General features: G+C 43.5%; 3 protein-coding genes and 1 pseudogene across 6 annotated transcripts; 2 read left to right on the forward strand and 2 right to left on the reverse strand.

Annotated features, from left to right (window-relative positions):
• Positions 1–10,984: 10,984 nt before the first annotated feature.
• LOC142150419 (cold-inducible RNA-binding protein B-like) lies at positions 10,985–11,483 on the forward strand (annotated as a pseudogene).
• A 9,245-nt stretch (positions 11,484–20,728) lies between these two features.
• On the forward strand, positions 20,729–28,127 carry LOC142150420 (uncharacterized). The gene is made up of 4 exons (XM_075205613.1): positions 20,729–20,891; positions 23,617–23,762; positions 24,300–24,408; positions 26,762–28,127. The coding sequence occupies exons 1-4, from the start codon at positions 20,729–20,731 to the stop codon at positions 28,084–28,086; spliced, it is 1,743 nt and encodes a 580-aa protein (XP_075061714.1). The 3' UTR covers positions 28,087–28,127.
• A 22,220-nt stretch (positions 28,128–50,347) lies between these two features.
• Positions 50,348–110,474, reverse strand: LOC142151050 (uncharacterized). Of its 2 annotated transcripts, none has more exons than XM_075206332.1 (5): positions 110,431–110,474; positions 55,556–55,944; positions 53,233–53,330; positions 52,960–53,068; positions 50,348–52,012 (listed from the first exon to the last, which is right to left on the reverse strand). In XM_075206332.1, the coding sequence occupies exons 2-5, from the start codon at positions 55,638–55,640 to the stop codon at positions 50,442–50,444; spliced, it is 1,863 nt and encodes a 620-aa protein (XP_075062433.1). In that variant the 5' UTR covers positions 55,641–55,944; positions 110,431–110,474; the 3' UTR covers positions 50,348–50,441. The 2 variants fall into 2 exon arrangements, with proteins under 2 accessions (XP_075062433.1, XP_075062432.1); XM_075206331.1 differs by having other exon boundaries at positions 50,348–52,015.
• On the reverse strand, positions 78,037–110,520 carry LOC142151060 (uncharacterized). 3 transcript variants are annotated; one of them, XM_075206352.1, is made up of 5 exons: positions 110,431–110,520; positions 105,619–105,685; positions 105,417–105,505; positions 105,164–105,275; positions 78,037–81,798 (listed from the first exon to the last, which is right to left on the reverse strand). In XM_075206352.1, exons 1-5 carry the CDS (start codon positions 110,467–110,469, stop codon positions 80,570–80,572), a joined length of 1,536 nt encoding a protein of 511 aa, XP_075062453.1. In that variant the 5' UTR covers positions 110,470–110,520; the 3' UTR covers positions 78,037–80,569. The 3 variants fall into 3 exon arrangements, with proteins under 3 accessions (XP_075062453.1, XP_075062456.1, XP_075062455.1); XM_075206355.1 differs by lacking the exons at positions 105,164–105,275; positions 105,417–105,505; positions 105,619–105,685; positions 110,431–110,520 and adding exons at positions 83,786–83,885; positions 84,267–84,345; positions 84,454–84,641; positions 89,755–89,819 and having other exon boundaries at positions 78,037–81,795; XM_075206354.1 differs by lacking the exons at positions 105,164–105,275; positions 105,417–105,505; positions 105,619–105,685; positions 110,431–110,520 and adding exons at positions 83,786–83,885; positions 84,267–84,345; positions 84,454–84,641; positions 89,755–89,819.
• Between the last annotated feature and the right edge of the window lie 33,659 nt (positions 110,521–144,179).

The raw sequence follows: 144,179 nt of genomic DNA on the forward strand, positions 1-144,179 counted from the left end.
GCAGGCAGTGGGAGAGAAAGAGTGAAGGAGGTGAGAGGGGATGGGATCAAGATGACAGATAGATGGGGGAAAGGAAAGAATAAGGCAGTGAACTTCTTCACTCGAAGTAGGGCGGAAAGAGCACCAGAGTTGGTTGTTGAAAGAAGGTGGAGCGATGAGGGTGGCAGGAGAAAGATGGGAGGAGGAGATGTTGAGTCTGATGGCATCGATTTTTGAGGAGAAAAAGGTGGTAAAGTAGGTAGCAGAGAAGGAGCATGGGACAGGAGAGGGGAGAGGAGAGAGTTGAACATGACAAAGAGGCGGTGGGGATTAGAGGATTGAGAAGAAATGAGGGACTTAAAGTTTGTTTAGTGAGGGAGAGGGCAGAGCAGAATGAAGAGAGGATAAATTTAAAATGAAGGAAGTCAGCCAGGAAACGAGATTTCCTCCAGAGGCGATTAGCAGCGCGAGTGCACTTCTGAAGAAAGCCGGTGAATTTGGAGTGCCAGGGTTGGGGAATTAAGCGGCGCCAGTGGACAGAAGAAGCAGTGATGACAGCATCCAGGGCAGTAGAGAGAAAATGGTTTTAGAGAGAGGACGCCTGGTCAGGGCAGACCAGAGTGGGAAGAGGCGATAGGAGAGTTTTGAGAGAGGAGGAGTGTGGCTGGATCACTTATAAATAAGTTATTGTAATAATATATTTAAATTACTAGCACAATGTGCCAATTTATATCGATGCAAATGTACTGATTCTTGATACTGTGTATTGGAAATGTACTTATTTTACTATATTGTGTGGTACTGTGTATATGAAATGCATTAATTTCTAAGGTTTGAGTTCTGATGCAATAAACATTTGCTGAGGAAGTCTGGTTTGGTAACTTTGCTAGAGGAAATCTTCAATTAGGCATATGTGGGGAGGGAGTCTGATACCAGAAAATGCTAACTAAGTCTTTTGGTGTGAAGTGTCAAATGCCTGCTCTGGCTGAAGGCCCGCAGGGGATCATTACCTGTGTGCATGTCTGGTTAGACAGACAAGAAACCTAACATTGTAAACAGCACATGATGTAGAATATCACATATAAGTGTAAATTTTCTTAAGTATGAATTTCATTTAAATGTATGTTTGGGGAAACATATATTGCATCCTGATACTTACAATAACTCAGACTCGGGGGTCTTGCTTACCCTGTGAAGCTGTGTCCAAAACTGTATAAAAAGAGAGCCCTTGTACACTGAAATGTACCATTCCCTTACCATCTATACTTCTGGAAAGATCGCTAGTATCACAGACTGGTGTGTGAACTGTCCTTGTTAGGACTACTTGAGCTAATAAACCATCTTTTGCTTCAAGAACCTGCTTTAATGACTACTTACCCTGCTGTAAATTCCTGTGACCTACAGATTAGACCCAAATCTAATCCGTTCTCCGGTTGATCTGAGCTGGACCCAGTATTCCAGTGCCAACGTTTTGCCCGCTACCTGCAGCTCTGGCCAGTGTGATAGTCCAGGGAGAACCATCCACAGCAACCCTGATCTGAAGACAAGAGGTTAGGTTTACCAACCCAGGTGTACCAGCAAGGGGGTACCCTAGCAGCGAGAGTTACCCAGATGGAAGCGGTTCTAGGTGCCGGTGTAGGAGCCTAGTGGTGGCAGAAGGCTCCTCCTATTGCGACAGGAGGGGCATATTTGGGATAAAGAAAGGGGATGGTGGCATCGGTGGTCCATCCTGTCACAAGGAGAAGGAAGTAGGGTCAATAGCATCAAGATTGCGCCTAGTGAGGGTAGCTCTAGGCAGGAGGAGAGGAGGGGAGGAGGTCAGAGTGAAGGAGAGGAGATGGTGGTCAAAGAGTGGGAAGGGAGAGTTAGAGAAGTAAGAGAGATCACAGAGATGAGAGAAGACGAGGTCAAGGGAGTGACCAAGTGGGTGGGGAGTGAGGTCCATTGAGTGAGGCCAAGGGAGTTGGAAAGAGTGAGAAGTTTGATGGAGGCAGGGTCAGAGGGGTTATCAATAAGGATGTTAAAATCACCTAGTATGATAATAGGAACCAGCTCAAAATCCTTAACATGTTTCAGTCCTATATGCACTTTCATCAGAAGGGTTTAAAAGTTGTGGGATAATATTTCCTGAACATATGGCTTTTCCCCTCAACCTGCCCTAGTAATTTCAACTCTATGTAATTCCCCCCTGGCCTGGTTACACATGTGTTCTGTCCATGGCAGATGAATGGTATCTGATACCTGAACGATCTGATCCATAATCCATGTCCGCTTATTCTCCGACATGCAATCTAAGTTTCATATTACCACAAATTTTTTTTTTACCAGCATTTACAATTGCGAAACTTCCATAGCAAAGTTAGACGATGCCTTGCCTGGCGTGCCCTAACTACTGTTGAGCGCACAACAACTTCTGATCAGTGCAGTTATGGCAGTTGGTATTCACAGGACTCCTGTCACCTCCATGCCCCAGTCTGGACGCCAATTCAGAAAACATTTGTGATTTATATTTCTTGGACAGTCTTTTGTGCAAGCTAAATAATATAAGCAGCTTTATGCTGCAGGGCAGAAATAGGAGCCACCGGTGCCATGGGTTGTGACTAGAGATGAGCGGGCTCGGATTCCGCTAATCCGAGCCCACCCGAACAGCGCGGATCCGAACGGGATCCGAGCACTGTTCGGATATTTCCGGCGGGCAAAAAAATGAAAACGAGGCTCTGTCGTCCAAGTCTCGCGTTGAATCTCGCGAGGGGTGGGAGGGAGGGCCCAGAACAATTCCATCTTGTACCTCTTTTTTGGCATTATGTGCTCAAGCTACCTCGGTGCAACCTTTTGGCCTAAAAACAATATTGTGAGGTGTTTAGAATAGACTGGAAATTAGTGGAAATGATTGTTATTAAATGTTATTGAGGTTAATAATAGCGTAGGAGTGGGAAAAAAAACCCCACAAAACTGTTTTTTAGCACTTTTTATGTTTTTTTCAAAATAAATCCGAATCCAAAACCTTTCGTCAGGTGTTTTGCGAAACAAATCCGAACCCAAAACCTCAAGCAAATCCGAATCCAAAACACAAAACACGAGACACCAAAAGTGGCCGGTGCACATCCCTAGTTGTGACACTAGCAATCCAAATACAATAAAAAAAATATATAAACTTACTCTAGTAAGTAGGAAAAAACATTTCTAAAATATCTATAAAAAAAAAAAATTAACACAATTTGGTTAAAGCTTTTTTCAGTTTAGTTAATTCATTGTATACATCTGGAAATTGACCTAGTCAGGAAGGCATAGAACCTCATGTTAGAAAGGGTTACATCTAAGCTATTCCAGTAATTGAGCTGTGCATTTGTACTATACATTATTAAGTTACGACTCCCAAGACAATGAGATGCCTCCAAGGACTCGTTGTTTGTGAACAAATGAGTATAAAATGAGTGAGAAAGAAGACAGGCAACACTATGAATATATAAGCAGACTCATTCCTCATTGCATTTCCCAAGAAAGCGAGTTTTCTTTCCATCTTTAATCTGTATTCAATTTATTTAACATATAAAAAGCAGCATGGAACAGAATGGCATTGAAAACATAGTAAGTAGAGATTAATATGCACGATTTATGTGACAAAAATCTGGATAAATTAGAATAAGCATGCAGAATTATTTTTCTTTTAGAATTAAGAAAAAAAACATTTTGTTTTGCTTTTTGTCATGTGAAAATGGTTCTGAAATCTTGGACTATTTAACTGAAATATTTATTTCAAATATGTGATTATTTTATTTTTTTGAAGCTTTATGAAATGCTATTGTATTCATTGATTGTTTATTACAACTTTATTAGTTGATGTCCAGTATTTCTTATTAATTTACTGTAGGCATAAGAGTGGTGCTATTTATCTTTATTTTTACTTTCCACTTGAGGTTCTTATAAATGTTTTATAGAACTGTATTTTATAAAAAAAAAATTATGTGCTGAATAAGTTAGATTGTTTTTCAATAGATAGATAGATAGATAGACAGACAGATCTTCCTTTATCACAGCTGCACATCTGCTGCTCCACTACCACTTTGTAAATCTGTACACTGGCTCCCTGTGTTCTCCAGAATCCAATTAAATTTACTCACCCTTACCTACAAAGCCCTCAAAACAGTACCCCTTCATACATCTCAAACATCATATCAAAATACTTTCCCTCCTGCCCTCTTAGATCTACCTCTGATCTGCTCCTTGTCTCGTCTCTGGTAACCACCATTCACTGCTGCCTACAAGACTTCTCCCGTGCTGCTTATGGAATTCCCTACCACACCAAATCAGACTGTCCCACGGCCTTCAAATTTGTAGACATTCTCTGAAAACCCATCTCTTTGTTAGAGCTTACCTTACCCCCTAATACTCGCTGTAATGCACACTCACAACTGTCCCAGTCACACTCGCTCCTCTTGTTTCAGCCGTGCCCTCTTCCACTTAGAATGTAAGCTCTCTAATGAGCTTTCCCTTGTTTTGTCTGTATATATATTGTCTACCTTGTATGTTCCTGTTTTACGTTTGTCCTGTTTCAACTACTGTACGGCACTGTGGAGCACTGTGGCCATCTTACAAATCTACGTTAATAATAATAATAATGATAATGATAGATGGATGGATGGATGGATAGATCTAAACAATGTAATGAGTATGGAAAGATCAGGGGCATGTAGGGAAATACATTGATCATTTAAATATTATGGAATATATATTAGTGTATATTACAAATTACAGGAAAAAAAACCTTATCTGGGAAGTCCCAATCATTTTGGATAAAATTTCTCATGCTTGTAATTGTTTAGAGAATATGAAGTATTACACCAGTAGTAAGCAATTTTTATTTATTTTTATTTCATTTGCAGGTTGACCTGAAGGGGAACCAGACAATGGTGGTGGATTTCATACTACTGGGGTTCCAAAATCTTCACAATTTCCGTATCCCATTCTTTATCTTAGTCGCTTCTGTTTACACAGCAACAGTAGCTGCAAATCTCTTGATCATTTTGCTGATATCATCCAGTCGCAACTTTAATTCCCCCATGTATGTATTCCTTAGTCATCTTTCTATCTCGGACATCTTAATCAGCACCAACGTGGCTCCTAATACGTTACGTGTTATATTATTAGGCAGAACTCCAATGCCGGCTCTTGGTTGTATCACTCAGTTATATTTCTTCGGTGCCACAACTATCTTGGAGTGTTGCCTCCTGACAGTAATGTCTTACGATCGATACTTAGCCATTTGTAACCCGTTGCGTTACGCATCAATTATGAACTTCAAGCTTCCCAATTACCTTGTTATATATTCGTGGATGGTGGGTTTCTTGCAACCACTGATTACTCATACACTTATATTACAATTGGATTTTTGTGGGCCGAATGTCATCGACCATTTCTTTTGTGATGTTGCACCTCTCCTTCAATTGTCCTGTTCTGATAGAACATTGGTGCAAATTGAAGTATCTATTGTTGCTTTGTTTGTTGGTCTCCTCCAGTTCCTCTTTATCTTTATCACGTATGTCCTCATTTTTTACTCTATCCTACATATGTCCTCTACGGCTGGGAGAGAGAAGGCTTTCTCTACTTGTAGTTCCCATCTAGCTGTTGTTTGCACATATTATGGAACTCTGATCATACTCTACCTGTCGCCCACAAGAGCATATTCATTCAATTTGAATAAGATGCTATCGCTAGTAAACACTATTGTGACTCCATTGTTCAATCCTATTATTTACAGTCTGAGGAACAAAGAGATCCGAACAGCCATGAAAAAAATGTGTCCTGATCTAAGAAATCTATTTAGGCATGTTAAACATTCTTAAATATTTAATGTATGAGTAGATTTCAGTGATGTGTTCAAACAATCACCGAACACTTGGGGGAATATTTACTAAACGGAGGGTTTGAAAAAGTAGAGATGTTGCCAATAGCAACCAATCAGACTCTAGGTAGCATTTATTTAGAACATTCTATAAAATTACAGCTACAATCTGATTGGTTGCTATAGGCAACATCTCCACTTTTTCAAACCGGCAGGTTACTAAATATACCCCTTACATTTTTATTTTCCTTATCATTATAGTTTGGGGCATTATTCTGTGTATTATTACAGTATTGGAACATTGTAGAATATGTTTAATTGTTATAACTGCTATAAGGCATAGCCTCAATGAACCAATCTGTTCTATATAGAAAGATCGTGGAAGTGTTATGCTGAGTATATAATAAAAAAATGTATAAATGTTTTAAAGCCTCGGGTAGAAGACATAAGAGATATACCTGCAGTTCAACTACCTAGGACTAAATTTACACGGCCTTTCCCCAAATTCCAAATTCAGACATCTATATGCATTTATTAAATATAACAGATTGATCAGTGTGGTAAAACCAGTGCTTTTTTGCAATAAAAAAGATGGCAGAACTCACATCTTGTTAATATTTTCTGGAAAAAAAATTGATATATTCAGTTCTTAACATACCTTTAATTTATTGTATTTAAGGCAATTTACAGTGTGAGTGACGTCACTGCCGGAAGCAGGACGCACACAGATGCGGTGCTGCTACAGACAGGGTCGGTGCTATCATGTCTGGAGCCCCCCTGACAAAAAAATTCAATAATGCTTTGCTTCTTTTAATACAAATCATATAATAAACCTTGTAGGTCTCCCCACATTCATACTGCGCACATCATGCTGTTTTTATGTCTTTTATGAGCCCCTTTGTCATTATTTTTCTCCCCCTTGTCTTTTCATGCTGTGCTCCTTTACTTATTATTTTTCTGCCCCTTGTCTTTTCATGCTGTGCCCCTTTACTTATTATTTTTCTGCCCCTTGCCTTTTCATGCTGTGCCCCTTTACTTATTATTTTTCTGCCCCTTGTCTTTTCAAGCTGTGCTCATTTACTTATTAATTTTCTGCCCCTCGCCTTTTCATGCTGTGCCCCTTTACTTATTATTTTTCTACCCCTTGTCTTTTCAAGCTGTGCTCATTTACTTATTAATTTTCTGCCCCTTGCCTTTTCATGCTGTGCCCCTTTACTTATTATTTTTCTGCCCCTTGCCTTTTCATGCTGTGCCCCTTTACTAATTTTTTTCTCCCTCTCATGCTGCCATTTTTCATTTTTTCCTCACCATTTCTTTTCTTTTTTGCCACTTTCTTTAAACCGGCGCCCCTTTCTTATTCTGTCTCTGACTTACCTTTCTCTTGTCTCCTTTGTTCTCTTCTGTCTTCATTTCCAGTCTTCTGTCGCTGTCGGCAGCGCTCCTCTTCATCTGCTGACCACTCCTCACTGCTCCATCTGGAATGTCGGGCACGACGTGCGTGATGACGTCACACCCAACATTCATGGCAAATGGAGAAGGGAGGAGGGCACAGCTGCGTCGGACATAAGGTGTTAGTTTTTATTTTATTTTTTTTATTTTTTTAAAGGCCGGCGGAGAAGCCGCAAACCCTTGTAAAAAGGAAAACCATTCGAAGCGTTCTATGACAAAAAAAAGCCCAGAGTAAAACCAAACAAAGAAATAAAATTGTTCCTCCAAATACCAGCTTACAATGATGTTATTAGCAACCCAGTAATGTATATAAGTAAATTATTATTATTCAGATCATGCTAAACAGTATAGTAACACAATGCGTCAAGGTGGATAAAATAAATGCAAACAGCCACACAACGGCTAAAGGTGACATTAAATTTCAACACAGCCACAGATGTGAGTTCAATGTTTGCGAGGGAGACATTCAGGTACTGACAAAGATAAGCAGTGAGTATTTCCCAGACTGTGTAAAATAAGCAGACTCCTCTAGGAATGTCCAATCATGCGGCTGCAGACCCGGAACAAGCACATGGGAACAGAGCTCATGAATAAATGTTTTGTCATGTAGAATGGGCACAGCATCTGGGACTGGACAGTTACCTGAGCAGCAGATACTGAATAAGTCTTTAGGAATAACAAAAGGCACAAAACATAGGTGTAGGCAGCGAGCACCTCAACATGTCTCGTTGAGCTGGTCTCTGTGGCTTAGACTTGTGATATGCATTTATTTATTTTATTTATGCTTTGGTGGCTGTATCTTACCTTCTTGTATAGTTATACATATATTTATACTTGCCACTAATTGCCAGGACTTTTTTCTTGTAGTAGATGTTAAAGGATAATCTATCATTCACATGTATGAAACATTTAATTAACGTGAAACATTCAAAATTAACTATCCTCAGTATCATTCATTCAGTGGGCCTGGAAAATATTAAATAATTTGATATATATATATATATATTTGCTTAAACCTGTAAACACATTACTTTTTTTTTTTACACCAAGGGGTATATTTACTAAACTGTTTGAAAAGTGGAGATGTTGCTTATAGCAACCAATCAGATTCTAGCTATCATTTGTTTAGTACATTCTCCAACATGACAGCCAATCAGATTCTAGCTATCATTTGTTTAGTACATTCTCCAACATGACAGCTAGAATCTGATTGGTTGCTATCGGCAACATCTCCCCTTTTTTAAACCGCAGTTTAGTAAATATGCCCCCAAGAGTTTTCCCAGAGTATCCAACCTACTTTACGGTTTAGGTGGTGTATCCCTTTAAATATAACCCCAAATGTCTATACAGATGAAGTTTGACTTATGTAAAGAACCAATATGGTTCTAATTGCTTTTAGCTGTGTCACAGATACATAAAAGATTATATGAGAGGACAGTGATAATGTGGCACACTCTGGCACATGTATATTATGCATTGTCTAAAACTAGCAAATTCCATTTCTACGTATATTTTCTAAGTTTAGCTCACTATTATTATGTCACATAAAGTGATTTCCTCATGGTGTAAAGTTCTGAAACCATAAATAAAAATGGGGAAATGTGTATTTTTAGTTCAATATATTGTGAAAAGCACGCCAAACAAACTGCTCCTCACACAGGTTTTGCTGAATCACTTTGCTGTTTATTTTCTTGTTAGGATGGATACTACAGCCTCTGCAGTGTCTTCAACAATCACACCAACAATCATAGTCCTGAAGCTGGCTATTACAGTTAGTTCCCTAATACCGCTTTCATACTGCCGCCCCGGCAATATCCCGGGTCTTTCAAGCCGGGTTTTTGCCGGGGCTCGGAGCGTCCCAGCTCAGAAACACCATTCATACTGCACCTCGAACCTGGGAATTTCCCGGGTTGATCCCATTCATACTGCACAAGTCTGTGCCCTGGCAATTTGTGGGAGTCATCACCAGAGCAGTTTTCATTGGCTGAAAAATGGTGATGTCATTGAAAGGTGACTGGTTTTTTGACGCATAAAGATAATGCATCATCCTCCAGAGACAGGCAGACAGCCAATCAGCTTGTTTTCTGTGCAACCCGGGTTCAAAAACCCGGGTTGCACCATTCATAGTGCAGGCAACCCAGGTCCGACCCGGGAATTACCCCTCGATAAATCCCGGGTTGAAGACCCAGGTTTTTAGACCCGGGATTTTTGACTTGTACCATTCATACTGCACCAAGACCCGGGTCGTTTGAGCTCGCCCCGGCAAAAACCCGGGATTTTGGTGCAGTATGAATGGGGTATTAGTATGTCCCCATTGCCACAATATTAAACAAATTAAATGTCTAACTTAATTAAATTTTTTACATTTTGGCTCCTACAGCATATATGATCTGCACCGTCCCCAAACACAAAACCATTTATGTGTAGAATTAAATGATATATTACTAAAACATGGGGACAGATCAGTACTTTTCACAACAATCTATAATAAATAGTACAGATGTTATTGGTGCAGATACCCTATATCTATCTAGATTTACATATACTGTACTTGTCAGCGGCATTCACATGGGAAAGGACACCAGTCACAAGAGATGGCAGTGGGATTTTGGTATTGATTGCTTGCATTGACAGATGAAGTCTTCTTGATTTTGAATGCTACTTAAAGTATTATAGGTGGGAGAATGGGATTAATTAATTGGGTGGAAATTAAGACAATCATTTTAAAAACATAATTTTGGATCATATAAAGTGCACTTTTAATCCTGTTGCAGATTGCATGTAACATTTGTTTTCCGATCTGTGTTAAAATCACTACGTTTAGATTTTGTTTTTGTTTGAGGTTCACTGATAAATAGTTATTCACCGGTCTGGTAGGAGCATCTTGTCCTGTGGAATAATTAAGGTTTGGGTTTATATCTCCAGTTTGTGATAAGCAATTGTGCAGTACAGAGCTATCAGAGGTTGGAGTTATGGGTTTCATATGTGTACATGCTTTCCCCATGTTTACATGGGTTTCCTCCAAGTACTATGGTTTCCTCCCACAGTCCAAATACATACTAGTAAGTTAATTGGCCGCTGACACAAATTTAGGTTGGATTATATTTATTTAAATGAATAAAACATGTGGAATGGCTGACTTATGTTTAACAACTAAATACCACATGTACTAATGAACAACTTATCAACTATAGTATTTTTCATTCTATAGTGTATTACCATCTCCTTTAATAGATAAACTTATTGTTAGTTGTATAGTCAAAAAAATATAGATTGTGTATATTGCCAAACATCAATATATAGGTAGTATAAGTATATATATCTACATATCTAAATTATAGGACCACAAAAATATGTTATATTTACATAATAATGTTATTATGATATATACTTAGCTAAATAAATAATCAATCCTCAAATTATGATATATATGTCATTAATCATCATTTATTTACCGTATATACTCGTGTATAAGCCGAGTTTTTCAGCACATTTTTGTATGCTGAAAAAGGCCACTCGGCTTATACACGGGTGAAGGGTGAACTTACCTGGTGTCCGGTCCCTCGGCTGTTAACTTCTGCATATGGGTTCCAACAACAGGAAGTTCGGCATTTGGAACGCATACTTGCGTTCCAAATGCCGAACTTCCTGTTGTTGGAACGCATGCGGGGTAAGTAAAAAATCTCTCTCTCTCTGCGTCCTCGCCTTTCGTTTGTTCTGTCCAGACAATCCAAATTTTTTATCGGCGGTCTGAGCTTTGACCCCAACGAGGGGAATCTGGAAGAGGTGTTCTGCAAATATGGTCTGATCACAGAGGTGGTTGTGGTAAAGGAAGCGGGAAACTAAGAGATCCAGGGGATTTGGCTTTGTTACGTATAAGAACTCAGAGGATGCCAAAGATGCCTTGCAGGCAATGAATGGAAAGTCTGTGGATGGACGTCAGATTCGTGTGGATCAGGCTGGCAAGTCCTCCGGTGACAGGAGAGGAGGCTCATCTCGAGGAAGAGGATTCTTCCGTGGTGGCAGAGGACGTGGTGGCGGTGACAGGGGCTATGGAAGCAGCAGGTTTGAGAGCAGGAGTGGAGGATATGGTGGCAGTGGTGGCTCAAGGGATTATTATGGAAGTGGCAGGAGTCAAGGAGGTTATAGTGATCGCTCAGGAGGGTCCTACAGAGACAGCTATGATAGCTATGCTACACACAATGAGTAAAATACTTTTTTATATCTGTTTAAGTATCTCTACAGCCTCACTGGTAGTAACGGAACAGCTGTCCTAAAGGGTGTAAAGCTAATAACTTTTATATTGTTACTTTTAATGTTATGGTTTCATATTGTTAGATTTCTCACCCTACTATGTTTTGCTGTTCCATTGAGGCTTTTAAATTTGCGCTCTTTTCCACCCTAGGCTTATACTCGAGTCAATAAGTTTTCCCAGTTTTATGTGGTAAAATTAGGTGCCTCGGCTTATATTCGGGTCGACTTATACTCGAGTATATACGGTATATAGCGCTACTAATTTCACAGTGCTGTACAGAAAACTCATTCACATCAGTCCCTGCCCCATTGGGGCTTACAGTCTAAATTCCCTAACACACACACACACAGACTAGGGTCAATTTGTTAGCAGCCAATTAACCTACCAGTATGTTTGGAGTGTGGGAGGAAACCGGAGCACCCGGAGGAAACCCACACAAACACGTAGAGAACATACAAACTCCACACAGATAAGGCCATGGTCGGGAATTGAACTCATGACCTCAGTGCTATGAGACAGAAGTGCTAACCACTTAGCCACCGTGCTGCCCAATATCATTAGCCTTTCAATATACAAGTTAACAAAGCTTAGCAAATGTGATATATAATTTAAGCCAGTTAAAAATTACTAAAAATCCAGCTCTATCGTCTCATTTTGACCATCTGGATGCAGAAGCTTGAAGTATTCAGAGTGCCTCCATCGTGCACAGTCTGTAGAACCTATTACCAACTCTGGCTGTGAGTGGAAAATGCTCAAAACTCTGATTTTTAATATCATATGGATTACACCCTATACAATGTCTAGGAATTCTGCAAATTTTGCTTTTATTAAGAATATTGTATCTGCTCTAGAAATCCTGTTCTAAGTGACTGTGTAGAGTATCCTATATAATAAAATGTACATGTGGACTGTAACTTCTAAATAGCATAAAGCGGCGGTTCCCAAACTGTGCGCCGCGGCTCCCAGGGGTGCCGCGGCGCTGTCACTGGGGTGCCGCGGGCCAGCCAAAAAAAACCAAAAAAACACAGAAACTTACCAATCCGTCGGGCGCCGGTACCCAGCAGCCTCCTCTCTCCCGCAGCTGTCACTGAATATCGACGTCAGTAACAAGCTGCGGGAGAGAGGAGGCCGCCCGACGGATTGGTAAGTTTCAGTGTTCTTTTTTTTTTTTTTATGGCTGGCGCCTGGCGCAGGGCAGAGTGAGAGGGATCGTAGCAGAGGAGGAGGACAGAGAGCAGAGGATGGGGACAGAGAGCAGAGGATGGGGACAGAGAGCAGAGGATGTTGACAGCGGGGCAGAGGATGTTGACAGCGGGGCAGAGGATGTTGACAGTGGGGCAGAGGATGTTGACAGCGGGGCAGAGGAGGGGGACAGAGGGCAGAGGAGGGGGCAGAGGAGGGGGACAGAGGGCAGAGGAGGGGGACAGAGGGCAGAGGAGGGGGACAGAGGGCAGAGGAAGGGGACAGAGAGCAGAGGATGTGGACAGAGAGCAGAGGATGGGGACAGAGAGCAGAGGATGGGGACAGAGAGCAGAGGATGTTGACAGCGGGGCAGAAGAGGGGGACAGAGGGCAGCTGAGGGGGCAGAGGAGGGGGACAGAGGGCAGAGGAGGGGGACAGAGAGCAGAGGATGTTGACAGCGGGGCAGAGGATGGGGACAGAGAGCAGAGGATGTTGACAGCGGGGCAGAGGAGGGGGACAGAGGGCAGAGGAGGGGGACAGAGGGCAGAGGATGGTGACAGTGGGTCAGAAGATGGTGACAGCAGAGCAGAGCAGAGGAGGGGGCCAGAGAGCAGAGGAGGGTGACAGCGGGGCAGAGGAGGGGGACAGAGGGCAGAGGAGGGGGACAGAGGGCAGAGGAGGGGGACAGAGGGCAGAGGATGGTGACAGCGGGGCAGAAGATGGTGACAGCAGAGCAGAGGAGGGGGACAGCAGAGCAGAGGAGGGTGACAGCGGGGCAGAGGAGGGTGACAGCGGGGCAGAGGAGGGGGACAGAGGAGCAGAGGAGGGGGACAGAGAGCAGAGGATGGGGACAGAGAGCAGAGGAGGGGGACAGAGAGCAGAGGATGGTAACAGCGGGGCAGAGGATGGTGACAGCGGGGCAGAGGATGGTGACAGCGGGGCAGAGGATGGTGACAGCGGGGCAGAGGATGGTGACAGTGGGGCAGAGGAGGGGGACAGCGGGGCAGAGGAGGGGGACAGCGGGGCAGAGGAGGGTGACAGCGGGGCAGAGGAAGGGGACAGAGAGCAGAGGAAGGGGACAGAGAGCAGAGGATGGGGACAGAGAGCAGAGGATGGGGACAGAAAGCAGAGGATGGTGGCAGTGGGGCAGAGGAGGGGACATCGTGTGAGAGGGCAGAGTAGGGGACATTGTGTGAGAGGGCAGAGGAGGGGGACATTGTGTGAGAGGGCAGAGGAGGGGGACATTGTGAGAGAGGGCAGAGGAGGGGGACATTGTGAGAGAGGGCAGAGGAGGGGGACATTGTGAGAGAGGGCAGAGGAGGGGGACAGTGTGACAGAGGGCAGAGGAGGCAGTGTGAGAGAGGGCAGTGTGTCTGGATGCAGAGGGGGCAGTGTGTCTGGATGCAGAGGGGGCAGAGTGTCTGGATGCAGAGGGGGCATTTTTGCATACAACTAAATAAGTATTTCTGTCCTGACCTAAATACTTATTAAAAAATTTTGACCCAACTACTTCTAAAACAGGACTGCTCAATACTTATTTTGGAGGGGTGCCTTGAAAAAATTTGAAGACTCTAAGGGTGCTGCGAACTGCAAAAGTTTGGGAACCACTGGCATAAAGAACATATTTATTGGGGCAGAGACTAATGTGAATGATTAAATATTCTCTGTACAATGCTGCAAAATGTGTTAGCTCTATATAAATAAACATTATTATACAAATAACAATGTGTGATGTCAATTGAATAGAAGGAGATAGTAGTTTACAAACATCAGGTGGTTTATGTATTAAGTAGCGACTCTTGCAAATCACTGATATTCAATGACTTTGCTGGCATAATTTAAATTGATAATGGGTTTAAAGGCAAATTTTAAATTATGCCGGTAAAATCACTGAGTATCGGCGATTTGCAAGAATCGTTACTTAATACATTTACCCCCCAGAAGTTTAATTGATAGAAGGAGTTTTTTCTTTATTGGTCTGTAATATCATCATCATCATTATCTTTTTTAATTATTTATATGGCCACCTTTATTTCTATTTATAAGGCGCCACAGAATCCGGCGCGCCTCACAATCAACAAAAGATGAACAGGAAAAATACAAATAAATAAGGGACAAGAGAAACAATGGACTCAGTAAAAATCAATACAAGAGACTATAGATAAAGCAACTACATAGAAAGCAACTACATAAGAACATACAACTAGAATAAAAGAAACATTACAAAGAGGATGAGAAGATAGGAGGTAAAGAGGGCCAAACTTGGGAGAGTTAACATTAAGAGGATTAAGTTAGTAAACAGCATACTTGCCAATCTTTTAAAACTTCATTCCGGGAGATCCCAGGCAGGGGGGCGTGGTTGGAGGGGCGGTATGCGGTGAATTACAGCATTTTGGCTCCGCCCTTTTGTCACGGGGCAGGGCCAAACAGGAAGTTTCCATTTGCGTGATACTTGCCTGGTCTCCCGGGAGTCCGGGAGACCTACCTGAATTTCGGGAGTCTCCCAGACATTCCACTGAGAGTTGGCAAATATGGTAAACAGAGAGTAAAAGAGGCAGGTGGAGCGGGAGGAGGGACTTGTCTTATGATAGGGGCAGGTAGGCAAGAGTGACAAGTTGAGTTGTGATGGAACGTTTGAAAGATTTAAGGTTAGGGGCGAATCTGATTGGTCGGGGCAGGGAGTTCCAAACTGGTAGAGCAGCATGGGCAAAGTCCTGAAGGTGAGAGTGTGAGGTGGTGATAGGTGATGAGGAGAGGCGAAGGTCACTGGCAGAACTTAGTGGGTAAGTAGGGGAGTATTTTTTAACAAGGTCAGAGCTGTGTGTGGGGGAGGCATTAGAAAGGGCTTTATAAGTGAGCGTAAGCAACTTGAACTATATTCTGGTTGGAATTGGGAGCCAGTGGAGAGTTTTGCAATACCAATGTTATTGTAAGCATGTCTGGATTAGTGCAGCTTAATAGCTGTTGCCCTTTGTATATTATGCAACATACTGTATAGTAGTTATAATTATTGTCCAATCTGTAGGAAGTTCTTATATTTGTACAGTGATATTATTAGGTTAGACTATATGGGCTAGATTTACTAAGGATCGACTTTGGTGGCGGTTTGAAACCGCCACACATCACCGGCGGTTTAGTGGTCTATAGGACGGTTTGAGGCTGCGATTTAAAATGGATGTCGACGTGTGGCGGATTGAAAAAGCTAAATTGCGCTATATAAATGATGATGATGGGGGAAATTCTCCATCTTGTGGTTGGCATCCATATTGCCTAGATACGGTCATTCATATCCACAAAGGCTACTGATTGTTGATATACAAAGGAAAAGAGCAATTGTTTTATTTGATATGCTGCATGTAGAAATGTGTCTAAATCCGCTGTGCAGTTTCCATAACTGCTGCCAAAACACTCAAAGGTAGTGAATATTGATTTAGATTAAGAGTAAAATATTTATGAGCATCATTGCTTATAACTAGAAAATTGTAATTATATTTTATTTGTTGCTAATCATTATTTGCCCCAAAAAACATATTTGTAATATATTGTTCCTGAATAATAAATTTGACATTACTTAATTTTTGGTGTCCTACTTGTACTGGGGACCCGAGGGCTCTCTGTCCCACTGCCGTGTCGTGATGGAAAGAAGATCATCCGGAGACCAGGTACGATCCGCACTATTATCATCATCATCATCATCTATTTATATAGCGCCACTAATTCCGCAGCAGAGAACAGAGAACTCATTCACATCAGTCCCTGCTTAGACTGTAAGCTCCCATTGGAGCTTACAGTCTAAATTCCCTAACATAGACATACACACTACACTTTAAAAACAACTACCTAAAGAGGTGTTACACTCCGGCCGCATCCAGTTAGTCCGTCGCACCACCAGAGTCGGCACCTCCTCCAGTAGTCCCCTCCCAAAATTTAATGGGGATCTTAAATCGTGTAGGTGAGTCTTCAACAAATGCGCTATTCAATTTGAACTTCCTGGGAACTTACCCTCTGAGAAAACTAAAGTTGCCTATATTATTTCACACCTATCTTGTCTTGTCTGGGCCTCTCCCTTATGGGAATGGAATGATCCCTTGCTACACAATTGTATGAATTTCCTGAGTACGTTTAAGAGAATTTTCGATGAACCAGGTAGAGTGTCTAACGCTGCCTCTGGAATACTGCTGATAATGAAAAGTTTGTTGGCCTCTTAGCTCTTTCTCTTTGTGTAAATGCTGCTAAGACTGACAAAGTGGAGCTCTCCTTTTCTCCAGAGAATAAATAACACAAGGACAGGTATATTGTCTCGGAGCACACCTCCTCCTGCACAGTCTCTGTCCCCCGATACACACCTCCTCTTGCGCATTCTCTGTCCTCTCGATGCACATCTCCTCCTGCACAGTCTCTGTCCCCCGATGCACATCTCCTCCTGCGCAGTCTCTGTCCCCATATGCACATCTCCTCCTGCGCAGTCTCTGCCCCAGATGCACACCTCCTCTTGCACAGTCTCTGTCCCCTGAGGCACACCTCCTCCTGTGCAGTCACTGTCCCCCGATGCACACCTCCTCTTGCGCAGTCTATGCCCCCTGCTTCACAGGTCCTCTTGTGCAGTCCCTGTACCCCGATGCACACCTCCTCTTGTGCAGTCTCTGTCCCCCGAGGCACACCTCCTCCTGCGCAGTCTCTTTCCCCGATGCACACCTCCTCCTGCACAGTCTCTGTCCCCCGATGCACACCTACTCTTGCGCAGTTTGTCCCGATTCACACGTCCTCCTGCGCAGTCTCTGTCCCCCTATGCACATCTCCTCCTGCGCAGTGTCTGTCCCTCAAGGCACTCCGCCTCATGCACAGTCTCTGACCCCCGATGCACACCTCCTCCTGCGCAGTTTCTCTTCCCTGATGCACACCTCCTCTTGTGCAGTCTCTGTCCCCCGAGGCACACCTCCTCTTGCGCAGTCTCTTTCCCCGATGCACACCTCCTCCTGCACAGTTTCTGTCCCCCGATGCACACCTACTCTTGCGCAGTTTGTCCCGATTCACACGTCCTCCTGCGCAGTCTCTGTCCCCCTATGCACATCTCCTCCTGCGCAGTGTCTGTCCCTCAAGGCACTCCTCCTCATGCGCAGTCTCTCACCCCCGAGGCACACCTCCTCCTGTGCAGTTTCTCTTCCCTGATGCACACCTCCTCTTGTGCAGTCTCTGTCCCCTGAGGCACACCTCCTCCTGCGCAGTCTCTTTCCCTGATGCACACCTCCTCCTGCACAGTTTTTGTCCCCCGATGCACACCTCCTCTTGCGCAGTCTCTGTCCCAGGTGCACAAGTCCTACTGCACAGTCTGATGCAAATCTCCACCTGCGCATTCTCTGTTCCCTGATGCACACCTCCTCCTGTGCAGTCTCTATCCAATGATGTACACCTCCTCTTGCGTAGTCTCTGATCCCCGATGCACAAGTCCTACTGCGCAGTCTCTGTCCCCTGATGCACACCTCCACCTGCGCATTCTCTGTCCCCCGATGCAAACCTCCTCATGTGCAGTCTCTATCCATTGATGCACACCTACTCTTGCGCAGCCTTTGATCCCCGATGCACAAGTCCTACTGCGCAGTCTCTGTCCCCTGCGCAATCTCTATCCATCAATGCTCACCTCCTCCTGCGCAGTTTGTTTCCCCTGATGCACAGCTCCTCTTGTGCAGCCTCTCTCCCCAGATGTACACCTCCTCCTGGGCAGTCTCTGTCCCCCGATGAACCTGTCCTCCAGCGCAGTTTTTGTCCCCCGATGTACAGCTCCTCTTGTGTAGTCTCTCTCCCCAGATGCACACCTCCTTCTGCGCAATCTCTGTCCCCCGATGCACACCTCCTCCTGTGCAGTCTCTGTCCCCATATGCACATCTCCTCCTGTGCAGTCTCTGTCCCCATATGCACACCTCCTCTTGCGCAGTCTCTGACCCCCGATGCACAAGTTCTCCGTGCAGTCTCTGACCCCCGATGCACATCTCCTCCTGCGCAGTCTCTGTCCCCCGATGCACACCTCCACCTGCACATTCTCTGTCCCCTGAAGCACACCTCCTCCTGCGCAGTCTCTGTCACCCAATACACATCTCCTCCTGCGCAGTCTCTGTCCCCATATGCACATCTCCTCCTGTGCAGTCTCTGTCCCCATATGCACACCTCCTCTTGCGCAGTCTCTGACCCCCGATGCACAAGTTCTCCGTGCAGTCTCTGACCCCCGATGCACATCTCCTCCTGCCCAGTCTCTGTCCCCCGATGCACACCTCCACCTGCACATTCTCTGTCCCCTGAAGCACACCTCCTCCTGCGCAGTCTCTGTCACTCAATACACATCTCCTCCTGCGCAGTCTCTGTCCCCCGATGCACATCTCTTCCTGCGCAGTCTCTGTCCCCCGATGCACATCTCCTCCTGCGCAGTCTCTGTCCCCCGATGCACATCTCCTCCTGCACAGTCTCTGTCCCCATATGCACATCTCCTCCTGCGCAGTCTCTGTCCCCCGATGCACATCTCCTCCTGCGCAGTCTCTGTCCCCATATGCACATCTCCTCCTGCGCAGTCTCTGTCCCCAGATGCACACCTCCTCTTGCACAGTCTCTGTCCCCTGAGGCACACCTCCTCCTGTGCAGTCACTATCCCCCGATGCACACCTCCTCCTGTGCAGTCACTGTCCCCTGCTTCACCTGTCCTCTTGCGCAGTCTCTGTCACCCAATACACATCTCCTCCTGCGCAGTCTCTGTCCCCCGATGCACATCTCTTCCTGCGCAGTCTCTGACCCCCGATGCACATCTCCTCCTGCGCAGTCTCTGTCCCCCGATGCACACCTCCACCTGCGCAGTCTCTGTCACCCAATACACATCTCCTCCTGTGCAGTCTCTGTCCCCCGATGCACATCTCTTCCTGCGCAGTCTCTGTCCCCCGATGCACATCTCCTCCTGCGCAGTCTCTGTCCCCCGATGCACATCTCCTCCTGCACAGTCTCTGTCCCCATATGCACATCTCCTCCTGCGCAGTCTCTGTCCCCCGATGCACATCTCCTCCTGCGCAGTCTCTGTCCCCATATGCACATCTCCTCCTGCGCAGTCTCTGTCCCCAGATGCACACCTCCTCTTGCGCAGTCTCTGTCCCCATATGCACATCTCCTCCTGTGCAGTCACTATCCCCCGATGCACACCTCCTCCTGTGCAGTCACTGTCCCCTGCTTCACCTGTCCTCTTGCGCAGTCTGTGTCCCCCGATGCACACCTCCTCCTGTGCAATCTCTGTCCCCCGATGTATATGTACTGCTGCGCAGTTTCTGTCCCCAGAAGCAAACCTCCTCCTGTGTAGTCCCTGTCCATCGATGCACAGTCCTCCTCCTGCGCTGTCTCTGTCCCCCGATGCACATCTCTTCTTTCGAAGTCTCTGTCCCACGAAGCAAATCTCCTGCTGCGCAGTCTCTGTCCCCCGATGCACACATCCTTCCGGTGCAGTCTCTTTCCCCTGAGGCACACCTCCTCCTGTGCAGTCTCTGTCCCCTGAGGCACACCTCCTCCTGAGCAATCTCTGTCCCCCAAGTTACACTTCCTCCTGCGCAATTTCTGTCTCCAATGCACACCTTCGCTTGTGCAATCTCTGTTCCCCCATGTACACGTCCTCCTGCGCAGTTTGTGTCCCCCGATGCACACCTCCTCCTGCGCAGTCTCTGTCCATCGATGCACAGGTCCTCTTGCAGTTTTTGTACCCCGATGCACACCTCAACCTGCACAGTCTCTGTCCCCCGATGCACACCTCCTCTTGCGCAGTCTCTCGCCCCGATGCACACCTCCTCTTGCATAGTCCTAATCCTGCGCTGTCTCTGTCCATCAATGCACACCTCCTCTTGCACAGTCTCTGTCCAACATGCTATAGGCATAATCTTTTTTTTTATTGTTATACCTTATATTATTTATTATTATTATTAATATTATTATATTATTTTTCTTTATAGACATTTGTTTATGAGGAACTGATGGTAAGATCCATTAGTGGTTTTGAGGAAATGGGGGCATATATTCGTAAAAATAGAGATTCAGAACTAGAAGATAACATGCGTAATCAGAACATTTCCCGTCTCCTGCCAAATACGCTGCTTCTTGCAGACATCTGCTTCCTAATATCTCGCCAATGTCATGGAAGTATGACTTATAGGTCCTTTTACGTGGGTAAGGGAGCAGGGAGGGACATGACAAAATGCAGTTCCTGCTCCTGGACAGGGGTGTACAGCATACTTACCTACTTTCTGTATTCTGATTCCGGGAGATGGGCGTGACTGGAGGGCAGGAGGGGTCGGGGCCAGCAGAGCAAGACAAATCGCGTCATTTTAGCCCCGCTCCCCGCGACGAAAATGACGTTTTGTCGCGGGGGGCGGGGCCAAAATGCCCCGATTCTGGCTGAATCGTGTCATTTAGCGGTGGCTGCAGCGGGATGCGGGAGATTTGCCAGCTCTCCCGGGAGCCCGGGAGATTGACCCGAATTTCGGGAGTCTCCCGGACATTCCGGGAGAGTTGGCAAGTATAGTGTACAGTTCTAGAGGTCTTATCATCAAAAAGGTAAAAAAATTACAACCTAGTGAAGGGCATGGTAAATATTGTACTGCTTAAAGGACAGAGGGGAATGATTGAAACGTAAAGTTATTAAACATATTAATAGTTCAGGATGGCCGTATTCTTTACAATAAGAGAATTTCTAGAATAAGGAGACATGTTTGGAGGGAAAAAGACTGAAAGGTAACATCAGTGTTAGGAACCCCTCCAGCCGGCACAACACAACCCGGAATCTACTCTGCCAATCAGGTGTTCACTGGAGCCCCTGATGGTGGGGACAGACTGGGCCACAGACTGACAGAGGGTCGTGAAGTGTGTACCGGCTGGGGAGAACCCAGGCAAGCGGAGTGAGGTCCACGCAGAGGTCAAGGGCCGGCAGCAGACAACAGTATCGGTAAACAAGCTGAGGTCAGGGGTCACAGGCAGATAGCAGAAACGGTAAACAGGCCGAAGATCAGAGTCACAGGAAACACAAGCGAAGTCCAATTCAAAGCCAAGGGTCATACACGGGAAATCAGTAGCAGTATCAGGATACAGGAACAGGAACAAGCAGGTCAGCAGACTGGAGCACAGAAGCTATAACCGGCAGTGAGGCTGCAGACCTCACTGCCTTAAATACATGGTTAGACCAATCAGAGCCTAGCTCTGTAGCCACACACAGGGCCCTGTTAATTAATCAAATCAAGCGCTAAATAGCTTCCAGGCTATTAAATCACCTTGCGCATGCGCCCGGCTGTCCCCTGTAGCCGGGATGCAGCGCTACACTGTGAGGCGTCCGGCCATTGTCTTGACAACGGTCGGCGTTGAGAGGGAAGTGACGTCCCGGTCGTCATGGTGACGGCCGGGACGCTGGGGCAGAGAGGAAGCGAGCCGCGGCGGCTGTGAGTACCGCCGCGGCTCGTGACAATCAGGAAGTACTTTTTTTTACCAAAAGAGTGAGATTCATCTAATAATTTCTCAGTATTTATGGCATACTTGCCAACTCTCCTGGAATGTCCAGGAGACTCTTGAAATCCGGATCGGTCTCCAGGACTCCCGGGAGAGCAGGCAATTCTCCCGCATCCCGCAATTCCCTGGCCAAAATAATGCGATTTGCAGTGAATCGTGTCATTTTTGCACCGCTCCTCCTGCACCAAAACGTAATTTTTGTGACCGTTCCCCGCCCCCTCCCATCCTCTAGACACACCCCTCTCCCAGACTGCACTGCCTGAAAATAGACAAGTATGATTTATGGTAGGGAGTGATACAATAAAATAATTAAAAAATGAATGGGGCTTGTGGAAGAATCTTCTCCTATAATAACAGGGATTCCCAAGTCATTTCATGCATAGTTTAAAGTATCTCCCCTCCTCCCAGCCACATGACAACATTAACTATTTTGCATGTGTTTGTAAAACCCCCTCAAACAGCTCCGGTATCAAAGCTGTTATCTGAAACTGACTAAACAGAGACATAAGAAGGTGTTGGAACCCTGGGAGGGTCAAATGCTTTTTACTGTTGGACACGGGCTCTTCTCAGCTAGCTAAGCCCTGAAATAGACCCCAGAACCAAGGGGACACAAGGATATAAGTATATCATACTTGCCAACTTATGGCAGCCGAGAGCTCTCGGGGGGGAGGTGAGCGTGCGGGGGGCAGGGCTCAGGAAACACACTATTTTACAGCAGGGGCAGAGCAAAATGCCGCGATTCTCAGGGAATCGCTGCATTTTGGATCTAATTCTGCCCACTTCACTAGGAAGTGGGCAGATGCGGGAGGCTGCCATATTCTCCCGGGAGTCCGGGAATCTCCCGGACATCCGGGAGAGTTGGCAAGTATGAAGTATATTTACAAGTATCGCCGAACAGAGACTAAAATTAGTTATCGGTTCTGTTGAACCGGCTGAATGCCACCACTGGTGTAGTAAATGGTACAAAATATATAATAGAGTATTATATGGTATATAATATAATATGGAGTATGTTGTTGTATGTAATCTATAATGGTGTGTAGGAAATACCATGTATATATTATAATATAAAATAAAAACATTATTCACATCACATACATTACATAGGAAGAAGAATACACTGTGTACATGACAGAGCTATGAGCTCAATGCCCGATAACAAATTGAAACAGTACATGAAAATAATTTTATATCATGTATGACGCTATATGTCCTCAGTTTAGGAGAGCGGCGGCCATTTTCTTGTAGTACATATTAGTGATTATCTGTTAGTGGGAAATGCTGTACTTTACCTCTGTAGGCAAATACATACAGCGTCTTGTAAACAGCAGAAACTATACTGGGAAAACAGTAATCACTAGAGTAACATAATTGACTGCTGCTATTGTCCTTACAGCCGATGTGCGGCGGCCATTTTGTTATAGTCTCTCAGACACCAGGATCGTTTTACATCACATCCTCTGGTTACAGCAGATGCGGAAAAGGCGTGGCCAGAGTCTCCAGACGCCATATTATGTTGGGGAAAACGTTAACTATTCGCAGGTAATGTATTATATTATGTTATTATTATATAGAGGAGAGGGGTCTGTACAGTGATATATGAGGAGGAATAAGACAGCTCCCAGCACACACTGTGTATTATATCCATATTATATTATGTTATTATTATATAGAGGAGAGGGGTCTGTACAGTGATATATGAGGAGGAATAAGACAGCTCCCAGCACACACTGTGAATTATATCCATATTATGTTATGTTATTATTATATAGAGGAGAGGGGTCTGTACAGTGATATATGAGGAGGAATAAGACAGCTCCCAGCACACACTGTGTATTATATACATATTATATTATGTTATTATTATATAGAGGAGAAAGCCCATAAAAAGAGGTTTAAAATGATAAGACCATGGTTGGGAATCAAACTCATGACCCCAGTGCTGTAAGGCAGAATTGCTAACCACTAGGCCACTTTGCTGCCCACTATATTATACTTATTGCTATTATTCTGTTTAATCTCAGTAAATGAAATCAGACATTATGGAAGTGTTATTTTATTGTTTTGTGGGTTCTATAGGGTGATGACCTGACTGATATTAAGATGGAAGATATAGAGGAAGAAGAGAAGTGTGTGATGGGTGATCAGCAGTGTAAGGAGGAGGAAATCCCTACAGATATCAGCACTGGTGCGTAATAAACAAAAGAATCACACATTCTCCTTCAGTCACTACAAAGAAAGAGGATCTGCTCAGATGGGGAGTTAGAAGCCATCAGAGACTGTTAGACTCATGTTCTCCTCCTCACATCATATTATTGTGTGCTACCAGCCCAGACATCTGACCAGTCTCCTCCTCACATCATATCATTGTGTGCTACCAGCCCAGACATCTGACCAGTCTCCTCCTCACATCATATCATTGTGTGCTACCAGCCAAGGGATCTGACCAGTCTCCTCCTCACATCATATCATTGTGTGCTACCAGCCAAGGGATCTGACCAGTCTCATCACTAACTTTCTTACATCTGTACAAGTGACATCACCTTAGTGATTCAATTATGGATCAGTGAGACATCGTTTGACTTTACCCATAATCCTCCCTATGCACTGCCACATGTGACATTATATATGACCTCCTCTGTGAAATCATACATGCGTGAGAACTTGGGATTTTTTAACCCAAGGGGGAGCACACCAGAAGATGTATGAATGAGATACAAAGAGAGGTTGTCCCCCCGGGATACACTGAGGTGCTTCACACTGTAGGCAAAATGCTGAGAGCACAGATGTATACACAAAGTGTGAGGGTTTGGTAACGTGCAGTGGAGTACAAAGTGTTTTTAAGCAGTGCCTGAGCAACGCTTAGTGTGTTCTGGGGTACACGGATGTGTTAATACTGTTTCAAAGGCAGGCAGCGTGTAATAAGTTACACGGATATGTTGGCACTTGTTGAATAGCGTGTAGTGTATAATAAGGTACACGGAGGTGTTATCACATGTTGAGCAGTGTGTAGCTTGTAGTGAGGTACACAGAGGTGCTGGCACTGGTTGAACAACACGTAGTGTGCAATACATTACACGGATGTGTTGGCACTGTTTGAGCAGCGCACAGTGTGTAATAAACAATTGGATACAACTGAGTGTATCGCTGTGACCTGGTAGAACAGAGATAGACAACAAGTGTAGTGGTAGTGGAGTAGACACACACAAATCATAGTGACTAGCAGGTGGGATTGACGCAACCAAATATACTGGTTCAGAGTCTACCACACCCACCAGGGGTTCCCGTCAAGAAGATATGGACTTTGCTCAGTGAGGAACCAGGTCATGACCCAGTATATTTGGTTCCCTCCATGAAAGCACGGGAGCACCTAGCTGGTATGAGGAATTTGCAGAAAACACCACAGATGTGGGTATGGGTGTGCTGCTCTCAGGGAGACTAGACAAAGGAGTTGAAGAAGCACAAAGGGATGCTATACTTCCTAGTATAGTCATGGAGCGGATCATCAATGTGGGACACAATTGATACTCAGGCACTTGAGTAGTGCACAGAACATGTTCACTGGTTGATTGGTGATTCCCCGCATGTGACATCAGTGTTCCCATATATATATATATATATATATATATATACAAGTAATACCAGTAATTTATTAAGTGATAAGGAAGTTACTAACAATAAATACAAACAACCATTAAGTGATTAAATAGATTATACTTAACTACAAACAGTGATCAGTCAGAGAGACCCGTTGTCTCATTTCATTTTGGACACCTGATTTCTTTAGAGAAGACTTCTGTACATCAGTTTATTTTCTTGTTATTCCAGTGTGAGGCTGCTCTTTCTTTGTTTAACTCATGTTTATATAGAAGTTATATTACAGATGTCCGCCTTGACCGTGACTATATAAGGTAATAATAAAAATGTATTATTTGCTTAGCTCAGCATAGCCAGCAATGGTTACATCATTCAATTAGAAACAATACTATATATTGATGGTATATAGCCACTTAAAAAGCACATTTCTGTTTAACACTGACAATATACAGTAATAGAGGTTAGTGGTAACACCTGAGAGAGGAGTTATGTCATCTCTAGCCTGAGGCTGAGCCCAGCCGGGTTCTGTTAAGGATTCTAATTTGGAATCCCAGCAATCAGTGGTCTGCTGAGTGTTGGAGGCTGCCAGTGATGTCTAAGACTGCTGGTACTGACAACCTGAATGTCTGATCCTCAGTGTGCACATACTAACACTGAGCAATACTAAAGCAAAATAAGAAGTCTGCATGTTCCTTTGGCTGGGTCTATGCAATGTGCATAGTAATAGGGTTGTGTTATCTTGTAAGCCAATGTTTTATCTGTTCAAAAAAGACTCCTATATGTTGTTTTAGTACATTTATAATCATAATGAAGTATTCTTGTGCTTGCAAATTTAAATTAAACAACTGAATATCTTGAACTGACTAATAGTATGAACATTCTGGAGAATATGATGTGTTCCTTGTGTAAAGACAAGATATCCATCTCTATACATATTTTTCCAGCAGATGGATGGAGAAGCAGGAGTACCTCGGAGGGACATCTCATTTTGTCTCCAGATTTCAAAACAGAAGATCACATCATACAAGATTCTCCAGGAGAAAACTGCATTAATCAAAATATACATCCAGTACTTTTCTATGCGGATATATCATCTGATCCACCTACTAATGACATATGCTCTCCAGATAACTCTGATATTGCTGCACATAGTACAGCTCATATAGGTGATAAAATATGCTCCTCTTCTGAATGTGGTACATTTTGTATACATCAGGCAAACTGTGTTAGACCTCAGACAACTCAAACAGGAGATAAAACCTTTTCATGTTCCGAGTGTGAAAAATGTTTTTTAAATAAAACGCAACTTAATATTCATCAGAAAATTCACACAGGTGAGAAACAATTTGCATGTTCAGAGTGTGAGAAATATTTTAGATGCAAATCAAATCTTCTTAGACATCAGAGCACTCACACTGGTGAGAAACCATTTTCATGTACAGAATGTGGGAAATGTTTTTCAAATAAATCACAACTTACTATTCATCATAGAATTCACACAGGTGAGAAACCATTTTCATGTGCAGAGTGTGAGAAATATTTTAGATTCAAATCAAATCTTCTTAGACATCAGAGCACTCACACTGGTGAGAAACCATTTTCATGTACAGAATGTGGGAAATGTTTTTTCTACAAATCACATCTTGTGAGACATAATAGAAATCACACAGGTGAGAAACCATTTCCATGTCCAGAGTGTGGGAAATGTTTTACACATAAATCATCTCTTGTTATACATCAGAGAAATCACTCAGGTGAGAAACCATTTTCATGTCCAGAGTGCTGGAAATGTTTTACATGCAAATCACATCTTATTACACATCAGAGCACTCACACTGGTAAGAAACCATTTTCATGTTCAGAGTGTGGGCAATGTTTTTCAAAGAAATATTCTCTTCTTACACATCATAGAATTCATACAGGTGAGAAACTGTTTCCATGTGCAGAGTGTGGGAAATGTTTTACACATAAATTATCTCTTGTTACACATCAGAGAAATCACACAGGTGAGAAACAGTTTTCATGTGCAGAGTGTGGGAAACGTTTTACACTCAAATCACAACTTGTTAGACATGAAAGCACTCACAATGTTGAGAAACCATTTTCATGTGCAGAGTGTGGGAAATGTTTTTCAAATAAATCACAATGTACTACTCATCAGAGATTTCACACAGGTGAAAAACCATTTTCATGTGCAGAGTGTGGGAAATGTTTTACATATAAATCACGTCTTGTTAGACATCTGAGAAGTCATAAAAGTGAAATGTGATTTTGATGAGCTGATAGAAATGATGCAGGTTTGCAAAAACACACTAAGGGCTAGATTTACTAAGCTGCGGGTTTGAAAAAGTGGGGTTGTTGCCTATAGCAACCAATCAGATTCTAGCTTTCATTTATTTAGTACCTTCTACAAAATGACAGCTAGAATCTGATTGGTTGCTATAGGCAACTTCCCCACTTTTTCAAACCTGCAGCTTAGTAAATCTAGCCCTAAATATCTTTAAAGTCATTGAATTTAGTAATGTAAATTAAAAGAAACAGGCATGAATACATTTACAGAATGTATAGTTAAAAGTATATTTAGTTATGGAGGGCAATTCAAAGTGTCAGTCACACAGTATATTAACATTTTCAAATTTAATTGTCATTCACATACATAGGTGGAATGTGTGTAACCAATAAAAGACTGTAAAAAATCGCTCATGTGTGGAACTTACTGCAGTTTACTTATGTCATTATATATAAGTCATTCTCTACAGTAAGATCACATTGTCCTAAGTAACGTGATCCTGGCAATGGGCTGGAGATATAATGTTGGATCTGGGGCACTGTTGCATTATGTTTGATCATACTCTAATTTAAGATGTGACATGGTTTATATAATTCTGTAATCTCTGTCACTATCTCGCTGGGCGTTATTTCGAAAAATGCAAAAAAGCCCCAAGTGTGGCTTAGTATTTCAGGATGTGACTGCATGGCTGCTCCTTATGGAAGGAGCCAAAGATATCTGGACGTCCTTGTTACATTTGGTGTCTCTCATGCACAATATATTGTGCCCACATGTGAAACCAAGATTTTGTTGACGACGTGGGTCACAGGAAACTGATGGCCGACTTTTTTTTTTTTTTAAACATTTAAATGCTTAAAACTCCCAATATTCATGTAACAGGGATGATTTCATGGAATTATTTGCTATACATGACGGCCTGTTTAAGGTAGGGTAGGATTTATGTGTACGTTCCAGCGATCTAACCTGGGTGGGGGCTCTTTAGTAGCGTGCAGATTAAGATAAGTACATGACTAGATACAGATACATGCACAACCAGGAAGACATTTCTAACTTTATTAAAAACATTAAAATACACAAATTCATTTAACCTATATAATTAATTTATGTCACAGACATCCATATCCCACAGTATTTTGTAGTAATTTAACCATGTACTACAGCGGTTTACTACTAAAGCTGGGTACACACTATATGTTTTTCTACCAATTATCGTTCAATTCACACGATTAACGACTGTAGGTCCTATATCCCATTACTATGTACAATCCCATGGTCATATTTTATAGTACCAAAGCACATTGTGTCGCTTGATTTGATATTATCAACTGACTAAAAATCACTATAAATGACGGAACAATGTTGTGCCAATTCTGCAGTGTGTATGTACTTATGACAGTCTGTCTGACAATTCTGCTGTTAGTTTCTCCAAGAGCGAAGATTTTCTGGGCTTGTATATTTACATTTATCTCCCACATGCTGTGTTGTCTAAACGTGAAGCACATGGAAATAGTGATCTTTTTATAGCGAATCAATAACAAACTGTTTTTACATGCTGTATATGTCACTTATGTGTTCCTCTACGCAAGTGTATACAACATGAACTGTTAACACATGTGAAAATACATATTCTCAATAAAGTCTCATTTATTTTCTGATGTGACATTTGTCCACTTCTTCAATTCTACATTATCTACCTGTAATTTTTCCTGTTATCATATCGTCTTATATATATATATATATATATATATTAGTTAAAAGCCTATCAAAATGATGGAAAAAATAAGAGTAAGATCATGTTGGACTTTCTGCACCCAATTTGATTTTACCCTTGTGTCAGCATTAATTGAATAGTTTGTCAGATGGGTGCTCAGCCGCAAGATGCTTAGCGTGACAAATACTGTTCATGGGACCACAGTTATGAGCATTAATATTTGTTTCATCAAAGTTACCAACATCAAGACTGGCATCTTGTGCGCTGACTTTGTAGGCGATGACGTGATATTACCTCTGTCCTATTCGCTTTTTGTTTTCTCTGTGACGGGCAATTTCTTGAGGAGTCAGATTTGCATGGGGATGACGATCACGTTCTCTTTGGTCTTCAGGCATAGTTTGTCATTGGACTTTATCCCGCTCCGCCCTTCATTTTTTTTGCTGCTTCTTACTGTGCAGTTACTCCCACAGCAGACATTGACCTTTTAGGTGGCATCACAGTTACACTTTGTTGCTTTAATTAGTACATCCCTATTAATGTACAACTAAGTGTAAATAAAAGGAATGGATAGAAAATCGAGTCAATTTGGAATAGCAAAGGTAATAAATAGTAACTGCCACACAAAAAACCTGAATAAACCAAACAAAATAAGCCCAAGAAATGAGGAAAATCTGGTCAGTAGGAATAGTCAAGTACACAAAAGAGTAATTTGGAAACATTTTACCAAAATTGTGTGTGTTGTGTGTGTGTGTTTATAAGTGCCCTCCTTTTCATTACACGAGATAGTACAGAAGGAGAGAGGTCTGTGCACGAAATACAGATTTGGGCGTCATCACTGTAGAGGTGATGATAATGATGAGAGAATGGCGAAGAGTTATGGTAGCATATTGAGTAAGAAAAGGGCATATTCTGGCAAAGTTTTTAAGGTGGAGTCGACAGGACTAATGAGAGAGAGAGAGAATATGGAGAAAAAGGGTTATAGATATGCTGATGAGTTATTATACCCAATATTTGATTTCCTAACACAATCTTTAAATGTTTTGCATGGGGTGCCCCTATCTCTCTTTCTGCCTTCTGTTACAGACAAATATTTCAAATTTTGACTCATCAGTCCAGAGCATCTGCTGCCATTTTTCTGCACCCCAGTTACTATGTTTTCATGCATAGTCGAGTTGCTTGGCCTTGTTTCCACGTCGAAGGAATGGCTTTTTGGACGCAATTCTTCCATGATGACTACTGTGAGGTATAGAGAGAATGATACATTAATACAGAGCTGTTTATACAGTTTTACACACATATCCTGGCAAGAGGTAATCCAGCCTCCTGCCCCCTTTAACCAAACCAGGCTGCTTTATGCAGCCTGCACATAAAGCTGACTGGAGGAGTTAACACCTTCTTACATTGCCGTTGGTGGCAGCGCAATGTCTGAAATATTATATTTAGAGATTAGCATAAATATGTGATATTTCTCTAATCTTACATTTAACGCAATTTAACTTACAAAAGTCAATCTGAGTTCCTAAAACTTGCTGTGATTCCCTGCATCACTTGCATCCTGTCTTAAGAGGCATAACAAGTCTTGACAAGTGTACTTACTCCCGCCTGTGCTTTCAGGCTAAACAGACATGTTGGTCACTGAGAGGCAATGGTGTAATTAACATGAGATTACCTGCCTTCAGACAGTTGCGGAAACACATTTCCTATACAAAAGTGTGACATCCTATACAAAAGTTAAACACAATATAAACAAATCAGTACATTTGCTTTGCAATGACATACAATGGTGAACTGCACTATTAATTTAAATAAATTTATACAGTAATTTATTTACAAGTTATCCAGCCACACTCCCCTCTCCCCTTCCCATCCATGTGGCAACCAACGGGTCATGGTCCCGCAGTCTCTTGGGGTTACCAGAGGTGAACCGGGGGATTCGACTCTTCCTGCCGAGACAGTCCATCCACATTGCTGTGGGCCTTTCCTTGCTTGTGTATGAAAGTGATAAATATATGAAAGTCATAAACTTGAATTGCAAGGCTTCATCGCAAAAGTCTGCCATTCTCCTCTGAGGTGTGTTGTAGCCACTTTAAAGGATTATGGTAAAATGTCTGTACAAATAAGGTTGAATTTTCTTCACTGCCCAAACAATTGCCAAACATTCCTTATCAATTGTGGCATACTCCACCTCCTGGTTCAGTAGTTTCCTGCTCAAATAGGCCACAGGGTGCCCTGCCCATCTGGCCCCATCTGGCTAAGTACTGTTCCCAGTCCATACTGCAATGCATCTTCTTGCACAATAAAGTCCTTGTCATAATTGGACACCAACAGTACTGGAGCTCGCACCAGGACGTCCTTCAATGACTGAAATGCCAGCTCACAAGCAGGTGTCAAGTCAACTACCTTGTGGAATTCTTTCTTAGTGAGATCTTCACTACAGTTTTAACTGATCTGGGACAAAACATCTGTAGTACCCTGTAGTCGTTAAGAATGCTAGTACATATAATTGGGTTGTGGGCTGGGGTCAGTCTCGGAATGTCTCTATCTTTGCTGGTTGTGACCTAACCCTTCCTCCCCCACACAATGACCCAGGGATTGCACCTCTGACATCCCCATCTGGCATTTGTCTGCCCTAACAGTGAGACCTGCCCACTGAGTCTTCCTTAACACCAGCCCTACATGCTCCAGATTATCCTCCCAAGTCTTACTGAAATTGAAAATGTCATCTAGATAAACCTGAGCTCTGACCCACACATCTACAAAAGCGGTAATACAGGGCAAGGGGTAGGCGGAGCTGTGTCCTTCTTGGGATGGCTGAATCACACCTAACCCAAGCATCTCCTGCACCTCCTTGTATATACACTCCTTGGCCTCTGGTGAGGCCTGATAAGCGGGTTGCCTAATTGGTCAATGCTCACCAGTGTCCACATGATGCATCACCAAAAGCAGTGCTACTAAATTACAAAGGGCAGCAGCACTGCCTCAAGCTGCTCTCTCTTGCGGGCACTCAATGCTCATCCCAGCTCACTTCCTCTACATCACCTTCACTTTTGGCATTCGTGAAGAGGTCAGGTAGTGGATCACTTCCTGGTTCCTCAGTCAGTAAGCAGCAAACCTCCACATGCTCGTGGTATGCCTTCAACATATTCACATGGTAGGTCTGCTGCCACCTACCAGATGACACTATCAAATGACACCACATAGGTGATGTCACTTAGGCAATTTTAGACAATGTACAGTCCAGCCCAGGCAGCCTGGAGCTTGATCTGACGTGTGGGCATCAGAACAAGAATCTTCTGCCTAACCTCAAATACTTTGGCGTCCGCGCTGTCGAAGTCAGCAAATTGGTTAGTCATCTCAATTAATATCGAGCAAACTTGGTTGTCTTTGTCTGAAAATATGCATAGAGCACGCTACGGCGTGGAAGGGCGTATCCAGCCGCAACACGTGGCAATAACAGTTTTTACACTTTTACACACATTCGCACAAACACACACATTTGTAATTAGCACACAATAATTGTATTTGCAACACATAGTTATTTATGTCAAAATATAGTAGTATTTATGTGTAATATTATAAGTTATATGCATGTTAGTAAAACATAAGGTTCAGGTTATAGGAAATGTGTAATTTCTGGTATCATTTTAATCTCCTAGTCATCAGCAGTTCTCCAGTTCTTTCGCCGAAGAGATCGCACATTGCATACTCTAGGTAGCGATGTTAGGGAATACATGTTTAAAGTGATACTGACTATAAAATGCTAATAGAGTAGTTGAAACTGGATTCTTGGTGGGAAAGTCGGAGCACATCCCCTGGAGAGACCCCCACCTTTGGATATTTTGGTTTGAACTGGCCTATGATCTGCAACATCCTGGACTTTCCTGAAACTTGGACCAATAGAAGCAAGCCACATCATCTGCATTGTTTTACTGTATTTCTGACTGCATATAACGAGAGCTCTTGATCTAGTGACCAGTCCTCTTTGACCACAGACTTCAGACCTGAATGACTGTTCACTGGATCCAGGGCGCCTGCGATAAGTAACGGCTGTACTTATTATTATTTAGCTTGAATTATTCTGCTACTTTTGGATAATAAATTACTTTGTGCTTTGGAAACACAAATCGAGATTCGACAATCGTTATTGGATAGCGACAAACCGTGCATAACAGCCTCCTGATTGTACCAAGTTTTCTGCTTCGTCTGCACTTTCGCTAGGTTAACTTGCGCAAGCCCCATGAGATTCTTTAGTCAATCTCTGAGCTTCAACACATAATCCACCACAGAGAAATCCTGGGTGGGTAGCTCCCCTTCCCCAAACTCCGAGAACAGGGCAAGAGGTCAATGGACTCTGCGGCCATAAAGTAATTCCAAGGAGAAGAAACCGGTAGACTCCTGTGGCACCACCCGAAAAGCTAACAGGGGGTGTGGCAGGTAGCACTCCCAGTCCCCCCCCACCGAAGTTACAAATGGCCGTAGCATGTGCTTCAGAACCACTTGCACAGGCTGCTAGTCTGGGGATGACAAGGGGCAGTACAGGGTTGCCACACTCTGCAACTTACCCAGAGACACTTGACCAGTTCATTAATGAACTGAGTCCCTTGATCGTTTAGGATCTCACTAGGGAAGCATACTTTAATAAATACAACTAGCTGTACATCTACCTTTTCCACAGTGGTGGACAGAGTGACAGCCTTAGGATGTTGGGTAGCGTAGTCCACCACTATGAGGATGTACCTCCTCCTTGATCTACTGGGCACAGGCAGGGGACCTAGAATGTCCTCAGCCACTCGCTGGAAAGGTTCCCCAACTATTGGCAAGAACACACATGACAGGATTTACAGTATGTGTGGATGTCATCTGACACTCCAGGTTAGAAAAATGTATGTAACAAGCGCTTCAGTGTTCAGTCTCTTCCGTGGTGTCCAGCCATAGGGATTTCGTGGGAAACTGACATCGGTTACAGGAGAAAGCTCCTTGGTACTACCAGTTGAACTTACAGACTGGTCTATCCCTATCTACCTTCCTAGCTACCTGGTACAGCAACCCCCCACCTCCATCCCTGGAAGGCCACTGCCAGTTTGGTGCCTCATGGCTTCCAATGAGGCATCAGAGAGCTGGGCTGCCCTGAACTCTTTCCTGCAGCCCTCACTATCATCTAAGTCGGGACACTCTGCAGAGGGGAGGTTATGTTGAGGTTATTCGGGCCATCAAAGGGAGTACACTGTGCTCAGCTATACTCACCACTGGAGTTTGCATACTGCTAGGGGCCAGAGACAAATTACAGTTAAACCAGCGATCCTAGTACCATTCCTAGGACATTGCATGTCTTTATAAAGCATATTATACAAGAAAGATGCTGTGTAAAAACTGTAATCTAGTGAGAAATATTACAGACAGTTTCAGTTTCAATATGTGTGAAAATGTCACGCAGTGAGGTGTGGAGGAGAGGATGTACCCCCCTTTCCTGTGTAAGAAAGTGTCTGTTTGTTAGAGTGAATTAAGGGGGGTTGTGGTTTGTATAATTGATAAAAAGGTTTTTCGAATATGCTTCAATAATTCAAGAGCAATTAAAATAACTCTGGAGTGGTAGCAACACATTGAAGCTGATTAGTATTTAGTTAAATGTTGGGACTTATAGTTCCACAGCTGTAGGCTGTAAGGTATCAGTAAAATTTTCTTCCTCTATTAGCGAGAGTGTTTTTTTCTTTGTGGTGAATTACTAGAAGGATAACCTACGTTATCTGCTTTTTCATTTTATATATGTATAAGCAGAAATATGTAATTGTTTACCTTATAAAGTTGTAAGAGTATAATTTTTCTACATTTCTGGATTTTAGTTTGAAGGGATTATGTGGGTAAAATGTATGTGATCCCTTGTGAGTGATTAGGTTTTTTACATAGTGAGGTGTCTAACGAGGGTACTCTGATTTGTGAGTGTGACAGTGTTGCTTTTAAAATGGCTGAATGCTTGGAAAGTATTCCGGGGGCTGTTGGTAAAGGAACGATTGAAATCTAGGAAGAAACATCGGAGTCTTTCAAAGGGGCTGTACTAGGTGATTATAAAATAGGAGTGGCCATAAACACACACTGATTTGGCAAATTGTTTAATACCAGAGCTGACAAAGTAGTAATGTCAGCAGCTGAAAAAGAGACAGAACTAAAATGTGAATTAATGACAGTTACTGTAATGCCTAATGAATAAATGTTAATCTATATGCAAAAAAAGTGTTCTTCACAGAAGGTCTCCAGCTGGCAAGCAGGGAGGATGTGAACCAAACCACACAGGTTTGTGGTGCAGTAATGATGGTAAGATTGTTGCACCGAAAAAAAGTTTGTACCCTGTTTTGGCACAGCTTGGTCATAGTTTAACACACTTATCAAAGACTGTTAAGGCTCAATTGATTATGGCCTATTAGTATGCTCCGAGATTCTTTACACTAGCTGCAAAATTCTGCTAGTTGTTTAACCCGGTTCCCAAACTGTGCGCCGCGGCTCCCAGGGGTGCCGCGGGCCAGCCATAAAAAAAAGAAAGAGCACATAAACTTACCAATCCGCCGGGCGCCGGGACCCAGCAGCCTCCTCTCTCCCGCAGCTGTCACTGAATATCGACGTCAGTAACAAGAGAGAGAGAGGAGGCTGCTGGGTCCCGGCGCCCGGTGGATTGGTAAGTTTATGTGCTCTTTCTTTTTTTTATGGCTGTGAGAAGCGGAGGAGGACAGCGGGAAGCGGAGGACAGAGGGCAGCGGAGGAGGACAGCGGGCAGCGGAGGACAGCGGGCAGCAGAGGAGGACAGCGGGCAGCGGAGGGGGACAGCGGGCAGCAGAGGGGGACAGCGGGAAGCAAAGGAGGACAGCGGGCAGCAGAGGAGGGCAGCAGAGGGGGACAGCGGGCAGCAGAGGAGGACAGCAGGCAGCAGAGGGGGACAGCGGGCAGCAGAGGAGGACAGCGGGCAGCAGAGGAGGACAGCGGGAAGCAGAGGAGGACAGCGGGCAGCAGAGGGGGACAGCGGGGCAGCAGAGGAGGACAGCAGGCAGCAGAGGGGGACAGTGGGGCAGCAGAGGGGGACAGCGGGAAGCAAAGGAGGACAGCGGGCAGCAGAGGAGGACAGCGGGAAGCGGAGGACAGAGGGCAGCGGAGGAGGACAGCGGGCAGCGGAGGAGGACAGCGGGCAGCAGAGGGGGACAGCGGGCAGCAGAGGAGGACAGCGGGGCAGCAGAGGAGGACAGCAGGCAGCAGAGGGGGACAGCGGGCAGCAGAGGAGGACAGCGGGCAGCAGAGGGGGACAGCGGGCAGCAGAGGAGGACAGCGGGAAGCAGAGGAGGACAGCGGGCAGCAGAGGAGGACAGAGGGCAGCAGAGGAGGACAGCGGGCAGCAGAGGAGGACAGCGGGAAGCAGAGGAGGACAGCGGGCAGCAGAGGGGGACAGCGGGGCAGCAGAGGAGGACAGCAGGCAGCAGAGGGGGACAGTGGGGCAGCAGAGGGGGACAGCGGGAAGCAAAGGAGGACAGCGGGCAGCAGAGGACAGCGGGAAGCGGAGGACAGAGGGCAGCGGAGGAGGACAGCGGGCAGCGGAGGAGGACAGCGGGCAGCAGAGGGGGACAGCGGGCAGCAGACGAGGACAGCGGGGCAGCAGAGGAGGACAGCAGGCAGCAGAGGGGGACAGCGGGCAGCAGAGGGGGACAGCGGGCAGCAGAGGAGGACAGCGGGGCAGCAGAGGAGGACAGCGTGGCAGCAGAGGAGGACAGCAGGCAGCAGAGGGGGACAGCGGGCAGCAGAGGAGGACAGCGGGCAGCAGAGGGGGACAGCGGGCAGCAGAGGAGGACAGAGGGCAGCGGAGGAGGACAGCGGGCAGCGGAGGAGGACAGCGGGCAGCAGAGGGGGACAGCGGGCAGCAGAGGAGGACAGCGGGGCAGCAGAGGAGGACAGCGGGAAGCGGAGGACAGAGGGCAGCGGAGGAGGACAGCGGGCAGCGGAGGAGGACAGCGGGCAGCAGAGGGGGACAGCGGGCAGCAGAGGAGGACAGCGGGGCAGCAGAGGAGGACAGCAGGCAGCAGAGGGGGACAGCGGGCAGCAGAGGAGGACAGCGGGCAGCAGAGGGGGACAGCGGGCAGCAGAGGAGGACAGCGGGAAGCAGAGGAGGACAGCGGGCAGCAGAGGAGGACAGAGGGCAGCAGAGGAGGACAGCGGGCAGCAGAGGAGGACAGCGGGAAGCAGAGGAGGACAGCGGGCAGCAGAGGGGGACAGCGGGGCAGCAGAGGAGGACAGCAGGCAGCAGAGGGGGACAGTGGGGCAGCAGAGGGGGACAGCGGGAAGCAAAGGAGGACAGCGGGCAGCAGAGGACAGCGGGAAGCGGAGGACAGAGGGCAGCGGAGGAGGACAGCGGGCAGCGGAGGAGGACAGCGGGCAGCAGAGGGGGACAGCGGGCAGCAGACGAGGACAGCGGGGCAGCAGAGGAGGACAGCAGGCAGCAGAGGGGGACAGCGGGCAGCAGAGGGGGACAGCGGGCAGCAGAGGAGGACAGCGGGGCAGCAGAGGAGGACAGCGTGGCAGCAGAGGAGGACAGCAGGCAGCAGAGGGGGACAGCGGGCAGCAGAGGAGGACAGCGGGCAGCAGAGGGGGACAGCGGGCAGCAGAGGAGGACAGAGGGCAGCGGAGGAGGACAGCGGGCAGCGGAGGAGGACAGCGGGCAGCAGAGGGGGACAGCGGGCAGCAGAGGAGGACAGCGGGGCAGCAGAGGAGGACAGCAGGCAGCAGAGGGGGACAGCGGGCAGCAGAGGAGGACAGCGGGCAGCAGAGGGGGACAGCGGGCAGCAGAGGAGGACAGCGGGAAGCAGAGGAGGACAGCGGGCAGCAGAGGAGGACAGAGGGCAGCAGAGGAGGACAGCGGGCAGCAGAGGAGGACAGCGGGCAGCAGAGGAGGACAGCGGGAAGCAGAGGAGGACAGCGGGCAGCAGAGGGGGACAGCGGGGCAGCAGAGGAGGACAGCAGGCAGCAGAGGGGGACAGTGGGGCAGCAGAGGGGGACAGCGGGAAGCAAAGGAGGACAGCGGGCAGCAGAGGACAGCGGGAAGCGGAGGACAGAGGGCAGCGGAGGAGGACAGCGGGCAGCGGAGGAGGACAGCGGGCAGCAGAGGGGGACAGCGGGCAGCAGACGAGGACAGCGGGGCAGCAGAGGAGGACAGCAGGCAGCAGAGGGGGACAGCGGGCAGCAGAGGGGGACAGCGGGCAGCAGAGGAGGACAGCGGGGCAGCAGAGGAGGACAGCGTGGCAGCAGAGGAGGACAGCAGGCAGCAGAGGGGGACAGCGGGCAGCAGAGGAGGACAGCGGGCAGCAGAGGGGGACAGCGGGCAGCAGAGGAGGACAGCGGGAAGCAGAGGAGGACAGCGGGCAGCAGAGGAGGACAGCGGGAAGCAGAGGAGGACAGAGGGCAGCATAGGAGGACAGCAGGAAGCAGAGGAGGACAGAGGACAGCGGGAAGCAGAGGAGGACATAGGGCAGCAGAGGACAGAGGGCAGCAGAGGAGGACAGCGGGCAGCAAAGGGGGACAGCGTGCAGCAGAGGGGGGCAGAGGGCAGCAGAGTGACAGAGGGCTGCAGAGGGGGGCAGCGCGACAGAGGGCTGCAGAGTGCCTGGGGGCAGAGTGCTTGGATGCAGAAGGGGCAGTGTGACAGAGGGCAGAGGAGGGGTACAGCGTGACAGAGGGCAGAGGAGGGGGACAGTGTGACAGAGGAGGTGGACAGCGTGACAGAGGGCAGAGGAGGGGGACAGCGTGACAGAGGGCAGTGAGAGGTGTGAGAGGGGGCAGAGTGACTGGATGCAGAGGGGGAAGTGTGACAGAGGGCAGAGGAGGGGGAAAGTGTGACAGAGGAGGGGGACAGCGTGACAGAGGAGGGGGACAGCGTGACAGATGGCAGTGAGAGGGGACAGTGTGAGAGATGGCAGAGGGGGCAGCGTGAGAGGGGGCAGAGTGACTGGATGCAGAGGGGGCAGTGTGTCTGGATGTAGAGGGGGCATTTTTGCATACAACTAAATAAGTATTTCTGTCCTGACCTAAATACTTATTAAATTTTTTTGACCCAACTACTTCTAAAACAGGACTGCTCAGTAATTATTTTGGAGGGGTGCCTTGAAAAAATTTGGAGACTCTATGGGTGCCGTAAACTGCAAAAGTTTGGGAACCACTGCACTAGCAGATATTCACTAATCTTTACTACAAGGAAATGGCCGCCGCTCTCCTTTACTGAGGACACATAATGTCATACAATTTTTGTAAAAAAATGTCTCTATTGTTTCCATCAAATATCGAGCATTGAGCTCATAGCTGTCTTGTACAGTTTATTATTATTCCTATGTAATGTATGTGAAATGAATAGTGTTCCTATTATATATTATAATATATACATGGTATTTCCTCTCTATACATATGTGTGTATTTAGCTGTTCTGCACTTTATTTTACACACCATTATATTCCATATACTACGCCATTATATATTATATATCATATACATACCTCCCAACTTTGCAGCCCCTTGAAACATCACAGTGGACATGACCAGGTCACGCTGCTCCTTACCCCCCTCCCCTCCATTGTAACTATGTTATGGCCGCGGTGCTTGTTTATTAATGGTGAATTATACATTACAGTATGATCAGAGAGTTGAGCAGCTGGTCGGTGTAACTGCTGGTGGGGTCTGGGAAACTGGAGATGGGAATCCTGCTCATTAAATTGGACACAGAAGTTAATTTTAACAGGTGACACGAAAAAGTCACAGATCCCAATAATAATGGATTCCAGACCATCTCCCATTAGAAACTTCATTTTATTTACTCCTCTGGCTTCAAGTTGTATTAAAAATTCATGAGTAAAAATAACAGATTTCATGCACAAGAGCTGACACTCCAGTGTTTCCCAGTTTTCCCTCTTCTTCCATGAATTCTCACAGAGTCCACCCTGACTTCTCCAAATCTCTGACAAATGTCCACACTGCTCTCAGTGGTCCTGGCAGTCCTCCGAGTGCATCCGATTGTCTACCTTCCCCTACAGCTCCCTCTCTCTGGGTTGACTGCTCAGTCCCAGTTGCAGTGGTTTGGGGACGAATCATAAGATCCATGGCCAAATGATGGAAGGTGGCTGGTCCCAGAGGAGGGGCCAGCTACCATGTATTACACTGTCCCTGCATTGGCCCAAAATGGTCTTTGGCTGTCCGGCCCAGCCCAAACCTGCCCTTGGTACGCCCTTACTGTACATTGCCTATATCTGTACTTCCCATCTCCATTCTGCTTTTCAAGTCGTAGGCAGTTGTGTCATTTGACACAACTGCAGGACCCAGTAACTCTAAAATTTAATCTAAGGGTTAGGGTTACGGTTAGGCATCGACACCTGCCTTTGCCGGTTTAAATACAGAACTTTCTATGTCGCTCTATTACTTGACGTACATCTTCGCAATTTCGCAAGTTCCCAAGTGCCAGCAGTCTAGATGGAGGGTGTTCAGAAATGTCTTTTGTCTGTTTTAATGTAAGTTTGCATTTAATCAATATTGCTGTTCTACTATTCGGAATTTGTTTGCCTATATACTCATTGTCGGTAATACACGTCAGAATAACTTACCCAACCCTTATCATCTGCTCCCCTTCATTAATTTTCTTCTTCCATGTTTAAATCAACTTAATAAAAACAAAAAAATCAACTCTGTTGGCAATTATAGATTACATTATTTGTGTACTGAATATATAATTGCATGTCATGTCCGTATATATGTACTGTACTGTTTTTTCAGCAACTTATTCATTATGGTTGTCATGAGCCGCGGCAGTGCCAAGCCACCGCGACTCACCAGCAGCGTCACGGTCATCAGAACCGCGGCACTTGTCACTTCCAGTCTCCTGGGCAACAGTCTGGACGCTACGTTAGTGTAGTTAGCGCTGCTTCCCGGCGTGAGGAAGCAGCCGGGCATGTGCGCATATTAGATTATTATTCATTAGCCCTTAGGGGCTTTTCTCATTAATTTGACCGCCGCTGGCAATAATTACCGGGGTTTGCCCCTAGGATGCCATTGGTCCTTAGCCTCCGTGCCGGTTATAGCATTCAGTTCCTGATAGCTGACCTGCTCCTGTCTGTTCTGCTGAACTTTGGATTAACTGTTGTATGATCCTTGGCTTGTTTTTGGACTTTAATTGTTTGCTGATTGCACTGATCTCTGTCTTGTTATTCGGATATTCCAGCTCGCTGCCAGCCCTGACCTTTTGCCTGTTTTCTGACCTCTTTACCTGCTATGGACCTTTGATTTCAGCCAGTGTCAGACTGGGGCATGCAGGGCCCACCGGGGGACTGCAATATTAGGGGCCTACCAGAGGGGGTATGGCCAGCCATCATAGAGGCAAGACTAGACACTAGAGGGGGAGTGGTCAGCCCACGAAGGACAGCTAGCACCATATATAAAGAATGCAGTGTGTATATAAAGAGTACACAGTCTTGACCTGCCATTTAGATTGAGCAGAACAGTCACCAAAAATCGGGATTGTCCCACTAAACCAGACTTACCTAAATTGTGGCACTCTAGGTGTTGTGAAACTACAAGCCCCAGCATGCTTTGCCAATATATAGCAGCTTATTGCTGGAAGAGTATGCTGGGACTTGTAGTTTCACAGCACCTGGAGTGCCACAGGTTAGCCCAGCCTGCACCAGATTCAGAACATTTGACAGACTGTCCTACCTGTCACTTTTACCACCAGGTGGCTGCTTGTTTCTTAAGTTGTGGCTTGTCTGGATCCTGGAATGTTGAGGGTCCTATTTGGAAAAAATAATGGGTACATTTATAAAATTCCAACCAGCCCCGGCGTTAAATCAATAGGATCCACAATTAATGCCTTCCTCCACAATTAGGCCTTCCTCCAGTCCCAACATTAAAGTAATAGTATTCCCATTTAATAAACCTATCTCTCTCCAGACAGCCCCTGCAATAAATTAATCGCATTTACGTATAATAAATATACCAATTACCCGCAACTGTCACTGCCATTAAATAATTCATATTCACATTTAATAAATAGACCTCATGCTCCTCAAACTCAGCCCCACATTCAATTAATAGCCCCCAAACCACCGCATCTTAAATTAATAGTCCCCACTATAAAATTAAATTGTCCCACCTTCACCCTACAAACAAAATAGCACCCATTATTTAGCCACCACCCACCACACACATATTACATTGCCACAAGCCCACTGTGCCATCACACACACATTACTGTGCCCCCTCATGATCACATGGCATCCTCCATGCTGCCTTTGCCCCCCCTTCTCCTAGCCCCCTTTTATCACCCTGTGCCATGCTGCTTTGCGCCCCTTCACCATTCTGTGACATGCTGCTTAGGCCCCCCCCTTCATCATCCTGTGCCATGCTGCTTTGCCCCACTTCATTATCCTGTGCCATGCTGCTTTGACCCCCCCGTCCCGTTCACCATTCTGTGACATGCTGCTTTGCCCCCCCCTTCATTATCCTGTGCCATGCTGCTTTGCACCCCCTTCACCATTCTGTGACATGCTGCTTTGGCTCCCCCCTTCATCGTCCTGTGCCATGCTGCTTTGGCCCCCACTGCATCATCCTGTGCCATGCTGCTTTGCCCCCCCTTCACCATTCTGTGACATGCTGCTTTGCCCCCCCCCTTCATCATCCTGTGCCATGCTGCTTTGCCCCCACCTTCACCATTCTGGAACATGCTGCTTTGGCTCCCCCCTTCATCATCCTGTGCCATGCTGCTTTGGCCCCCACTTCATCATCCTGTGCCATGCTGCTTTGCCCCCCCTCCATCATCCTGTGCCATGTTGCTTTGCCCCCCCATCATCACCCTGTGTCATGTTGCTTTGTCCCCTTTTCATCATCCTGTGTCATGTTGCTTTGCCCCCCCCCGCCCTTTTCATCATCCTGTGCCATGTTGCTTTGCCCCCCCATCATCACCCTGTGTCATGTTGCTTTGTCCCCTTTTCATCATCCTGTGTCATGTTGCTTTGCCCCCCCCCGCCCTTTTCATCATCCTGTGCCATGCTGCTTTGCCCCCCCATTCATCACCATGCCATGCTGCTTTGCCCCCCCTTCATCACCATGTGCCATGCTGCTTTGTCCCCCTCCTTCATCACCCTGTGCCATGCTGCTTTGTCCACCCCTTTCATCACCCTGTGCCATGCTGCTTTGCCCCCCCTTCATCACCCTGTGCCATGCTGCTTTGTCCACCCCTTTCATCACCCTGTGCCATGCTGCTTTGCCACCCCTTCATCACCCTGTGCAATGCTGCTTTGTCGTCGTCCCCTTCATCACCCTGTGCCATGCTGCTTTGGCCCCCTCCTTCATCACCCTGTGCCATGTTGCTTTGTCCACCCCTTCATCACCCTGTGCCATGTTGCTTTGTCCCCCCTCCTTCATCACTCTGTGCCATGCTGCTTTGTCCACCCCTTTCATCACCCTGTGCCATGCTGCTTTGCCCCCCCTTCATCACCCTGTGCCATGCTGCTTTGTCGTCGTCCCCTTCATCACCCTGTGCCATGCTGCTTTGGCCCCCTCCTTCATCACCCTGTGCCATGTTGCTTTGTCCACCCCTTCATCACCCTGTGCCATGTTGCTTTGTCCACCCCTTTCATCACCGCGCCATGCTGCTTTGCCCCCCCCTTCATCACCCTGTGCCATGCTGCTTTGCCCCCCCTCCTTCATCACCCTGTGCCATGCTGCTTTGTCCACCCCTTCATAACCCTGTGCCATGCTGTCTGTGTTCCCCCTTCACTCTCTGCCATGCTCCCCCCTTGCTTCCGTTCCTTCACTTACCTTTTCTATCGGCTTTTTTCTTCTGTCTTCTCTCTTCTTACAGACTCCTCTCTGCAGCGCTCCTCACTGAACATCGGGCGTGATGACGTCATACCCGACATTCAGTGCGAACGGAGCAGAGAGGAGTCGGGAGCGCTGCGGTCACATGGTTTTTTTATTTTTTTTCATGTTTCTCGTTCCCCCCACCAATGAAGAGGGGAGCTATCAGGGTCGGTGCCTACCGGGGGATAGTCCGTCCCCCCGGCGGGCCAGTCCGACCCTGACCTCAACCTCCTCCTGACTCACGCTGTCAACCTGCTCATGGCTGTCTCTAGGGGCTCTGCAACTCCATACAAAGATACACAATAAGCTCCTCCTCCTTGCTCTTCATGCTGCTGGGACAGTGTGTGATGTCAAACACTATCCGGGGACTGGGAGGTGCTGACAGCTGTCAGCTCGCTTCCTCCCCCTTAACACCCCCCACCCCCCCCCCACCTAAAAAATCGACACCCGCTGGTGAAATTTTTTCTTTTTTTTTTTTTAATAATTTTTTTTCAAAAATTGTTTGCCAGACTGTGCGGGGCCCGGGCAACTTGTACCTGCCCCACCCCCCTCTCGGCACCCCTGCTAACTACAGTACACAATATATGAGGTATAATCAAACATGAGATAGCAATATTCTTCACTTTGCATAGTAAGAGTATATAAGAATCTAAATATACTCTGATGTTTAAGGTGTTATATATATTCCAATGTCACTGTAAGGACCGTGCATCCTGGCAAGTTGTTTGAAAATCACCTGGATGGATAGTTGCAACCAAAAGTGTTCTTTATTCAGCAGATGGCAAAACGGGCAAGTCAATGTACAGATGTCGGGCAGAATAGTTCCTAACAAGCACAGCGTATGCACATGATGGAAGCGCAGTTCCTAGTCACCATAAAGACCACATCTACAGACCAAAAACCACAGGTTATATAACTAACCCTTATTCCCACGGTGATGAAGCTAAGGGGGGGGGCTATTAGGCTGGTAGCTAGCTTAGGACAGGTGGTAAAATGATAGGGCTAGCTTTAGCTGGCTAGCTGGTTGGGGTCCTTTGGCTCCCTGCAGAGGGTGCCTAGGAGTTTGGGCCAGGGTGCTATTATGCAATGTCCTTGTTGGCCAAATGACAACCATGATGATTTGTGTCCTACTTGAGGCTGCCTTGCTTTGATCCCGGCTGTTGCCTAGAAAGCCTGAATGATACTTCCCCTTCACGTCCCGGCTTTTGTCTAAGGCACCGGGACGCTTCTGCTACTTCCGTCCCAGCAATTTGACAGGCAACAGGGGCATGAGATTGAGACTGCAATCACATGATTGCAGTCTCCTCTGTGTTCAAGGGGATGTACTCCTTGTGTTCCCTTCAATGCTTAAAAGGCAGGGAGGGCTTAGCCTCCTTGCCAGTTTTAGCATTGGTTGCCTTGCAATTGCTGGGCCTGCTCTGAATCTGTATTCTACTGTTTGATCATCTGTTACCTGACCTGTTGGCTTGTTATCTAGACCATTCGTGTTCACTGCCAGCCCTGAATTGAGACTCTCCCAGTCTGCTTCTGACCCTGGCTCTGGTTGCTTCTCACGCTCACCCTTGAGTAGCATTCCAGCCTCCTACTCTTTGCTACCTGTTCCTTGATATAGGCTTTGACTGCTCTGAGTGTAAATCCTGAGGACATCTGAGTACCTGTTCAAAAAAGAGAAGCAGAAAGTCTGTTAGCAATTGGTGCATTATAACTCTCTAGCATGGACATAGAATATGAAGCTGGGAGGGACGTCAAGGAGTTTTGTATTCTGTATCATTAAAAATGATGTATTTCAAATTAAAACAGCAAAATGTATAAAAAGAAAAGTGCAGGTGATCAAACTGTGTATCATAAAGTTGCCAGGTATACATCATTAAGTCCTCTAAATGTCTTGGAGATTGAGCTTACATGTACTGTATAATCATAGGTAAAGCTATATTTCTTGAGGGATAACATTTTTTTTTTTCTTTTTCCCTTTCATACCATATATTAAGCTATCCTATATATTCAGCTTGTTCCTACTGGATAAGGTAAAGTATTTTCTTAAGTCCAAATGTTAAATATAGCTGGTAGCTAATGGTTAATAAAAAATCAGCTGTCTACCTCAAAGATTCCAAAAGCGTGGAGAATAGCTGTAAACCCATGTGTTGGTGGCCTGGAATCTGTTACACACTATCCCAGTGTGAGAGCCACTGATAATACAAGGAGTTTATTGCTACCTAAACGAAATCAGAACTACTATGCTCCAGAGGTATACATAAAATATTAATAAATATGCAATTATATATCAGTCGCTAACCCAAATGAGGTTGCCAATCTCAAGAAATGTGTATAACAGTATTTATATATATATAGAGAGAGAGAGAGAGATGGGATGCGTCACGATATTATTGCACTATAAAAAATATACACCGTTGGTGGACTACGTTTTGAACCAATTTATTCTATTTTGGTTTTAAAGAATAATACCAATAAATGAAATGCTCTATTTCAATATAATATAACAAAAATAAAATGTAAAAACGTAGAAACACTCAAATATATAGATATTTATTGCCTGGCAAGTACACTTTAATATACAAATAATATCCACAGAGGGTAAATGAATTCAAAATATGACAATATATCCGGATAAGAATATAATGTGATTGAGAGATAACAGTTATTATCTGTTAAGACGTCTATAGATTGAGCTCGATAAAAAATAAAAATAAAACAGACACTGTGTGCCTCTTACTGCAGCGATTACGTATTTCCTTTCCTCCTTTGGTACTTTCAAAAAGCTTTGTCTCAGCTTTAAAATAGTAATAGGTTGTAAAATAACTCGTTGTTAATAATCCGTTAATAATCACATAAAGCCTGCATGGAGCTTTTGCAAAGTGGTAGATTGGAGAGGTGGAGTCAATGCGGACTCTTGTTTCAACAGCGAAGTGTTGTTCCTCTTAATGTGATCTCAATATACATCCCATTCGGATATTATTTTCCAACACCACATCGCAAGCAGAATATACAAATCACACTGTGTGTCTGGTGTTCCGTTATCTAGACATGATGATGAGCTCACAAATTGTGCAGAGTATGATGTTATAGATATATAGCTGCATCAGAGTCTGTGTAGTCTAATCAGATGACAAAGGTATTAGCAAAGCTGGATACCACGCTTGTATATGGAGGTTAGGTCAGTGTATTGCTACCTGCCTGCTAATGTTCCATACTAACTGTGGGTATAATGGAGCTTTAAGCCAAATATTGTAAGCATGCTCTTTCTATAGATGGTGTAGAGGTATAGCCGGCAAGAACGCCAACGCGCGTTTCTCTGGTTAATGCTTTCTCAAGGCAAAGTAATACTATCTGAGTAGGCATCTGAGTACCTGTAAGAATATTCTCTCTGGTAAAATCAGCTGCTATAGGTGAAGACGTCTGCTACAGTAACTGTTCTAAATGCTTATATGGGATTCGGGGGAGCTGTAAAACTACTTACAATCAATTGACTTTCCATGATCTTCCTATGGGGACAAAGATTTATTAGAGCAACCCTTCACATTACAAGACATTGAGCAAGCAGTAGCTTCTTCCCTCTCAGACAAAAACCTGGGCCCGATAGAGACAGGCTTGCTAGCCCTTCATTTACAGGCATTTGATCTCAAGGAAAAGACAATTCTTGAAACAATCTCTAGAGGCCCATATAACAGTTTTACAGAAAGAGGGAAAGATCCATTCCTTGTGTCCGAGCTATAGGCCAATCTCTTTTCTATACATTTATGTAAAACTTTACACCAAGTTAATTGCTTCTTGCTTCAAAACTATGCTCCTTCATATAATACAAAAGGACCTGGTGGGGTTCATTCTAGGGCGTGAAGCCAACACAACTAAGGTGATTCATCTGGTACACCTCACTACCCAGAGCAATAGCCAAACAATCCTTCCTTCTACTGATGCCGAAAAGGCCGTCAACAAGTGGATTGGGGTTGGCTTGTTAAGACACATGGACATAGGTCCTATAGGACTCCACAGGTTTTAGGTGAAAGCACCTAGGGGGTGTTCAACTACCACACATAATAACTTACAACCTGATAACTTACTACCAAGCTACAATACTAAACCGAATTCAGGAGTGGGGCAATACGAAACACACGCAACAAATGGCTTCAGTAGAGAAACAATGCTTACAGTCCCCTTCAGAAATAGCACCTTGGTTACCACATATATCATTATTCCATCATGCAACAATAACTCCCACCATAACCTGCTGAAAAAAAGTGAGATCTTTACAATAACTCATCCCATATCACCCCATTATTTTTTTTAAGCCAATAGTAGTTTCCCTTACCATGAAAATATAGCCGATAATGTGGAAATATGATCAATAAATTGTTTTACTGGCTGAAATTAAAGCAGATGATCAAAATAACCAGTGTGATCACACTCTATTTCTTATGTGAGCAATATAAAATCTGTATATTTGGAAGGATAAGAACAATCGCATTAGAATGCAGTCATTTAAAGATAAATGAGAATTAATTATGTAATATGAGATCGGAACTCCTTCTCCCTAGCTGATAGGGTGTTTCACTTATAAGCCGAGACCTGTGCTTATTTATAAAATAAGAGACATGCACAGCCAGTTTTAAATCACTTTATTTCACATATATTTTGTCGCTTTGTAATACACTTTTTACATTTTTTAATAAATGTTATGTTTTATATTGTTTAAGGGTTTGCTATATGCGTGGTAAAGCAAAATCAAAGGGACTACATAGTGCACCCCAATCAAATCCAGTTCTTTTTCTTTTATTCTCACATTTGGCAATCAATCTACTGGCTGGTAGAACCTCAAAAAAGAAATTGTATTAATAAATATCTTAGAATTCTAAGAACAGAAATAAATAACTTGTTGATCAGAGAATTGTAGTCCCATTATCGAACTAGTGCGACATAACCTCTTGAAATAACTATACAAATCATTCAGCTTGGTCTCACTCATCAAATGCTCAAAATGTATACATGTATTGGCAGTATAGATATATCTGTTCTTGTAGATATAGTGCAATATTTATTAAAAAAATCTTTATCTTGAATAATCCAGATGTAATTTCATTTATGCATCAGAGGTTAAAAGATGTTCCATTGTGTGTTTGATATTTCCACATCCAAAAATTAGAGCTATTTGTGGGCCTTCTTGTAAGTGACACCAACAGATTACAGAACTAATCCTATAAACCATGTCACGTTATAAATGACAGAATGTGACCAAACAAAGTAAAAGTATCCAATGTCCCACCAGCCTATTGCTGGGATTATATATTACTTTGGACCACATGTTCTTGTCATTAAGGAAACTGCAATTAGTTTCCACATGATAGATCTGTTCCAGTCTAATGTTTAATACACACATTCCACTTATGTCTGAGAATGACAAGAACAGTATAACACAGTGTTGGCTAACCTGTGACATTCCAGGTGTTGTGAAACTACAAGTCCCAGAATGATTTGCTAATATACAGCAGCTTCTTGCTGGAAGGGAATGCTGGGACTTGTAGTTTCACAACACCTGGAATGTCACAGGTTAGCCAACACTGGTATAACATGTTAATATACTGTGTGACTGAGGCTTTGATTTAACCTTTATTACTCAGTTGTTAATATACCTTTCAGTAATCACTCTGTTTATGCCTGCTTCTATAACTTACATTAATAAAAATCAACGACTTTTACAAAATTTAGAGGACTGCTGCAAAAATGTTTCATGTCTGTCAGCTCATAAAAATCACTTTTCTCTAGTGTGAAGCTTCTGATGTCTAACAAGATGTGATTTATGTGTAAACCTTTTCCCACACTCAGAACATTGAAATGGTTTCTCACCAGTGTGACTTTTAAAATGTTTAACAAGAATGGATTTACGGGCAAAATGTTTCCCGCACTCAGAACATGGAAATGGTTTCTCACCTGTGTGAGTTTTCCAATGTCCAACAAGAGCTGATTTTTGTGTAAAACATTTCCCACACTCAGAACATGGAAATGGTTTCTCACGTGTGTGCCTTCTCTGATGTAGAACAAGAACTGATTTATAGCCAAAACATTTCCCACATTCAGAACATGTAAATGGTTTTTCACGTGTGTGATTTCTCTGATGTTGAACAAGAACTGGTTTACTGACAAAACATTTCTCACACTCAGAACATGAAAATGGTCTTTCACCTGTGTGAATTCTCTGATGTCGAACAAGAACTGGTTTACTGACAAAACATTTCCCACACTCTGAGCATGAAAATGGTTTCTCGTGAGTGTGAATTTTCAGATGTCCAACAAGATGTGATTTATGTGTAAAACATTTCCCACACTCAGAACATGAAAATGGTTTTTCACCAGTGTGAATTCTCTGATGTTGAGTAAGAAATGACTTTTGGGCAAAACATTTCCCACACTCTGCACATGAAAATGGTTTCTCATCTGTGTGAGTTCTCTGATGTCGAACAAGAACTGGTTTACTGACATAACATTTTCCACATTCAGAACATGAAAATGGTTTCTCACCTGTGTGAGTTCTCTGATGTCTAATACGTTGTGATTTGTAAGGAAAGTGTTTCCCACATTCAGAGCATGGAAATTGTTTCTCAAAAGTGTGAATTATCTGGTGTTCAACAAGATGTGATTTCTGCGGAAAAGATTCCCCACACTCAGAACATGAAAATGCTTTGTCACCTGTATGAATTCTCTGATGTGCAGTAAGTTCTGAGTTTTGTGTAAAACATTTCCCACACTCAGAACATTGAAATGGTTTCTCACGAGTGTGAATTTTCCAATGTCCAACAAGAGCTGATTTTTGTGTAAAACATTTCCCACACTCAGAACATTGAAATGATTTCTCACCTGTGTGACTTCTCTGATGTACAACAAGATACGATTTAAGTGTAAAACATTTCCCACACTCAGAACAAGCAAATGGTTTCACACCCGAGTGAATTCTCTTATGCATACTAAGACTTGATTTATGTGTAAAACATTTGTCACACTCAGAACAAGGGAAAGTTTTCTCACCTGTATGAGATCTCAGATGTCTAACAAAGAGTGACTGATGTATAAAAAAATTATCACAATCAGAAGAGATTTTATCACGTCCATGAGCTGTACTATGTGCAGTAATATCTGAGTAATCTGGAGAGGATTCCTCACGATAAGAGGGATCAGATGGTATATGTGAAATGTAAAGTACTGGATATATATTTTGGTTAATGCGATTTTCTTCTGGAGAATTTTGTATGATGTTGTTATCTTCTATTTTAAAATCTGGAGACAAAATGAGATGTCCCTCTGAGTTATTCTTGGTTTTGCATCCATCTGCTGGAAAAATATGTATAGAGCAAGAAATTATAATTCCCCACAATCTTCATACTATTAGTAAGTACAATATGTTCAATTGTTTAATTTCAATTTGGAAACCAATAATATATTATTACAATTATAAATGTACTACGAACAACATATATGAGTCTTTTGTGAACAGATAAAACATTGTCTTAAAACATAATACAACACCATTACCAAGACGGACCACACAGGAACACGCAGACACCACTTGCCAACTGTTGCCCTGGTACCCGGGACGTCACTTTCGGGGCGCACATCTATAATCATCTGATTGTGTCTCCTGTGTTGGCATGGGGGGTGTCCTTTCTCCTCCACATTTGATTGGCTCTCATTAGTATTTAAGGCAGGGAGGGCTTAGCTTCTCTGCTGGTTATAGCGTTCGTGCCCTGCATATTGCTACACCTGCTCCTTGTTCTGTGAACCTCTCATTTATTTACCTATTCTGACTTTTGGCTTGTTTCCTGGACCTTGCTTGTTTGCTGATTGCCCCTGACCACTTGGCTTGTACTTCGGGACTTTCCCTGCTTGTCCTGACTTACGATTATCCAAGTCTGCTTCTGACCCACAACCTCAGGCTTGTCATTGGTTATTCTTTGCTGGGAGTTGTCTCTCTCTCTGCCTCCTATCCCTGCGCTGCCAGTTTCTGGTCATAAGTTTTTACTACTCTGAGATAAGTCCTGGGGGCATCCAAGTACCTGAGAATGCATCTAACTCTATGGGAAAGGTGGCTGCTATTATATGATGTGGGAAGGAAAACAGAATTCTAATAGTGGCTGATGGCTCCTGATCCCTATTGAGAAGATACATTTTCCTCATTACTTTATACAGACAGTTGACGGTTTAGAATAAGAGATTGTTCTAGTGACTGAACAAGGAGAATATGTGACTCTTTCCTATAATTAGGGCTAATTACTCACTCATGCTGATATCTGTAGGGATTTCCTCCTCCTTACACTGCTTTTCACTCCTCACACACTTTTCGTCTTCCTTTATATCTTCTACTTTAATAACAGTCAGGTCATCATCCTAAATAACCCACAAAACAATAAGATAACACCTTAATAATATCTGATTTCATTGATTTAGATTAAACAGAAGACTATCAGTAAGTATTAGACCCCCACACCTGCTCTACAGAGCATATAGTGAAAAGTCACTTTGGTATTTGGCGAAACCCTCATTTTATCTACCTGATACTCCTGCAGGATACTGTGATTGTCATCTGTACAATCCTGTATATAAAGAGGACAGGCACTTCTCTTTGGAATATTTCTGTTACTGGATTCATCTGTAGAAGACACACAGTGACTTAATATTATTAATTATAATTATAAACCTTAATTTATAGGGCACCACATAAGGTCTATAAAGCCATACAGAGGGAAAACAACCAGACAGTACATGGTATAACAGTGCAATACAGTAAACAAATAACATTACAACTCTCAACACAGCTACTGGGGTGAAAGGGCTGCAAAGACAATGAAGGAGTGGAGTCAAAGTGCAGAGAGACCAAGGAAGAGGGGCGCAGTGTAGCTGGTGAGCAAAAGTTATAGGTAATGAGAACAGGAGGTAAGAGGGCTCATTAGAGCTTACAATCTAAAGGGAAAGGGGAAGAAAAATGGTTGATAAATGGGGTTGAGCCAATGTAAGGTGATCCGAGGGCAAGAAGCAAGAATGGGAGAGAAGGAGGATGAAAGAGGGTGAGGTGTACTACATGGTGAGATGGTTAAGTGGAGAACTGGTAAGTTTTTCTAAACAGGTGGGTTTTCAATGAACGTCTGAAGCTATACAGGCTTGGGGATAGTCTGATAGAATGAGGGAGATTGTTCCAGTGGTGGGGGGCAGCACGGGAGAAATGCTGGTTAAGGGAGTGAGATGTGGTTACCAGACAGGAGGAAAGGCAACGGTCTCTGGGTGATTAGAGAAGGCAGGAGGGAGTACGTATGGAAATGAGGTTGGAGATGTAGGGAGCAGTGGACCTGGAGAGAGCCTTGTACGTGAGGGTGAGGAGTTTGAAGAGGATTCTGTAGGGGAAGGGAATCCAGTGTAAGGTTTGGTAGGGAGGGGAGGCAGATGTGGAATGGGGAGAGGAACATAAGTATAGCTATGGCATTAAGTTTAGATTGAACAGGAGTGAGATATGAATGGGGTGGCCAGTAAGGAGAAGATTGCAGTAGTCGAGACGAGAAATGATCAGTGAGTGGCTAAGTTTTGGTGGCATCCCGAGAGAGGAAGAGTCTGATACGGTTGATGTTGCGGAGCTGGAAGCGACAAGACTGGGCAAGAGATTGAATCTGAGGGGCGAAGGAGAAGTCAAGAAGGACATCGGGAGAGGAGTTGATGAACAGATGAGATAGTGGTGTTGTCAATAATGATAGAGAGGTCGGGAGGGGAGGTGACTGTTGATGGAGGAAAGACAATGAGTTCAGTCTTGACCATGTTAAGGATGAGAAAGCGGACATCCAGGAGAAACTGATGAGTTCCACCCACGCAAGGAGGTGCAAAGAGAAAAAAATGATAGGGCCAAGGACAGAACCCTATGGGATGGCTTGGTGGGAGGGGGACCAGAGGTAGTAACAGAGGAGGAGCGGTTGATGAGGTAGGAAGTGAACCACAAAAGGACGGTGTCAGAAAGGCCAATGGTGTGAAGGGTGTGGAGTAGGTGAGGGTGATCCGTGGTGTTAAAAGCATGCATAGAGGTCCAGGAAGATAAGCAGGGAGAAATGGCACCTGGACGGAAATCCAGATTCAAGAGCATCAAGGAGGGAGTGGTCAGAGAGTTAGCTGCTGAGACCATTGAAGACAAGCAGCTCAAGTATATTGGAAGCAAAAAGGAGAAGTGAATTGAGGCTGTAGTTACAGAATGAGGTTGGTTCAAGATTGAATGTTTTTAAGAATGGGTGAAACTAAACCATGCTTAAAGGATGAGAGGGAAGATTACAGTTGAGAAGGACAGATTGAAGAGGTGCGCAAAGTGGGAGCAGGCAGTGGGGGAAATGGAGCGAAGCAAGTGAGAGTGGATTAGATCAAGGGGGCAGGTTAAGGGTGGAGAGTATAATAAATAAGAATGGACTTCATCACCCGTAGAGGGGCGCAGAGGGAGAACAAGAGGTTGTGGCTGGAGGAGAGAAGAGTGGAGTGATAGGGGTGGCAGATGAATGATGGGCAGAGGAGATTTTGTGCCTGATTGCCTCCTTTTTCCCAAAATTTGAGGCTAAGTCAGTGGCAGTAAGGGAGGATGGGAGATGAGGAGGGGGAGGCAAAGGAGAGTGTTGAAAGTATGAAAAAGGCGGCAGGGATTGGAGGACTGTGAAAAAATGAGACTTGAAGAATGATTGTTTAGCGAGGGAGAGGGCTGAACTGTAGAATGAGAGGATGAACTCGAAATGGTGGAAGTGTCCAGTGGAAAAACAATGAATACATTGTTTATGGATGATGATCAGATTGTGTCTTTATACGTGGCCCTAAAACATTCTCTCCCCTTTACAATAAAAGAAAGTCACCTCTTACCAAGTAATGTAAGGGGCAGGGGATTCTCCATCATCACATTCTTGTACAGACCCTTGTATCCTTCTAAATTCTCCCACTCCTGCATGGAGGAATAAGACAGTTATATCCTGACACCTTATAAGAACCTGACGCACACAATGATACAGTTATCATCCAATTACATCCCCTAATGTTACTGTATAATGGATGCGCCATTCCCAGAAGTTACTTCTCCACTCACCAGCTGGATGATCTTGTTGGTCAGTTCCAGGATCTTCTGGTCATTAATCCTGTCATGTATCAGTGAGTGACATGGAGGCACCGTGATGGGCTCTGGGTCTTGCTCAATCCTCCTGACACACAGGGCTGGCTTCTGGGTGTTACACTCTCACCGAATGTATTCTTCACTACTGTGTACAAAGAGAAATATCAATAATATTATTATTGTTTATTTGTAAGGAGCCAACAAGTTTTCCGCAGTGCGGTACACAGTAGAAACAATTGACCATACATGGTAAAACAGGACAGAACAAAAACCGAGTAAACCAAGATTCCAGAAGCTCCAGGCATAGCAATAACAGAGAAGTTGGAGCAGGAGAAATGGTATAGAGACAGCTTACATCATAAAGGGAGAGCAAACAGACTGGAGGCAAAAAGGGAGTCAGAAGAGGGGATCAAGAGCAGGAGGAGCAAGTAAAGGCCAGGAAGAGAGAGATGAATAGCATGGAAAGAGGATTAGGTGGAAGGCTGGTAGGCTTTGAGGAAGAGGTGAGTTGTAAGTGCCCGTTTGAAGGAGCACAAGTTAAGGGACAGTTGGATTTAGCATGGGAGGTCATTCCAGTTGAAGGGGGCAGCTCGGGAGAAAACTTGGATTAGGGAATGGGATGATTTGATCAAGGTGGAGGAGAAGCGGCGGTCATTGGCCGAGCGCAGCGAGCGGGAGGAAGTGTGGATGAAGAGGAGGTTAGACAGATAAGGGGCAGTTGTGTGGGAGAGGGCCTTGTAAGTGATGGCGACAAGTTTGAAAACAATTCTGTAGGGGAAGGGCAGCCAGTGTAAGGCCAGGCAGGGAGGAGAGGAAGGAGAAGAGCGGTGTGAAAGGAAGAGTCAAGAGGAAGATTTACCATGGTAAATTGCCCATTGTTAGTTGTTCTTTAAGGGGTTACTTGTACAAAAAATACAATGGTCTATTTTAAAAAATACAATCCCTATCCTATATGTAACAATTATCTATATGCAGGAAAGTTATCTGTATGCAGCTTCTGCAATCTTAAGTGGGCCCACCGTTATGTGTCCTCTGCAGCTGGCTTCAATTGATGCATCAACTGACATGCATACATGTAGAGAAAGGCTGTGGGGTTCAGCTGCAGACAAAAGACTACGAGATTCTAGTCCACTAAAAATGGACGTTGGTGTAAATGCTATATACACTCTACTACACAGACCATACAGGAAACAGTCACATCTAGGACAGGGACAGTAATTGGAAATTAAGCCATTCCTGTCAAATTTGCAGATTTAAAAAAAGTCCACAAAAACTAAATCCATTCTCAATAGTAAAACTTCATTACAACTAATAACACAGCAAGAGGTATAAACAACAACGTCTCATGGTAGAAAATAACTACATACTGTGGGCTATTCGATATGTCCCTACTTCTGTAAAAGATTGTGGGACTGATACTTTTAACTGAGATAGACTACCTGTGGAGCCAACGCTCCTTAATATGCAGAGTAGTTAAGGAATGTATCTTAAATGTGTTTGACTGAAATCATGGGGGGTGCATCTCAGAGACCAGGATCACAAGGGGTTGAGCCAGTGTTCCAGAATCTCTCATCTCTCCAATGGGTAAATGTATCAAGCAGAGTGTTTTCCGGCAGGTTTGAAAAACCAATCAGATTCTAACTATCATTTATTTAGTACATTCTACAAAATGACAGCTAGAATCTGATTGGTTGCTATAGGCAACATCTCCACTTTTCAAACCTGCCGGAAAACTCTCAGCTTGATACATTTATCCCGAGGTCTCTGTTTTATTACTAGAGATGAGTAATGTCATTGTGGCATCCCTGAATCCCTCACTTCTTTTGTCAGGTCCCTGGTTCATTACTAAATACGAGTGATGTCACAGACATTCCCATAATACCTCAACTCTGTAGTCAGGCGGATGATCTTAATGGCAAAAGTCAATAATCTCTCGACCCAGCCTCTCCGTCAAACTACTGTCATTGCCCTACTTCTCTCCTTCCCTTTGCCTCACAACTACTTCATCGACTTGTACAGCTCCTATCTCACTTCACTTCCGCTCACTCCATCCTTGTGTTTCTGCAACCAGGCTTCTGCCCAAAATATTCCACTTAGATTGTCCTCACAAAAGTGATCAATGATCTACTATTTATGTGTTACCTGTTTCCCCACTGTACGATGCTGTGGAGCACTGTAGCGCCTTGATGATAATAATAAAAGTTTTCAATATAATAAACTTTGTATGCTGGAACCTGTCTTACTCCTCTTCATATATCACTGTACAGACCCCTCTCCTCTATATAATAACATAATATAATATGTATATAATACAGTGTGTGCTGGGAGCTGTCTTATTCCTCCTCATATATCACTGTACAGACCCCTCTCCTCTATATAATAATAACATAATATAATATGTATATAATACACAGTGTGTGCTGGAAGATGTCTTATTCCTCTTCATATATCACTGTACAGGCTGCAAAACCTTTTCTCTAAATAATGAACTGACAGCATGGACCTACTCCTCCAGCTTGGCATACACCTCTGCCTATTTGTTCCCTATTGTGCCACCACATTCGGCCCTGTAATACCACCATTTCCCAAGGCTATACCATCAATACACAACACTGACCACTATCCCCGCCACTGACCACTATCCCCGCCACTGGACACTATCCCCGCCACTGACCACTATCCCCGCCACTGGACACTATCCCCGCCACTGACCACTATCCCCGCCACTGACCACTATCCCCGCCACTGGCCACTATCCGCACCACTGACCACTATCCCCGCCACTGGACACTATCCCCGCCACTGGACACTATCCCCGCCACTGACCACTATCCCCGCCACTGACCTCTATCCCCGCCACTGGACACTATCCCCGCCACTGGACACTATCCCCGCCACTGACCTCTATCCCCGCCACTGGACACTATCCCCGCCACTGACCACTATCCCCGCCACTGGACACTATCCCCGCCACTGGACACTATCCCCGCCACTGGACACTATCCCCGCCACTGACCACTAACCCCGCCACTGGACACTATCCCCGCCACTGACCACTATCCCCAGCACTGGACACTATCCCCAGCACTGACCACTATCCCCAACATTGACCACTATCCCAGCCACTGGACACTATCCCCGCCACTGGACACTATCCCCGCCACTGGCCACTATCCCGCCACTGGCCACTATCCCCACCACTGACCACTATCCCCACCACTGACCACTATCCCCAGCACTGGACACTATCCCCAGCACTGGACAGTATCCCCAGCACTGACCACTATCCCCAGCACTGACCACTATTCCCGCCACTGACCACTATCCCCGCCACTGGACACTATCCCCGCCACTGACCACTATCCCCGCCACTGGACATTATCCCCGCCACTGGACACTATCCCCGCCACTGACCACTATCCCCGCCACTGGACACTATCCCCGCCACTGACCACTATCCCCGCCACTGACCACTATCCCCAGCACTGGACACTATCCCCGCCACTGGACACTATCCCCAGCACTTGACACTATCCCCGCCACTGGACACTATCCCCGCCACTGGCCACTATCCCCACCACTGACCACTATCCCCAGCACTGGACAGTATCCCCAGCACTGACCACTATCCCCAGCACTGGCCACTATCCCCGCCACTGGCCACTATCCCCGCCACTGACCACTATTCCCGCCACTGACCACTATCCCCGCCACTGGACACTATCCCCGCCACTGACCACTATCCCCGCCACTGGACACTATCCCCGCCACTGGACACTATCCCCGCCACTGACCACTATCCCCGCCACTGACCACTATCCCCGCCACTGGACACTATCCCCGCCACTGACCACTATCCCCGCCACTGACCACTATCCCCAGCACTGGACACTATCCCCGCCACTGGACACTATCCCCAGCACTGGACACTATCCCCGCCACTGGACACTATCCCCAGCACTGGACACTATCCCCGCCACTGACCACTAACCCCGCCACTGACCACTATCCCCAGCACTGGACACTATCCCCAGCACTGACCACTATCCCCAGCACTGGCCACTATCCCCGCCACTGACCACTATCCCCGCCACTGGACACTATCCCCGCCACTGACCACTATCCCCGCCACTGACCACTATCCCCGCCACTGACCACTATCCCCACCACTGACCACTATCCCCACCACTGACCACTATCCCCGCCACTGGACACTATCCCCAGCACTGGACACTATCTCCGCCACTGACCACTAACCCCGCCACTGACCACTATCCCCAGCACTGGACACTATCCCCGCCACTGGACACTATCCCCAGCACTTGACACTATCCCCGCCACTGGACACTATCCCCAGCACTGGACACTATCCCCGCCACTGGACACTATCCCCAGCACTGACCACTATCCCCGCCACTGGACACTATCCCCGCCACTGACCACTAACCCCGCCACTGACCACTATCCCCAGCACTGGACACTATCCCCAGCACTGACCACTATCCCCAGCACTGGCCACTATCCCCGCCACTGGACACTATCCCCGCCACTGACCACTATCCCCGCCACTGACCACTATCCCCACCACTGACCACTATCCCCGCCACTGACCACTATCCCCACCACTGACCACTAACCCCGCCACTGACCACTATCCCCAGCACTGGACACTATCCCCAGCACTGACCACTATCCCCAGCACTGGCCACTATCCCCGCCACTGACCACTATCCCCGCCACTGGACACTATCCCCGCCACTGACCACTATCCCCACCACTGACCACTATCCCCACCACTGACCACTATCCCCAGCACTGACCACTATCCCCAGCACTGGACACTATCCCCGCCACTGGACACTATCTCCGCCACTGGACACTATCCCCGCCACTGGACACTATCCCCACCACTGACCACTATCCCCACCACTGACCACTATCCCCACCACTGACCACTATCCCCAGCACTGACCACTATCCCCAGCACTGGACACTATCCCCGCCACTGGACACTATCTCCGCCACTGGACACTATCCCCAGCACTGACCACTATCCCCGCCACTGGACACTATCCCCAGCACTGACCACTATCCCCGCCACTGGACACTATCCCCGCCACTGGACACTATCCCCGCCACTGGACACTATCCCCGCCACTGGACACTATCCCCACCACTGACCACTATCCCCACCACTGGACACTATCCCCGCCACTGGACACTATCCCCGCCACTGGACACTATCCCCAGCACTGGCCACTATCCCCGCCACTGGACACTATCCCCGCCACTGACCACTATCCCCGCCACTGACCACTATCCCCGCCACTGGACACTATCCCCACCACTGGACACTATCCCCACCACTGACCACTATCCCCGCCACTGACCACTATCCCCGCCACTGACCACTATCCCCGCCACTGACCACTATCCCCACCACTGGACACTATCATTGCCTCTACCAACTGATCTGTCACATTTTCTCATCATCCCTCCCTGTAGAATGTAAGCTCTTAAGGGCAATGTCCTTTCTACATTTCTCTCATGTTTATCCACCATCTCTCTGCCTTTTCTCACCCGATTTTGAATTTCTCTTTATGTCTGCGATTGGTTGTTAGTTACTTCCATGTATTATCCTGCTCAGCATGTGTTACATACCGAAGTACTTGTTATTATAAGCAAACGGTTTTCCCGTAGGTCAACAATACCAATCACTACAGAATCTGCAGTCTCTCAAATAAACGGGATATTGATGGTGATTACAGTGATTTTCACCGGATGCGACATTATTAATATAGTATGATGATATAATACATTACCTGCGAAAGTTTAACGTTTTCCACCACATAAAATGGCGTCCGGAGACTTTGGCCACGCCCCCTCAGCTGCGTCACCTGACGTAAAAAGTTGATGTGATGTAAAACCAACGTGTTGTCTGGGAGACTATAACAAAATGGCCGACGCTCATAAGTTGTGAGGACACATGTAGCAGATAATTTCTTTACTCTAGTGTTGAAGTTAATTCCAGTAAGATACAGTTTCTCCTTTTAACAAGACTACAGAGATAAAGTCATGCAGGTATCCTATGCTGAGGACACATATATACAATATATACAACTAATTTCCTTTACTGTTTCTTTTAGTTATTGGGCATGATTGAGCTAATAGCTATAACATTGTTTATTCTTCTTATGTAATGTAAGCTATGTGGATAGTGTTCCTATTATAATATATACATGGTATTTTGTACCTATAAATATGTGTTTATATATCTGTACAGTTCTTTATTTTACACACATTTATGTACCATATAAGACATCATTATATATTATAAACCATATAATACACCATTTATATATAATGTACCATATAATACACCATTATATATTATAAACCATATAATACACCATTTATATATAATGTACCATATAATACACCATTATATATTATAAACCATATAATACATCATTTATATATTATGTACCATATAATTTTAAATGACTTAACCTACTCTCTGTAATTCCATCTGAGCTGAAGGATCTTGAGAGAAGCTGGTGTCAAATGTACCAGACAAATGTTTACGTATAAGACATTCTTGATTACTATATCCTCATATCCTCATCTCAATTTCTGTCTCATCTCTGTGCAATTTGTGCTTATGTCAAAATACGTCGCTACAACTTTTCAGCAATGGTTTTTACTGGTGTTAAAACTATTGATTAGCGAAGTAGATATTTAGACACCATTCTAGCCTGATTCTCATTATTCCTGACACAGCACATGTGTATTCCTTTTTATTAGATGAGCAATTAGCTCAGATGTAGAATTTATCTAAATCGGCTTTACCATATCTTAGCAGTCAGTCTAAGGGGGCAGAAAGTCAACAAAGAAGGGAAAAGAGGAGGGATGAAAAAAAGAAAGATTAGATGGAAATAAAGACGGACAAGAGAGAGAAAGAGGAAGACTACGAAAATGTATAATCTTAGTTCATCATCACCATTTATTTATATAGCGCCACTACTTCCACAGAGCTGTACAGAGAACTCGCTCACATCAGTCCCTGCCACATTGGGGCTTACAGTCTAAATTCCCTAACATACACACACAGACAGACAGAAACACAGACTAGGGTCAATTTGATAGCAGCTAACCTACTAGTATGTTTTTTGGAGTGTGGGAGAAAACTGGAGCACCCGGTGGAAACCCACGCAAACACGGGGAGAGCATACAAACTCCTCACTGATAAGGCCATGGTCGGGAATTGAACTCATGACCCCAGTGCTGTAAGGCAGAAGTGCTAACCACTAGGCCAATTAGTTCCCATACACTATTGAAGGATGAGTAATCACTATTAAAGACATGTCTCAAGTTTTGTTCAACTAATAAAGTAAATCCATTAAATTTTTCCGTAGATGTACAAATATTCCTTAGGAAGTTAAGTTTAAAAAAGTTCTTCCAGAAAGACATCGATACTAAAAAAAGATGAACAGCCTTTATGGAGGGATAGATTTTAGAAAAAATCCACTTGTGTCAGTCTCTACATTGGCTGCCTGTTTTTCAACGAATCCAATATAAAACTGTTCTACTAACATACAAGGCCATCAACAAAATTGCACCAACATACATCTCCTCACTTATCTCAAAATATCTCCCTACTTTACACCTCCGTTCTGCGCAAGATCTGCGTCTCTCTTCCACTCTCATCACATCCTCCCATTCTCAGTTACAGGACTTTTTTCAGGCTGCACCCACTTTGTGGAATTCATTCACTCGCACCACAATACTTTCCTCTAGTCTTCAAGCCTTCAAGCGTTCTCTGAAAACCCACCTCTTCAGGCAAGCTTATAGTATTCCTCTACCTCCCTCTTACTCTCCCTAGGTTACCCTATTATCATCCTCTACACAGCTAACGCAATACAACAACCATATGACCAACATAGTTGTGCGACTGAGCATACAGCCCACTAAGTACTTTATAACCTTTGTATTCTAGCTGGACAAATATTCAATATGATGTAGCACTTACCCTTGTGTATCAGACCATTGTCCCATAGATTGTAAGCTTGCGAGCAGGGCCCTCTTACCTCTCTGTCTGTATATGTTACCCAGTATTGTTTAATTACTGTTTGTTCCCAATTGTAAAGCGCTACGGAATCTGCTGGTGCTATATAAATAAATGTTGATGATGATGACAAACAATCTTCCCCTGCTACAGCCTGACACTGCACTTCTTATCTCAAGATGAAGTAACTTGGTAATGTTATCTTCTGTTTCCTTTGTCTATATCCTTTAGTCTCCTGTCAGGTATTCTCAATGTACTACAATGTTGGACAAATTGTTTTTCTTACTATCCCTACATGGCATTATCCATGCATCACACCACTTTATCTACTACCCAGCGTTGGACTGGCCTGCCGGGGTATTCCCTGGTGGGCCCCGACGCTTGATAGCCCCGCCGGATTTGTTGGTGTTGCGGAGCAGTAGAGGACCGCTCGTCCCAAGTGATTTTACTTACAGAGAGTCGAGATGCGGCTCTCTGCACCTTGTTGTTGCCGTCAAGGACGTGTCACGTTGAAGACCCGCCCACAGAGGAGGAGCTACCACCCAGAGGAGCAGGACGACAGACTCAGGAGCCAGTCATTGTTGTTTTTGGCCACAGGTTAGTACAGCAGCAGCCTGTCATTGTAACAGTGAGGGATGAGGGGAGGACAATAAATTGAACTGGGGAATTACTGTGTGGCATAAATATTTTTTGGGGTTCCTATTGTGTGGCATAATATTGTTTGGGGGCACTACTGAGTGGCATAATGTAAAGGTTTATTTGTTGGTTCCATTACTATTAATAAAAGTTATATATATATATATATATACACACAACTGGCACACCTAGGCTTGACTGGATTTTAGCCAACCACTGATCTGCAGCAAAGGTAATTTCCATGGAGCCAAGGTCAAGGGTGGCACTGAATGTTCTCACTACGGGTAGTAATAGTATGCGTATAGACAGGTTGATTGTAACTATTCTGAGACAAGGTGCCCCTCTGCTTGTACAGTATATGTATTTTGTGTGTGTTTTCAATTTTTGTCTTACTTTGAAACATTATTTTTTCATATTTGTTTCATTATAACATCTACATACTTTCCACTAGGTATATAGTGCTTTTAGGGCACTGACCCGCTGTCCTGAAACTCAGGACTCCTGTTCTGCCTGCCGGGAGATATGTCACACTTCTGTGAGCTGGCACTGTACACTTCTGTCGATAGTGTACGCAACAATGCACATTTTTTGCTGTAGGGGGGTGGTCTAGTGCTTAACACATTCGCACCCTTGACGGGGCACACAGAGTCATTATTATGGTCAACTATGGAGGGCGCCCCAAGAAATTGCTGTACCAGGGCCCAAAATTCTTGGCGCCTCTGCGTGCAAAAGAGTATGTGTACTTGTAAATCTATCACCAGTGGTGGGCACAGGTTGTTTTTTATTTATTGGAGTAATATAGATAAATTTAATAGAATCTATCATTCTATCCACCTTAAATTTCATTAGATATATTGTCACACATCGGGGTCTTGGCTGCACATACCACATCCGCTGCTGTCATATCACGGCTACCCGGGTCCCTCCTGGTCGCCTGCAGCATTCCTGTCCATCACATCTCCGTTTGTAACAAACACATACTGTTTGTTCTGCTGCATGGACACGGCCATCTCGGATGCAGTCAGGTGATCATTCCAGACCAACCAGATTCAGCAGCTGTGATCACATGAACTGTGCAGCCAATAGTTGTTTGGTACAGCCTATTTAACCCTGCTGCTGAGATCTGTTCATTGACAGAACAACACACTTCTCTCCTGAGGATAGTTCTAGGCTGCAGGTTCCAGTTCTCCTGCACTGTTCCTGATTCCCTGTGTTTACAAGTGATCATCTATGTGTACATCCTTTATTACCCGGAGTTCATCCTGCATTACCAACTACATATCACTTTGCAAGTATCCTGCATTCTAAAGTGCATATCATCTTCCAAGCATCCTGCATTACCTGGAGTTCATTATACTGCAAATACTTTGCACTTCCAAGCTGCTCATCTTCCGGCAATATTCTACATTCAGCAAGAGTGCTCACCTCAGTAAGAACTTTGCACCATCCAGTATCTATTCTGCAGCACCAGTGGCTTTCTCGGTATCACCTGTTTTGCTGCTATGGCTGGTTCTGAGTCTGTAGGGCTTATTTCCAGTTCTGTGTATCTGTCTGTGGGTTACAGGTTTGTGGCTGCCATGCAGTCCTGAGTTCGCCTTTCCATGTTACGGTTCTGAGTTCCTAGTCTCTGTCTTGAGTTCGCTGTTCTGAGTTTCCGTGTGTTTCCTCTCAGAGTTCTTATTAGTGAGTTCTAGTCCCATGTGCCTGGCTACAGGACTGGGATTGAGTTCCCATAAACAGTTCCAGTCAGTTATTGCACCGGATTCCAGTTCAGTACTCAGGTACACACTCCGGGCCTAAGACTCCAACTTTGCTTGTGCTATTCTGAGGACCCTAGATGAGCAGAGAGATCATCAAGGTCTCTAGGTTCTGTTTCAGTCCTGCTCCAGCTAAACCCAAGGGTCCTAAATCGGATTGAAAAATACAGACGTCCGTGACTCATGATTTATGTTATGTACTTACTATATTTATTCCTTAACTGTGACATCCTTAACCTGTCGCTAGAAAATCAAAGCTCATAAATCTCCTTTCTTATCTCTCTCTTCTGCTTCTATTAGCTGGTGATGTATCGCCAAATCTAAGTCCAACCACATCTCCCATACATGTCGTTATGATTCAAAAGACTATAGAGATCTAAAAAACCTAAAACACATCACCTGTCTCCCATAACTTTCAAATTCCTTTAAATGTACCCTATGGAGTACATGCTCTGCCTATGACAAACCATGTAATCCACAACCTCTTCCTCTCAAAGAACCTCCACCTTCTTGCTGTAACAGAAACATGGCTCATACAATCAGACACTGCCGTACATGCAGCTCTTTTACATTGTGGTCTCCACTTCACCCACACCTATAGGCCTGGAAGCAGACAAGGAGGTGGGGTTGGTCTACTCCTTTCCACACACTGCACATTCACAGTTCTACTGTATGTCCCATCACTCACATTCACATCTTTTGAAGTACATTCTACATTAATTTTCGTCCCATTCTCTCTGCGTATTGCTGTGAACTATTTTCCTTCTCCAACAATTTCTTGAACTTTTTTCTACCATACTCCCTCATTTATTATCTATTGACATCCTATACATAAACTTAAGTGATTTCAACATCCACATTTATTATCCACATTTTCCTTGTAATTCCAAACTTCTTTCTTAGCCTCTCCCAGTGGACTGACTCTTCTACTCATCAGGATGGCCACTTCTCTAGACTATGCTCAATTTCTAATGTTTATAATACTTCTATTATCACCCCTGCCAAATCTCCACCATGTCCTTTCCTCTGTGAAACTCTATCAAGCTTCCTCATATCCATAGAATTCTCAGTTCTATTAATTATCAACAACTCTCCACCGCTTGGCAACAAATCCTCCAATTTCTACATTTTCCTCTCCTCTGTTTGGGAATACAGCATCTTAGACCCTAGAATCACCCCTTGATCAACAGCTTCACTTTACATAAATATGTCAGCCACAGTACGTTAATGAAACACGATGGCTTCAAAAACTTTTGCAAAAGACTTTGGAGTACTTTGGAGTAAGGCTGGGTACACACTACAGAAATTTTCTCCCGATGTGTTATCTTTAACGATTTTAACAACGACTGAAAAAAAAAAAGTCCCGATCAGCATGCCGATTTATGTATACACACTATACGTTTTACAAGATTTACCCTCAGATCTGTGCTCTTCATCTGTCATAACCATTGGATGAAAAGATCATGACTCTGTAAACCCTATGGAGATCCTGATAGTGAGTGCGTACACACTGCAGAACTGGAACAACATCGTTCCATTGTTGAACAAGTTTTTTAGTCCGGTTTAAAAATCAATTTAAAACGATACGATGAGTGTATAGGGATTCCATATTGCATGTGGGTAACCACATCCTTTCATCCAGTTGTAAATCATTTAATCTTTTGGGGATAACAGATGTATCCTGTATGCACAATGGTAAGCTGGTTATATATTTTCTAAAATGGATGTTGATAATGGTACCGGCTTGTTCCAGTAACCCAACAATGCCAGGTATTATTGGCCTTCCTCGGGGGGATTTTTGGTAGCATGTAAAAGGTAGGAACCTTGGGATCTTCCACTTTCCGGAAATGTAATTCTGATTGTGTTATGGTTCCTTATCTAAATTCTCCTGTGATTAATTTCTCATACTGTTCCATAGAGTCTTTAGTAGCATAAAATATAAAAACTTTATAACAACAGCTATTTTTAAGTTGTTTAGAAGATTCTTTCTTGTATTCAGCCTGTGATCATGATGTTTCCACCCTTATATGAGGGTTTATTTGTACATCATTCCAAGTTTGTATTTCTTTAATGACTTTGGCTTCCTTAGATGTAAGGTTCCTTCTCATTTTTATTCCATCAGTTTTGATTTTCAATTTATCCCCGCCATTGGATACCAATAAGGCAAACATTTTAGTCTGAGGACAGTTAATTTCAGTTGGAAAAAATTCAGATTTCTTGTTACAGATTACTTTAGTATCGGGAGTTTGGTGTTTATCTTCTAATCGTCCTTCACTATGTAATTCCTCTAGAGTTTCTAAAGCCTTTAAATCTTCAACTGAGGAGAAGGGGAATCCCAATTGGCTGGTTGAGGCACTTACTTATATGATGTCTTTCATGTTCTTTCATGATGTCTTTCATGTTCATGTCTTACAGTCCCTTAGATTGTACGCTCCTCTGAGCAGGGCCACCTCTCCTCCTGTTTCCACCACTTCTAACTCTGCTCTCCAGCTACTTTGCCCTCCTCCTCGACTACCCTCCTCCCCCCGTCCCCTCTGGGGGTCTCACTGTCTTCCGCCCCCTCCTTCTTGGGCTCCGTTGTTTGCCAATCCTCCCTCCCCCTTTCCCCACCCTCTCTAGCTGTGCATTGAGCTTACTGAGTTACTGTGCTTACTGTTTACTGTACTGTGCTGTCTCACCTTGTATTGTAATTCGTTTTGTCCCTGTACGGCGCCACGGACACCTTGTGGCGCCCTATAAATAAAAATTAATAATAATAATGTTCAGGATCTAAAGTTGTATCTGAGTGCACATTTGAAGAATCTTTATGGGCATAGAATTAGGCTAACGCTAGTTTTCTTATCAATAACTACAAGTCTTTCTCCCAAAGAAAACAATCAAATCTTTTCTGTGTTATTCATATCTTATACTAAAATACATGTTACTTTATACAGCTAGAGACAATTTCTAATAAAAAAAACTAGGACATTTAGATTAAGCATTTGGCAAATTATTGCAATGTGCAGTGATGATTGGGAAATTAAAATGGCCTGGGAAAAAAAAACCTAAAAGGGGCCTCATGTAGGCAGGATCAGCATAAAGTGGGCAGAGTTAGCACACTGCTAGCCCTGGTCACAACAGGTGGTGCTGCCTATCATATCAACCCCAGCAGAAAAAGAGGAAGGAGAAAAGGGCCAATGTAGAAGATGAGGGAAGAGAATCTGTGGCGCAAGGGGGCAGTTGGGAGAAAAGGTGGGGAACAGATTGGACAGAGGGAGATATGCAAAGGGGGAGAAAGAGAAAGTAACAGGAACACATCATGTAGAGACAGAGATACTCAAAAAATGGGGAAGAGCGTAGGCAAAATAGGCAAAATTTAAAGATAAGTCAGAGTTTTTGCTTTTTATTGATTTCAATAATGCGACAACTGCACTCATGTAGTTCATGCATGTCTTTATTTCTGGGCATTTAGTCATGCACCTAACTTAATTCATATGATGTGAAAGAGCCTCCCTTCAGGTTATGTCACTAAAAAGTCCACGTAACTCCAACCCCTCCTAAATCAACATGCCCCACATATATAGCAAAGAGGGTGATATATGAAATCATCCCTGTAACATGAATATTGGGAGTTTGGATCATTTAAATGTTTTATAAAAAGACAAGACAGCCATCAGTTTCCTGTGACCCACATTATGTGAACACCATAGGATTTCCCCAATATGTAAATGAAAGGAGCCATCACAACCTCACTTAAACAAATGCCCTCAACTCTCTGTATCAAGAACGAAGATGAGTTGAGAGAGGTTCTTAGGAAATAGAAAGGAGATGAGTAATCTGTTCACCCAACCGGAGAATTTCTGGATCCACTGGATGTAATTTAACAATTAGAAAAATACAACCACTCAGAGCATTTAATTATTAACAGATATGGCACGTTAATAGGTGTTCAATTTAGACTGTAAGCTTCAATGGGGGCAGGGACTGATGTGAGTGAGTTCTCTGTACAGCGCTGCGGAATTAGTGGTGCTATATAAATAGATGATGATGATATATTCATAGTCTGATTTTGGATATTCTCACCCCTGTGCTGAGCCTATTTTTTCACTTTTTGGGTCAATCGAATCCCAACATGAGTATCAGTAATTTATTTATGTATTACCCACATATATTATTCCTTGAATTTTTTTAGAAGACGTTGAATTTTCAGAAAATACCAATAATTTAATATATCCTGTCACTGCAAAGAAAACCTACAGAAAAATGCCCACAAAAAGTGTTTGTTTTTATTGAAATTGCAGTAAGTGAACAAAAAGCAAATGTGTTGTTTTCTTTAAAAATAACCACCACCAGAAAATAGTTCCTAATTTGGCCTCGATTCACGTTTCTAAAGCAGTAAAAAGAGGGACTCTACACATAGGTTTTCAAAATAAAATCGGTGCTTGAAAATGATAATGCATTTACTTTTGCTAGTTTGCAATGGTCTTGGTTTAAATGGTTAAGGAATAATATAGATAGCCCATTTGTAAAAATAGATAACCTAGCACATCAAATTAAGTGAACACTGTGTTTATTAAAGCCAGTATGAAAGACATCTGGGCATTAGACCCAGATGTCTCTCATTAGGCCACCTCTTCCAATCTCTGGATTTCTTAACTCTTTCTGAAATGTAGTGTGTTATTGTCTGGCGATCATCAGAAATTAACTGTTAAGGGGGCACATCATATGAAAGAGAGGGCTTTACTCTATCAAATGAGGGCTTACCATAGTTTCTTGGAGCCAGGTTGGGTGTTACAAAACCCCTCCCACATACTGGGCTCCTTAATGTTTTCTGTAGTGTATGGAGTTAGTGTCTGGTGATCACCAAACAATATCTACTAAGGACCACATCATTTGAAAGAGTATGGCCCTGAATTTATTGAAGCCAGGATGAGGAGATCTTCTACCATCGCTGAACTACTTAATGATTTCTGTAGCTTAGGGGTTAATGTCCAGTGATCACACTTATAGTGACCTCCCCGCCTACCTACAATTTTTTTCTGTAGCGCAGTGGCTTAGCTCCATCCCCTCAGTGACATCATAGTGGACTGGAGCAATGATGTCCTCATTGTTCCGGTGGGGGACTTTAACTTCATTGGACTTCTTCACTCTAAGAAAGAGTGGCACTCATCCTTAATTCTTGTGCGTTATATGTGCAGAACCTTAGCGCTGCAAGTGCTAATTTAATAAATGTTAAGTTATTTTGTTTTCTCCAAACATTCTGCTTATTGAAGCCTCAAGTTTGTCTTAAATCATGAGTGAGAGGACATTGATATTGTATGTAATATGTGTCACATTTGTGTGTCTTTATTTCAGATGTATTTATGTCCCTATCAATGTGCTTTTCTGTAATAAGTGTGTCTGGAAGGTACAAAAGGCTTCCATATTGATGACCTAGATAATGGTGTCTAGTACAATAATTTATGAGTCAAGAGGATCCCTGAAGATGTCCCAGCCTCTGGTTTCATGGATGTCTTGAAAACAATCTTTGCAATCCTGGAACAAAGCCCAGGCAGCCACATTTTATTTGATAATGGTCACAGATCTCTGCGGCCAAGGGACTTACAATCAGACAGACTGTGTAATGTATTCTGTGATTACACGATTGTATCGTAAAAGAGGAAATAGCTGGACGCATCAGCCTGGACGGTACAGATTTTGACAGCCAAAGAGACCAAGATTTATTCTAGAATATGCGTCAACAGAGATGTTGGCTCCGGTCTCTAACAGACACTCTCAGGAACAAAAACATCCATTTCAAATGTGGATTACAAGTCCAATATAATGGCCTCCTTAAAAGACCCGGATCATCTAGATACATTTTGCGAAATCCTAGAACTAGACAAAGTATGTTTACCCGACAGGCTTACCTCCTATTCACAACTTGTTCCATCAGTAGTCTCCTATGCTCTGAAGTGGCGAACTGTTAGCCGCAACAAGGGTGGACAAAGGACCACATCTAGCCCCAACTCACCGGCAGGAACTCATTTGAACAAGTTTTTTCTTGCTAATAAGCTACACACTGAAACGGTCTCATATAACCTCCTCATGCAACACAAAGTAAATCCTGTTTTAAAATGTTCCTACATTTGTTAATGGAGGAGTTTATAGTTCAAACAGGTATTGTTTTTCTTGCTGTAGTTAGACATGTCAACTAGATGCACTGTATATATACCAAACACTGTAATTCCAAGGCTGATGACTTCTCTTAATACCTTGTATTCCTCTTCCACTATGACACTACCCATTATAGCCCTGAAGATCCCCCTTTAGTAACTCACCAAATGCTTCATTTTTGATGTGTGATACTCTCCATACAACAACTCAACATACCCTTCTTCACATTGATCTTGCAATACCATTTAGCTTGATTGATTTGCCCTTTCAACTTAATGACAACCGCACATCATTAATCCCCCCTGGGGGTAATTTATATACCTTTGAGACTTTGATCATGGGTCACTTAGTTGTTATTATTATCCTTTATTTATAAGGAGCCACAAAATTTCCACAGCTCTGTACAGAATTGAAACAGTAGACCATACAGGGTATAACAGAACAGAACAATAAACGAGTAATACCAAGACTCCAAAAAGCTTGAAGCATAGCTAGTGCAGTGAAGATGGACCATAAGAAGAGAGTCATAGAGAGATAGGAGGGAAGAGAGCCCTGCTTGTAAGAGCTTACAGGGTGGGAAAACAGACAGCAGGCACAAGAGGGAGTCATTGGAGGGGATCAAGCGCAAGAGGAGCGCGTAAAGATACGGGGAAGATAGAGGTGAGGAAATCAAGGATGGAGAGATGGTTAGGTGGATGGATGGATGGTAGGATTTGAGGACTAGGTGAGTTTTAAGTGCCCATTTCAAGTTGCACAGACAAAGGGAGAGCTGGATTGGCGGTTTGACAAAAGCCTTATACAAATTATAGATAGTTGATGCCATTGGTGAGTACATGTCCTTTAATGACAATGATGCAATTTACAAAACAACTATTTGGGAGGCAAACAATGTGTCCTATGAAGTTAGTGCATACAACTTAGTTCCTTCCTCAAAAACAAAAGAGCTTACTAATAGAAACCCTGGTTAAGATAAACGTACGAAACTTAGCACAAATAGAATCTCTCCAAAAACTTATATAGATTTAACTGAAGCTACAGCTGCCCTAAACAAATTACTAACTGACAACATTAAACTGTCATATCAGAAATGTCAGAACAGATACTATCAATGAGGCAATGAACCGAACAAATATACCAGACTAAATCTAATTGAATTCCCTAAACGACCAATCTTGCATCAACACATTTACAAATTAGAACTAGCTATAGCCTCCACACCAAATGGTAAAAGTCCAGATCGTGATGAATTCTTCATTAAATATTCTAAGACATTTAAAGAAAACCTAGACACTCCTGCTTTGTTAATATCCACTGATGCCAAAAAGGCATTTGACATGGTGAATTGGTAGTTTATGTAAGGTACATTTGAAGGCATAGGACTGTGTGCAACCCTGCCAAACAAAAATATTGGTTTATACAAAAACCCACTCCTTGTCTCCTTCCTTCACTAATTAATATGAACGGCACCAGATAATGATGAAAGGGGACAACCTGAAGTTTTTGTTATATCTATGGAGGTGCTGGCTAGGGCTATATGGAGCAACCTAGACAAAAATTGCATAGCTGTAGGGGACACAGAGTATAAATTCGCACGTAATATCACTGTCCCCAGGGCCAGATTAAGGGAATGGAGGCCCCTGGGCTAAGGGGGCCTCCATTCCCCCGTGAGGGCCCCCCCCCCCCCCACCCCGGCACTTACCTCCTTCTCCGGCGCGCTGTACGCTCTTTACTGAGGAGATCTCGTGAGAGTGAGACTCAAGAGATCTCCTCAGTAAGGAGACTACAGCGCGCCGGAGAAGGACCGCAGTGAAAATGCTCAGCAGCACTGATCGCGCCGGGGGCGCCCCCGACCGATCAATACTGCTGCTGATCACTTTCAAGGGCCCCCTGGATGCCATAGGCCCCTGGGTTGTAGCCCAGTTAGCCCTATGGTTAATCCGGCCCTGACTGTCCCTGATTCCACAATAAATTGGTCATCCCATTTTCATGGCATTCATACCACAATGTATCTGGGGATTACCCTAACCAAAACTGCATTGATTCTTTATAAATCTAACTCTACCACTGTGGCTGGATCATGTAGAAATAGCATATTGTAGAAATGTATTTCAATTAGTGGCGCAGGCGCCTCTGTATATCATTGCAAATGTACTGCTTTGTGGCATTAGAAATGTATTGATTTGAGGCTGTATGCAAAATTGGAGGAAGTTTGATTTTTGTAACTTTTCTAAAGGATGTGCCATGTTAATTAGACATTTTCATCTCAGTGACCAACACATCTTTTTAGCTTGAATGCACATAAGGGGGCCGTTCATTTTCTTGCCTGTGTAGTTTTTCATCCTGAGTCTGAGAACCTGTGTGAATAATGCAACCAGCAAGTAATTTAGGAAATCACAGATTGATGTGAATTTTGTTAAGTTAAACTGGGTTACCCCCATGCCAACACGTGTCAGAATCTGTATAAAAAGAGTCGTTTGTCCATGTAATGTATCATTCAGTCTGAACATTTGGATGATCACCAGTACCATTAACTGGTGTGTAAAAGTCCTTGTCAGGACTCTTGAGCAATAAAACATCACTGCTTGAAGATTCTGCCTGAGATTATTACCTGCTGTATCCTGTGACCAACAGATAAGAGCTTACACTCTAATCCGTTCTCCTGTGTTGAACCAAGCGTTTGTGTCAACAAACTGCCTGCTATCCAGCAGTCCTGATCCATAGTAAGCAGTCAGGAGGTACCAGTCAGCCCACAACAAAGAGGCACTGCAGCAGTTATACCAGCTACCCAGATATAAGTGGTTCTAGGCACCGAAAAGGAGGCTAGTGGTGGCAGCAGAATTCTCCTAGAACTATTGCGCAGTTGGCATTCGCAGCCGGCGAGTGTCTGGTAGAAAGGTGACACCAGTAGGAGTGGTCAGTAACAGTCGGTTACTGACAGTGAAAGCAAAATCAATATCATATAGATAAACACCCTTCACAGAGTGCTTTATTTACTCCAAATAATACCCGTCCAAATAGAGATTCTTTATAGACCCTTAGAGAGCCTTAGGAGACTTTGTTTGGGGAAGGGGTGAAGCCTATTTCAAACATGACCTCATACATAGACGTAGGACCAAAGGATGGGCCCAACTTCCCTGGTTTCAGGGCTACTACTACTATGCAACTGTTATGATTACCTCAGTGTTTGTCAATATAGTAAAATGAGTCAGTAGCTGGTGAAGAATGTAATAATTTATTGCAGGATAAACACTAGTAGCAAAACGAAATAGAATCCAAGAATGCAGGAGATAAACAATACTCAGTCCAGGTAATAAAAAACACAATCCGGGTGTGGATGGGTGAAAGGAAATAGTCTCCAAATTAATACTGGTTATGCAGGAACCCAGGAAACTCACGATGTGGATGATAAGACACCGGAAGGTAGCAGTTAAATGAAGCTGGGTAAATGCAGGAATGGTGATAATGAGTAGAGCCAGAGATGCACAGGAACAGAAACTGGAAATAGACAGTTAACACAGGACCAAGTTAACAACAATTAATAACCAGCAATGTGCAATGTTTGTGGTGGGTAAAAAAAAAAAAGCAGTGGGGCAGGTGCAGGTGATGATCAGGAAATGTTAACTTCTGCAGGTGAGGTGCAAAGTCTCTGCAGCGCTGTACAGAGAACACACTCACATCAGTCCCTGCCCAATTTGGGCTTACAGTCTAAATTCCATAGCATACACACACACACACACTGGTTAATTAGGGTTAATTTTGTTAGCAGTTAACCTACCAGTATGTTTTTGGAATGTGGGAGGAAACCGGAGCACCCGAAGGAATCCCACGCAAACACGGGGAGAACATACAAACTCCACACAGATAAGACCACGGTCGGGAATTGAACTCATGACCCCGGTGCTGTAAGGCAGAAGTGCTAACTGCTAAGTCACCTGCACTGGCTGGATAAAGATGACCTTGAAGAGTGACCGAGTCTGAACTAGTACCATGTTCACTGTCATCTTCCTGGACAGGTAAATTTGTGGTCTTGAAAGTGCTCTATCATCTATTTACGGTCACATCTGCCTGCATCCTTCCTGACAGATGTTCACACTTACTGACAAGGTATTGTTTTCTCTTTGCCTTTTCCCATATGTTCCTGTCACTCACTATTCATTGTGGATTAAAGAAGGACCCAGCTGCTGCAGATGGAACACCTCGAGGAGTGACCTGTCTAGACCAGTACAAAGTTCAACATCACCTTCCTGGACAGGCAAGTTTCGGGTTGTGAAAGTGCTCTATCATCTGTTTACTGTTGCATCTAAAAGAAAAATGTTGTCCGGCGCTCAGAAACAAACAGAATTTAAAAATCACTGTGTCAGCATAAACATAAAGGAGAATTTTGTGCACAATATAGCTATATTGGGGTTAAGCTCACCTGCCGGACGTCAAGGCATCTCCTGTAGGTGAGTCCCTAAGCTAGTGATACAAATTTACATTCAGGGTGTTCCATTTAAAACCTTCCCCTGAACCTCCATCTTATAAAGCCTGCAGCACCTTTGTAGGGAGTGGTCAACTGTTGCATCTGCCTGAAATGGATTGCAATGCAGTATACTACGCTAATTCATAGGAAAAAAAACTCTACTCTCTTATGCATACATGCCAACTCTCCTGGAATGTCTGGGAGATTCCCACATTCCGGGTAGGTCTCCCGGAATCCCGTGAGAGTTGGCGATTCTCCCACATTTGTCCACTTCACTAAATTAGAGCCGGCATGAACTGGTGGAGGGGACAGGGCTACGCAAATCGCGTCATTTTGGCCCCCCAGTGATGTAATGCTTTTTACCACTGTAAAAAGACCCCAAACAGGCAATATGTCACTGGGGCCAAAATGACTAGATTTGCAAAGCCCCACCCCTCCGTCCATACACTCCTCGTGCCCTCCAGGAACTCCCCGGCCCAGCCAACATAAGGTTGACAAGTATGCTCTTATGTCCATGATAATAGACCTAAATATCTTATTAAAGTAGTGTAGTCAAGGAAGTAACTCCAAAATTTTATTATTTAGAACTAGTTACTGGTTATTCTAACAAACATCACTAATTATATTTCTGTAGTTTGAGATGGAGAAAAAAATATTTTGTTCTTTCTATACCTCAATACAGGCGCATGGTAATATAATGTTCAACTTACTGTTTAATAAACATGTTATGTTTTGTATGTCTTTAAACACCTACCTCCATCTTTGGAGACCTTCGAATTCTTCTCCTATGTTGTGACAGGCCTATCAAAATGGCCACTGAGCTCCATTTTGTTGTATTCATACTTTTCTGTGTGTATTGTAAAATGCTTATCTGATCAAAGGCTGGGCCGAGACATCTCCACATATTATGCCAGGGCGGTGTCTCAGATGCTTCTGCACATGAGCGAGAATATATTATTTCTTATCAGTAATGTACCAATAGTGCGTCTGAATATATATTCATACCCTTATATGTAAGTTGATTCCAAGGAGTATAACACTGGAATGTAGCCAGAGAGACCCTTGCTTCATGACTGGACCCTGATGAAGAAAGGTGCCTATTGTTTTTCCAGCTTTCATGTGAAAGAGGGGTCCTGGAAATTGACTGTTACTTGGAACATATTAAAATAAAAAGTCAAATACTTAGCTTCCATGTTATGTTTATTGTAAAAAATAAAGGTAAACTTCACAATAAATCTTGTATTCATGAGTCATTAACTATTTGAAACCGAAAGAACCAAAGAACCTTATTCAACCTGGAACAAATGTAAATAGAAAATTTAGTTACATTCCCATTAAATGTACACATACACTGTAGAGAGACAAGTGTGTATATACTGTGGAAAGAGGCTGTGTATATACTGTAGAGACGGGTGTGTATATACTGTGGAGAGAGGCTGTGTATATACTGTGGAAAGAGGCTGTGTATATACTGTGGAGAGACGGATGTGTATATACTGTGGAGAGAGGCTGTGTATATACTGTGGAAAGAGGCTGTGTATATACTGTGGAGAGATGGATGTGTATATACTGTGGAGAGGGGTGTGCACCTTAGCAGTTGTTGACCCCGCTCTATGATTTTATGTGGTCTTCCACTTCGTGGCTGAGTTGCTGTTGTTCCTAAACCCTTCCACTGTCTAATAATATAACTTACAGTTGACCGTGTAATATCCAGCAGGGATAAAATTTCACAAACCGTCTTATTGCAAAGGTGGCATCCTATCACAGTACCACACTCGAAGTCACAGAGCTCTTTAGAACGACCCACTTTGTGTCAACAAATGTTTGGAAATGGAGACTGTATGGCTAGGTGCTTGATTTTATACATCTCTGGCAATGGGTTTGATTGAAACACCTCAATTCAACAACGAACAGGTGTGGCCAAATGCTTTTGTCCATATAGTGTAATATATATATATATAGTGAGGGAATCGGATACCATCTCCTGAGGTAGATGGAGGTAAACAGCAGCAATTGTCTCACACAAGTCCAGGTATTTTAGTACAACTAGCCTCAGCCAATTTTATTAAGCAACAAAAAGGAAAGATAACTTCAAAATAAAGATCTTGCCGTCCGGATCTAACATAACATATGTCAAGTCTGACTACCAAACTTAAGCAAAACATAAACAGTGCAGCATGGTTCAGTCACAGGCAAAGTAGCTCAATTAGACTCGCTACCCTTAGTCCCCCAGGCAGAGAGAGAGACTGGGCTGAGAAGCAGCTTTTTACCTGCACTGCTCAGGTGCACCTCCTAATTAGTAGCAGGTTACCTGAGAGACCCGGCTGCAGGCCTAATGGATGGAACTCATCCTACTCTTTCCATCTCTCTCTTTCTCTTTCCATCTCTCTCATTACTGCTATGCAATAGCTATGACTATATGAAATTTCACTAACTGCAACTACAATATCTAAAAGACCATCTAATATATTACATTTTCAATGTCTCTTTTTAATGTCTCTACCTCATTTAACTACAAACTAAATAACTATTACCTTCTAGATAATTCTATTGCAAAATACACTATAAAATGTGATTATTACAAAGCTTATATTCTATATAAATCTATTGCTAAATACTCTAGTCAGGCTTGGTAAAAATACTTAAATATAATTCTGGAGGAGGATTATTGGTTCAAGTTTACAATTGCAAAGATATGTTCTTTTGGTTGTAGAAATGCAATTCAAGAGCATAACACAGTAGTACAGAAACTTACCAAATATCCAATCCCTCTGTTGGAGATGCAACACTGCAATCTGTACCTCATTTGTATGGTGGGAAAGCTAAAGTATAACAACCTTTTGGCAAAACACCATTCAGGTTTGCACACAGATACTCTATACCGAAGATTCAGAAGACCCAAATTCTGGCTTCTTCTACACACAACAATCCCTATCTTCACACAAAAGAAGTCACTGCTGAAACACTTAATGCAGAAAATCCATAGAACCGTTGCACTGGAAGTATGACAGACCCCCCCCCCCCCCCTTCCCCTCCCCTCCCCTCTATATCGGAGTGGTTCAGCAGAATAGATTTATAAATGGACATGGAAGGCCTGGTTTACTCAGAGCAAGATAAGATCACCAAACTCACAGCTACATTGGGTTGACTAACGTTTACAGAAACTGCCTACCGCTATTACTTATCTAGTACTTAGCTCCCACAAAAATCCAATACTTCCTTCACACTAGAGTTTAAACTACTTCTAAATAGTGCTCGTTTCGGACCTACTCTTGGATACTGAACTATATAGTTATTTTGTATGTCACGCCACTGAGGACCAGAACATCCTTTTAGCAGTATTTCTCTGTGACCTATCCCGTCTTTGCCTACCCTTCTATCCTGTTCCTCCCAGTTTTAAAAGATAATATATTTACCTGTCGCATTTCTCAGGCAAATGTTACATCAAAGAAAAGTGTGTAGAGAATTGTGCAGAGTGGTATCTGTTTATTTGATGTTAAACAAGCAACAAAAAAAGCATAAAAAAAACAAAAAAAAAAACACAGAAACGATTAGCTTCTTCCACACCGAACACCCAAACAGACACACTGAACTACTAAGCTCCAAACATACCGGTGTAAACGGAGGAAACTTGCAATAATAAAATTCAAAGACTTTTACGGTATTTAAAGTATTGCTGCAAACTTTCAATTCAGTCAGCTCAAAAAAATTACTTTTACCTTGTGTGAAGTTTCTTATGTCTAACAAGAATGTTTTTACGAGCAAAACTTTTCCCACACTCAGAACATGAAAATTGTTTTTCACCAGTGTGACTTCTCTGATGTTCAGTAAGAGCTGATTTTCGGGCAAAATATTTCCCACACTCAAAACATGAGAATTGTTTTTCACCAGTGTGAATTCTCTGATGTTGAACAAGAACCGATTTTTGGGCAAAACATTTCCCACACTCAGAACATGAAAATGGTTTCTCACCTGTGTGAGTTCTCTGATGTTGAGTAAGAACTGATTTTTTGCCAAAACATTTCCCACAATCAGAACATGAAAATTGTTTTTCACCAGTGTGAATTCTCTGATGTTGAGCAAGAATTGTTTTTTGGGCAAAACATTTCCCACACTCAGAACATGGAAATGGTTTCTCACCTGTGTGAATTCTCTGATGTTGAGCAAGAACTGATTTTTGGGTAAAACATTTCCCACACTCAGAACATGAAAATGGTTTCTCACCAGTGTGACTTTTAAAATGTTTAACAAGAATGGATTTACGGGCAAAACAATTCCCACACTCAGAACATGAAAATGGTTTCTCACTTGTGTGCATTTTCAGATGTACAACAAGATTTGGTTTATCTGCAAAACACTTCCCACACTCAGAACATGAAAATGGTTTTACACCAGTGTGACTTCTCTGATGTCGAACAAGAACTGATTTATGGGCAAAACAATTTCCACACTCAGAACATCGAAATGGTTTCTCACCTGTATGAGTTCTTTGATGTCTAATAAGTTGTGATTTGTAACAATAGCATTCCCCACAATCAGAACATGGAAATTGCTTCTCACCTGTGTGAATTCTCTGATGTCTACTAAGATATGATTTATGTATAAAACATTTGTCACACTCAGAACATGGAAAGGTTTTCTCACCTGCCTGAGGTCTATCAAAGATTAACTGATGCATAAAAAAATGACCACGATCAGAAGAGGAAAATATTTTATCACCGCCATGAGCCGCACTTTGTGTAGCCATATTCGAGTTATCTGGAGAGCATTCCTTATGATTAGAGCTATCAGATGGTATATCTGAATTGTAAAGTACTGAATGTGTATTTCGGATTATGCCAATTTCTCCTGGAGAATTTTGCATGATGTTGTTATCTTCCATATTAAAACCTGGAGACAAAATGAGATGTCCCTCTGAGTTTTTCCTGGATTTGCACCCATCTGCTGGAAACATAGGTATAGAGAAAAAAAATTATAATTCCCCACAAATATTCATACTATTAGTCGTTCAAGATGTTCAGTTGTTTAGTTTACATTTGCAAACAAAGAATAATTTATTACAATTATAAATGTACTACAAACAACATATATAAGTCTTTGTTCAACAGATAAAACATTGGCTTAAAATATAACACAACTCCATTTCCAATCACATTACATAGACCCACCAACAGGAACATTCAGACTTTTTATTTGGCTTTAGTACTGTAGTGTTAGTATGCAAATACTGAGAAAAAGACACTCAAGTAGGATCATGGGTAGATGTCACATGTGGCAGTGTATAGGGAGGGTTATGGGTAAATGTTACACTGTGTCTCATCCCACTGATCCATGATTGAATCACTATGGCGACATCCCTTGTACTGATATAAGAGAATCACCAAGGTGTGGGAAAGAATGATATGAGGTGAGGAGGAGACTGGTCAGATCTCTGGGCTGGTAGCACACAATGATATGTTGTGAGGAGGAGACTGGTCATACCTCTGGGTTGGTAGCACACAATGATATGATATGAGGAGGAGACTGGTCAGATGTCTGGGCTAGTAGCACACAATGATATGATGTGAGGAGGAGACTGGTCAGATCTCTGGGCTGGTAGCACACAGTGATATGATGTGAGGAGGAGACTGGTCAGATCTCTGGGCTGGTAGCACACAATGATATGTGAGGAGGAGACTGGTCATACCTCTGGGTTGGTAGCACACAATGATATGATGTGAGGAGGAGACTGGTCACATGTCTGAGCTGGTAGCACACAATGATATGATGTGAGGAGGAGACTGGTCAGATCTCTGGGCTGGTACCACACAATGATATGAAGGGAGGAGGAGACTGGTCAGATGTCTGGGCTGGTAGCACACAATGATATGATGTGAGGAGGAGACTGGTCAGATGTCTGGGCTGGTAGCACACAATGATATGATGTGAGGAGGAGACTGGTCAGATCTCTGGGCTGGTAGCACACAATGATATGATGTGATGAGGAGACTGGTCAGATCTCTGGGCTGGTAGCACACAATGATATGATGTGAGGAGGAGACTGGTCAGATCTCTGGGCTGGTAGCACACAGTGATATGATGTGAGGAGGAGACTGGTCAGATGTCTGGGCTAGTAGCACACAATGATATGATGTGAGGAGGAGACTGGTCAGATCTCTGGGCTGGTAACACACAATGATATGATGTGAGGAGGAGACTGGTCAGATGTCTGGGCTGGTAGCACACAATGATATGATGTGGGGAGGATACTGGTCAGATCTCTGGGCTGGTAGCACACAATGATATGATGTGAGGAGGAGACTGGTCAGATGTCTGGGCTAGTAGCACACAGTGATATGATGTGAGGAGGAGACTGGTCAGATGTCTGGGTTGGTAGCACACAGTGATATGATGTGAGGAGGAGACTGGTCAGATGTCTGGGCTGGTAGCACACAATGATATGATGTGAGGAGGAGACTGGTCAGATCTCTGGGCTGGTAGCACACAATGATATGATGTGAGAAGGAGACTGGGCAGATCTCTGGGCTGGTAGCACACAATGATATGATGTGAGGAGGAGACTGGTCAGATCTCTGGGCTGGTAGCACACAGTGATATGATGTGAGGAGGAGACTGGTCAGATGTCTGGGCTGGTAGCACACAATGATATGATGTGAGGAGGAGACTGGTCAGATATCTGGGCTGGTAGCACACAGTGATATGATGTGAGGAGGAGACTGGTCAGATGTCTGGGCTGGCAGCACACAATGATATGACGTGGGGAGGAAAACAGTAGTGTAATAGTGGCTGATGGCTCCTGACTCCCCATTAGGCAAAGACTTTTACCTAATTAATTTATACTGACAGAGGAGGATGTAGAATAAAAGATTGGTGTAGTGACTGAACAAGGAGAATATGTAACTCTTTTCTATAATTAGCAGTTATTACTCACTCATGCGGATATTTGTAGGGATTTCCTCCTTCTTACACTGTTGATCACCTCTCACACACTTCTCTTCTTCTTCCTTTATATCTTCTAACAGGACTCCACCCTAAATAGCCCACAAATCAATAAAATAACACCTTAATAATGTCTGATTTCATTGTTTGAGATTAAAAAGAATATCAGTCAGTATTAGACCCCTACACCTGCTCTACAGCTCATATAGTGAAAAGTCACTTTGGTATTTGGCAAGACCCTCAAATCCATCTACCTTATACTCCTACAGGATACAGTGAATTTGCTCTGTACAATCTTATAAATAAAGAAGACAGGGATATTTGAGGTATTCTGGTTACTGGTTCCATATGAGTCTCCAGAAGACACACAGTTACTGAATACATTGTTTATAGATGATGATCAGATAATGTGTCTTTCTAGGTGGTCTTAAAACCTGCTCTCCCCTTTACAATAAATGAAAGTCACCTCTTACCAAGTAATGTAAGGGGCTGGTGATTCTCCGTCATAACATCCTTATACAGACCCTTCTTTGCTTCTAAATTCTCTCACTCCTGTATGGAAAAATAAGACACCTTATAGAAATCTGGCAACACAATGATAGTTATCATCCAAATACATCCCCTAATGTTACTGTATAATGTCCCATTCCCAGCAATCACCTCTCCAGTCACCAGCTGGATGATCTTGTTGGTCAGTTCCAGGATCTTCTGGTCACTGTTCCTGTCATGTATCAGTGAGTGACATGGAGGTACCGTGATGGGCTCTGGGTCCTGCTCAATCCTCCAGACACACGGAGATGGCTCCTGGGTGTCACACTCTCACCAAATATATTCTTCACTACTGTGTACTAAGAGAAATATCAATAAAAGGTAAATTGCCAATTGTTAGTTCTTTGAGGGATCAATTGTACAAAAAATACAACATTCTATTGTAAAAATACAATCCCTGTCCTATATGTCACCATTTCCTATATAGAGGGAAGCTGATGGTATGTAGCACATACCTGGCTTGCAGCTCCTGCCACATTAAGTGGGCCCATCATTATGTGTCCTCTGCAGTCAGCCCCAATTGATCCATCAACTGACAAAGTAATGATTACATCTAGATAACAAGGCCGTGGGGGGTCTGGTGTAAACAGAGGACCAAGAGAGTCTAGTCCAGTGATGGCTAACCTGTGACACTCCAGGTGTTGGGAAACTACAAGTCCCAGCATGCTCTGCCAGCTATCGGCGAGTTATCTATTGGCAAAGCATGCTGGGGCTTGTAGTTTCACAACACCTGGAGTGTCACAGGTAAGCCATCACTGGTCTACTAGTCCACTGAAAATGGAAGTTGGTGTAAATGCCATATACTCTCTACTAGACAGGGCATACAGGAAACAGTCACATATAGGACAGGGACAGTAACTGGAAATTAAGCCCTTCCTGAAAATTTTGCACAAAAAAGAAAAAAAAGTCTACAAAAGTTAAATCCATCCCCAATAGTAAAACTTTATTACAATTAAAAATACAGCAAAATCTATAAACAACAAATGCTTTTGAATGTATCAGTGATAGAAAAAACAACATACTGTGGGCAATTCAATATATCCCAACTTCTGTGAAGATTGTGAGACTGATACTTTTGGGATAGACTGCCTGTGGAGCTAACGCTCCTTAATATCCAAAGTACTTAAGGAATGTATCTTGAATGTGTTTGACTGAAATCATAGGGGGTGCATCTCAGAGACCAGGATCAAGGGGTTAAGGCAGTCTCCCAGAAACCCGCACCTCTCCAGTCAGGTCTCCGTTTTATTAATAGAAATTAGAAAATGTCATTCTGACATCCCCTAAATCCCTCACTTCTCGTCAGGTCACTGGTTCATTACTATAGACAGGAGTGATGTCACAGACATTCCCAGAATCCCTCACTTCTCTTGTCAGGTCCCTGGTTCATTACTAGAGACAGGAGTGATGTCACAGACATTCCCAGAATCCCTCACTTCTCTTGTCAGGTCCCTGGGTCATTACTAGAGACAGGAGTGATGTCTCGGACATTCCCAGAATACTTCACCTCTCCGGTCAGAAGGTGGATGATCTCAAAGGCGAATTCCTAACCCAGTCATTGACACGCTATCTACAGCATCCCCCACCCACTCCCAATAGTGACCTTTCCTATAACTTCTTTGTACACATCAGCAGCTTAATCCCTAAATTAAGATTAGAGCTCTGAGTGAAACGTAATAATAAAGCATGTGAAGATTTTGTATTTTGTGAATGATATATTTGTGACAGTCCTGCTATCCCAGAAGGAGTAAATCAAATGCTGCAGTGGTTTAGGGAAAAAAAGAAGAAAAGTTTGAACCTTAAATTTAATACATCAAAATGTAAAATAATAAACGTCTGACACAAAATCCAAAAATAGAACACAGAATGAATGTAATGTCAACAACAGAGAGAGACCTCGGAGTCCTAGTTTCAGATGCAATGAATGTAAGCAAACAGTGTAGTCAGCAGGGGGAAAAACCAGCAAAAATTTTACTTCTTTACTTGGTGGTACTTGAAGAGATATTAGTAAAAGGAAGCTTATTTTGCTTATAGAAAAAAAAAATACATAGTGGGCACCAGATATGGGCCAATCCTCTATTTTTACAGTAAAGAGTCACCTGTCTGATTAGGTTTCATTAGAGGGGTGCACTCTTTTCTCATATCCAGTTGCCACTTTATAAGTCACTGGTAAGACCTCACTTTTGAGTATTCTGTACAGCTCTGGACGCCTTATCTCCAAATAGTCATTAATAAAAAAGAAAGAATTCGGAGAAGGGATACTACAATGGTGCATAGGCTTAGGAAAGACCTCAAGGTTCTCGGTCCGCACCTGACAAAATTCTTTAATGAAGTGCATGAGGGGGCTTCCTTTGACTCCGCTACCACTAGGGCTAACATTACTGCTATTCTTAAGACGGGGAAAGACTATTCTCTCTGTGCTAGCTACAGGCCAATATCGTCGCTTAACGTTGACTTGAAACTTTACGCTAAAATTCTGGCTTCCAGATTACATAATATAATATGGATATAATACACAGTGTGTGCTGGGAGCTGTCTTATTCCTCCTCATATATCACTGTACAGACCCCTCTCCCCTATATAATAATAACATGATATAATACACACTGTGCGCTGTGAAATGTCTTATTCCTCCTCATATATCACTGTACAGACCCCTCCCCTCTATATAATAATAATATAATATGGATATAATACACAGTGTGTGCTGGGAGCTGTCTTATTCCTCCTCATATATCACTGTACAGACTCCTCCCCTCTATATAATAATATAATATAATATACATATAATACACAGTATGTGCTGGGAGCTGTCTTATTGCTTCTCATATATCACTGTACAGACCCCTCCCCTCTATATAATAATAATATAATATGGATATAATACACAGTGTGTGCTGGGAGCTGTCTTATTCCTCCTCATATATCACTGTACAGACCCCTCTATATAATAATAATATATTATATGGATATAATACACAGTGTGTGCTGAGAGCTGTCTTATTCCTCCTCATATATCACTGTACAGACCCCTCTCCTCTATATAATAATAACATAATATAATATGTATATAATACACAGTGTGTGTTGGGAGCTGTCTTATTCCTCCTCATATATCACTGTACAGACCCTGCTCCTCTATATAATAATATCATAATATAATATGTATATAATATACAGTGTGTGCTGGGAGCTGTCTTATTCCTCCTCATATATCACTGTACAGACCCCTCTCCTCTATATAAAAATAACATAATATAATATGGATATAATACACAGTGTGTGCTGGGATCTGTCTTATTCCTCCTCATATATCACTGTACAGACACCTCCCCTCTATATAATAACATAATATAATATGAATATAATACACAGTGTGTGCTGGGAGCTGTCTTATCCCTTTTCATATATCACTGTACAGACCCCTCTCCTCTATATAATAACATAATATAATATGGATATAATACACAGTGTGTGCTGGGAGCTGTCTTATTCCTCTTCATATATCACTGTACAGACCCCTCTCCTCTATATAATAACATAATATAATATAATATGGATATAATACACAGTGTGTGCTGGGAGCTGTCTTATTCCTCTTCATATATCACTGTACAGACCCCTCTCCTCTATATAATAATAACATATAATATGTATATAATTCACAGTATGTGCTGGGAGCTGTCTTATTCCTCCTCATATATCACTGTACAGACACCTCCCCTCTATATAATAATAACATAATATAATATGTATATAATACAGTGTGTGCTGGGAGCTGTCTTATCCCTTTTCATATATCACTGTACAGACCCCTCTCCTCTATATAATAACATAATATAATATGGATATAATACACAGTGTGTGCTGGGAGCTGTCTTATTCCTCTTCATATATCACTGTACAGACCCCTCTCCTCTATATAATAATAACAACATATAATATGTATATAATTCACAGTATGTGCTGGGAGCTGTCTTATTCCTCCTCATATATCACTGTACAGACCCCTCTCCTCTATATAATAATAATATAATATAATATGGATATAATATACAGTATGTGCTGGGAGCTGTCTTATTCCTCCTCATATATCACTGTACAGACCCCTCTCCTCTATATAATAATAATAACATAATATTGATATAATACACTGTGTGCGCTGGAATCTGTCTTATTTCTCATCATATATCACTGTACAGACCCCTCTCCTCTATATAAAAAATAACATAATATAATATGGATATAATACACAGTGTGTGCTGGGAGCTGTCTTATTCCTCTCCATATATCACTGTACAGACCCCTCTCCTCTATATAATAACAACATAGTATAATATGGATATAATATACTGGGAGCTATCTTATTCCTCATCATATATCACTGTACAGACCCCTCTCCTCTATATAATAATAACATATAATATGTATATAATTCACAGTATGTGCTGGGAGCTGTCTTATTCCTCCTCATATATCACTGTACAGACCCCCTCTCCTCTATATAATAATATAATATGGATATAATACACAGTGTGTGCTGGGAGCTGTCTTATTCCTCCTCATATATCACTGTACAGACCCCTCTCCTCTATATAATAATAACATAATATAATATGGATATGATACATAGTGTGTGCTGGGAGCTGTCTTATTCCTCCTCATATATCACTGTACAGACCCCTCTCCTCTATATAATAATAATAACATAATATTGATATAATACACTGTGTGCGCTGGGATCTGTCTTATTCCTCCTCATATATCACTGTACAGACTCCTCTCCTCTATATAATAATAATATAATATAATATGGATATAATACACAGTGTGTGCTGGGAGCTGTCTTATTCCTTCTCATATATCACTGTACAGACTCCTCTCCTCTATATAATAATAACATAATATAATATGGATATAATACACAGTGTGTGCTGGGAGCTGTCTTATTCCTCCTCATATATCACTGTATAGACCCCTCTCCTCTATATAATAATAACATAATATAATATGGATATAATACACAGTGTGTGCTGGGAGCTGTCTTATTCCTCCTCATATATCACTGTATAGACCCCTCTCCTCTATATAATAATAACATAATATAATATGGATATAATACACAGTGTGTGCTGGGAGCTCTCTTATTCCTCCTCATATATCACTGTACAGACCCCTCTCCTCTATATAATAACATAATATAATATAATATGGATATAATACACAGTGTGTGCTGGGAGCTGTCTTATTCCTCCTCATATATCACTGTATAGACCCCTCTCCTCTATATAATAATAACATAATATAATATGGATATAATACACAATGTGTGCTGGGAGCTGTCTTATTCCTCCTCATATATCACTGTACAGACTCCTCCCCTCTATATAATAAAATATAGCTATAATACATTACCTGTGATGTTTAACGATTTCCACCAAATAAAATGGCGCCTGGAGACTTTGGCCACGCCTCCTCCGCAGCGTCACTTGATACAATTAAAACCATCGTGAGATCTGTAAAACTATAACAAAATGGCCGCCGCTCATCAGATGTAAGGACACATACAACCCATAATTCTTTACTCTAGTGATAAAGTAGTTCCCAGTAAGATATAGTTTCTGCTGTTTACAGGACGCTGTATGTATTTGCCTACAGAGGTAAAGTACAGCATTCCCCACTAACAGATGTTCACTAATTTTTACTACAAGAAAATGGCCGCCGCTCTCCTATACTGAGGACACATAATGTTATACAACATTTAGTTATATTCCTCTACTATTTCCATTTGTAATCGAGCATTGAGCTCATAGCTCTTTCTTGTACACAGGTTATTCTTCTTCCTATGAAATGTATGTGATATGAATAGTGTCCCTATTATAAATTGTATATACATGGTATCTTCTACATATGTGTATATAGCTGTACTGTTCTTTATTTTACATACCATTATATACCATAAGACATCATTATATTTTTAAATACCATATACATACCTCCCAACCTTGCAGCTCCTTGAAACATCACCACAGTGCACATGACCAGGTCACACTGCTGCTTACCCCTCTTTCCTCCCTTCCATTTTGTGGCCGCAGTGCTTGTTTATAAATGGTGAATTATACATTACAGTATGATTAGAGATATTAGCAGTAGGTCCATGTAAATGCCGGTGGGATCTGGACAGCTGGAAATGGGAATCCTGTTCATTAAATTGGACACAGAGGTTATTGTTAGCAAGTGTCACAGGAAAGTCACAGTTCCCAATAATAATGGACACCAGACCATTTCCCATTAGAAAACTCCACTTTATTTCCTCCATCAGCATAATGGCTTCAAGTTGCTTTAAAGAAAACTCATATGTAAAAATAACACAGTTCATGCCCAAGAACTGACACTCCAGTGTTTCCCAATTTTCCCTCTATTTTTCTTTTACCTTCCCCTACAGCTCCCTCTCTCTGGGTTGACGGCTCAGTCCCAGTTGCAGTGGTTTGTCTGTCTTCCGAAAGTGAAGACAAAGTGTCCCGTTAGTATCACTTCATACCCGTACAGACTGCCTATAACCAGGGGCCAGTTCCCAGGCATTGGAAGGATATAAAGGGGTCTATTTATGACTCATCGCATATTGCTCATGTTTATTATCATGTTTTATTGCAATGTAAGAAATTAATTAACTTGGTCATTTATTAAAATTGACAGCAGTTCTGATAGGAGCCTGTCCTGGCGAATAATCTACAGTCCAGGTTGTTATGCACACTTTGCGTTGGGGAGGTGCACAAAGCCTGCCGGGAGCAGCGCTGGTGCTAGGGTCCTTGGCGCCCTAGGCACACTGTGAAAATCGGCGGCGCCCCCCGCCACGGGTACCCTGTTAAAGTTGGCGCTTCCCTCCCCTCCCCACGTCTTTCTTTATCTTACCTGCATTAAGCTGCTCCTCTCTGCTCTGTCTTCTCCCCTCCACTCACAGACACTGTCGGGCCGTGATGATGATGTCACGCCCAACAGTCAGTGAGCGGAGGGGAGGAGACAGAGCAGAGAGGAGCAGCTTAATGAAGGTAAGATTCATAGCCCCTTCCCCCCCTCCCCGTGGATTTCTCGTAAGCTGTGCGGCGGCTGCCGCACATTTTTAAACGACCATAGTAAAAAAAAAAAAAATTTGAGGCGCCCTGCAGAGCCCGGCGCCCTAGGCAATTGCCTAACCTTGCCTAATGGGAGCGCCGGGCCTGGCCGGGAGGGATCCAAAGATCCCTCTCCTGAGACGCTCTCCCCATGGGATAGAACGGCTAACACCATCTTCAGATCTGTGTGTTTGACAAAGTTCTACCATTATGTGCATTGCTAATTGTGACTAATTGACTATGGCCACGCCCTGGGAAAGTGACCTGGTTTTATGTAAGGTACTTGAAAAGTCACATACAATTACGTCCACCGTGTGAGGAGTGTTTTACAACAATTCTTTATATCTCTTCCATATCATCTAAAAACATAAAGATAGGTAGCTGGGACATAAGTGTGCCTTTTGTGGCATGCGCATCGGAATGTTCCTCCAAAATCGGGACCATTGGGAGGTATGAATTAATAATGTTGGACTGGTGACATTGATCCTGACAGCAGGGGCACAGCAGTGACAGCCACCTTGTATCCCCAGTGTGTTACAGCTAACAGGGAAACCTTTCATCACAGTCATGTGACCCGGGCCTACAGTGACGTCAATGTAACACGTGGCTGCGCTATTTCTGACATTTCCACCGAAGCGTAAACTTTGAATGGAGAAAGAAGGAGGGGGCTTATAGGCTGTGTGATGTTCTGAGGCATCACACAGTTGGGAAGTAATAGATACATACTTCCAACCGGTGTTGATTCTAGCGGGACAGTCCACCTGAAACCGGGACTGTTTGGAGGAATGTATATACCTACAATAACTATTTTGTTTGTGTGTATAACAGGAGAGCAATGCAGAGAGGCCCAGGCCCAGCAAGAGAAGGGCCCAACTTAGAGGGAGGTCTGTTGCGGAGGCTGAGGATGGATCTATTGAGGAGGGTCCACAGGAGGATATCGTCAACGTGTTTGAGGGTATATAATTTATATATAATATTGTTTGTTTTTCTAATTTTTTTCCCTGTAGCCATAACTCCAGCGTTGGATGGGCATTAGACCTTACCCAGCTCCACTTTCCTTCCATTCTCCTCCTCGGAACGGCTTCCTCCATTGGTTGGGACAGGAGAAAACAAGGTTCATTGTGAGAAGTTCAAAGTCTTCCCACACCCTCCCCCACTCTCGCCCATGGGCCAGGCTGCACGTTCATCAATTCTGCAGCGCTGTACGGAGAATATTTGTCATGAACATCAGTCCCTGCCCCATTGGAGCTTACAGTCTTAAGTCCCTACCACACACAGACTAGGGTTCATTTTGTCAGCAGCCAATTAAGCTACTAGTATATTTTTGGAGTGTGGGAGGGAAACGGAGCGCGTGGAGGAATCTCACGGAAACACGGGGAGAACATATAAACTCCACATAGATAAGGCCCTGTTTGGGAATTAAACTCAAATCCCAGCACTGTGAGGCAGATGTACTAAGCACTGAGCCACCTCACACACTTAGAGCTGGTGCAGGGAAGGAAAAAAATGTTCCTTCTCATCTCCTCCCCTCACCACATTTCCCTTCATATTTGTCTCACCGCCTGCTTGTGTGTGTGGCTCTCCTCACACACTCCCCCCTTCCTTGTGTGTTTGTCTCTGTCTCACATTGTGTATGTGCATCTTTTCCCCTGTCTCCCCATGTGTGCCTCTGACCATCTCCCCCTTTGGGTGTGTGTTGCTCTCCCCCATTATGGTTTTTCTCTGTCTCCCCATTTTGTATGTGTACCAATTTCTCCCCATCTCTCTCTCTGTCTCCCCTTGTGTGTTAATCTGTACCTGCACCCCCAAATTGTTTGTGTGTGTGTCTGTCTTCACACTACGGAAACCTTCACCTTTGTTTTTATATTTCTGTTTGTCTTTAACCTCTCTCTCTCTCTATTAGTACCTGAGAGCATCAGTGGCCCATTTAATTGCTAGGCACTCCTGTTCCACTGTGAAGTATTTTTCTCCCTAGGCATGAGTTTTCAGCTCAAGTAAAGGATGGGTTTCCCTGTCCCATCAAACCTCTGCGAGAGCACAACTCCCAATCTTACTCCAGAGGCATCTGTTTGGACATACAATCTCCTGCTGAAGTCCAGTGCTTGGAGTATTGGTGCCGAACACAGCGCCACTCGAAGATCCAGCCAGGTAGCCTCCGCTGCTTCCGATCAGACTAACATGTCTGGACAAGTCTTTTTTAGGAGCTCGGTAAGAGGAGCAGCCCCAGTGGCAAAATTAGCTATAAACCGGGGATGGTACCCAACTAGACCCAGGAAAGTTCTCAGCTGGGTCTACTGCACAGGATTGGGCCAACCTCCAGTAGCCTTTACTTTGTCAACTTGGGGTTTAATCTGACTTTATCCCACAACATACCCCAAGTATTTGGTCTCACGCATGGCCAATGCGCACTTTTCAGGATTGGTAGTTAAACCTGCCTTCCTGAGTAAGGCCAATATTGCCTCCATTTTGGGTACATGTGTCTCCCAATCCTGGGAGTAGATGACTATGTCATCTAAGTATGCAGCTGCATACTCCTGGTGCAGTTTTAAGAGCTGATTCATGACCCTTTGGAAGGTGGTGGGGGCCTCATGTAGCTCGAAAGGCAGTACCTTATATTGGAATAACCCATCTGGGGTTGAAAAAGCTGTCTTAGCCTTGGCAGATGGTGTTAGGGGAAACTGCCAGTAGCCTTTGGACAGATCTAACGTGGTAAGGTACCGAGTATTCGCTAAGGTTTCCACTAGCTCATCAACTCTGGGCATCGGGTATGTGTCGAAACAGGAAACTTTGTTTCATTTTCTAAAATCATTACAAAAACAAATACTCCTGTTCGGCTTGGTCACTAACACAATAGGACTATTCCAGTTGCTATTGGATTCCTCAATGACATCGAGGTCCAACATTTTTTTAATCTCCTATTTCACAGCTACACATCTAGCTTCAGGAATGTGGTAAGGTCTTACTCTCACCACCACCCCTGGAGGTGTAACTATGTCGTGATCTACGAGCCTGGTACATCCAGGTACCTCAGAAAACACAGGGTTCCTCTGAACCATTTCCTCAGTTTGTCTTCTCCGCACTGGCGACAGATCGTTCCCTATGGGAACTTTGGTTTCCTGCACAACTGCGTTTACCAAAGCGGCTTGTGGCTCATCCCATGGTTTCTGTTAGGAAACCCTTCAGCCAGTACAGCAAAACCCGGAGTCTGCTCCGAAAGCCTGGTGTTCACTGTTACCCCTAGTGGTGGGGACAGGCTTGCTGCAGACAAACTGAGGGTCGTGAGATGTGCACTGGCTGGGCAGAACCCAGGAATAGAGTTACCGAGGCCGTAGAGTAGGAAGTACAGGAGGGTGTCAGGTGAGACACCGAGTGGATGGTGTCAAGACATATATCACTCGTGGCCACTGAAATAAAGGAACAGCTGATAGAAAAGTCCCCTGATACACAGCGACTTCTGTACCGGTGCTTGTCCGGAAAGGAACGGAACTTGCAGTGATAGGTAAAGATGTTGAAACTGAACGTAGGCAGTTGCCAGGGGTAACTACAACCCACAGTACCGGTGAGAGTCTGGAGATTGGAGGGAAACAGTTCTTAGGCGGTTGCCAGGGGTAACTACAATTACAGGCACACAGTGATATATGTAAACAGTCAAAAGTACCTGTGGGAAGGTTGAGTCCGGAGCCAGAGGGAGACTGTTGAAATCTGAGCACAGAGATGCTGCAGGGGCTGCGTCTCCATATAAGGCTAGGATGAGCAGAGGAGCAATTGGTCTGCAGGTGATATACTGATGTAATGTTGCTACTCTTAACAACCGGTACAGCTCTTTCATTAGACAGAAAATAAAGGGAGTACCCTGATCAGTCAAGATTTCTTTGGGGATACCCAACCTGGTACAATACAAAAGGTGTTCTTTTGCTATTGTGCTGGATTTTATATTGCGCAAAGGTATAGCCTAGGGATACCTGGTGGCATAGTCCACTATGACCAGTACGTACTGATCGCTCCTAGCTGATTTCTTTACTGGGCCTACCAAACCCAACACGTTAAAACAGGGTCTGGACCACGGGAATGTGAACTAGTGGGTCTAGAAAGTCTGGCTTCGACCATGTTCTCTGACACACTGGACATGTCCAGCAAAACCTTTTTATTGCCCCGCATACTCCCGGCCAATAGAATCTGAGCAAGATACGCTGCCGTGTTTTGTCTTCCCCCAAGTGTCCCCCACACAGATGTGTATGTGCAGCTTTGAGTACAAGTGGTGTATGGATTTCTGGTACTAACAATTGCTCTACACTCCACTGTTCCATATGCTAGATTTTGACCAAGGCACAAACTTTGGAACAGGCAATGGAGGTTTGGGCATATATGCTGCAAGGCCCTGTATCTCCCCACTATGGCGCCAATTCCTCATACGAATGTGGGTCCGCCTGCAGTGCCCACCTTTGAAGCCCTCGGTCCATACCCCGAATACAATGATCAATGGCCAGAATTTTGATCTTTCTGCCTGCAGTGTTCTTTTCTTGCTGCAACCACTTCTTTAGTGTTCTACCAAGTTCAGCAAGCTGAGCCCGAACCGGAAGATCTTTGGATGATGTCGTTGGGCCTATCCAGCTATGGTGATTCCAACCCTCGCCAAGATATCGTTTTTCAGTCGCTGATAGTTGCCACCCTGGTCCTTGTCCAGGTATATATAGGTCCACCGTGCTTCTCCTGAAACATAGGGAGCAAGGTGTTCGGACCAAGTACCAGGTGGCCACAAGGCTCGGGTGGCGGCACGCTCAAATACTATCAGATACGCCTCTATGTCATCATCAGAAGTTAATTTCTGCAGCGTGGGGATAGCTGGAGCCTACCTATCACGTCTCCACTGAGCGATCTCCTCACGGAGAAGACGGGTATTCTCCTCCTGTACTGCTGCCACATTCACTATGGTTCTTAATGTGTCTTCCATTCCCACAGAAGTTTGTGCTGCACAGGACAAATAACACAACTTTCTGGACTATACCAAATTCACAACTTAGTAACCCACAAGGTGGGTCTCAAAGCTGACAGGTGCTTTAGAAACCCACACTGGCAAACATCAAGAAAAAAACAATTGTATGACACCCAACTTATAGTTAGAACATTTAACAAGTGGTACTACAATGAACAGCAGTTTTTAAAACTTTTTCTTTCTTTTGCAACCCCAAAAAACTGCTAATCAGTTCCCAGTACACATGAGTGTCTCTCTACAGCAATAACATTTGAAATACAGCATTACAATAGTTTGATGCATTATAGTGGTTTTTAACCAACTCCACTCACCATCTTTGTGCCTGGAGGCTTGGTGGACAGCTGTGTTTTGGCTGTCCTTCAGATCCCACTTCTAACACCACATGTGATATGTGGAGTCTCACACAGCTTGGCTGAATCATTTCACTGTTTATTGGCAATTGTCAGGATGGCTTAAACAGTTTCAGCGGAAATTAAAGCAGACATTCCCAGTAAAGCATCACTATTCTCCAAAAACACTACGTCTGGCTAAACAGTAGTTCCCCGCACTACTAGCCGGCCACTAACTGGCATCGGTAAACAGTGTTTTTATCATCCACCCCATCACTACAAACTATCCACAGGAAACAAATGAATTACACCCATGTGGAACACCTGTGTGTGTATGTGCTGAAAGAGCAGCCCAGGGAAAATTTAACCCTGTCTGTAGCCTGCTCCTGCAGACTAGCTGGGTTTTTACCTATTTCTCTATGGGAGAGGTGTGACAAATAAGCCTCTTTGCCACAATACACACACACACACACACACACACACACACACACACACACATTAGACGATATGATAACTGAAGAAATTACAAGTAGATAATACAGAATTGAAGAAATGGACATCACATCATTAAATAAGATTTTATTGAGAATATGTATTTTCACATGTGTTAACAATTCATGTTGTATACAGCTGCATACAGGACCAAATAGATGACATCTAGAGCATGTAAAAATGGTTTGTTATGGATTAGCTATGAAAAGAGCACTATTTCCATGTGCTTCACGTTTAGACAACACAGCACACAGAAGACGTAAGAGACAACATCATAAATTTAAATATACATGCATCACTGTTGGAGAAACTAACAGCAGAATTGTCGTACACACTGCAGAATTGGCACAACTTTGTTCCATCGTTTATAGTGATTTCTAGTCAGTTGATAATATCTAATCAAATAATATATGCTATGGCACATTAAAACATGATCGTGGGAGTGTACACACCCCTGCGATATCGGACCTAACAGATGTTTATCGTGTGACTGGAACGATAAGTGGTTGAAAAACCTGTAGTATGTACCCAGCTTTAGTACTAAACTGCTGTAGTACATGGTCAAATCACTACAAAATACTGGGTGTATGGGTGTGTGTCATAAATGAATTATATAGGCTAAATTAAATTGTGCAGTTTAATGTATTTAATAAAGTTATAACGGACTTGGATCATGCATGTATTTGTTTCTGCGTATCTAGTCATGTACTTATCTTAATCTCCCGGCTACCAAAGAGCCCCCACCCAGGCTAGATCGCTGGAACGTACACATAGCTCCAACCCTACCTTAAACAACAGGCCGTCATGTATAGCAATACATTTCATGAAATCATCCCTGTTACATAAATATTGGGAGTTTGAAGCATTTAAATGTTTTAAAAAAAAAGTCAGGCGGCCATATGTTTCCTGTGACCTACATCATCAACAAAATAATGTTTTCACACGCGGGCACAATATATGGAGCATGAGAGGAACCAAACGTAACAAGGACGCCCAGAAATCCTTAGCTCCTTCCATAAGGAGCAGCCATGCAGCCACATCCTGAAACACTATGCCACACTTGTATCTCTATAAATGGATGCTTTGGTTCATAAATAGCAAAATGGCATTACAAAATTGAAATTGCACTATGGGTCTTTTTTTTTTGCATCTTTCTAAATGACGCCCAGTGAGATAGTGACAAAGATTACAGAATTATATAAACCATGTCACATCTTAAATTAGTGTATGATCAAACATAATGCAACAGTGCCCCAGATCCCATATTATATCTCCAGCCAGGGACTGGCTGGGCTGGGGGGGCATCTGCCCCCAGAGCCGTTCCCATAGTGGGCTACGTCACTGGGTCACCGGCATTTTTTTCCCATTAAAATAGGCTGCTGAGTCGAGTCTTGCCGCTTGGGCTAAAATTTGCCAGCCGTCCTCTGTCTCAATCCTATTGCCAGGATAACATGTAACTTAGGACAATGCTCTTACTGTGGAGAGTGACATATATAATGACATAAGTAAACTGCAGTAAGTTCCACACATGAGCGATCTTTTAGTGTTATGTTGGTTACATACATTCCACCTATGTATGTGAATGACAATTAAATCTGAAAATGTTAATATACTGTGTGACTGACACTTTGAATTGCCCTCCATAACGCAATATACTTTTAACTACACACTCTGTAAATGTATTCATGCCTGTTTTTTTAAATTTACATGACTAAATTCAATGAGGGATATTGAACTGGCCACATTACTTGTGAAAGTTACGCCGCCTGCGCATTATTACTGTTTATACGGTAATTTTAACGCTGAAATTTGTTCGCGGCCAGAAATCCAGGTAAAATTACCATATGAATGGTAATAGTGCCCAGGCCGTGTTACTTTCATGAGTAACGCGGCCAATTGAATTCCACCCAATGACTTCAATAAAAGATGTTTAAGACTATTTTTCCGAACTTGCTTAATATCTATCAGCTCCTCAAAATCACTTTTCACTGGTATGACTTCTCAGATGTCTAACAAGATGTGATTTGTGTGTAAAACATTTCCAACACTCAGAACATGGAAATGGTTCCTCACAAGTATGAATTATTTCATGCCCAACAAGATGTGCTTTTTGTGTAAAACATTTCCCACATCTGCACATGAAAATGGTTACTCACCAGTGTGAGTCCTGTGATGTTCAACAAGATGTGATTTGCATGTAAAACATTTCCCACACTCTGCACATGAAAATGGTTTCTCACCAGTGTGAATTCTCTGATGTCTAACAAGATGTGATTTTTGTGTAAAACATTTCGTACATTCAGAACATGAAAATGGTTTCTCACCAGTGTGAGTTCTCAGATGTATAACAAGATGTGATTTGTGTGGAAAACATTTCCCACACTCTGCACATGAAAATGGTTTCTCACATGTGTGATTTCTATGATAAATAGAAAGTTGTGATTTATTTGAAAAACATTCGTCACAGTCAGAACATGGAAATGGTTCCTCACAAGTATGAATTATTTCATGCCCAACAAGATGTGCTTTTTGCGTAAAACATTTCCCACACTCTGCACATGAAAATGGGTTCTCACCAGTGTGAGTCCTGTGATGTTCAACAAGATGTGATTTGCATGTAAAACATTTCCCACACTCTGCACATGAAAATGGTTTCTCACCAGTGTGACTTCTCTGATGCCTAACAAGATGTGATTTTTGTGTAAAACATTTCGTACATTCAGAACATGAAAATGGTTTCTCACCAGTGTGAGTTCTCAGATGTATAACAAGATGTGATTTGTGTGGAAAACATTTCCCACACTCTGCACATGAAAATGGTTTCTCACATGTGTGATTTCTATGATGAATAGAAAGTTGTGATTTATTTGAAAAACATTCGTCACACTCAGAACATTGAAAGGTGTTCTCTCCTGTTTGACTTGTCTGATGTCTAACACAATTTGGACCAAATTCAGAAGAGGAACATATTTTATCACCTATATGAGCTGTACTATGTGCAGTAATATCGTAGTTATCTGGAGAGCATACGTCATTATTAGAGGGATCAGATGATATATCCACATTGTGAAGTACTGGATGTATATTTTGATTAATGCAGTTTTCTCCTGGAGAATCTCGTATGACGTGATCTTCTGTTTTAAAATCTGGAGACAAAATGAGATCTTCCTCCGAGGTACTCCTGCTTTTGCATCCATCTGCTGGAAAAATATGTATAGAGATGGATATCTTGTCTTTACATGAGGAACACATTAAATTCCCTATTACTATTAGTCAGTTCACGGTGTTCAGTTATTTAACTTAAATTTGAAAGCAAAGAATACTTCATTTCAATTTTCAATTATAAATGTACTAAAACAACATATATGAGTCTTTTTGAACAGATAAAACATTGGCTTACAAGATAACACAACCCCATTACTATGCACATTGTATAGACCCAGCCAAAGGAACATGCAGATTTTTTATTTTGCTTTAGTATTGCTCAGTGTTAGTATGTACACACTGAGGATCAGACATTCAGGTTGTCAGTACCAGCAGTCTTAGACATCACTGGCAGCCTCCAACACTCAGCAGACCCTGGGATTCTAAGTTAGAATCCTTAACAGTCTCAGGCTAAAGATGACAACATCTCTCTCAGGTGTTACCACTAACCTCCATTACTGTATATTGTTAGGGTTAAACAGACTCGTGCTTTTTATGTAGCTATATAACTTCAATGTATAGTATTGTTTCTACTTGAATGATGTAACCATTGCTGGTATGCTGAGCTAAGCAAATAATACATTTGTATTATTACCTTATTTGGTAACAGGAGGGTTAAGAGTAAAGGAGCCATCTGTAATATAACTTCTATATAAGTTAAACAAAGAAAGACCAGCCTCATACTGGAATCATAAGAAAATAAACTGATGTCCAGAAATCTTCTCTAAAGAAATCATGGGGTAAATGTATCAAGCTCCGATTTTTTCATTGATAAAAAATTGCAACAAATCAGGGGTGATAACCCGCGATTTTAGTCCCCAACTCGCCAGATGTATTAAGCTGCGATTTTTACTCTGATGTTCAAAATTGCTGGTCATCTCTAGCGATTTGCTTGGATTTCAAACACGTCTGTGTTTAGCCAACTCTCCTGTGTTTAGGGTAAAAATGCCATAGACAATACGTTGCATCCTAGTTGCGAGATTAGTAAACACATCACTGTTACACTGCCTGTCTATAAATCCAAAGGTCCCAGAGGCTGTCAAAAAATAAAAAATAGCTAAATTTTGAAAAATAAATATGCGTGGGGTCCCCTGTCCGAGCACTATTAACCCTAGTGCTGGAAGCCTACTGCTGGTTGTATTAAAATTGGGGAAAAATTTGCATTGTAGATACAAATGTTCATGCTTGTATATATCACAAAGAATTGTACATCCAAATGTCCATGCTTGTAAAGATCTACGGTTCTTCTGGTCAAGACCCTTTAGTTGCTTGCAGTTTTCTTTTTTCAAGCCACAAAGGCCCTCATAATTGTACATCCAAGTCCGGAACATGCTTGAATAAAAAAATAAACCCAATATATAAACAACGTTACTTCTGCTTGTTCATTGTACAAACAGCCCAAACGCTAATGAATAGAATACAGCTGCAAGGTTTATTTATACTCTATGGGGAATACCCATGACAGTGTGGGCTGTAATAGGCAGACCAGTGTAACAGTCATGTGCTTACTAATCTTGCAGCTAGGAAGCCGTGTTGTATCTAGCGATTTTTAAAGCAAACTCGGGAGAGGCTGCTTAATCGCAGCTTCATACATTTGAGATTTGTATAGCTAGAGTGGTTCAAACAGTCGGGACTTCGATCTCTATTGATTGTTGAAACAGCGATTTTGACAGAAACACATCTCTGGCGATTTTACAATAAATCACAGCTTCATACATCAGCGAGTTTGAACTCTCACGAGAATATCGCAGCTTGATACATTTACCCCCAGGTGTCCGAAATGAAATGAAACAGAGCTTCCTTACTGATCACTGTTTGTAGATAAGTATAATCTATTTAATCACTTAATGGTTGTTTGTTTTTATTGCTAGTAAGTTTCTTACAGTCACTTAATAAATCACTGGTATTATTTGAACATACATTCCACTGGGAACACTGATCTGAGTGTGTCTACTCCACTATCACTACACTTGCTGTCTGTCTCCGTTCTACTGGGTCACGGTTACTCAGTTATATCCATTTGTTTACTGCACACTATGAGCTGTTCAAACAGTACCAACACCTCCGTGCACCGTATTGCACACTACGTGTTGTTCAACCAGTGCCAGCACCTCTGTGTACCTCACTACAAGCTACACACTGCTCAACATGTGCTAACACCTCCGTATACCTTATGGCATGCTACACACTACTCAACAATTACCAGCATATCTGTGTATCTTAATGCACGCTATCTGCCTTTCAAACAGTATCAACACATCTGTGTAACCCAATACGCACTGCCCAGGCACTGCCTAAAAACTCAGTGTAATCCATTGTATGTTCCTCTCTTTGTGTTTCATCCATACATCTTCTGCTGTGGTCTCCCTTGGATAAAAAAATCCAAATTCTCCCAGATATTATTTCATGGTGGAAGGGGGGGGGGGGGGGCATATATAATGTCACATGTGGCAGTGCATAGGGAGGATAATGGGTAATGTCTAACGGTGTCTCGTCCCACTGATCCATAATTGAATCACTAAGGTGACGTCACTTGTATCGATGTAAGAAAATTAGTGAGGAGGAGACTGGTGAGATCTCTTCGCTGGTAGCACACAATGATATGATGTGAGGAGGAGACTGGTCAGATGTCTGGGCTGGTAGCACACAATGATATGATGTGAGGAGGAGACTGGTCAGATGTCTGGGTTGGTAGCACACAATTATATGATGTGAGGAGGAGACTGGTGAGATCTCTTCGCTGGTAGCACACAATGATATGATGTAAGGAGGAGACTGGTCAGATGTCTGGGCTGGTAGCACACAATGATATGATGTGAGGAGGAGACTGGTCAGATGTCTGGGTTGGTAGCACACAATGATATGATGTGAGGAGGAGACTGGTGAGACCTCTTTGCTGGTAGCACACAATGATATGATGTGAGGAGGAGACTGGTCAGATGTCTGGGCTGGTAGCACACAATGATATGATGTGAGGAGGAGACTGGTCAGATGTCTGGGCTGGTAGCACACAATGATATGATGTGATGAGGAGACTGGTCAGATGTCTGGGCTGGTAGCACACAATGATATGATGTGAGGAGGAGACTGGTCAGATGTCTGGGTTGGTAGCACACAATGATATGATGTGAGGAGGAGACTGGTCAGATGTCTGGGTTGGTAGCACACAATGATATGATGTGAGGAGGCGACTGGTGAGACCTCTTCGCTGGTAGCACACAATGATATGTGAGGAGGAGACTGGTCAGATGTCTGGGTTGGTAGCACACAATGATATGATGTGATGAAGAGACTGGTCAGATGTCTGGACTGGTAGCACACAATGATATGATGTGAGGAGGAGACTGGTGAGACCTCTTCGCTGGTAGCACACAATGATATGATGTGAGGAGGAGACTGGTGAGACCTCTTCGCTGGTAGCACACAATGATATGATGTGAGGAGGAGACTGGTGAGATCTCTTCGCTGGTAGCACACAATGATATGATGTGATGAAGAGACTGGTCAGATGTCTGGGTTGGTAGCACACAATGATATGATGTGATGAGGAGACTGGTCAGATGTCTGGGCTGGTAGCACACAATGATATGATGTGAGGAGGAGACTGGTCAGATGTCTGGGTTGGTAGCACACAATGATATGATGTGATGAAGAGACTGGTCAGATGTCTGGGCTGGTAGCACACAATGATATGATGTGAGGAGGAGACTGGTCAGATGTCTGGGTTGGTAGCACACAATGATATGATGTGAGGAGGAGACTGGTGAGATCTCTTCGCTGGTAGCACACAATGATATGATGTGAGGAGGAGACTGGCGAGATCTCTTCGCTGGTAGCACACAATGATATCATGTGAGAAGGAGAAGATGAGGCTAATAGTAGCTTATTGTCAGGATCAGCTGCAGCTCTCTGCATTGCATGCTGCTTTGCTTGGCAGCTCCTACCTCTGACCGCAAGTGACTCCAACTACTGAGGTGTCCGTCAGGAGACTTTAACTTCAGTGCGACTTCTATCCCTTTTAATTTAAAGCGGCAATGTCAAACCACACAGGTTAAGTGTTTAAACACTTAACCAAACATTGCCGCTTTAAATTAAAAGGGATAGAAGTCGCACTGATGTTAAAGTCTCCTGACGGACACCCTCAGTAGTCGGAGTCACTTGCGGTCAGTATCCTGCGCCCATCGGACATCTCCAACGTTGACATGCAGGTAAGTCTGCTTCTCTTTAAATTGTTATTTTTACAGATAGTCCACAGCGATAACCCGTACCAACCCATTGTGCTTTTCCTTTGCTAGTACTAGGGGTTAACCGGTTTCATTTATGATCTCCTGCACCTGTGTGTTCTCTACTTATACCTGCCTCTGTCTCCTGGACTGGTCACTGTTGTTTTGCTGCCTTCCCCTTTGGTTTGTCTCCCTCTTCATCTCACCATTGCTCCTGTATCTGCAGTACTCCTTGCAACCAGTATCCAGTCATCTCAGATATTCCTGTGCAGTTTCAGCATTATTTGGTTCATACTATCTATCTGCATTTACCTATATTCTTTATCACATCCTGGGCTCCATATCTGTTACTTACTTTGAAGCGTGACACTAATTGCTTCTTAATCCCCTTCTGGGCAGATCCTCTTTCTTTGTAGTGACTGAACAAGGAGAATGTGTGATTATTTTCTGCAATAAGTGCTTATTACTCACCAGTGCTGATATCTGGAGGGATTTCCTCCTCCTTACACTGCTGATCACCCATCACACACTTCTCTTCTTCTTCTTCTATAACTTCTATCTTAATATCAGGCAGGTCATCACCCTAAATAATCCATAAAACAATAAAATAACACTTTCATATCTGATTTAATTTATTGAGATTAAGCAGAATAATAGCAATAAGTATAAAATCCCACAGCTGCTCTGCAGCTCACATAGTGAAGAGACCCTCAATTCCATCTACCTGATACTCCTGCAGAATACTGTGAATTTCCTTTGTACAATAAAGAGGACACGGACATCTCTCTGGGGTATTTCTGTTACTGGATCCATCTGTAGAAGACACACACAATACATTGTTTATAGGTGATTATCAGATAATGTGCGTATCAAGGTGGCCCTCAAAACTACTCTATCCTTTACAATATATAAAAGTCACCTCTTACCAAGTACTATAAGGGGCCAGTGATTCTCCATCATCATGTCCTTGTTTCCTTCTAAATTCTGCTGCTCCTGTATGGAAAAATAAACAGTAAAATCCTGACACCTTATAGGAACCTGACAAACACACAATGATATAGTCATCATCCAAATACATTTCCTGGTGTTACTGTATAATGTCCCCATTCCCAGCAGTCACCTCTCCGGTCACCAGCTGGAAGATCTTGTTGGTTAGTTCCAGGATCTTAACAGACTGTAACCTTGCGAGCAGGACCCTCTCACCTCTCTGTCTGTCAGCATTGCCCAGTATTTATTTATTACTCTGTTTGTTCCCAGCTATAAAGCGCTACGGAAGAATATGCTGGCGCTATATAAATGTTGGTGATGATGACCTTCTAGTCACTGTTGGGAGTGTGGTGGAGGCACTGTGATGGGGATCTGGGCCCTGCTCAATCCTCCTGACAGACGGGCATAACTCCTGGATGTCACACTCTCACCGGATGTATGTGTAACCCGGTGTAAGGACAGAGATATCAATAAAAAGGTAATGATTTTTTTTTTAAATGGGTTAATTGAGAAAAAAAACCACAATATTTACAGTGACATTCCCAGAATACCTCACCTCTCCAGGCAGTAGGTAGATGATCTCAAAGGTGAAATTTAATAAACATTAGTAATTAGATTTCTAACCTGGTCCATTCCTAATGTGTCCATGATAGTATACCTACAGGACTGTCTCCCCAATAGTCACCTTTTCTTTAACTACACTACACTTGCACAGCTGAATCATTTTGTAAATAGGTGAGAATAAACTGAAATGTAAAGAATAAGAACACAGTAATTGTAAATATGTTATGTTAGTTCCAGTAAATTAAATTGTTAAAATTAAAAACTGATATTTGTTTCACATCTATATTAGTATAGTAGAAATGTATCAACTGTGGAATCGCAACCAGAAGACAGCCGAGTCTAGATATATTGTGCACCACAGTCAACCAATAACAGATGGAGAGAGGGGGAGTAGCTTGTATTTATATGTAGACTATCCACTTTCACCCCTGCTCTCGTCTGCCTCTATACTATGCATATAATCCCCACTCTTCCCTTGTCAAATGACCCCTCATCCACACTCCCACCATATACAATTTATATCAAGGGCAAATCCTAGCATAGATAGAGAAAGGACAATTAGAGATAGTAAGAAACTAAAAAACTGATAATGTGTAGGAGGCTGTTATGAAGGACCATGGGGTGTTCTTGTGGGGGTATTTAGCTCTCCAGACAAGGGACTAGTGGTCTGAGGCAGCGATCTTCCTAGAAAATGATGCCAGCTGGGTGGCATTAAGAAGTATCCGAACCAGGGCAGTGTAATACTTCCCAATAATAATAATAAAAATCTTTAAAGCCTTATAGCGATTTATACTGAAGAGTAACATTTTATATACTAATTATTCTATCCTTCTGAGTGGCCCAGTTGTCTGCAACATTTTCATAATCAAAGTCTGTTGGTTTTGGTCCCGGTAGTATAATCAGCATCAGATTATGTAGTGTACTCTGCTTCATGCGATTACTTAAACAGATTTTAAATGGTCAACACAAATTAGCAACAATATGGCGTTCAAACCAATGTCCACCTATTCACACAATGCTTATACGTAAGTCTGGTAAGTGTAGTAATCTAAAAAATGAGGGAGAAGGAACGAGGCGCCTAATATGCGTAGTATTATTGGTATAATCAGCCCAATAAAACAAGATGATTAGTTGTATGCGTACCCGGTGTAGGAGTAAAATAGGCACATCAGTATGGTTATCCCAAATCACAATGGTATCAGCAGTTACTGGATCTTATAAATCCAAACAAGGGTACCGAAAAAATAGAAATACTGATAACCATAGTATAGTAGTTTTGTAACGCAATAATAAAACACCCATATAAAGTGCATATGTTAACAGAAAGATAATGAAAATTGAGGTTTATCTGCACAAATCCTTTATGCTCTGTCTCTCCAGGACCACACAGTGCAACCCCAAGCCAGAAGATAACAGACTATATAGTGTAGTATTTAATACACAACTTAATATAAATCTGATAAAAATATATACTCACAAAATTTGCCAAATTTGTGCATCTCATCTTCCAGTAGGGGCATAAGAGAATGCCATAAAAGTCCTCCTCATATATCACTGTACAGACCCCTCTCCTCTATATAATAATAACATAATATAATATGGATATAATACACAGTGTGTGCTGGGAGCTGTCTTATTCCTCCTCATATATCACTGTACAGAACCCTCCCCTCTATATAATAATAACATAATATAATATGTATATAAAACACAGTGTGTGCTGGGATCTGTCTTATTCCTCCTCATATATCACTGTACAGAACCCTCCCCTCTATATAATAATAACATAATATAATATGTATATAAAACACAGTGTGTGCTGGGATCTGTCTTATTCCTCCTCATATATCACTGTACAGATCCCTCCCCTCTATATAATAATAATAACATAATATAATATAATATGGATATAATACACAGTATGTGCTGGGAGCTGTCTTATTCCTCCTCATATATCACTGTACAGACCCCTCTCCTCTATATAATAATAACATAATATAATATAATATAATATGGATATAATACACAGTGTGTGCTGGGATCCGTCTTATTCCTCCTCATATATCACTGTACAGACCCCTCTCCTCTATATAATAATAACATAATATAATATGGATATAATACACAGTGTGTGCTGGGAGCTGTCTTATTGCTCCTCATATATCACTGTACAGACCCCTCCTCTATATAAAAATAACATAATATAATATAGATATAATACACAGTGTGTGCTAGGATCTTTCTTATTCCTCCTCATATATCACTGTACAGACCCCTCCTCTATATAATAACATAATATAATATGGATATAATACACAGTGTGTGCTGGGATCCGTCTTATTCCTCCTCATATATCACTGTACAGACCCCTCTCCTCTATATAATAATAACATAATATAATATAGATATAATACACAGTGTATGTTGGGATCTGTCTTATTCCTCCTCATATATCACTGTACAGACCCCTCTCATCTATATAATAATAACATAATATAATATGGATATAATACATAGTGTGTGCTGGGATCTGTCTTATTCCTCCTCATATATCACTGTACAGACCCCTCTCCTCTATATAATAACATAATATAATATGTATATAATACACAGTGTGTGCTGGGAGCTATCTTATTCCTCCTCATATATCACTGTACAGAACCCTCCCCTCTATATAATAATAACATAATATAATATGTATATAAAACACAGGGTGTGCTGGGATCTGTCTTATTCCTCCTCATATATCACTGTACAGATCTCTCCCCTCTATATAATAATAACATAATATAATATAATATGGATATAATACACAGTATGTGCTGGGAGCTGTCTTATTCCTCCTCATATATCACTGTACAGACCCCTCTCCTCTATATAATAATTACATAATATAATATAATATGGATATAATACACAGTGTGTGCTGGGATCCGTCTTATTCCTCCTCATATATCACTGTACAGACCCCTCTCCTCTATATAATAACGTAATATAATATGGATATAATACACAGTGTGTGCTGGGAGCTGTCTTATTGCTCCTCATATATCACTGTACAGACCCCTCCTCTATATAATAATAACATAATATAATATAGATATAATACAGTGTGTGTTGGGATTTGTCTTATTCCTCCTCATATATCACTGTACAGACCCCTCCTCTATATAATAATAATAACATAATATAATATGGATATAATACACAGTGTGTGCTGGGATCCGTCTTATTCCTCCTCATATATCACTGTACAGACCCCTCTCCTCTATATAATAATAACATAATATAATATAGATATAATACACAGTGTGTGCTGGGATCTGTCTTATTCCTCCTCATATATCACTGTACAGACCCCTCTCCTCTATATAATAATAACATAATATAATATGGATATAATACACAGTGTGTGCTGGGAGCTGTCTTATTCCTCCGCATATATCACTGTACAGACCCCTCCCCTCTATATAATAGTAACATAATATAATATGTATATAATACACAGTGTGTGTTGGGAGCTGTCTTATTCCTCCTCATATATCACTGTACAGACCCCTCTCCTCTATATAATAATAACATAATATAATATGTATATAATACACAGTGTGTGCTGGGAGATGTCTTATTCCTCCTCATATATCACTGTACAGACCCCTCCCCTCTATATAATAGTAACATAATATAATATGTATATAATACACAGTGTGTGCTGGGATCCGTCTTATTCCTCCTCATATATCACTGTACAGACCCCTCTCCTCTATATAATAATAACATAATATAATATGGATATAATACACAGTGTGTGCTGGGATCTGTCTTATTCCTCCTCATATATCACTGTACAGACCCCTCCCCTCTATATAATAATAATATAATATAATATGGATATAATACACAGTGTGTGCTGGGATCTGTCTTATTCCTCCTCATATATCACTGTACAGACCCCTCCTCTATATAATAACATAATATAATATGGATATAATACACAGTGTGTGCTGGGAGCTGTCTTATTCCTCCTCATATATCACTGTACAGACCCCTCTCCTCTATATAATAATAACATAATATAATATGGATATAATACACAGTGTGTGCTGGGAGCTGTCTTATTCCTCCTCATATATCACTGTACAGACCCCTCTCCTCTATATAATTATAACATAGATATAATACATTACCTGCGAATGTGTAAAGTTTTCCACCACATAAAATGGCATCCGGAGACTTTGGCCACGCCCCCTTCCGGAGTGTCACCTGATGTAACCAGATGATGTGATGTAAAACCATCGTAGTGTATGGGAGACTATAACAAAATGGCCGCCGCTCATAAGATGTGAGTAATAACAATATAATACATTACCTGCGAATGTATGACGTTTACCCCCCACATAAAATGGAGTCCAGAGACTTTGGCCACGCCCCCTCCGCTGCGGCACATGATATAACCAGAGCGAAAGATGCAAAACCATCGTGGTGTCTGGGAGATTATAACAAAATGGCCGCCGCTAATCAAATATAAGGACACCTTTATCAATACTTAATGTTACTCTAGTTTTTTTCCTGCAATTTACAAGACGCTGTTTGTATTTGCCTACAGAAATAAAGTACATTTCCCAGATATTCACTAATATGTACTACAACAAAATGGCCGCCGCTCTCCTTTACCGAGGACACATAATGTTTTCTATTTATAAATCTTATTTTCCTCTACTGTTTTCATTATTTATCGGGCATTAAGCTTAAGGTTCTATTTTGTACACAGTTTATACTTCTTTCTATGTAATGTATGTTATATGAAGAGTGTTCCTACTATAAATTATGATATATACATGGTATTTCCTACCTATACATATGTGTTTCTATATGTGTGTACTGCACTTTAATATATAATGAAGTCATGTTATATAATAGTGTGTAAAATAAATACCATATACTACTCCATGATATATTATATACCACATACATAATTCCAACCTTGCAGCCCTTTGAAACATCACAGTGGACATGACAAGTTCACGCTCCCCCCCTCCGTTGTAACTATGATGTGGCCGCAGTGCTTGTTTGTTAATGATAAATTATACATCATTGGGCCAGTGTAAATGGTGGTGGGGTCTGGGCAACTGGAAATGGGAATCCTGTTCATTAATTTGGACACAGAGGTTAATGTTGACAGGTGTCACAGGAAAGTCACAGCTCCCAATAATAATGGATACCAGACCATCTGTCACGGGCACTAGGAGTCTTTACCCAGGGATCACCAGGTGATAGGCTTACCAGAGCAATGTAGGTGGTAATAGGGTACTCTGGTAGCTGGGTGATCACGGAACAGGAAACAGCAGATGATGAGATGCTCAGGAAAGTCTATGACTAGCAGCACTGATAATATGGAGGTAATAGTACACGAGGAACTGTAGGACAAGGACACGTGAAGGTAGTCAGTGGTCTGCGATAGCAAGTTGTACCACTGCTATAGTGAGGAGGAATGTCCAACAGAAACGAGGAGGTGATGAGAGTCAGCGGTCTGCGGATAGCAAGTGGTACCGCTGTCTGAGTGAAGGAATGGAATCCAAGTGGAGGTATCCGGGGAGTCAGTGGTCTGCGATAGCAAGTTGTACCACTGGTATGTGAGAGGATACTGGAACAGGTGATACTGGAAACAGGGATCAGTGGTCTGCTACCAGCAAGTTGTACCACTGAATATATATGTGAGGAGGTGCACGGGGAGAGACTGCAACACAGGATATACACAGGCACCTTATACACGATCCACAGTAACATGCACAATATATATAAATGACTGAACAGGTCTGCAAATATAGAAAGTCTCTTGAAGTAGTCCAGCACAAGGTAACACAGTCAATGATGGCAATAGACTCAGCGGATAGCAGACTCCAGAGGAGAACCAACACAGTCCAGCAAGATATGCAATACACCAGCACAGTCAATGAGAAGTATGCATACCGTGGTTCAGAAGCAGGCAGTCAGATAGGAGTGCAGCGATACCTGAGCGGCAGGAGGCCGGCTGGATGAGAAGTCCCAGGATAGATGAGGCAGCGGTCTAGTAGGTGCAGCGCACAGATAAGTAGACCAACAGGGACACGAATCCACAGGAATCAGTAACACGTGGAACTGGACTCAAGGAGGACCCAGGAGAGTGGAGATGATCCAGCAGAGGAGTAGTTGATGAGATATAAATCCAATGCTGACAGGAGGGTAGACCAGCGGGACACGTGAAGGTGTGGAGAGCGGGTCAGCAGTAGATGGGTGATAGCGCGGTCAGCAGCAGCAGGGCTCTGCGGTACACGGAGGTAACCAGTAGCAACCAATAGGTGTCAGTAGCGATGGAACACGGGAGAGCAGAGTAGACCAGGAGCTGTTGATCACGGAGAGTAGCGAATGGCAATGAGAGCAGCAGTTTCGAGGAAACACAGGAGAGCTGAGAAGAGACTGCAGTGCACAGGGGCAGCGGATAGGAATCAGCTAACTTGTCACGATGATGAACACAGGCGAGTTGTAGGCTGGAGGCTGTAGTGCACGGAAGCAGCGGATAGACATCAGCTAACAGTCACGATGATGAACACAGGCGAGTTGTAGGCTGGAGGCTGTAGTGCACGGAAGCAGCGGATAGTCATCAGCTCACGGACTTGATGAGGAACAGGTGAGTGGATGTAAAGTAAAGGTTGGAGTGCACGGAGGCAGCGGGTAGGAACCAGCAAACAGTCACAGTGAAATATAATAGCGGGATGTGGATTAGAGGACTGTAGTGCACGGAGGCAGCAGATAGGAATCAGCAAACAGTCACAATGATATGTAATAGCGTTGAAGTGGTTTGGAAGACTGCAGTGCACGGAGGCAGCGGATAGGAATCAGCAAACAGTCACGATGATACAGTTGATGGTAGAAGTGGTATGGGAACCACAGTAGTAGAAGTGGTTTGGAAACCACAGAGGTAGAAGTGGTTTGGAAACCACAGGAATCAGCAGCGCTGAAAACACGAGGAATACAGGAACACCTTCAGAGACTCATAGGGAATGAGACTCCAAGATCAGGCAACGTGGTGTTGACCACAGGTGCTTAATATAGGGAGTGTTGCCTGATCTGCCAATTGAGTTAAAGGGACATACACTGAAGTATAGGAAAGGGCTGCGCATGCGCAGACCCTCAGGATGGAGGACGGCCACGGTTCCTAAATGTCCGGGAAGAGGCACTCACAGTACGGTGAGTGACACCATCTCCCATTAGAAAGTCCACTTTATTTCCTCCACCACCGTACTGGCTTCAAGTTGTATTAGGAAAACACTCATAATTAAAAATAACAGTGTTCATGCACAAGAGCTGACACTCCAAAGAGTCCACCCTGACTTCTCCAAATCTCTGACAAATGTCCACACTGCTCTCAGTGGTCCTGGCAGTCCTCCGAATGCATCTCATTGTCTACCTTCCCCTACAGCTCCCTCTCTCTGGGTTGACTGCTCAGTCCCAGTTGCAGTGGTTTGTCTGTCCCGTTAGTATCACTTCATACCCATACAGACTGCCTATAACCAAGGGCCAGTTCCCAGGCATTGGAAGGATATAAAGGGGTCTATTTATGACCCATCGAATGTTGCTCATGTTAATTATCATGTCTTATTAAAATGATAAGAAATGAATTAACTTGGTCATTTATTAAAATTGATTAGCCGGGACAGCTGTTCTGATAGGAGCCTGTCCCGACCAATAATCTACGGTCCAGGTCCTTATGCACATTTTGCGTTGGGGAGGTGCACAAAGCCTGCTGGGAGGGATCCAAAGATCCCTCTCCTGAGACGCTGCCATGTCAACTAAAAACATTAAAACAATGGTAGCTTGAGCATATTTGTGCCTTAGATCTGTGTTGTTATTCATTTCAAACCATATATACCTACAATATCTATTTTGTTTGTGTGTATCACAGAACACTGCAGAGAGGCCCAGTCCCACCAAGAGGAGGAAGAGTACGGCCCAACTTAGGAGAGGCCTGTTGTGGAGGCTGAGGATGGATCTATTGAGGAGGGGCCACAGGAGGATATCGCTGATGTGTCTGAATATAAATACATTTATATTTATATATTATATTTTTTATATATAGTTTTTCTCCTGTAGCCATAACTCCGTAGTAGTTATGATGATTCCAGCGTTGGATGGACCATAGACCTTACCGTCACTTTCCTTCCATTCTCCTCCTCCCTGCGGCTTCCTCCTTTGGCCGGGACTGTGCACTGAACGGCAGAATACAGAGATCATTGTGAGTAGTGCAAAGTCTTCCCACACCCTCCCCCGCTCTGTCCTGTGGACCAGGCTGCACCGTCATCAACATCATCATCATCATCATCATCAGTTCCACAGCACTGTACAGAGATAATATTTTTGTGTGTCTGTCTCTGTCTCACATTCTCTACATGCACCTTTTCCCTATGAGGGCCTCTGTCACACCTTTTGTATATATGCCTCTGTTTTCCCCTTTGGGTGTGTAACTGTGTCCTACAATTGTGTGTGTGCCTCCCTGTCCTCCCCATTATATGTCTTTCTCTCTGTCTCCCCATTTTGTATGTGTCCCAACTATCTCTGTCTCCTCTTGTGTGTTAGCACGGTGGCTAAGTGGATACCACTTCTGCCTTACAGTGCTGGGGTCATGAGTTAAATTCTCGACCATGGCCTTATCTGCAGGGCTGCCAAGAGGAATTCAGGGCCCGGGTACAACAAAGTCATTAGGCCCACCCTCATAGTCGAGTAAGCCCCAAAAAATTTTGGGGTTGTCATCATACATTCAGGGGCGTGGCAATGTGCCGTTGGGGCGTTTCTAGCCTAACGGCGGTGCAAAATTTTTCGGGGTTGTGGTCATACATTTGGGGGCATGGCAATGCACCGTTGGGGCGTGGCTAGCACATCAAAATCACTAGGTCCTGAATTCACCAGAGTGTCACATATGTCCCAGCACTCCTGACTTTTAAGACATCTAGCACCACAGTGTGTACACAAAGAGTTCAGTCTTTGCCTGCACCTTACATTGGGCACAACACTCACCAAAAAGTGACATTGTCCCTACTAGAATCACAACATTTCACAGACTCTACTGCTCTCTCCTACCTGTTCTTCTCACTTTCACCACCTGTGACTGCTGCTTTCTTTAGTTGCGGCTTGTCCGGATTCTGGAATGTTGAAGGACCTATTTGGAAAAAAAATATGGCTACATTTAGAAAATTACAGCCAGCCCCGGCATTAAATCAATAGCACCCACGATTAATAATTAGGCCTTCCTCCAGCCCCAACATTAAAATAATAGTATTCACATTTAATAAATAAACCTATTCCCTTCCTGCAAACTGCAATACCTATTTCCCGCAATCATTATTACTGCCATTAAATAACTCATAGTCACATTTAATAAATAGAACTCATTCTCTCTAAACTCAACCCCATATTCAATAGATTCCAAACCACCCCATCTTAAATTAATAGTCCCCACTATTAAATTGCCCCACCATCACCCTACAAACAAAATAGCGCCCATTAATTAGTGCTTCTCTCCCCTTTTTTAAAAAAAATTAGTGCTTCTCTCCCCCTTTTTATTTTAATTAGTGTTTCTCTCCCCTTTTTTTTTTAGTGTTTCTCTCCCCTTTTTTTTTTTAGCGTTTCTCTCCCCTTTTTTTTAGTGTTTCTCTCCCGTTTTTTTTACTTGCTCTTCTTTATAGCACTGTCCCTTTCTGTTTCCCTCCCCTTGCCTCTTCGCTTCTTTACTTACCTTCTTTCTTTTCTTCTCTTCTTTCTTTTGTCTTCTCTGCTTTCTTCTGGTCTTGTCTGGTGCTCCTCACTGACTGCCGGGCGTGACTTGATGACGTCACGCCCGGCAGTCAGTGTGAATGAAGAAGAGAGGAAGGAGGGACGCAGCGCCAATCACATGAGTATGAATCATTTTTTATTTTTTTTCTCTCCAGCTCCCCCCACCAACGAAGGACCCCCTCCCCCCCCCCTGTGGAAAAATAAAATAAAAAAAAAATTAAAAAAAATCACCAAATAGAAAAAAATAATAAAAATAAATAAATTACAAATTAGGACGCGAGGGACCGGGTAAAATGTAACCGCCCCCCCCCCCCACCCTCTCGGCGGCCCTGCTTATCTGTGTGGAGTTTGTATGTTCTCCCCATGTTTGCGTGGGTTTCCTCCCACACTCTAAAAACATACTGGTAGGTTAATTGGCTGCTATATAAAATTGACCCTAGTTTGTCTCTGTATGTGTGTATGTTAGGGAATTTAGACTGTAAGCTCCAATGGGGCAGGGACAGATGTGAATGAGTTCTCTGTACAGCACTGAGGAATCAGTGGCGCTATATAAATAAATGGTGGTGATGATGATGATGATGTGTCTTAATCTCTGCCTACATCCCCAAATTATTTGTGTATGTGTCTGTCTTCACATCATGGGAATCTCCACCTTTGTTTGTATATCTCTGTTTGTCCCCATCCCTTCTATTCCCCCTTCTTTCTCTCCCATCTGCCCCCAGCACCCACTGTCCACTTGCCCAACATCTTCTCCCCCTTCTATTCCACTCCTCCCCTCTTCACTCCTTTCCTTCCTCCTCTTCTGTTGGACGTGGTAGGTAGAACCAGGGCTGGTGACTGTAGATCAGAGGTGATGTGGACGAACAGAATCACAACCGTGCACAACCCCACATAATCAAACCTCAAGATGGCAGGTAAGCACAATTTTCAGACTCTAATAATTTTTGTTGTAAACTTGTCACCTTATGTCTTATTCAACATGTGCAAAATGACATTAGTGCATGCACTAGTGTGGTTGTTAGATATTGCTGGTCAAGGGAATCCTCAATGGAGATTTTTAATTCACTTGCCCTGTAATAAATCAGTAGGGCTTTATGTCTCTTCAAACCCTGCAAGCAGAAAGCTTGTATCACAGCTGTGCTTGTACCACCACGATACCTGTTCTGTTATCGCCATCTCAGGCATTGACCCCACTTACCACCACTGTGGTTAGGACTAACCTATGTAGGCCCCACCTACAGGAACTGGCGCCCATACAGTGGAGGCACTGCCAGACCGCCTACTTGATAAGTCTACGGCAGGAAATTAGAAATATTTAGACCTTCTTAGAACACAACTTTGATTTGCTGTAGAGCAATATGTAAGTTATAAATATTTAATATTATATTTAAATATGTATAGGCCTGAGTCATTAAGGAGCGTAAATGACTTATTTGTGCATATCCTCCGCAGATTAATTATGTGCCTGCGCAGAACTGGATGACTTACTACAGCCTACATTTTAGGGGAGAGAACGGGGTGGAGAATGGGCGGATTCACTTAGGCAATGTGCAGTAAGGGCGTTCCCGATTTTTGAGAGCCAGGTGCATGATTTTGCGTTTTTTGGCATTAAACTCTAGTTGTCACTCTCTTGACCCTTCCTCTAGTCTACCTAGATCATCAATCACTTGTTTTACTCCTCCTGGTGTGTCTTACCTGTTGCATATCTTTGTGTCATCTTTGCAATGTCACCAATAAAGTTATTAAAAAGCACTGGTCCAAGTACAGATCATTGGGGTACTCCACTGGTAAACTTTCCTTCATGTGAATGCACTCCATTTACTATGACTCTCTGTTTTCAATCCTGCAATCAAGATCTTATCCATTCAACCATCTTAGAATCCAATCCCAAGATCTCGAGTTTCTTCAATGTGGGACAGTGTCAAAAGCCTTACTAAAGTCTAGATAAGCTACATCTACGACCCCCCTTGATCTATTACTTTAGTCACCCAGTCAAAAGAGACAATAAGATTTGTTTGACTTGATCTCAGCCCAGTAAATCCATGTTGGCTGTGATCCTGTAGGTTACTAGATTTGAGATATTCTGCAACTCTTAACTTTTAAGAGTGTTTCCATCAATTTCCTTACTACTGATGTAAGGGCAGGGCTGGACTGGGCTGCCAGGGGACCAGGCTATCCCCCGGTAGGCCCCGACCCTGATCGCTCCCCTCTTCGTTGGTGTGGGGAGCGGAAAACTTATCTAATTATCTAAAAAAAATAATACTAACGTGACTGCGGCGCTCCACTCCTCTCTGCTCCGTTTATCAGGCCCGCCGCAGAGAGGAGTCAGGAAGAAGAGAGAAGACAGAAGATAGAAGAAGAGAAGAAAGAAGTCAATTGAAAATGTAAGTGAAGGAACGGAAGCAAGGGGGAAGCACAGACAGCATGGCAGAGTGAAAGGGGAACATGGCACAGTGAAGGGAGGGCATGGCACAGTGAAGGGGGAGCACAGATAGCATGGCAGAGAGTGAAAAGGGGCAAAGACAGCATGGCTGAGTGTGAAGGGGAGCCTAAGCAGCATGGCTGAGTGTGAAGGGTGGCCAAAGCAGCATGGCTGAGTGTGAAGGGGGATCAAAGTAGCATGGCAGAGTGTAAAGGGGGGCCAAAGCAGCATGGCAGAGTGTAAAGGGGGACCAAAGTAGCATGGCAGAGTGTAAAGGGGGGCCAAAGCAGCATGGCACAGGGTGATGAAGGGAGGCCAGCAGAAGGAGGGAACAAAAGCAGCATGGCACAGGGTGATGAAGGGGGGCCAGGAGAAGGGAGGGGCAAAAGCAGCATGGAGGGCGCAGTGTGATCATAAGTAGGCACAGTATGGTGATTAAGGGGCACAGAAATGTGTGTGTGATGGCACAGCGGGCTTGTGGAAATGTAATGTGTGTGTGGTAGGTGTTGGCTAAATAATGGGTGCTATTTTGTTTGTAGGGTGAAGGTGGGGCAATTTAATTTTATAGTGGGGACTATTAATTTAAGGTGGTTTGGGGGCTATTAATTGAATGTGGGACTGAGTTTTGAGGAGCATGAGGTCTATTTATTAAATGTGAATATGAATTATTTAATAGCAGTGATGGTTGCGGGAAATAGGTATATTTATTATATGTGAATGCAATTAATTTATTGCATGGGCTCTATGGACTGAGGGAAATAGGTTTATTAAATGGGAATATTAATACTTTAATGTTGGGGCTGAAGGAAGGCCTGAGTATTAATTGTGGTTCCTATTGATTTAACGCCGGGGCTGGTTAGAATTTTTTAAATGTACCCATTATTTTTTCCAAATAGGGCCCCCCCCCAACATTCCAGGATCCAGACAAGCCACAACTAAAGAAACCAGCAGCCACAGGTGGTGAAAGTGACAAGAACAGGTAGGACAGTCTGTAAATTATTCTAAATCTAGTGCAAGCTTGACTAACCTGTGGCACTCCAGGTGTTGTGAAACTACAAGTCCCAGCATAACCTTCCAGCAATAAGCTGCTATATATTGGCAAAGCATGCTGGGGCTTGTAGTTTCACAACACCTGGAGTGCCACAGGTTAGCCAAGCCTGATCTAGTGGGATAATCCTGATTTTTGGTGACTGTTCTGCCCAATCTAAGGGGCAGGTCAAGACTATGTACTCTTTATACACACACTGCATTCTTTATATACTACACTATGGTGCTAGCTGTCCTTCGTGGACTGACCACTCCCCCTCTAGTGTCTGGTCTCGCCTCTGATGGCTGGCCACACCCCCTCTGGTGGGCCCCTAGCATTGCAGTCCCCCGGTGGGCCCTTCATGCCCCAGTCTGCATGTGTAAGGGTCGCTGATAGGTAATTGCTTGCCTCTTCCTTGCTCCCACTTTTGTGCAGTGGGACTACATTCGCTCTTTTCCAGTGCTCTGGAATTACTCCTGGAATTACTCCTGTAGCTAGTGACTGGTTGAATGATTCTGTTAATTGTGTTACCAGCACCCCCTTAAGCTCTTTTAGTATCCTTGGTTGTATCCCATCTGGCTGCACTGATTTATCCACTTTCAGTTTTGAGAGTTCTGTTAGGACCTTCTCCTCTGTAAATGTTCTTGTATCTACCTCATTTTTATGAATATACTTGTAACTTCACTGTGACTTCTTCCCCGCTCTTTCTGTAATGAACACTGAGCAAAAATAATTATTAAGGTGATCTGCTATTATCTTGTCTCCCTCAACAAGACCCTCACTCTCTGTCTTTAGTCATATTATATTCACTGGATACAGACATGACAGCACTAAACCGTGTGAACATAAATAAACTTTAAAGCAATAAAACAGTGTGCCTCTCCCCATCAGATTAACCCTTGTGCCTAGTGCTGGTATTAGCAAAATCGGTAGGACAAAAAACTTGGGGTACCCCCGATTTTACTACAAGCAGCACTAGGCTTAGCCAGGCCGGGCTGTTGGCACTATAGCAGGAGAACCCGCAGCGTGGGGTCCCCTTGCCATAATGACAAATCAGCCTCAGGCTGGTCGGCACAGGGCTGGATGCCCTAGGGATTTTGGGTCCACAAAAAAGTGAGGGCCTCCTAGAGGTACCCAGCCCTGTACTGAAAGTACTAGGGATATTGCACACCCTTGAACGGTGGGTCTGGGGTAATAAGATGATTAATATAAGAAAGACACTATTTTGAGTTAGTACACTACAGGTTCCAGCAACCGCAAGCTGTTATTCACAGTCTGGGCATGCTGGTGCTTGTAGTACTACAAGCACCAGCATACCCATGGCAGCCAGGGCCAGCAAAATATTGTATAGAGAAAAATCTTTTTTTCTTGCAGCTTGAAATAAACCAATTAATTCTCTGGAACATGGTTTTCAAAACAAAAAACCATCTCAGATGACGCAGACTTGCTTCTGTATGCAGATGCACCAGATGATATATGTGTGAACTGTGAATGTAAGCTTTTCTGTGTTAACAGTAAAATACTTTGTTTTCTGAATACATACATATGTTGTGAGTATTGGTTATTTATAACGAATATATACTGTGAGTGTATCTGAGAACAGAGTAAGAGGAAAGCGCGCTCATGTGAGGCACAACCAAAGGCCCTTTTACAATACGCAATACTATTACTACCTGTAGTGAGAACATTCAGTGCCCTTGGCTCCATGAACATTACCATTGCTGCAGAGGTTGGCTAAAATCTAGTCAAGTCCAGGTGTGCCAGTTGAGCACTTAGATAGATAGAGATTTTATATATATATATATATATATATATATATATATATATATATATATATATATATATATATATATATATATATATATATTGTATTAATAGTAGTGGAACCAACAAACCTTCATATTATGCCACTCAGTAGTGCCCCCAAACAAAATTATGTCACACAGTAGTGCCCAGTTCAATTTATGACACAATTCATATTATGCCACATAGTAATGCCCCCAATCAATATTGTGCCACACATTAATGCCCCCAAACAATGTTATGCTACACAGTAGTAACCCCAAAAAATATTAAGCCACACGGTAATTACCCAGTTCAGTTTATTGTCCTCCCCTCATCCCTCAATGTTACAATGACAGGCTCCTGCTGTACTAACCTGTGGCCAAACACAACAATGGCTGGCTCCTGAGTCTGTCCTCCTGCTCCTCCTGGGTGGCAGCTCCTCCTCCCTGGGCGGGCCTTCTTCCACGCGTCACGTCATGGCCGGCAACAAGAAGGTGCAGAGAAACGCGTCTCGGCTCTGTAAGTAAAATTACTTGGGATGAGCAGTCCTCTGCTGCCTCACCTCGCCAGTGAAGCAGGTGGGGCTATTAAGCATTGGGGCCCCCCGGGATATCCCTGGTGGGCCCCAATGCTTGATAGCCCCACCTGCTTCAATCCAACGCTGGGTAGTAGATAAAGTGGTGTGATGCATGGATAATGCCATGTACGGATAGTAAGAAAAACAATTTGTCCAACATTGTAGGACATTGAGAATAACTGTCAAGAGACTAAAGAATATAGACTGAGGAAACAGAGAAAGAAACTGAAGTTAACATTACTAAGTTACTTCATCTTGAGATAAGAAGTGCAGTGTCAGGCTGTAGCTGGGGAAGATTGTTTGTCATCATCATCAACATTTATAAAGCACCAGCAGATTCCATAGCACTTTACAATTAGAAACAAACAGTAATTAAACAATTGTGGGTAATACATACATAGAGGTAAGAGGGCCCTGCTCGCAAGCTTACAATCTATGGGACAATGGTTTGATACACAATGGTAAGTGCTACATCATATTGAATATTTGTCCAGCTAGAATACAAAGGTTACAAAGTATTTAGTGGGCTGTATGCTCATTCACGCAACTATGTTGGTCATAGGGTTGTTGTCTTGTGTTAGCTGTGTAAAGAGTGATAATAGAGTAACCTAGGGAGATTAAGAGGGTGGTAGAGGAATACTATAAGCTTTTCTGAAGAGGTGGGTTTTCAGAGAACGTTTGAAGACTAGAGCAATGTCTTGTGGTGGGAGTGAATTCCATAAAGTGGGTGCAGCCCGAAAAAAGTCCTGTAACCGAGAATGGGCATAAGTGATGAGAGACGCAGATCTTGTGCAGAACGGAGGTGTCGAGTTGGGAGATATTTTGAGACAAGTGAGGAGATGTATGGTGATGCAATTTTGTTGATGGCCTTATATGTTAATAGAATAATTTGTTGGATTCGTTGAAAAACAGGCAACCAATGTAGAGACTGACAGAGTGACTCAGCAGATGTAAAACGATTTGCAAGGAAAATCAATCTAGCCGCTGCGTTCATAATAGATTGTAGGGGTTCAAGTCTGACTTTGGGAAGACCAGTAAGGAGGCAATTGCAATAGTCGATGCGGGAGATGATGAGTGCATGAATTAAGGTTTTTGTGGTGTCTTGTGTGAGATATGTGCGTATTCTGGAAATGTTTTTTAAATGTATGTAACATGATTTGGATATGGAGTTGATGTGGGGAATAAATGATAGTTGTGAGTCAAGGATAACACCTAGGCAGCAAGCTTGCGTGGTGGGATTTATGGTCATGTTATCAACAGAAATAGAAATGTCAGGCAGGAAGCTTCTGTTTTTGGGTGGGAATATTATTAATTCAGTTTTTGAAAGATTGAGTTTGAGTTGGCGAGAAGACATCCAAGATGAAATGACAGAAAGACAGTCAGTAACGCGAGACAACACAGATGGTGAAAGATCGGGAGAGGATAGATTTGTGTATCATCCGCATAGAGATGATACTGAAATCCAAAGGAGCTTATTAGTTTTCCAAGAGAAGTGGTGTAGATAGAGAATAGCAGAGGACCTAGGACTGAGCCTTGCGGTACTCCAACTGATAAAGGAAGCGGAGCAGAGGTGGATCCAGAGAAATTAACACTGAAAGAGCGATTAGATAGGTAGGATGAGAACCAGGATAGGACAGTGCCTAGAGATTGTAGCGTTTGTATTAGGAGAGTGTGGTCAACAGTGTCAAATGCAGCAGAGAGATCTAGGAGAATTAGAAGAGAGTAATGGCTTTCAGTTTTTGCTGTGATCAAATCATTGACAACCTTGGTCAGCGCAGTCTCTGTGGAGTGTTGAGAGCAAAAGCCTGACTGAAGAGGATCCAATAGGTTGTTTGCTGTAAGAAAGTGTGTGAGGCGAGTGTAGGCAATTCTCTCGAGAAACTTGGAAGGGCACGGGAGCTGAGAGATGGGTCGGTAATTTGCGAGAGAGCTTGGATCAGAATTTAGTTTTTTTTAAATGGGAGTAATCACTGCATGCTTGAATAGTGATGGAAAAATACCAGTAGAAAGAGATAGATTACAGATTTTAGTTAGAGGGGGAATGAGCACAGGAGACAGGGACCTTCTAATTTGTGAGGGAAAGGGATCAAGAGGACAGGAGGTAGAGTAGGAAGATGAGAACAGAGTAGAAACTTCCTCTTCATTTTTGGGATCAAATGAAGAGAGAGTGTTAGAGGGTGCTACAAAGGAATTGAGCTGATTGCTTGGCGAGGGAGATGATACCATTTCAAGTCTGATCTTATCTATTTTGTTTTTGAAATAGAAAGTAAGATCCTGGGTACGGATGGTAGTTGGAGGATTTGGGGCGGGAGGATTCAGAAGAGATTTAAATGTTTTAAAAAGACGTTTGGGGTTAGAAGCCTGAGCATAGATGAGAGATTGGAAGTATGTTTGTTTTGCAGTGTCCAAGGCATTTCTATAGGAGTGGTAGATACCAGTATATATGATGAAATCATTAGAGGTGCAAGATTTACGCCAGTGACGTTCTGCTTTATGAGAAAGTTTTTGGAGAGTTTGTGTTACTTTAGTGTGCCACGGTTGGCAACGAAGTCTACGCAGAGTATGTAGTGTCGCTGGAGCCACGTGATCAAGGGCAGTTGCCAGGGTTTGGTGAAGATGGGGTACTGCCCGAACAGGGGAGGAGAATGTAGAAATTGGGGAGAGAAGGTGTTGGAGAGAGGTGGAAAACTGTTGAAGATCAATAGAGTTGATATTCCTGCGGTTGTGAGGAGGCTTGGAAGAGTTTGACACTAGGGAGGGTAAAGAACTGGGGGTGAGCGAGTATCTAATAAAGTGATGATCCGAAAGGGGGAAAGGAATGTTAAGGATGTGTGATGAGACATTTGGTAGAACTGTGAACGTGCACTGTGGGGAGAGAAGTAGTCCAACCCCCCCTCCTTGTCTGCCTCCCGGTCTGGGGGTGTGGGTGAAATGGAGACCACCATGTGAAAGGGCTGCAGGTGAGGCAGTGTCTGATTGTGTGAGCCATGTTTCTGTTATTGCTAGAAGGTTGAGGTTATTTGAGAGGAAAAGATCATGTACAGAGGTAAGTTTGTTACAAACAGAGTGTACACTCCAAAGGGCACATTTAAAGGACTTTGGAAGAGAGGGGAGACAGGTGATGCCTTTGAGATTTGCTGGATTTCTACACTACAGTGTTCAGATATAAGCGTGTGGGAGAGGTGAGGGGGACCTGAATTAGGTGATATATCACCAGCTAATAGAAGCAGGGAGGAAGAAAGGTAGGAAAGATGATTGTAAGAGGGTGAGGCTGTTAAAGTTATTGAATTTAAATAGAAAAAGAGTTCATGTGTGTTCACTAGAGATGAGTGAAGTAATGACGGGGCAATGTGGACAGAGGTGTGTGTTGCAGGATGGGTGAGGGATGATATAGTCCTAAAGATAATGGCATGAAAAGAGAGAAAGAAAAATATTTTGGCAAGCATTGGGATTTACGAGTAAAATTGCAAAAATAAGGGAATTAAAAGAATTATCTAATTTCAATGTCCTGTGCAATGAGAAAATTAGTGCAGAGTGAGGCTGCAGCAAATGTAGTTTATTCATGGATGTCTGGATAGTATAGAGTAATGATGTGGGAGCCATGTGGGGGAGTGGGTGGAAGTGTTGAATGTAGAGAAATAAAGAGCAGGTGATTGAGTAGCGGAGTTTCTGGAGAGTCATGAGAGAGGAGAGTATCAGTATCCAGGGCCGGCGCCACCATTAGGCAGCCTTAGGCAGCTGCCTAGGGCGCCGGCCTCTGGGGGGTGGCAGTGTGGCCAAGAATAACATTGAATTAACATAAATTAATAAGGGCGATCGCCCGGAGATCCAGCCGGCCGGCTAGCGCTCCTTCACAACTGCAGTGCGGTGCTGCTACAGACTAGCACAGCACCGCATTTTCAAAACTTCGGCGCTTCCGGTGCTGACAGCGTCAACGTCATGACGCAGTCAAGAGGAGCCGTGTCACGGGCACTAGGAGTCTTTACCCAGGGATCACCAGGTGATAAGCTTACCAGAGCAGTATAGGTGGTAATATGGTACTCTGGTAGCGGGGTGATCACGGAACAGGAGACAGCAGATGATAGAGATGCTCGGGAAAGTCTATGACTAGCAGCACTGGTAATATATATGTAGAAATACACGAGGAACTGAATGGACAAAGAACACGTGAGGGTAGTCAGTGGTCTGCGGTAGCAAGTTGTACCACTGCTATAGTGAGGAATGTCCAACAGAAACGAGGAGGTGATGAGAGTCAGCGGTCTGCGTTTAGCAAGTTGTACCACTGTCTGGGTGAAGGAATAGAATCCAGGTGAAGGTATCCGGGGAGTCAGTGGTCTGCGTTAGCAAGTTGTACCACTGCTATGTGAGAGGACACTGGCACAGGTGACACAGGAAACAGGAATCAGTGGTCTGCCTCTAGCAAGTTGTACCACTGAATATATGAGTGAGGAGGAGCACGGGGAGAGACTGCAATACAGAGGATACACGGGCACCTTGAACTTGATCCACAATGACATGCACAATATAGTAATGACTGAACAGCACTGCAATAATACAAAGTCATAGAAACTATCCGGGCAAAAGATAACACAGTCAATGATGGCAAAAGTCTCAGCGGATAGTAAGCTCCAGAGGAGAACAACTCAGTCCAGCAAGATATGCAATACACCAGCACAGTCAATGAGAAGTATGCATACCGTGGTTCAGGAGCAGGCTGTCAGACAGGAGTGCAGAGATACCTGAACGGCTGGAGGCCGGCAGGATGCGAAGTCCCTGGAGGGTGAAGCGGTAATCAAGTAGGTGCAGCACACAGGTAGGTAGACCAGCAGGGGAACAAATACTCAGGAAGCAGTAGTATGTAGAACTGGACTCCTGGAGGTCCCTGAAGAGTAGCGATGGTCTAGACGAGATGAAAGCAGTGAGGCGCAGATCCGATGCAGACTGGCGAGTAGACACCAGCAGGAACACTGAGAAGCACGGAGAGCGGATCAGCTGCTGCAGACACGAGTAGAACTGAGGAGTAGCAGCCAGCAGGACTCTGCGGGTACACGGAGGTAGCGGATAGCAACCAGCAGGTGCAGCCACGATGAAACACGGGAGAGTAGAGCTGAGCTGGAACTGTTGAGCACGGAGAGCAGCGGATAGGAATCAGTTGTAGCAGTCTCGAGGAAACACAGGAGAGTTGAGATGAGCTGAAGACTGTAGCGCACGGAGGCAGCGGATAGGAATCAGCCAAACAGTCACGATGAAACACAGGAGAGTTGAAGTGGTCTGAGGACTGTAGTGCACGGAGGCAGCGGATAGGAATCAGCTAACAGTCACGATGAAACACAGGAGAGTTGAAGTGGTCTGAGGACTGTAGTGCACGGAGGCAGCGGATAGGAATCAGCTAACAGTCACGATGAAACACAGGAGAGTTGAAGTGGTCTGAGGACTGTAGTGCACGGAGGCAGCGGATAGAAATCAGCTAACAGTCACGATGAAACACAGGAGAGTTGAAGTGGTCTGAGGACTGTAGTGCACGGAGGCAGCGGATAGGAATCAGCTAACAGTCACGATGAAACACAGGAGAGTTGAAGTGGTCTGGAAACCACAGGAGTAGAAGTGGTCTGGAAACCACAGGGGTAGAAGTGGTCTGGAAACCACAGGAATCAGCAGCGCTGAATACACGAGGAAACACAGGAACACCTTCAGAGGCTCATGGGGAATGAGACTCCAAGATCAGGCAACGAGGTATGGACAGCAGGTGCTTTAAATAGGGAGTGTTGCCTGATCAGCCAATTAAGTAAAGGGACAGGTACTGAAGGTTTTGAAAGGGCTGCGCATGCGCAGACCCTCAGGATGGTGGACGGCCACGGTTCCTAAACACACGGGAAGAAGCACTCACAGTCTGGTGAGTGACAAGCCGACAGGCGCAGGCAAAGAGAGAAGAAAGAACCTGAGAAGCAGATAGAAGAAGAAGAGAAGGTAAGTAAATTAATAAGAAAACGGAAGCGGAGAAGAGAGATGCTTCAGAAAACGGAAGGGTGGGGGAGATGCTTCAGAATAAAGGGGGGAGAAGAGAGGATGCGACAGAAGAAGGGGGGAGAAGAGAGAATGCCAGAGAGGAAAGGGGGGAGAAGAGAGGATGCTGCAGAAGAAGAGGGGGGATAAGAGTGGATGTCACTGGACAACAGTGGATGCTACAGAAGAAGGGGGGAGAGGAGATGCTTCAGAAAACACAAGGGGGGGAAGAGAGGATGCCACAGAAGAAGGGGGGTGAGAAGAGTGGATGCTACAGAAGAAGGGGGGAGAAGAGAGAATACCAGAGAGGAAAGGGGGGATAAGAGTGGGTGCTGCAGAAGAAGAGGGGAGGATAAGAGTGGATGCCACTGGACAACAGTGGATGCTACAGAAGAAGGGGGGAGAGGAGATGCTTCAGAAAACACAAGGTGGGGGGGAGATGCTTCAGAATAAAAGGGAGGGGAGAAGAGAGGATGCCACAAGGGGGGGAGATGCTTCAGAATAAAGGGGGGGACACGAGAGAATGCCAGAGAAGAAAGGGGGACAAGAGAGAATGCCAGAGAGGAAAGGGGGGAGAAGAGAAGATGCTGCAGCAGAAGAGGGGGAGGGGATAAGAGTGGATGCTGCAGAAGAAGAGGGGGGGATAAAAGTGGATGCCACTGGAGAAGAGTGGATGCTACAGAAGAAGGGGGGGATGGAGAGTGGATGCTACAAAAGACGGGGGGGGGGGATGCTACAGAAAATGCGGTCATAATGAAGTACCGCTGTTACTCACCATGGTGGTGCTACTCTAGGAGTCCCGGCGAATCTTCCCTGCCAGCACAAACTCTTCATAAAGCAGTTTGGCAGGGAAGCATGCTTGAGGTAGATGGGGGGCATTTTAAAGAAAAACTGGTGGGCATAAAGCTGACAAGGGCGCTTAGGGCAGTGGTGTATGGGAGATATGGGAAAGCTGGTGGGCATGTGAGTAAAGTTGGTCTTAGGCAGCTAGCATATGTGACAAAAACTGATGGTCAAAGGGTGGCATATGTGAGAATAGCTACTGGACAGATGGGCATGTGTGGGAAAAGCCGGGGACATGTCAGTGTGTAACAGGTGAATGATGTCAAGTTTTTTGTTTTGTTTTGGTCTGAAATCTAACGTTTGGAGCCTCTCCTCTAGATATCCTGCATCTGCTCCTGGGCAGTGAAGCCTGGACAGCATTCTGCGTCAGACATCAGTACGTCTGCACATCAGTGCATCTAGACAGCAGCCTTACCAGCCAGCCAGGAGGAGGTAAGAGTTATTATTTTTATATTAGAAATTTCAAGCATGTGAGGGTCTGGGAAGTGAGATTTTTTGGGGGATGAGGGGCGGTAAACTTAAGCTTTGCCTAGGGCGCCGGGGAACCTTGCACCGGCCCTGTCAGTATCATTTCTTCCTACTTGTGATGGCAGACAAAGCATTAAGTAGAATTGATGCACAGTGATGGGATAGGGGACTGAAATAGCTCTAGCATGGGTAGGGAGTGGCTGAGCAAGTAGTACAGCAGGCTGATTAAACAGAGGCAATGTTGCAGGTAAAATAAACGTTCATGAGCTGAGTAAACAATAAGATCAGAGTCCATAACAGTCTTCATGTTGTGAAACGATATTTGCCAATTGACTGCTAACAAAAGCCATTCACACTCTCCCCTCCACTTGTTATTTCGCTACCTTCTGTATCATGTGCTCCCCACACAATACATTGTAAGCCCATTTGGGCAGGGCTATCTATACCGTCTGTTTAATGTTATTGTATTTATTTTGTGTCATATCATGTACTTTTTGAATAAAAAATAAGATAATAATACATGACTTTATACATTCAGACTTATGAATGTCATTGCTGGGAACATCTGAGCATAGCGGGAGAAAAGTGAGTGCCAGATAATTTCATTAATCGGCTTCATAAAAATATGTCTTTGTCTTTACTAAATTAAGAGGATTTGTGCCTGAAATCAGACATTGCATTAATCACTTTTTGCCACAAGAGGTCCTCATTATCTCTAATAATGGTTTTCCATTTTGCCCTTATACTACAATTTTTTCCTACAACATGTAGAGACTGATGTGATAATCCCATTTGGTGGCCATACCCGAAGTAACAGCTCCTATCTCTGTTAACTAATACCTATAAATTGAAGCTTGTGGAGCACAATGAGTAAATTACAAGTAATCCTAAACAACACGAAAGCTGGGTACACACTACAGAATTTTCCACCAACTTTTTATGCCGATCGATTTTACATCGATCGGCATATGGTCCGATCGCTCGATCCATGGACTGCATACACACTAGCCTTGTTTTAGACGATAAAGGGAAGAGCGGCTGTCCCATAACGACTTTTTACAGCCATGTTGTCATGAGCAATGATTGTAATTTCGTACACACTGAAGCTACATTGGGGAGACATGTAACGATATACTAAAGACATTACGATAAATGGGCAGAGCTTTCGCTATAGTTAATACCCAAAACCACATAAAAAGAGAAGGCAACACTGTCTCTTCATTTATTCCTATTTTTAAACCTACAATGGATACAGTAGAAGAAGAAAAAGCAACTGCTTGTTGGAGCAAAGATTGGTTCAAGAGGAGAGACACATTCTCTCATATGCCCCTGCTACAGGAGATACAGGACAACAACCCAGATGACTTTAAAATTTTTCTTTGTATGAATGATGCCACTTTTCAGGAACTGCTCCAACTAGTGACCCCTCTCATCCAGAGAGAGGACACCCATATAAGGAAATCCATACCGCCAGAGCAAAGACTGGTGGCAACACTAAGATTTTTGGCAACAGGGAGGACACTGGCAGATCTGAAATACAGCACAGCTATTTCACCTCAACCTCTTGGCATGATAATACCTGAAAAAACTCACAAAATCTCTGGCGCTACAGTATTGAATGTTGCTAATCAGTATAAGAAGTAAATTGCAGCAATTCAATGGAGATAGTGTCCAATCTCCTTTGGTTACAATATAGAGAGAGAATAAAGATGAATGCGGGAATTCACTTCTTATTAACCATATAATCAAAATTTAATGATACCAAATTATTAGACCATCACGATCTCACATATCTACAAAAAATGGAGAATATACGTGTACATAAATCTCTAAGTATATCCCCTTAATAGTTAAAATATACATACACAGCATCCAATCAATACTCTTTAAAATCTGCAGAAAACGGACTCTAGCGTCTTAACTCAATATTGTAATGAGTGAAACATTTTTTCATTTTCATAGGATAAAATAAAATCTTGTATCAGTATGGAAATATACAGCAACAATGTGTCTCCTTGATGAATAAGAAATCCAGATGATTCCACAGTTATTATGCATGTTATATCCGGCAGTATGAAACTTGATACAAATCAATGTATGCAAACAATCTTTCTCCGTATAAGAGGTATGTAGATTTCCGTCAATTGGGAGTCCTACATGTAGTAGCCCACGATGTATTTAGGGCATAAATGTCCTACCCACTTTCTGGGAGGAGAGAATAGTATCTAGATGTAGTAGCCCACGATGTATTTGGGCATAAATATCTTCCCCGTTTTAGGAGGAAAGAGTAGTATCTAGCGGTAATAGCCCACGTTGTGTTATAGGCAAAAAATCGCTTACCCGCTTCTGAGAGACGGAAAGTAAATCACTCGTCTCTATGCCGCTCCGGAGGCTGCTAAATTCAGCTGTTTCTGTGGTGCGCGCCAAATCTGTCCGGACAGGAAATCACCTCCAGTAGTAAGGTTCCTCTTAAAAGCAAAGTTGGAGAATAGCTTCGTGCACAGAAGCTGTAATAATCCTCACGATCTCCTCACTGAATAGGAATACAAGCACTGAGCAATAAGAAAGTCTCTGCGACGCGTTTCGTCTGCCTCTGCAGACTTTTTCAAGCAATGTAAATGAGACTTCCTCTAGCTCGTCTTTATGTAGGCAAATCTCTCAATTAAAATCAATTAATGGCACCTGTTCAATTTATTGAGTCACGATATCTCCGTCTAAGTTTAGTTTATGAATAGGAACAACCCATATTGACAATATTATATAAAAACATAAAAATAAATATAAAATATATAATGTAATCATTATAAAAATATAAAAAATATAAAATTTATATATATATATATAATAATAATAAACAAAGGTAATGGAATTATAAATACATTATGCATCCAAGGAAACTCATAATAAGATTACATACATATATACACATTTAAATATCTACATATCTATAATGGATATAATCCTTTATATGGTAATTCTGCACATTAATACATAGAGAATTCACTTATAGCAGATGCAATATATATCATAATACCAAAAAACACACATATATGCAAGTATGATCCCAACATAGGGTCACACCCTCTAAACAAAAAACACGCACAGGTGTAAAAAACACATATATGCGTATTAATCTATGTTACTCCAATGAGAGATATGGTTCATTAAGCCATTCAAATCTACAGAGTACACTTTTAGCCCAAAAAATTCTAAGATAACTCTCCAATGTTGAAAGCAGATAAAAAAACTACGTAAATGTATACAAACACACCCATATACATACATATAGATGTGAGTCCTCTAGAAGTGACAAAACTTATCTCCATAAATAATATGCAATTGATACACCTATATAAGAGATCTAGAAGCTGAAAATGGGAAGGACCACTAAGATTGCATATACAGAAAGGACACAATTACAATTTGTAATCCAATTTTCAAACATACCAATCGTTAAATTCCATGGTTTCATTGAAACCCTCTGGATGCATAGTTTGAAGCTTGAATATCCAGGAGACTTCACCCCTACATAGTCTCTTGTATCTATCTCCTCCTCTCAAGGTAGGATCGAATTTTTCAAGTCCAATCACTACCAAACCTTTTGGGTTGCAGTTATGTTTATCTGCAAAGTGTCTTGACACACTATGTTTCTGATAACCTTTTCTTTTTTTTTAACTATTTATTTTGAAAAATAGCAATCATGTACAGATAAGAATCAACAATTAGTACATTTGCAGGACAAGAGACCAAAACAGAGAACAGTACATGTCATGGGCATAAGTCAAAGAAGCTGAAAATATTTGAGTAGCAAATATATAAAATAGCCAGTTGTTGTCAATAAACAGGCAGGTAAGTATACAATTGTTATGCAGAATACTCAAGACACTATCACATTTTATATCAATAAAGTGTGGGGGAGGGGAGGGGGGAGGAGGGGGGGGGGGCACTGGTCGCCACCGAGACTGAAAGAAAAAGAGAACATTCTTCCCAATTATCCACACAGTTCCCCAACCATATCCTTCCTTTTTAAGAGGAGGAACAAATAAATAGAAGAGGGGCAATGAGAGTTTCAGAGGAGATTACTGTTTAGATTCCCTGGGAAGGGAAACAACATTGAGAGTCAAGAGTAAGGCCACCTATGAACCTAGGGAGTCTATTTAGGAGGAAGGAGATGGTACAGGAGGTAAGGGGTTATAAGTAAAGCCAAGGGGCCCAAACCTGGTGAAATTTATCATCCTTATCATGCAGGTGGTATGTAATCTTTTCCATCCGGGCAATAAACCAGATATAGGATCGCAGGGCCGCCATAGTGGGGGGATCAACTTGTTTCCAAGACTTAGCTACTAGGCAACGCGCAGCAGCCAGGACATGGGAGGCCAATTTTGCAGACTCTCTATCATCCTCAATCAAAGGGTAACAAAGAAGAAAAGACCAGGGGTCTTTCCGGACAGGGCATGGAAGGAGGGAGGAGAGGAGGGTCCTAACTCGGTCCCAAAAGGAGGATATTTTAGGGCAGGACCACCAGATATGCAGAAAGGAGCCCAGCTGGCCACAACCCCGCTAACATAATGTAGAACTAGAGGGGAACATTTTAGTGAGTTTGTCAGGTGTATAGTACCACCTATAGTATACTTTATACGTGTTCTCCTTTACCAAAGTGGAGATAGAGCTGGTGGCAACTTGATCCCTTATGATTTCCCAGCAATCCTCCTCTGGGGGGGGCCCAGATCCCTCTCCCACTCCCTCTCATGCCTACCGCCCGGAGGTAAAAGTACATTGAGAATTAAGCTGTAGATAGAGGAAATCATGCCCCTACCCAAGGGTGAGGAGAGACATAGGGATTCAAAGGGAGACCTAAGAGGAGCCCCCCCCCCCCCCCCCCGAGGAGAGAGCCCACAAAGTGTCGTAATTGGAAATACTCATAGAATTTAGGATGGAGCCTTGGATATCTAGAGCGTAGGTCATCCCAGGAGATAAAGGCCCCTTGAAATAATAGGTCTCCAACAAATCGAACTCCCACAGTGACCCAGGGACTATAGAAGGCAGAGGAGAGCCCAGGAGGAAAGGCAGGGTTACCCCAAAGAGGTAGGACAGTAAGAGAAGACACCGGTATCTTGAGATGGGGTCGGCAGGTCTCCCATATTGCAGCTGAGAATAGAAGGGTAGGGCATTGGGAGTTAAGGGGAGATCTAATTTGTTTTGAGAGACCCCATATACAGGACAAGATTGGAAAATTAAGATAAGCGGATTCGATGTCAACCCATGACAGTGCCGCGGGGGGGGGGCAAAGGAGGCTACGATCTGGCTTAAATGAGCTGCCCAATAGTAAATTTTCAAATCCGGGAAACCCCTACCACCACCTCTGGTGGGTCTCTTTAAGAGAGCCAGCTTAATTCTGGGAGACCGGCCATTCCAGATAAACCTAGAGAGACATTTTTGGATAGATGTTAGATCCGAAAGGGGAACTCGGACAGGAAGGGTCTGTGAATAATAGAGGAGCTTAGGGAGGAGGTTCATTTTGACAGAGATGACCCTGCCCAGCCACGAAATGATCAGTGAGCGCCAGGAGAGCAATTCAGACTTGATCTTAGCAAAGAGGGCCGGGTAGTTCTCCCGGTAGAGGGAGTCATAGGAGTCAGTAATGAAGATACCTAAGTATTTAATTTTCTTTCTCTGCCACCGGAAGTTAAAGCGGGAGGTGAGTACCGGTCCTTCTGGGGAGGGAATATTAAGGAGGAGAGCTTCTGATTTCGTAATATTGATCTTGTAGCCTGAGAGGTGCCCATAATGGTGTAATATGTTAAAGAGTCCAGGGAGAGACTTTTCAGGCTGCAGGAGAGTCAGAAGGACATCGTCCGCAAAGAGAGAGGGCTTACTCTCCAGTTTCCCCGTCCGCACACCCTGTATGTTTGGGCAGGCCCGGATAGAGGCCGCTAGAGGCTCAATAGCAAGGGCAAAGATGAGAGGAGACAGAGGGCACCCCTGGCAGGTACCGTTAGATATGGCTATAAGGTCAGAGGGAGAGCCGTTGATCATGACTCTTGCGGAGGGTCGAGAGTATAAGGCTTGAATACCCGTGAGGAGGTTGCCCGAAATCCCAAACGCCGACAAGGCTCGGGACATAAAGCTCCAGGAGATCCTGTCAAAAGCCTTCTCGGCATCAAGGGAGAGAACAATGGCTGGGGCCTTCCTGGTATTAATGATATGAATCAGATCAACGACTCTCCTGGTATTGTCTCTGGCCTGACGCCCCGGTATAAAGCCAACTTGGTCATAATGTATAAGAGAGGGAAGGACCGAATTTAGTCTATTAGCCAAAATTTTTGCATATAATTTGACATCTATATAAAGCAGGGAGATAGGGCGATAACTAGCGCAGTCATGAACATCCTTGCCCTCTTTATGAATGACGGAGATCCGGGCCTCCAATGAATCCCTAGACCAGGAACCCCCAGTCAGGACTGAGTTGAATAGGGTGTGCAAACGGGGGACCAGGAGCCCAGCAAACCTCTTATAGTACACAGCAGTAAAGCCGTCTGGCCCCGGAGCCTTTCCTGTTTTCTGAGACTTTATGGTTTGTTCAATTTCCTCTCTAGTAATCTCAGCCCCCAAAAGAGTACTAGCTTGTGAAGAGAGTTTTTGAAGCTTAGCGGAAGAAAGAAAAGATTCAATCAGCTGTGAGTGTTGTTGGGAGACTAAAGGATCAGATGGTTGGGGGAGGTTATAAAGTTTGGTATAATAGAATTGGAAGGCAGCACGTATCCGCTGAGGGTCATAGTGTAAAATTCCATCGGAGTCCCTGATAGCCAGGAGATTCCGGGCCGCTATCTTAGCTCTAAGTTTGGTGGCCAGCAATCTATCGGCTTTGTCGCTCTTTTCGTAGTAGCGTTGATTGAGCCACTTCAGTTTATTGGCAACCTGGTGGGACAGCAAAAGATTTAATTCACCACGGACAGAAGCAATTTCCTGGAGAACCAAGGGATCAATTTGTGGCGTTGCTCTAAAGCTTTCAGCGAGTCCATCAATTGAATAGTTTTAGCCAAAGGGAATCGCTTAGTCCGAGACGCCAAGGCAATAAGATGACCCCGTATTACAGCCTTATGGGCGTCCCAGAGAGTCATAGGAGAGATATCAGGAGTGTCGTTCGTCTCAAAGTATTCAGAGAGAAGAGAATTTAGGTGAGTAGTGGTTTCTTTATCATGTAAGAGTGATTCATTGTTTCTCCAGGTTGCTCTAGGAGGGCGGTGAGCGAGGGTGGTGAGAACAGTGGAGACAGGGGCATGGTCTGACCAGGTAACAGGGAAAATTTGGGAGGAGGAAAGTTTAAGAGTGAGGTCGTGGCTGAGCAGGATCATGTCAATCCGGGAGTAGGTATTATGGGGAGAAGAAAAGAAGGTATAGTCCCTGGCCAGAGGGTCCAATACTCTCCATGAGTCATACAAGTTATGGAGTTTTAAAAAAGCCTGTAAGGCAGCTGTGGTGTGAGCATCTCTCCTCGAGGGAGAAGAGGAGGGGCCTGAGGAACGATCTATAGTCGGGGCTAGAACAGCGTTGAAGTCACCAGCGACCATAAGTTCACCTTGACGAACACGTGCTAACAAAGAACCCAGTTTTTTGAAGAACCTATGCTGGCCGGTGTTGGGTGCATAGAGGTTCACTAGAGTACAGGGGAGATTATTCAGAGTGCCTATAAGGATCAGGAACCACCTTGCTTATCTTTATGAGAGTCCTGTAGATCGAAAATTAAATGGCGCGCAAACAGAATTGCTACACCTCGCTTTTTCTGCCTATGGTCACATGCACGAAATGTCAAGGGAAATTTTCTGGAGCGAAGCTCAGGGTGGAGATGATGGACAAAATGAGTTTCTTGTAGAAATATCAAATCTCCTTTAAGAGAGTTAAGAGAGGAATGGAGTTTAGCCCGTTTCTGAGGGGAGTTGAGGCCCTTGACATTATAGGAGATAAGGTTAAGGGTCATAGGAAGATCAATGAGGGGAGCGCTAGAGACCAGAAGAGGGAAGAAGTGTCAGGGGAGAGGAGAAAAAAGGAAGAATGTACAGGGGCTGACCTGGTAGGTGGCGACCAGTGAGGAGAAGGAGGGGAGAACCAAAGGTAAGGGATACAAGGGGATCGACATAGCGGACCAAAGTCCACTTGTCGTGAATGCTGGCAGGGGATAGGACATGATGGGCAGGCCATCAGGGGGACCAGCATAGAGCCCTAGGCTCTAAGGGGGGTGGTAGACTAGGAGCAACCACAGAAGAAAACGGAGGGCCGGGGGACCCAGAAGGGGAATCCGAGAGACCATTTTAGTGTGTATGACCTATTGGGAGGGAAGTGAGGAGGGAATAAGGAGATTACTGACCTCTACGGTAGATGGGGAGAAGGGGAAGTACAAGAAGGGATAAGGCAAAGGTAACAATTAACAGCAATAAACATATTATATGAGGTAGGAAATAACTCAAAAACACTAGGAATATTGTAGAAGACATTTGTGAAGCCACCGAGTCTGGCCCAGTAAACGAGCTATAGGAAGAGAATCAAATGAACAACATAAGAACTGTAAATACAACATAGAGACAAATATAACAAAGTGTCACAGCTACTTATCGGTGGCGAAAGCAGGAGCCGTGATGTGCGCGTCGTCAGTGTCTCGCCCCACCTAGAAGATATAAAGAGCAACAACTCGCCTTCTCAGGGGGCAAGCAGCGAGAAGGCAACAGATGATATAAGGCATTACAGTGTCTAGCACCAACATTATAGTTTTAGTGTAGTAGGAAATGGGAGCCTTGAGTTCTGTGTCCAACTATAGGACTATACCAGGAAGTGAGGAAGGCCACATCGAGACCTGTAGAGGAAAGTGCTGCCGCACTTTGAGGAGGAAGCAGGGATGGGAACTTGCCGGTCAGGGATCCGCAGATTGCTGTTTAGAGTGGCGAGGGACAGTTGACCAGTCTCTACGAGGGAACCGTTGCACTCTCGGTGTGGCGGGGCCCGCCATGTTAGGAAGGGATTGAGAAGCATCCGTGGAGGCCTGTCAACTCAGTCCAATCTTTCGCAGGAGGTCCCGTGCTTCGCCTAAGGTTTTAGCTGACAGTTGTTGATTCTGGTGCCAAAGATAGAGACGGAAAGGAAACCCCCATCAATATCTGATGTTGTTCTCTCTGAGGATTCAGGTGACAGGTTGGAGTTCCCGACTCCGAGACAAGGTAGTGGGAGAGAGGTCTTGAAAAATTTGGAGGCCAAATTCTTCATAAGATAGAACAGGGAGCTTTCTAGCTGCTTGTAGGACAGCCTCTTTGGTCGTAAAATAATGAAGGCGGAGGATAACGTCTCTAGGTGTAGATTGATCCGATGGACGGAGTTTAAGAGCTCTGTGGGCTCTATCCAGCAAGAATTGATCTTCTGGGACTTCTGGGGCAAGCTGGGAAAATAGTTTCCGGAGATAGGGGTCCAGATGCACAGATTCAACGGACTCTGGAATGCCTTTAATTTGGAGGTTATTTCTCCGGGCTCTATTATCCATATCTTCCTGACGTTCATGGATATTATTGAGCTCCTGGCGGATTTGAGTTAGGTTATCAGACGTTGCTTCCTGACCTGAGATGAAATCATCCATCTTCCTCTCAATATGGTCCGTGCGAGACCCCAATGAGGACACCTCTGATCTCAGACTATGAAGAGCGTGTTGAACCTCAGCGTGGACTGAAGACCGAAGCTCCTTCATTTCTTTGATCAAGGAGAGAAAGTCTTTCTTGGTAACTGAAGCAGACACATTTTCGTCGGAGTCTGAGTCCTCATGAGAGCGGGGGGAACCCGTTTGTTCTGTAGAGGACTTATTAGGGTAATATTGAGCAATACCCTTCGAGTGGAGTTTTTTGTTTTTCGGCATAGCGAAGTAGAGACAGGTCAGAGATGAAGGAGGAAACGGAGAGGGGAGGTCACATACAGAAAATTTCAGAGCAGAAGATTCGATCAGAAAAGGCCTCTCGGGAATGAGGCAACCGTTACATCACAACTGCATGGAGTAAAGTTTGGATCACCGCACTGACTATAAGATTTTACCCAATTATAATACACATATCCCTATAAATATCTCCTAAATAGGATCTCTTGATTGGTAAATGGGGTGCAACCTTGAAACTCCAAATATAATCTGAACAAAAAGGAGAAAAAAGCGAAGTTACTGATATAAGGTGCACTAAATCTTCTGATAGATAATATCGATAATTACCATCCTATAAAACATAACTTTTATTGGGTAATGACTTAAAAGCGAAATATACTAAAATATAACAATTAAAATCCCATGGATATAAATAAAAGGCTGGATACACTCAATATAGTACCTATATAATCCCACTATAAATTATATGGTACAGAGGTATAATAGTGTGATTAATATGAATTAGTCAGATAGTACGTAAAGAAACATACGCCATAATAAGCAGTTATGTCTCTGATATAATGTCTGTTAAATAACAGGCTATGCAGGCTGATAATGTCCAGCTGGCATATAGAGGTTGGAACAAAATTATCCCAATTATCTCTTATAAATCACAAACGCTGGTATGTAATTCCTTGACTCAATCCTACAAATCAACAATCAGTTGAAATGGAAACTACCCTGCAGCATATTTAGTAGCATAACATGTGAAGTATAGCAGAAACGTTATTAGAAAATTGTAGTAGCTAGTATGCTATCCCTTCCAACTCATTCCTGCCATCTGTAATCAGTTGTGGTATAGTCTCCCCTGCAGCATATTCAATAGCGCTATATGGTGGATAACTCAGAGGCACTGTCACAGACTGCTGTTATGGGGAGTGTATTGCTAACTGCCTGCTAGGTTTCCCCTCTAACTCTGGGCTTATAGGGGTAGTTAAATAATCAGACTCCTCTTAGTGCCAATATCGAGTGTGGCCAGCTGATACGCCTCATCACAACTGCATACCAGATAGGGACCCCGGCCATCCTCAGCGAGCCAGATGCGAAGTTAGAACATATGTGCAGACTTTTGGTGTCGTACAGGATGTAGGAGCTGCAACTGGTGGGCGACCCCTGGAATTTGGCAGCTGGCACGGGGCTTGCTCACAGGCAAAAATACAGATTTGTAAGAATTGTAATTATAGAACAGCAGGTCTCAATCGTGAGGCTCTATAGCAGATAGTACAGGGTTTTCAGCGAGATGTTTTTCCTCTTGCTTAATGTTCGGCTACTCTCCTGTCTGAGAGGGCTCAGTCTCTGCAGGTCCTCCTGCGGTCAGAGAGCAACTCCCCACTGCAGTCAGCTCCGTGTCACACTGCGTCCGTGGGTAGAGGGTGGCTGTGTGAAAATTTTTATGTGGTAGAGTGACACTACCTACACTTATATGAGGTTCACCACCGGGTGGCAGTAGAGAGTTAGGCTTGCCTGTAGGTCAGGAATCCCTGAGAAGTCTCTCTTCAGGCACGATCAGGAACTGGCCCAAATATGCTATAGACTGTTAAATTTACAGAGTGAGGGGGGGCACACACTGGCCTAGCAACCCCTATACCCACACCACTTTCTTGTGTCAGGCTGTGACCGGCGGGGCCCACAGCCGTGGGTGGAGGGAGGCTGGATACCCCTTATCCTGCGGCAAGAACTCTTTCCCAGGTGCCCTCAGGCTTTAGTATGGGGATGAGGAGAGTGTTGTAGAGGCAGGTCCAGCGCCACGGAGCTCTGCGCTCTCTTATATCTTTTTACTGCTGTGTACTCGATGCTGCCCACATGCAGATTTATTACAAGCCACTCACTTAACAGCTGGCAATTTACTGGAATAGCTGATATGATCAGCCCTGCAGCTCCCTGGAGACCTTCTTCTCGGAAGTTAGCCGACAATGGTGGAGATGCTGCTTCCGGTTCTCTGCCGCACCTTCCCCAGTTGGAATCGCGCAGATATTCCGGAGCCCCACAGGTGAGTCCAGCAGCGCTACGCCGCTCAGATTTGCAGAGGGGGACTCTCAGGGCTATACCGCGGTCCAGGCTGTGGGAGACCAGGTCCCAGGGATTCGCAGCGCCAGCTGCTACAAGCGAGCGGTCGGGAGCTGGGATATAGAAAGTGCCGCCTGGCACCAAGTGGCACCTCTGCAGCAGACAAGACACTTTTTGGGGAAGGGGGGACCCCAATAATGGTGAAATATATGCTCTGGGGAGCGGAGCTCACAGACCCTGCGTCCTGCTGATATGGCGTCCAGACCACGCCCCCCTGATAACCTTTTTAATGTTCTAGTAATTTATGTTCTCTAAAACGACTTTTTAATGATCTAGTAGTCCTACCTACATACTGGAGTCCACAAGGGCACTCCAGTACGTAGACCACATATGTACTCTCACAATTAATAAACTGTAGTATAGGATATTCTAGTCCACTAGTCTTGGATTTAATTTTAGAAATGCCTTTCCCAATGTGTTCACAAGTTAAGCACACCTGTTTATTACAACCAAAGCAATCCAACGGTTTAGGGGGTAGCCAAGAGTGGCTTTCGTTCTGTTTCGGATATGTTTTTAAAGCACTGGGTGCTAGTATATTTTTAAGATTACTGTTTTTGTTGTATATAATTCTGGGTTCCTTTTCTAATACATTGCTTAAAATTATATCTTGATGTAATATCTTGTAATTATTCCTCACAATTTTCTTAATCAGACTGGATTTATTATTAAATTTTGAGATAAATAGAAGAGAATATTTGGAATTAATAGATTTCTGAAGTCTTTTTTTAGGGATCAACATGTCGTTACGTTCTAGATTAGATGCGAAGCCTATAGCTTCGTCCACTTAATATTGAGGATAGCCTCTCTTAAAATTTGTTTTAATTTTTTCCGCTTGTAAAGTAAATCCTTGATCAGAGGTACAATTGCGTCTAATCCTACATAGTTGCCCTTTCGGGATATTCTGTATCCAAGGTTTGAAGTGCCCACTTTTGTAATGTAAATATGAATTCGAATCCACCGGTTTATTAAAGTTGGACGACACAATTCTATTATTCTTTTCGTCCACTGTCAGGGTAACATCTAGAAAATTCACTGAGGAGGAACTGAACTGGTGTGTGAACGTCAAATTATATGTATTAATGTTTAAATAAGAAACAAACTCAGAAGCAGATTGAGAATCTCCATCCCAAATAATAAATAAATCATACTTAATTATAAGTATAGGGACTAGGTTTAATCCCTGTCACCCCACTAAGAAACTCAAAAGGCCCCCTGTGAAAGAACCATTAACACCCCTTTATCACATATAAATAACCTTGTCCCACAAAATAAATTCTTATTTCTGTACTTAACCTGAGCCCCTAACCTGCAATGATTGCGCTAGATCTGCTCAACTCCTCCTATCGGTTGCTGCAAAAATTTGCACCCTAGCAAATGCCGTAACCTTGGACTGCAGATTAACGTAGAACTGGATAAATTTCACAAAAGCAGGTGCGCGATCTCCCAAAAGAGCGTTTTTACACTTACATGCTCCAAAAATAGTCCTGTCACACGCCGGTCCCATCGCTAGGTGCTAGCGTGTGACTTGCCCTTTAAGGAACTATGTTGGTGCTTGTCTTCTGCTTCAGAGTCTCTACCTTTTCATGGCTGTTTTATGTTATCCTAATTGGGACCTCCTTCCGAAGCTTATTGGTTCCTGAAGACTATTTCAACCTCCTGTGATCAGGGACTCATTGCCTGATCTTCATGTTACTCACACTGCCGTGGGTTCTGGCTGCATCCCTGACTCTTTGACTTCTCCTGGATGTTATCGTTTGCCAAGATTGCTTGTCATCACTGCTCTCATAGGCTCCGCTGTATACCAGTTCATGGTCATCTACAAGCTGGAACTAGCCGTTGATTTCCATCTGCACACTGAATTGTTTCGTGAGTTGCCTATTACATCTGCGCTCATATTTGGCTCAACTACCTCTCAGCTCAAGCTGCCTATATTCTTTATTGAACTACAATCAAGTTATCTTGTCATCTGTGGTTCTATGTCTGGCACGGCTATATTACTACTCTGCTGATTATTAAGTTGCTGGACTGTTCTCAAGAATATATTGCCGAGCTAGTAGCCAGTTCCGTTATTCAAGTTGTGCACGTTATCAGCTGTATCTTGTTACTCATGAACTCACGCCTCTTGGTGAAGTTGGATTATCTGTGATTCCTAGTGTTACGCACGGTTGGACTGTTATTTCCACGCTGTACTTCTAAGCAACATTCCATTGCATGTTTCCAGATTACCCAAGTTATTGGACTGCATTAATATCTCCTGTTCCGCTGTTTGAACCATTATGTTACCTGTAAACCATCTGCTAAAGTGAATCATATTCCATCTGGATCAGCCAAGTCTATCTACTAACGATATTGGACTTTTAGCTGTGTCAGTGAATCTCCTTTATTGCTGTGTGTGGTGTGAAGGTTTCAAGTGTTCTATACCACCATCTCAGCGTAGAACTGTTACTGCTTATCATCATGCCGTTGCTAATGGTTACCATCTGAAGTACTTCCGTGATTGTATTGTTTATGAACTACCGTGTACTCAGCCCAGCTGAGTTTTATATATATATATATATATATATATATATACACATCTGTTATCTACTGTTGCTGCATCATCAATTAATATACTAAATTGCAACACTATATCATCGCCTGTTTATTCTTCCTTGTGCTGCTCCCAAGTTGTACTATCAACATCAGCGGGTTCTGTCTCCACCATCCTCTGCTTTTATCATCCTGGTAGAGGTTGGGGATCCATAAAATATCCATAGCCGTGACAAGTCCTTACTGATTTAAGAAGAACAAACTTCATTGAACACAACCATAACGTAAGTAGATAAAACAAATGTAGCGACCGTCATTTTTATAATTTACTCCCAGAACATAATCAGAAAATGTGATATTATGTTACAGTTGAACAAAAACCAAACACAATCTGTCTGCAGCTTTCACTGGTTTCCACCGAAAGCAGGAAGTTCGACGTTCCAAATGCCAAACCTCTGCTTT

Source organism: Mixophyes fleayi, chromosome 4, assembly GCF_038048845.1.
Source record: "Mixophyes fleayi isolate aMixFle1 chromosome 4, aMixFle1.hap1, whole genome shotgun sequence".
NCBI lineage: Eukaryota > Metazoa > Chordata > Amphibia > Anura > Limnodynastidae > Mixophyes > Mixophyes fleayi.

Coding starts and splice junctions, on each gene's coding strand:
- LOC142150420 (XM_075205613.1), top strand. CDS start 20,729: ATGGGGGCATATATTCGTAAAAATAGAGATTCAGAACTAGAAGATAAC. Junction 20,892..23,616: donor TTATAGGTCCTTTTACGTGG/GTAAGGGAGCAG, acceptor TTGTCCTTACAG/CCGATGTGCGGCGGCCATTT. Junction 23,763..24,299: donor AAAACGTTAACTATTCGCAG/GTAATGTATTAT, acceptor TGGGTTCTATAG/GGTGATGACCTGACTGATAT.
- LOC142151050 (XM_075206331.1), bottom strand. CDS start 55,640: ATGCAGGAGTGGGAGAATTTAGAAGGATACAAGGGTCTGTACAAGAAT. Junction 53,331..55,555: donor CCTGCCCCTTACATTACTTG/GTAAGAGGTGAC, acceptor TGTCTTCTACAG/ATGAATCCAGTAACAGAAAT. Junction 52,016..52,959: donor CCCTACAGATATCAGCATGA/GTGAGTAATTAG, acceptor ATATTTTTCCAG/CAGATGGATGCAAAACCAAG.
- LOC142151060 (XM_075206352.1), bottom strand. CDS start 110,469: ATGCCATTTTATGTGGTGGAAAACTTTACACATTCGCAG. Junction 105,506..105,618: donor CTGGCCCCTTATAGTACTTG/GTAAGAGGTGAC, acceptor TGTCTTCTACAG/ATGGATCCAGTAACAGAAAT. Junction 105,276..105,416: donor GTATTCTGCAGGAGTATCAG/GTAGATGGAATT, acceptor TGGATTATTTAG/GGTGATGACCTGCCTGATAT.